At 34.8% G+C, this 140,944-nt stretch overlaps 18 protein-coding genes, 1 long non-coding RNA gene, 2 other non-coding genes and 2 pseudogenes across 46 annotated transcripts in view; 15 read left to right on the top strand and 8 right to left on the bottom strand.

The window, feature by feature from the left end:
* Nucleotides 1-1,034, top strand: part of LOC140818596 (uncharacterized) — a 4,617-nt gene extending 3,583 nt beyond the window's left edge. For all 3 annotated transcript variants that reach the window (XM_073178613.1, XM_073178611.1, XM_073178612.1), the window contains one exon: nt 1-1,034. This exon is cut by the window's left edge and continues 14 nt beyond it. In XM_073178613.1, coding sequence (XP_073034714.1) covers nt 1-730 — 730 coding nt within the window. In that variant the 3' untranslated portion in view covers nt 731-1,034.
* Nucleotides 1,035-25,199: 24,165 nt separating this feature from the next.
* Nucleotides 25,200-26,542, top strand: LOC140818195 (transcription factor RADIALIS-like). Its single transcript, XM_073178079.1, has 2 exons — nt 25,200-25,537; nt 26,340-26,542. Exon 1 carries the CDS (start codon nt 25,268-25,270, stop codon nt 25,511-25,513), a length of 246 nt encoding a protein of 81 aa, XP_073034180.1. The 5' UTR covers nt 25,200-25,267; the 3' UTR covers nt 25,514-25,537; nt 26,340-26,542.
* A 1,273-nt stretch (nt 26,543-27,815) lies between these two features.
* Nucleotides 27,816-31,861, top strand: LOC140818381 (transcription termination factor MTERF2, chloroplastic-like). The gene is made up of 6 exons (XM_073178318.1): nt 27,816-28,603; nt 29,254-29,662; nt 29,910-30,125; nt 30,720-30,827; nt 30,920-31,194; nt 31,452-31,861. Exons 1-6 carry the CDS (start codon nt 27,861-27,863, stop codon nt 31,624-31,626), a joined length of 1,926 nt encoding a protein of 641 aa, XP_073034419.1. The 5' UTR covers nt 27,816-27,860; the 3' UTR covers nt 31,627-31,861.
* A 130-nt stretch (nt 31,862-31,991) lies between these two features.
* Nucleotides 31,992-32,063, top strand: TRNAE-UUC (transfer RNA glutamic acid (anticodon UUC)). Its single transcript has one exon. It is a non-coding gene; the product is annotated as a tRNA-Glu (tRNA).
* Nucleotides 32,064-32,119: 56 nt separating this feature from the next.
* On the top strand, nt 32,120-35,681 carry LOC140818194 (guanine nucleotide-binding protein subunit beta-like). The gene is made up of 6 exons (XM_073178078.1): nt 32,120-32,398; nt 32,490-32,584; nt 33,090-33,514; nt 33,638-33,995; nt 34,116-34,229; nt 35,436-35,681. Exons 1-6 carry the CDS (start codon nt 32,290-32,292, stop codon nt 35,469-35,471), a joined length of 1,137 nt encoding a protein of 378 aa, XP_073034179.1. The 5' UTR covers nt 32,120-32,289; the 3' UTR covers nt 35,472-35,681.
* A 605-nt stretch (nt 35,682-36,286) lies between these two features.
* On the bottom strand, nt 36,287-40,527 carry LOC140818597 (proline-rich receptor-like protein kinase PERK15). The gene is made up of 9 exons (XM_073178614.1): nt 40,476-40,527; nt 39,652-40,363; nt 38,638-39,183; nt 38,131-38,217; nt 37,968-38,038; nt 37,606-37,682; nt 37,234-37,378; nt 36,900-37,061; nt 36,287-36,809 (listed from the first exon to the last, which is right to left on the bottom strand). Exons 2-9 carry the CDS (start codon nt 40,238-40,240, stop codon nt 36,582-36,584), a joined length of 1,905 nt encoding a protein of 634 aa, XP_073034715.1. The 5' UTR covers nt 40,241-40,363; nt 40,476-40,527; the 3' UTR covers nt 36,287-36,581.
* Nucleotides 40,528-41,264: 737 nt separating this feature from the next.
* On the bottom strand, nt 41,265-42,284 carry LOC140818533 (uncharacterized). The gene is made up of 2 exons (XM_073178525.1): nt 42,181-42,284; nt 41,265-42,073 (listed from the first exon to the last, which is right to left on the bottom strand). The coding sequence occupies exons 1-2, from the start codon at nt 42,223-42,225 to the stop codon at nt 41,465-41,467; spliced, it is 654 nt and encodes a 217-aa protein (XP_073034626.1). The 5' UTR covers nt 42,226-42,284; the 3' UTR covers nt 41,265-41,464.
* An 8,646-nt stretch (nt 42,285-50,930) lies between these two features.
* On the bottom strand, nt 50,931-51,838 carry LOC140818534 (uncharacterized). The gene is made up of 2 exons (XM_073178527.1): nt 51,675-51,838; nt 50,931-51,568 (listed from the first exon to the last, which is right to left on the bottom strand). Exons 1-2 carry the CDS (start codon nt 51,717-51,719, stop codon nt 51,092-51,094), a joined length of 522 nt encoding a protein of 173 aa, XP_073034628.1. The 5' UTR covers nt 51,720-51,838; the 3' UTR covers nt 50,931-51,091.
* Nucleotides 51,839-54,237: 2,399 nt separating this feature from the next.
* On the top strand, nt 54,238-57,279 carry LOC140818683 (uncharacterized). Its single transcript, XM_073178725.1, has 3 exons — nt 54,238-54,603; nt 54,697-54,780; nt 54,907-57,279. Exon 3 carries the CDS (start codon nt 54,925-54,927, stop codon nt 57,277-57,279), a length of 2,355 nt encoding a protein of 784 aa, XP_073034826.1. The 5' UTR covers nt 54,238-54,603; nt 54,697-54,780; nt 54,907-54,924.
* A 3,118-nt stretch (nt 57,280-60,397) lies between these two features.
* Nucleotides 60,398-61,885, top strand: LOC140818635 (BURP domain-containing protein BNM2A-like). Of its 4 annotated transcripts, none has more exons than XM_073178663.1 (3): nt 60,398-60,574; nt 60,702-60,762; nt 60,849-61,885. In XM_073178663.1, the coding sequence occupies exons 1-3, from the start codon at nt 60,519-60,521 to the stop codon at nt 61,662-61,664; spliced, it is 933 nt and encodes a 310-aa protein (XP_073034764.1). In that variant the 5' UTR covers nt 60,398-60,518; the 3' UTR covers nt 61,665-61,885. The 4 variants fall into 4 exon arrangements, with proteins under 4 accessions (XP_073034764.1, XP_073034765.1, XP_073034766.1 ...); XM_073178664.1 differs by having other exon boundaries at nt 60,399-60,565; XM_073178665.1 differs by having other exon boundaries at nt 60,459-60,551.
* A 6,326-nt stretch (nt 61,886-68,211) lies between these two features.
* Nucleotides 68,212-71,353, top strand: LOC140818845 (uncharacterized). Of its 2 annotated transcripts, XM_073178905.1 has the most exons (3): nt 68,212-68,577; nt 68,660-68,754; nt 68,881-71,353. In XM_073178905.1, exon 3 carries the CDS (start codon nt 68,899-68,901, stop codon nt 70,957-70,959), a length of 2,061 nt encoding a protein of 686 aa, XP_073035006.1. In that variant the 5' UTR covers nt 68,212-68,577; nt 68,660-68,754; nt 68,881-68,898; the 3' UTR covers nt 70,960-71,353. The 2 variants fall into 2 exon arrangements, with proteins under 2 accessions (XP_073035006.1, XP_073035007.1); XM_073178906.1 differs by having other exon boundaries at nt 68,671-71,353.
* Nucleotides 71,354-74,359: 3,006 nt separating this feature from the next.
* On the top strand, nt 74,360-91,723 carry LOC140818043 (phosphatidylinositol 4-kinase alpha 1-like). Its single transcript, XM_073177851.1, is given in 27 exon segments — nt 74,360-74,877; nt 74,879-75,653; nt 75,767-76,108; nt 76,190-76,351; nt 77,287-77,457; nt 77,642-77,800; nt 77,903-78,030; nt 78,101-78,407; nt 78,735-78,903; nt 79,033-79,250; nt 80,814-80,972; nt 81,064-81,246; nt 83,590-84,111; nt 84,203-84,562; nt 84,703-84,917; nt 85,933-86,116; nt 86,211-86,347; nt 86,460-86,610; nt 86,966-87,232; nt 87,629-87,706; nt 87,809-87,856; nt 88,608-88,780; nt 88,890-89,085; nt 89,849-89,989; nt 90,075-90,283; nt 90,939-91,100; nt 91,211-91,723. Coding segments are annotated over 27 exon segments (6,063 nt in total). The 5' UTR covers nt 74,360-74,689; the 3' UTR covers nt 91,470-91,723.
* Nucleotides 91,724-92,805: 1,082 nt separating this feature from the next.
* On the top strand, nt 92,806-97,771 carry LOC140818395 (pseudouridine kinase). Of its 3 annotated transcripts, none has more exons than XM_073178333.1 (9): nt 92,806-92,936; nt 93,071-93,196; nt 93,732-93,834; nt 94,196-94,243; nt 94,597-94,694; nt 94,786-94,900; nt 96,147-96,229; nt 96,482-97,043; nt 97,596-97,771. In XM_073178333.1, exons 1-9 carry the CDS (start codon nt 92,934-92,936, stop codon nt 97,652-97,654), a joined length of 1,197 nt encoding a protein of 398 aa, XP_073034434.1. In that variant the 5' UTR covers nt 92,806-92,933; the 3' UTR covers nt 97,655-97,771. The 3 variants fall into 3 exon arrangements, with proteins under 3 accessions (XP_073034434.1, XP_073034435.1, XP_073034436.1); XM_073178334.1 differs by having other exon boundaries at nt 93,071-93,201; nt 93,748-93,834; XM_073178335.1 differs by having other exon boundaries at nt 92,844-92,936; nt 93,748-93,834.
* Nucleotides 97,772-98,446: 675 nt separating this feature from the next.
* Nucleotides 98,447-102,787, top strand: LOC140818103 (isoamylase 2, chloroplastic). Of its 8 annotated transcripts, none has more exons than XR_012114910.1 (4): nt 98,447-98,571; nt 98,944-101,566; nt 101,861-101,931; nt 102,001-102,787. XR_012114910.1 is itself a non-coding variant. In XM_073177953.1 (3 exons), the coding sequence occupies exon 2, from the start codon at nt 99,015-99,017 to the stop codon at nt 101,553-101,555; it is 2,541 nt and encodes an 846-aa protein (XP_073034054.1). In that variant the 5' UTR covers nt 98,447-98,571; nt 98,944-99,014; the 3' UTR covers nt 101,556-101,566; nt 101,861-102,787. The 8 variants fall into 8 exon arrangements, 5 of the variants coding, with proteins under 5 accessions (XP_073034054.1, XP_073034055.1, XP_073034058.1 ...); XR_012114911.1 differs by having other exon boundaries at nt 101,861-102,204; nt 102,420-102,786; XR_012114912.1 differs by lacking the exon at nt 101,861-101,931 and having other exon boundaries at nt 102,130-102,204; nt 102,420-102,785.
* On the top strand, nt 102,500-106,280 carry LOC140818681 (4-hydroxy-3-methylbut-2-enyl diphosphate reductase, chloroplastic-like; annotated as a pseudogene).
* Nucleotides 106,281-107,540: 1,260 nt separating this feature from the next.
* LOC140818046 (protein TIC 62, chloroplastic) lies at nt 107,541-112,480 on the top strand. Its single transcript, XM_073177857.1, is given in 12 exon segments — nt 107,541-107,850; nt 108,937-109,054; nt 109,149-109,221; nt 109,304-109,346; nt 109,526-109,702; nt 110,287-110,368; nt 110,499-110,571; nt 110,832-110,942; nt 111,166-111,318; nt 111,662-111,774; nt 112,197-112,235; nt 112,237-112,480. Coding segments are annotated over 12 exon segments (1,392 nt in total). The 5' UTR covers nt 107,541-107,555; the 3' UTR covers nt 112,352-112,480.
* A 1,528-nt stretch (nt 112,481-114,008) lies between these two features.
* On the top strand, nt 114,009-118,728 carry LOC140817691 (probable E3 ubiquitin-protein ligase ARI2). 4 transcript variants are annotated; one of them, XM_073177409.1, is made up of 8 exons: nt 114,009-114,357; nt 114,621-114,630; nt 114,892-114,924; nt 115,280-115,559; nt 115,778-116,258; nt 117,253-117,801; nt 117,872-118,035; nt 118,477-118,728. In XM_073177409.1, exons 1-8 carry the CDS (start codon nt 114,269-114,271, stop codon nt 118,620-118,622), a joined length of 1,752 nt encoding a protein of 583 aa, XP_073033510.1. In that variant the 5' UTR covers nt 114,009-114,268; the 3' UTR covers nt 118,623-118,728. The 4 variants fall into 4 exon arrangements, with proteins under 4 accessions (XP_073033510.1, XP_073033508.1, XP_073033507.1 ...); XM_073177407.1 differs by having other exon boundaries at nt 114,010-114,924; nt 115,204-115,559; nt 117,872-117,996; XM_073177406.1 differs by having other exon boundaries at nt 114,010-114,924; nt 115,204-115,559.
* An 833-nt stretch (nt 118,729-119,561) lies between these two features.
* On the bottom strand, nt 119,562-120,856 carry LOC140818487 (fasciclin-like arabinogalactan protein 21). The gene has a single exon (XM_073178444.1). It carries the CDS (start codon nt 120,806-120,808, stop codon nt 119,663-119,665), a length of 1,146 nt encoding a protein of 381 aa, XP_073034545.1. The 5' UTR covers nt 120,809-120,856; the 3' UTR covers nt 119,562-119,662.
* A 1,724-nt stretch (nt 120,857-122,580) lies between these two features.
* LOC140818436 (uncharacterized) lies at nt 122,581-123,380 on the bottom strand. The gene has a single exon (XM_073178388.1). It carries the CDS (start codon nt 123,292-123,294, stop codon nt 122,791-122,793), a length of 504 nt encoding a protein of 167 aa, XP_073034489.1. The 5' UTR covers nt 123,295-123,380; the 3' UTR covers nt 122,581-122,790.
* A 3,943-nt stretch (nt 123,381-127,323) lies between these two features.
* LOC140818249 (uncharacterized) lies at nt 127,324-130,833 on the bottom strand (annotated as a pseudogene).
* Nucleotides 130,834-133,256: 2,423 nt separating this feature from the next.
* On the top strand, nt 133,257-138,586 carry LOC140818524 (uncharacterized). 8 transcript variants are annotated; one of them, XM_073178513.1, is made up of 8 exons: nt 133,257-133,634; nt 133,924-134,216; nt 134,527-134,623; nt 135,508-135,574; nt 135,654-135,729; nt 135,950-136,067; nt 136,276-136,580; nt 136,918-138,586. In XM_073178513.1, the coding sequence occupies exon 8, from the start codon at nt 136,998-137,000 to the stop codon at nt 138,345-138,347; it is 1,350 nt and encodes a 449-aa protein (XP_073034614.1). In that variant the 5' UTR covers nt 133,257-133,634; nt 133,924-134,216; nt 134,527-134,623; nt 135,508-135,574; nt 135,654-135,729; nt 135,950-136,067; nt 136,276-136,580; nt 136,918-136,997; the 3' UTR covers nt 138,348-138,586. The 8 variants fall into 8 exon arrangements, with proteins under 8 accessions (XP_073034614.1, XP_073034615.1, XP_073034612.1 ...); XM_073178514.1 differs by adding an exon at nt 134,867-134,957 and having other exon boundaries at nt 136,276-138,586; XM_073178511.1 differs by having other exon boundaries at nt 134,153-134,216; nt 136,276-138,586.
* Nucleotides 133,912-133,985, bottom strand: TRNAI-AAU (transfer RNA isoleucine (anticodon AAU)). The gene has a single exon. It is a non-coding gene; the product is annotated as a tRNA-Ile (tRNA).
* Nucleotides 138,587-139,425: 839 nt separating the features above from the next.
* LOC140818199 (uncharacterized) lies at nt 139,426-140,603 on the bottom strand. The gene is made up of 2 exons (XR_012114920.1): nt 140,323-140,603; nt 139,426-140,131 (listed from the first exon to the last, which is right to left on the bottom strand). It is a non-coding gene; the product is annotated as an uncharacterized lncRNA (long non-coding RNA).
* Between the last annotated feature and the right edge of the window lie 341 nt (nt 140,604-140,944).

The raw sequence follows: 140,944 nt of genomic DNA, 5'->3' as shown, positions 1-140,944 counted from the left end.
CTGCAATTCCTCCCGTCAAACTTCTGTTGCTTTCTCAACACACGCTAAATTCAAGAGGCCAAACACCGAGCTGCCCGACTTGAACTTGGACCTTCGGCCCTTGCCAGCTACCGTAACTTCATACGAGAACGGTGACCCTCCATCCTCGAGGACTCAAAGTTTGGAGATGGACCTACTCCTGACACATTCCAAGCAGCCTAAACACCCGTCCAGTCCCTCGCTAGATGATTCTCCTGTAGCCAATCCAGGCAATAGACTCGTGAAACGACTTAAATGGAGCTCTCTACACTCCACAGCCCAAGGCACAAAGAGTTCAAGTAAGGATGAAACCTCGTTTCAAGAAAAACTAAATGATAATTTTGGCTCAATTCGGGGAAGTGCGGTCATTAGCTCGGAAAAACCAACGTTCAGGAAGCCTCAAGGTGAAGATGATCAGTACCTCTCAGTGAATCCATCGAAGAAGGATCTGGGGTTATTACTTTCGCACGCTTGGATACAGAGGTGGCAACATAATGGATCGTCCAGCACCAAAAATGAGTCCAGTACAAAGATGTTTTGTAATGCTCAAAGCTCAAATTTGACACTGAAAGGACTCCAAAATAAGCAGTTTCCTAGCATTGCAGCTATGGCGCTTATGGGAAGAGCAATGAGTGTTTTTCAACCATGCGAACTACAAAAGAGGGGTTCTTTCACCGTGTGGAATGTGAAAGCTTCGCAAAAGCATGGCTGATCGGTTTAAAAGATTTCTATGTATAGCGTCTGTTCCATCTGGGATCATGGTATATGCTGTATTTTGTGTGGGATTATCTGTTATAATCATATATAATATCATGTTTTAGAAAACGGAAATTGGAGAGTAGCTTTCTTCTTGAATAGGCCAAATTTGACAGTAAATATGCATCATCCCATATCTCCATTTCCCGCAAATACCACCTTCAAAGCAAGAGGCACGAAATGCTAATTGAGGCCATTGTTCCGAGTGTACCATGGAATTTTCATCCCCGCATGTATGATATTACTTCTGGTATTCGGTTCAGTAGACTTGTGAACTTACTTTGACATTTTATGTCCAGAATTTATGGCTTTGTCTATATTACACGGGATCGACACTTTCTGTGTAGTTTTCACAAGATATTCATATAAATATCTGTATTAAAAATAAAAAATAATCATGGATCCAACGTTGTTTGTTTTCACGTGAGGTGATTACACAAATATCTTGCAGTGTGACATAAACGAAATCAAAATTCATCGAGGGGTTTATGGATAAGGTCTGATTTTCTTGGTTTAGACTATGACCTGTTTTCTCCCGTCACTATCGTCCTGTAATAAAATTTGGTTCAAGTTAATTGGAGAGGGAGATTTTACGATTGGTATATGTAAGAAGAATAAGGTTAAAGAATGGTAATATCGGTACGGGACATTTTGTCTTTTAACGTTGAAGTTATTTTCCAAGTTTCGTACTTGATATTGAGAACCATATTTTGGAGCTTTTCTTAAATTTAACATACTTATCTTTTGAGCTGGTTGTGGGTTGGAGAAGGAACGCGGAACGAGTCACATCTTGTGAACTATTTCACTTAATGTAATACTTTTTCGGAAAGTTTAGATTTAAAACGAGTTATAATGAGATGTAATTGAAATTTATCGTAATTTAGATTTACTATTTTTGTAAAGCGAGAACGACTCGAAATAACTGTTATAAGAGTTCATTGTACACTCACACTTGCACGAGAATGGATTCGGGACATGAAAAATAAAACACGCTCAATTTCTTCATTTCACTAAAGATGTTGAAAAAATAATTCCCAGTACATTTTTTAAAAAAAAGTATTAATAAGAAAAAAAAAGAACCGATATGCATACAGTATCCGAATAAAATCAAAGAATTACAAAGGGGTACACTACCCAATGTTTAAAAAACAGAAGCTAATCGGAGTGAAAATATATTCGGAGAATAAATAGCATTTTGTTAATTTTTTTCACAAAAACTCTTACGAGACAGTCTCACGGATAAATTTCGTAAGTCGAATATCTTATTTGGATCATTTATGAAAAAATATTATTTTTTATGTTAACAATATTACTTTTTATTGCGAATATCAGTAAATTTGACTCGTCTCCCACATAAAAATTCGTAGACTTATTCAATTTTTTTTTTTTTTTTTACATAAGTGAACATATATATGCACATTCTTTTAGCATCTGACTGGTATTTCTTCTTCTTTAAAATTATTTTGCTCAAATATATATTCATATTTGAAGGATGGACCATGTTTCTAATTTATAAGTATATTCCAAGTGGAATTAAATCAATAATATATTATCTACCAATCTTCAACCCCCCCCCCCCCCCCCCCCCCCCCCCCAATTAAAAGACACGTAAGACAAGTGGAATCCAACACAAATGTTCCTTGTTCTGCCACGTAAAACCTACCTTGTTCTGCCACGTAAAACTTTATAGAAGTTATCATATATTATATAATAAACACTTTATCAAAATGATTTTACTCACTCGTATCGATCGTAATATATTATTACAATGCAAAGAATTAGGAATATTCATTGTTAAAAAAAGACAAAGAAGATTATTTGCTTGTTTTATTGCATTTAAAGACAGAGTTAGTTAGGACGTTATCCTTAAATCTCTCGGATAATACCTTTGAAGGAAGCTTTAAAAGGCTTAAGTTGTGATAATGTGTGATCAACTTTATTTATTTAGATTAGATAGGCACTACTTGCATGCTCCGTTATCTGATGTTCGATATTTTGTTGGATTAAATTCTTGGGAGTTGTGTATATAGATTCAAAGAGTCTTTTTCTCTTGAGCTGGATTTGGTGGAATAAATTAAAATACATCACACACTCATACACCAAAGACACAATAAAACAAATTAATTAATAGCAGGTCTGATGTGAAATGGTCTCATCCATGGATTTATATCCGCGATACTTGTCTTTTGAGAGAAACGTCGATCGTTATTTTAAATTGTTCTTTTATGTGAAAAAGAATAATTTTTAAGATAATTTTCCAATATATAAATTATTCGAATTGGAGAATTCTCGCAATTTTATAAAAGTGTCATATTCCATAGCTCAAGTCAGAGACTGAGGATATAAGGGGAGAAGCTAAGGGTGCTACTAAAAATAATATAGTGAATCTCCTAACTGAACACTTAAATCTGGTATTTATAAGAGAATATGAGTCTTTAATGGGTTTGTCTTTCATTTAGGCTAGAGATGAGCCAGAGGTAGTGAGCTCGTCCATGGCATCTCATGTCATATTTCATAGCTACAAACTTAGGGAATTTTTTAAAAAAAGTTCAAATTAATGGTATTGGAAAGCGTTGTCTCCTACTCCACACACGGCTCACTTGGAGTTAAAAAACCCTACAACATAAAAGCTCATTTATTGGCAATTGGCTAGTAAAAGCGAGGGCTAACTTTAAACACAAGGGCCGATCCATTTATTATTATTATTATTATTATTATTATTATTATTATTATTATTATTATTATTATTATTATTATTATTATTATTATTATGTATCCATTTAATATGATTTATTACAATTTTTTGCGTCAATTTACAATGAATTGCATTTAAAGTGTTATTTTTAATATTATAAAGAAAGAATAAGTCTTTCGTGAGACGACAGATCTTTGTTCGTGAGACGAATAAATCATGTTAATATCTACGATAAAAAGTAATATTTTTTTATTTATGACACAAATAGAATATATGTCTCATAAAATTGATCTATCAGACCGTCTTAAAAGAATTTTTGTGATAAAGTAAAATATGATTTATCATATCGAAGGAAATTTTTTTACCAATGTGCATATATATCATGATATATGGTTATAATATATATAGAATTATATCTCCTAAGAAATATATTAAATTTGGACTCGATAAAATAAAATGATACTCGAATTCGAATTCTTACCATGAAAACAAAGTCCCATGCATGGCCTCAAATTTCACGAAAGTATCGCTATAGAAACCAATTTTGAAATGCTATATGGAAGGGGAGGGCCCTTACTTTGATCATCGCTCGATTGCCACGTTAAATTAAAAATGGAACGAAGTAAGAAAATACTAGTTTTTCAAACTTATAATTTATTTTAGCTCATTCGATAGTCTATGTTACATATAATTATATTCGTCGAATGCGAAAAAAATAATTTTTTTTAGCAAATAAGATGTTTGTTATAAACGAGTCTCGAATTATCTCAAACTCGAGATTCCGGCACAATCACAAATAAAATATTTAAAATTTACTACTGGTTTTTGATAGAGGGCTGAAAAACAAGGTTACGTGGCCGTTTCTTAGTTAGTAAGGAAGAGCTTAAAGACCCTACACCACCTCCAAGTTTTCCCAATCATATCAAACAACAAAAAAAAAAGTAAAATAAAAAGGAACGAAAATAAAGAAGCAAAATTAGAAAAGTGGAAGCAACCAACGGATATGCAACACTTGGAAGGAATATATTCTAAATTATATCTCAATTTCAGCTCGTATTTTTAGAAGTTATTAATTATTTGTTGTTTTGTATATTTACTATATATTATTATTATCTTCCAAACACAAACTTATAAGTTCACAATGTCATCCGGCTCATGAGACGAAATGACTAAAGATATAATAATAAGGTAAAAAATTGTGTGAGATGGTTTCACCGATCGTATTTGTGAGACATATATCTTATTTGAGTCATCCATGAAAAAGTATTACTTTTACTGTTAAGGGTATTATTTTTTATTGTGAATATCGGTAGAGTTGACTTGTCTCACAGATAAAGATTCGTGAGACCGTCTCACAAGATACCTACTCATATTCTAAATTAGATCTCAATTTCAGCTCGTACTTTTAAAAGTTATTAATTAATTAATTTTTGTTTTGTATATTTATTGTATACTATTATTATCTTGCAAACACAAACCTATAAGTTAGTCATTCGACTCGTAAGATGAAATGACGGAATATATAATAACAGAGTAGGTCTCTTTTGAGACGGTCTCTCGTGAGACGGATCAATCTTACTGATATTCACAATAAAAAATATAATCTTAGCATAAAAAGTAATCTTTTTCCATGTATAATTCAAATAACATATCCGTATCACAAAATATGACCCATGAAACTGTCTCACACAAATTTTTGTCGCAATAATAAACTAAAAGCTATAGATAACATAATCGTTTTTGTGAACTCTGGCTATTGTAAAAATTTGAGTATATTGACAAATATCAACATCAATAAATTATTATTATTTTAAAAAAAAAAAAAAGAAATCTTCTCGTTTTGCTTAATATATTGGTTTTGGCATCAATCCAGGTCTTGGATTGATATAATACATGAATAAAATAATCTTTTATGATCTTATATTCTTACAAGTTAGTTATCAATTAACCGAAAACGTTTCGTAACTTATTAAAACTTACTTTATCAAGCATATTGGAGTTACACGACTCTATTTTTTTTTTTTTAAATCAACAAATGTAAAAAGCTTGATTCCTTTGAGTAAGAATCAATGATTTTGGTCCATTACATAAAAGTTTCATTAATAAAACAAAGCTTTATTTGTTTAATAAGAAATCCAATAGAATTTGAGCTCAAGTCTCAACTTACTTTTGGTATTAATCAAGTGTTTGTACGTAAGATTCGTTGTTTGACGTTTTATCAATAGTTATAGCTGATATTAACAATGCAACTTGAATATTTTAAATCGTACAAAAACTCAAATGACATGTTTCAGAGGTGGAGCCACGTGGTTCTTTAAGTTCGAGTAACCCAATTTTTTTTAAATGTATATGTAAATTTTGTATAATTTTGGAATAATATAATATTAGCCCGGATAGATCAATTTAAAATTTTAAAATATTTTAGAATTTAAATTTTCAGTCCGGGAGAGCCATATTTCTGACGAGTGAGTCTCATGTGAGAACGTCTCACGGATCTTAATTCGTGAGACGGCTCAACCCTACTCATATTCACAATAAAAAGTAATACTCTTAGCATAAAAAATAATATTTTTTTATGGATGAACTAAATAAGAGATCCGTCTCACAAATACGACTCGTGAGATCATCTCACACAAGTTTTTGCCTATTTCTAACTCCACCACTAACATGTTTTAATTTCTATTTTGCATGAACAATTATTATATCTAACGGTGTCTCAAACAACCAAGTGGGAATTTGGAGTTATCCCCATTTTATTTATTTATTATTATATTGATAATAAGAGTTATCCAATTGAACAAGCTAAAAAATTCAAAAAGGACCAAACGATTCGTATTCCGGTTCGGGTTCGGATTTTGTACACTTCCTTTCGTGTTAAATTGGATCAAATTGTGAGATCAGGGCAGTGGCCCAATGGTTCTCATTTGTATTCCCCATGCAAATGGCATGGGTTCGATCCCCCACCCCTTAGTTTAGGAATTCAAAAAAAAAAAAAATTGGATCAAATTGTACTTGCGTCATTACGTGGATAAAATCACGGGGCTTGGCAAAGATAATTCTTTTTATCAAACAAAAGATTTTGATAAATTCTATTCCTTTCAAATATGTAAAAGCTTCTTTATTTTTCAAATGGATTATGAAAATTACTGAAAATTTACTATAAACTTATTATATTTTATTCAAAAATCGTACTCGAAGACTTAGTTAATAAGAGTACAGTAGTAAATGAAGTTTATATAATTAGATCGTATGTGATATTAAATGAGTAGGTCTATTGTGAGACGGTTTCACGAATCTTTATATGTGAGACATGTCAAGCATACTAATATTCACAATAAAAAGTAATACACTTAGCATAAAAAGTAATATTTTTTTCATGGATGACCCAAATAAGATATTTGTCTCATAAAATATGACCTGTGAGACTGTCTTACACAAGTTTTTGCCTAATTAAATTTTGATATTTGAAATATGGAATATATATCACATGTCCTATTTATAGATTATATACTTTTCACCATGATAGATTCTCAATCAATATAAATATTTGCTAGCATGATATTTTTTAAAATTATTCCATCACTCAATTTTTCCTATAAATATAAATTAATCCTCTATTCAGGGGGGAAAAACCATCATTCAAACTCAAATTCTGAATTTTCTCATTTTTATTGTGATAATGTTTGTCGCATATGCATTTTTTTTATGCAGAGAAATGCTAGAGATTTTCCACACAAATATGATACGCATGAAAAACCCTAGCTAACTGGTGATTTCAACCTTTATTTTGAACTTCTCTCAAAAAAAAAAAAAAACCTTTATTTTGAACTGAAAATAAACCTGCATAATTTAGTGTAAACTATACTTAAGCTCTATTAAAACTATTTTATATATATATATATATATATATATATATATATATATATATATATATAGAGGGTAACATATATATATATAGAGGGTTGTTACCCTGCACCCAAGGGTGCAGGGTAACCGTGGGCGCCAGCCACATGTCCTTTTGTTTTTTTTTTAAAAAAAATTTAAACAGCTGTGCAGGCGCATGTGGATGCTACGAAACAACGTTTAGCGACGGTTTTTAAGAATCTGTCGCTCATAACGACGGTTTGTAATATTCCGTCGCTAAGAACGACGGTTTTTAAGAAACCGTCGCAAAATGTCTAATTTTTATGGGAAGAGAAACAAATGTCTTTTTTTTAAAAAAAAAATCAGTTTATGGGATGCTATCATTAATAAAACTGTCCATATTTTAGAAACTTAAATTGATCAATACTCCCATGGGACATGTAATGTTTTCGACGTGCACATTATTCCACAACGGGCAATATATTTCAGTGTAAATGTGTAATTTTTATACCACTGACTCAACTATTGACACCAGTGTATTAAATCAAGCATTGTTAATAAAACTCATCTATTTGAAAATATACAATGGTACACTTGAATTCATGAGTCATGAGTCATAAATCATAAGAAGTTGGTCGACAACGGTATTGACAAATTGCATCAAATAACAAGTGACAAAGAGGGAGGGTAATCTTCACAAAATATTGTTTCTCCCAGCTACATTACCATACTCCATTTTCCTCACAATTGCAAGTTCTTCCTGATACACATTTTTCACCAGTAAACAAGTATCTAACGTCACTCATTTCAAAAGTCGAAATACAAGATCAATCAGCATCTGCAGTAAAATCAGGCTCTGAGGGCTGCTGAAGTTTGACCAACTCTCGAGCACTCTTGAGATCTCGATTTCTATGAACTCCACGAAGATCAATCAGCATATGCAGTAATATCCAAGTTCTGGTTGAATACAACGGGTTTATACAGATCCGAACTCAACATATGTAATCAAAAGTTAATACCATACAAGCACCAGCACCAAAAACATAACTTCATACAGATTAATTTCAGTCATCAAAGCCCATTCCAGTTGTCCACATGTTTGTACTACCTGCAATTATGAACACATTGATTACAAAAAAATTATGAAATAAACAAAATTTAAATGCATAAAATAATTTATGTATTTGAGTTACCATGTATTGAGCCAAAATCTTTTTCATCTGAGTTCTCATCAGTGTTATCATTTTTGACCGTTGACCTGATAAATGAACTTTGTCATCTGTAGTAATATTAAAGAAACTATTAACTTTTCAAAAAATTAATCAATACATACCCGTCTTTCAAATTTGGACAGTTACGTTTGTCATGTGACACGCCTCGACGCCCGCATCCACGACAATGTCTGTCCCTTGATGTTGAATTTTCTTTCGATGATTTTAGTCTCTTCCCACGTCCTTTTGTTCTAATTTCAGAAGGATCAATGATACCAATGGCTCCATCCAAGGTTCTCCTACTTTGAATTCCACTGCGTAATGTTCTATTAATATTCATCTCCTTCATTTTGCTATCAATACAATCAAACTGCTCAGTCAAAAAGTTTGTCCCCTCATCACTGAAAGATGCAACATCAATTAAAGCTGAGGCTTTACAAGATAGCCTCATATGTCTAGACATCAAACACCTTTCTGGATCGTCAACCACATTTTGCTCAGCCATAGTGTAATGTACACCAATCTTTGCATCTTTTGTCCACCGTTTGAGTATATACTGATCAGGTAAGTGGAAAACTTGGTTGATACGAAAAAATGCTAACATATGCCTGCACGGAATACCCTCAAATTGAAATTTCATGCAACTACATGATATATCGTCTCTTTGTATGTCATGCGTAAGCAGCCTATGTTTGGCAGAAGAAGAACCTTGAAAATTAATGACATTGTAAACCCCAAACTCAATTCCAATAGATGCTTGTTGCACATAATAACAATGACTCAGACTAATTTCATTTTGAAACTCCAACCATTTGTTTTTGGTGTATACATTCACCATTTGCAATTCCATTGGCCAGTTCGATTTAACATTCGGCTGCTCGTTCAAATCAGTATGATCGGCAACTAACTCATTGTGTCTTTGGGGTCGAAGTGCCTTATTGAAACGAATTATAAAATCCATCAACGAGTTATTGCTACAGACGTACTTCTTGAAAAAATGAATGTGAACTTTCAGACCTTTGACTACTTGACATTCCAGCAGAAAATACATGGTTGAAATATGCCGGCACCCACTTATGTCGCAACTCATACATCAATGACAATCAATCATTTTCTACCAAGTCAGCACAATTCATAACCTCTTCCCATGATCTTTCAAATTCAATAGAAGTCGTAGAATGTACAATGACATTTTTTATGCTTTGATAGTGGTCACGAAAAGTCACCGGGTTCAATTTATCTGGGAATTTGTTTAGAATGTGCCACACACAATATCGATGAATTGTTTTAGGGAAAACTTCACCTATGGCTTTCGTCAGAGCAGGATCCTGGTCAGTTATGATCAAGTTTGGTGCTCCTTTAGGCATGGCTTCTAGAAACTTATTAAGCAACCAAACAAAAGAATCAGTTTTCTCATCACTCAAAAATCCACAACCGAAAACAATGGTCTGATGATGATGATTAACTCCTACAAATGGTGCAAAAATCATCCCATATTTGTTGGTGTTATACGTTGTATCAAACACCACTACATCACCAAATGCAGTGTATGCCCTCCGTGACATAGGATCCGCCCAAAAACAAAGGATAAATCTATTGTCTGAATCTGTCTCGTAATCAAAAAAGAAAGTTGAACTCTTGTCTTTCTCAGACAAAAAGAAATCAATCAATGTTTCGGCATCAATACCCTTGTGCTCATCCCTAAGCGTTTTCTCGTAGTTTCTTATATCTCTTTCCGTGCAACCTACATGTTCAGGCCCTCCAGACTCTATTTCAAACAATCGCATTTGTTGACAAGTAGGTACATTTGCTTCTGCAAACTGTTGACTCAGTGCTTTCTTTGCTGCAGAAACAGTACGATGTGAGCGTAACAAATGCACCTTTGAAGGAGTTGATAGTGGATGATTATGACTTTCTATGAAGGTACTAACAACCCAACCTAGACCAGTTTGTTCCTTCACAACTGAAATCTTTGACTTACATCCAGTTCTAATCTCACCACGAGCTCTTTCCTTTATTGGTTCATCACTTTTTGATTGTTTACTCCATCTAATTGCATCTGTATGTCCTTCTTTAAAGCATACAAATTTTTTCCAGATAACTTCATTTGTTTTCTTACTTTTTTTGCTATTGTTCATTCTCGCACTAAAACCAGATTCTCGTGCGTATTGGTTGTAGAACGAAAACGCCTCCTCTAAAGATTCGAATTTCATCCCTATTTCTGGCTTTTGATTGTCTCCAACTTGGGGAATGTATGACAGTTCATCGCCGCTGTTTTCTTCCATTCTACAATATGAAATGAACAAAATTAATTTTGGTTAGATATTTGAATTCCTTTTTATTTATTAAAATAGTAAGGTTTCAAGAATTAAAAAATTCGAAGTCCTAGCATTTTATGAAATATGAAAATGAAAATTAATATAGATACATACACTATTTATTGCACAGAGGCACAAACAAATAATTGAATTGAGTTACCCTTTGCATACACTAATATTTATATCAATCGATGAAGAATAAAAGGGAAAGAAATACAAATTTGTAGAAACGCACGCTAATAAACGAAAATCGTTCTTGTTGATGTTACATACCAGTTTTGATTTAAGAATCGTGAAAATCGGTGCTTGAATTGAGTCTTCGAGGGCTGCCCTATCCTGTATTGAAATTTGAGCGTGAATGAAGAAAGAAGTCTTCTGTTTAATTTATTGTTTATCTTTAAAAAAAAATGGAACAAAGACAGCTGTCCGATTTTTTTAAAAAAATTAGACATTTTGCGACGGTTTCTTAAAAACCGTCGTTCTTAGCGACGGAATATTACAAACGTCGTTATGAGCGACGGATTCTTAAAAACCGTCGCTAAACGTTGTTTCGTAGCATCCACATGCGCCTGCACAGCTGTTTAAATTTTTAAAAAACAAAAAACAAAAGGACAGCTGGCGCCCACGGTTACCCTGCACCCTTAGGTGCAGGATAACAACCCTCTATATATATATATATATATATATATATATATATATATATATATGATATCGAAACGATTGGCGTGAGGTCAAGTATTATTATCATGTCTAAATATCGTGCCAACACTAAGATGAAAAATTACTTAAAGTAGTAACGAGTACAAACTTACATGACTGATTGCCATTTGAAAACTTAAATGACTAAAACGAAAAATGGACAAGTTAAAAAATCATTATTATAATTCCCCTTGTTTGATTAAACCATAAAGAATAAGATTGCAATGTGAAGATTTTGAAGCCTTCTACGTCTGATAAAATACGTACAAGAAATTGGGAAGAATATAATTTTATTTTTTTTATGATTTATTAAACGAAAAAAAATTAGTCATATATGTTTGGCTCTTTACGATTTGAGTAATCTATGTTATTAATTTTTGTTTTAATCAAATATCTTTAATTTTTTTTTTTACAGTTTTAGTCATTTTTCCTATATAGCGCTGATATGACACAAACGCAGTGTTGACGTGTGTGATGGCACACCAATCTTGATGAAAAAAATAAAATTGCCAAAAATAAGAAGATGTAAAACTAAAACACAAAATTTATAATATAAATGACATAATTACAAAAGACCAAAAATAAAAAATTCCTTTACTAAAATAACTTCTGGTTTTTTCCTCGTAACTTATCTCATTTATTGCTTTAGTCTACTAAATATTCAAATTTTGATTTTGTTAGGATACCTTTGTTTTTTCTTTTTTTTTTCTTTTAGTTATATTTTAATGAAGTGTTAATGTGACGTGACAACAAAAAATATCGAAAATAAAAATACTAATATATGTCAATTTATCTAGAGAATTGGATCAAAATATAAATTGAAAATTATATTATCACCAAATTAGAAATAGAGATACCTGGGAATTTAAAATTCTATTGAAATCTATTTTTTTTTGTCGTTTTTGAAACAAAGCGAGTGAGTAAAAAAGAAAAAAAAAGGAGAAACGAATCCAACTTTTGCCTATAAATAACATCACCACCTCCAATGCATTCAATTAATCCTGCAAATCCTACCGTTTATTTCATACAGCAAAATAACTCACTCTCAACCTCCTACTCTTTTCCTTCTTCTCTCTACAAAATATGGACATCGCAGTTCATTCATGCTCTATGTTCTAATTCTTATAAAAATTGTGGGAAAAGAAAACCCTCGAATTTTTTTCATATATAATATAATTGTAAATACCAGTGTACGTAGATAAAGTGTTTCAAGTAATGGATTCGCTAAAGTTTTGTGATGTAAGAGTAGAAAAGTCCAACTCAATTTCAAAGTACCGTAAGATTCAGAGAATTACGGCTCTGTTTCGATTGGTGGAGCTTTTTGTTTTCCTGATCATCGTCGTTAGATTCTGCTCACAGTTCCATTTTTCTGTCATGTTTTCGGGAGAGCATTTCAGGAGTGTTCTGGTGACTTTGATAAGCCCTCGATTTGTTTTCGTCATCGGAAACATGATAGTCGCCGTTCTGCTGCTGAAATCATGGCGATTCTCAGCTGAAAACGGCGGTAAGGGGACCGATTTTTATGACGAGTATGTGGAAAAATGCCGCAGAAACAATCCAACTAGCAGTAACGGGAAACTGAGAGACACGGAGATGAACCGAAGTAAATCTGAGAAAATACCGAGAGTGTCTCACGTGGAGCAACCCCGCCGTGAGTTGAGACGAAGCACGACGGAGAGTTGTCAGAGGACGGTGAAAGCTGGGAGGAGAAATGCGGCTGCGAACGGCGGCATAACCTCGTACTGCCCGGAGGACGAGATGAGTGGCGAAGAGTTCCGGCAAGCCGTGGAAGCATTCATTGCGCGGCAGCAGCGGCTGTTGAGGGAAGAAGAAGCACTTTCCGATGTATGATGAAAGTTGACTTGCTGTGTTGATGGAGTTCAACATGTGTGTAATAGAACTCTTGCACTGTTTTAGTACATTGTAAATTAATGGAGTTCGAAATGAATTTCTTTTTCTTTTTTTCTTTTTATTTAGATTAATTAATGATATCTCTACTTAGAAATCGCTCGTTGAACTAATATTTTTATTTATTTAAGATATTATAAGATTAAATAGAGTAAGTTTCTTGTGAGACGTGTCAATCTTACAGATATTCATAATAAAAAGTAATAATTTTAGCATAAAAATTAATATTTTTTCATGAATGACCCAAATAAGATATTTATCTCACAAAATACGATCTGTGAGACCGTCTAACACAAATTTTTGTCGATTAAGTATAGTTCAAGTTTTCATACAATATTGTGACAATAAATCTTTATAATATACAAAATACACGTGTTTTGTGAGCACTTATTAGAAATCTAAACTAAAACTCGATTTTAAATAAATCTTAGTTTTTATCAAATGAAGTCAAAAACATTATTACTGTTGAAAAACTGCGATTTCAGAATTCTAACTCCTTTTTTTCTTTCGATTTTGGTATTATGTATTTCAAATTTACTTTTTAGTCTATTATATAGTTTTTTTTTTTTAAAAAAATTGATTTTTTAACATAATGTTTTTGTGGTGTCGACATAACGTTGATATGACACCGACGTAGATGCTATAGTTGAGGAATATTTGGATTATTACCAGACAGTTTTGCCCCAACAATTAATTGTCAAATTGCATGTTAAAATGGTAAAAATCTTGGTGGAATTTCGTCGGTATATATAATATCAATAACCAAATCCAATTAAAGTAGCCACAACTTTTCCCAACTTGAGTTTAATTTGAAATTTGGCTAGTTTTCCAATAATGACGTGGATTATAATATATATATATATATTTATATATATATATATATATAAATATATATATATATATATATATATATATATAAGTGGATTTGGAAGTACAATATTAATAAACAAAAAAAAACTTTTGTTTCTTTTTCTCTACGAAAATTAGGAAAAATGAATTTGAGGGATAAAGTAGCTAAAACTAGCCCAAGTTTATTTATTTATTTTAGAATAGGTCTCATGTGAGACCGTCTCATGAATACTAATATGTGAGACAGGTCAATCCTAATCATATTTACAATAAAAAGTAATACTCTTAGCATAAAAAATTATACTTTTTCATGGATAACCAAATAAGATATTTGTTTCACAAATTCGATACGTGAGACCGTCTCATATAAGTTTTTGCCTTTATTTTAATGAATCATCGTGTGAAATCATTTTGAATTATAACATAACTATCCAATTGAAACTTTCTTTCGGCCTTTTTGATTATGAATTTGAGTAACATTAATATATAAATTTTTCAGCCTATTTTTCGAAGAGTGAGAGCACCTGCACCAGGAAAGTGACGCAGGGGGCACTCTGAAAAAAATCACGCCTTTTATTTTTTTTCTAAGGGGAGTGCATCCATGCCCATAAAATGACATAGGGATGTCCGTTCATAATCTGAACTTTTTTGTTTTACGAGTTAGTGAAAAATAACTACGTATATTTTTCGATTGTATTTGTTGTATCTTGAGATAAGAGTATTACAGTCAAAAGCAACAAGAGCGAAGCATAATATTTTTAATAAAATCGTGTTCAACACAAATCTCAATTGTTCATCTTCGAAATTTTATCAACATCAGCTGTATTTTCTAAACGCATGCATAATTAAGAAGTACCGACACAATTTTATGTCTATGCATGCATAATTGTTATGGCTATATGTAAAAGAGTAGGTTTTTTGTGAGACGGTCTCACGAATCTTTATCTGTGAGACGGGTCAACCCTATCGATATTCACAATAAAAAGTAATATTTTTTCATCGATAATCCAAATAAGAGATCCGTCTCGCAAAATACGACCTATGAGACCGTTTCACACAAGTTTTTCTTAAATCTCCCATTTTTTGTCCTCGATTAGAGAGAGGACCCTAGTCAATTATTTTTTTCAAGAAGCAAATATTCGGTTCACTGATCCTTAATTAATATTAGCATTAATTATCTCAATGACACTTGATTAAAAGTATAAAGCCACAAGAACAAATTAAATGTAGTTTTATACGATTTCCCAAAAATGACTCAGCCCTTACACAGCAGAATTGATACCTCCGCGATGCGAAAAAGAAAAAAAAAAAAAACAAAAAAGTGGCTTTATATTAATTAAATCATTATCCAAATGGGAAAAAAACTAATTCGATTGAGAAAACTTTCTCTTGACCAGTTTAATGTTTATGGTCTACAATTGCCGGATTGTCGATCGTCAACATTTTCATGAAAAACACGACTTTAACTTTGTTTCCCACTTTCATTAATCCGTTTTTTGTTGACTGATGGAATCGCGCGCGCACTCACACACACACACAGATATATATATATATATATATATATAAATATATATATATATATATATATATATATATATATATATATATATATATATATATATATACTAGTTACTCTGCACACGCGGTGCGTGTGTGTACAATTTTTTTTATAATTATTTATGGACTAAAATGAAATTTGACAAATTATCGAGGTACTAAAGTGCTATTTGAATAATTGTAATAAAAAAAATAAAAACAAAAATGTTTTTTGAAATTAAAAAAAAAACAAAAATGTAATTTTGATATCAAATAGGGGCAAAATAGGGAAACCAAAAAACAGAACAAAGACACCAAAAACAGTTATTCTAATATGCTTAAACTTAATAAATAGTAAATATATATATATATATATATATATATATATATATATATATATATATATATATATATATATATATATAAAAGTATTTTTAAATGAGCCAAAATCACTGCGTCAAACACTAATAATGCTTGATGATAACATTTGGTCACTTTAACTCTGAATTAATATGGATCTAATATTGGAAAGAAAGTATGACTTTATATTTTAAAATTTTACCTTTAACTCTCTTTTATTAGGTTTTTGGGGTCAGTTGCAAAACACGTTTTCGAAATGTTTTAGAATGCAATATAAATTTTGACATACAATAATTTACGACTTAATCGTTTAATAGAATATTTGCATAAAAGTACATTGTAAAATGGAAATTATATTTTTGTCATTTAACTTATTGATACATTAACAAATTCCAACACTAAGTAAGTCTTTTTCGATATTACATCAGCATTTTAGAGGGTTGTTCTTCTATATCTACGTCAAATTAAAGGTAGGGCGCATACCATTATTATTTCTTGGGGGTATGGAATAAAAACAAATGTGGGTACATTCATGCACTTTAATTGATCCTCACTCAGGCTAATTAAACCCTAAACACATGGAATTGTAGAAAAGATAATAAAGAAATTGATTATCATATAATTAAATACAAGTAATTTGTAAGTCGATCTCTTCTGTTTCGGGATTACGAGAAGAAAAAGGCATATATGGGGATTCCAGTTGAATCGAGGCATCACATATAGGCATCACATATATAAGATGAGTAGATCTTATGCGAGACGGTCTCAATAATCTATATTCATTATACATATAATTAAAATTAATGCTTTTTAGAACGAAAAAATAATATTTTTAATAGGTGATCGGTTCGAAGATTCGTCAAACATCTGTACAGGAAACAAAACGATGCATTGAAGATAGGGATGTAAATGATCCAAACCAAGCCAAACAGTATCAGGCTTGAGTTTGGCTCGTTTAAAATTAATTCAAGCTCAAGCTCGAGCTTGATTCGAGCTTTTATCATCTGGTTTGAGTTTGGCTCGTTTAAGATTGATATAGCTCGAGCTTTATTCGAGCTTTTATCATCAGGCTAGAATTCGGCTTGTCTTGAAATTACTAAGCTTGTGAAAAGCTCGAGTTCGACTCGTTAAAAGCTCGTTTATCATGTTAATCAAGCCGGGCTCGAGCTTGGTTTATTAATAGCTCGTTTATCATATTTAACAAGCATGATTTGAGCTCGGCTCATTTTCGAGCTCGTAAAACATACAATTGAGCTCGAATTTGAGCTTGATTCGAGCTTGTTAAAATTAAATATATCTATGAACTAATTTTATATTAGACATAAAAGTTTAACTTTTATTAATACTAATATTTTTATTTGTCAACTCAACAAATGAGTCAAGCTCGAGTTTACGAGCCACCTAAACGAGCCGAGTTCGAGCTCGCGAGCCTATTAACGAACATGTTTGCGAGCTCACGAGCCAAATACACTTAGACTTGAGCTTGGTTTGATTAAGTTGTCGAGCTCAAAATTGAGCTTGAGCTTGGTTTGATATGATTAACAAACGAACTCTAACAAACTTTTTATCGAGCCGAGCTCCGAATAGCTTGCGAACGGTTTGATTTGTTTACATCCCTAATTGAAGAGCCAATCCCGCCGCTCCGCTCCAAAAACTTTTTATTTCAGAATATATTATTTATCAAGGAACTTGGTTGGTATTATATCTCACAAATTCAATTGTCGGGGAACAGAAATTTACTAACTCAATTATTCTTATATTTAAGTACTGAAATGGGCTTGATTTTCTAATACATCGGACAACAGTTGGGCTTAGAAGCTGCGGTCAAGGGCCCAATAAAACGAGTCCCGAATAAGTCTCTGTTAAGATAATATGCAGTTGGGATACATATATATATATATATATATATATATAGTTTTGATATCTTTTACATCTATCGTGCACATATTTATGAATGCCGATAAGGTGTCACTCAGTCATTGAATATATATATTGTCCATGTATATATATACACGAGCGCGCGCGCACACACACACACACAGATATATATATATATATATATATATATATATATATATATATATATATATATATATATATATATATATATATATATATATATATATATATCAATGTGCTTAACCGTGATGCATCAAAATTTTAAAGCAAAAATTTGTGTGAGACGGTTCATGGGTTCTATTTTGTTAGACGGATCTCTTATTTGAGTCATCCATTAAAAAATATTACTTTTTATGCTAAAAATATTACTTTTTATTGTAAATATCGGTAGGTTGATACCTCTCACAAATAAAAATATGTGAGACCGTCTCACAAGAGACCTACTCAAATTTTAATTTCTTCGAAACACACGTATATGATCAGTATATACAGACTTATGTATATACAGTCTTCAGAATGGTGTAGTATCATATCACGAAAATGTAAATGATCAGTAGTTTTTTTTGTTTTTTTGTTTTTTTTTTTTGTTTTTACAAGTTTTATAACTAAAAGCAACTATTTTTTTTGTGCATATGTTATACAAGATTCAAAGGGACCGTGGAGAATCTGAAAAGGCGGAATGAAATTATGGGAAAATATTCAAATTCTATATATATATTGGTCCAATTAATTAATTAAATTGGGTGAACAATATGGAAAATAAAGATAAAATATAAATGATTTCTCGTAACTTAAAAACTAATCGTTCAATTCTTATCTCGGCGATAAATTATCGTCATGTCGATAAATTTCAACGAGTGATTATATGAATTGTATGGTAATGACAATCCTATCTTAAGGTCAATCGTTATACAAGCCAAAGCCACACACCCGTTATCACTATTTGGGAAGGAAAAAAACCTTTTTTTCTTGATTAAAATGAAATCAAAGTTCATTTGACACAAAATCTCATGTCATAAAAAATCTAAATCAAAACTTAAAATTCTATATATTCTTTTAAGGGTTGCTTAAAAGGAGCTAATTCATGATGTATATTTTGCATTATTTCCATCCAAGAACCTATTTAGTTAAGATGCATGTGCTATGAACAATGATGTCAATTTTCACAACGAGTTTGAGGACATGTGAGGAATCCGAAATGAAAACGGGGATCCCGATTTTTCGCGTTCGGGGATTTTTTAAAATATCGAAATAGTTCGAGATGAATATAGAAATATTATCTTCATGCACTAATCTGTCTCGAAAATAATATTAATAATTAAAATAATAAAATTATTTATATTAATAATATATAATGTTATTATTTTTAAAAATATTAGTATTAATATTATCACTAATAATAATAATAATAAATAATAATAAGTTTTGATACGAGAAATCCTTGTACATGTTCTTGTCTTGCTCCGTTACTTTTTTGAAACGAGGATGAGTGTGAGGATGAAGATTTAATCCCCGTCAAACCCCAAAAAACGGGATCAGTGCGGGTGTGGGATAGGGATGGAATTCGAAGACGAGGATGGAGATGGCAAACCCACTCTCGCCCTGTCCCATTGCCATCTCTAGCTACAAAGCAAAATATCACAATGATTTTGGAATATAATCAAATCATGGTCCCTCGTTTCACCCAAATGCATGGACAACACAGATCCTCGTTTCTCAATAGTTCCTCTTATAAATAAAAATATCACACGTTATTATTCTTTAAAAATCGAAATTCGATATACGTCGAATCGCGAAATATCCCACCTTCTCCAACTTGTGAGAAGGACCATCCTATACGTTTAGGGGGAGCTTGGAAGATAGAGATTCACACATGTTATTTTCCAAGCTTAATTACTCATGACAAGGGATTCCTTATATTGTGTGTAAATAAAGGTAGCTGCGTCTTCTATTCTCGAAAATGCATCGCTTTTTTTTTTTTTTTTTTTTTTATTACGTGGTAGATTCCTAGACAAGAATCACATGTTCCTTTCGACTAATCATTGCAAGGACCACAATTATTCATTAGGTTGACACAAATGGCCTCTAGGACCAATAAAATTTATGTCTATCGACGTCCGATGATTTCTCTACTAGTTTTCAAGGATTTTGACGAAGGAGTCGTCGATATCGGAACATGATACGATCTGACCGCGTGACTGTTGAAGAATGCATGAGTCGGCGACTCATAGACAGTGGCTTGGTTAAGGGAACCCATTAATCCAGTACCGGAGTCGTTGCTAAAGCATTCCTTTAGCTGCTTCAAGAATGCTCGGCGGCGAGTCTTCGGTTTATAAGAAATACAATCACAGACAGACAAAATAATAATTACGTTGGTGTGATCTAGACTTTTTAAAAAGATCTACTACGATATTAGTGTTGGCCGTAACTTTAAAGTTCTTTAGCGCGTACAGTTTTGTCTAAGGGCATCCATAATTTTACGCTATTTTAGGGTCTGTCTTCTATGTTACAACTGATGTGATTTTATGAGAATTAATGTTCTTGTAGTGCCCACAATATTTTTATTTGAATTCAGAACATCGATTGACGTTCTTACATAAAAGCATATCAAGTTTAACACACTCAGTATAGCATATACTGATGAAACATCTTTTTTTTTTATTAAATGTTATTAAAATAGTGCAGGGTTGGCACTCACTCCAACCCAGCACCAAAGGCTCCTTGACCTTGGGGTTGTGCTACAGCATTGTAGCTGCATTTTTTTTTTACCTTTTTATTTTGTTTTTTTCTTTCACTTGTTTAAATTTAGATAATAGTTATATAATTAATTTAATAGATTTAAAATAGGGTTAATGGTTTAAAAAAATTTTTAAGAATTGATAAATTTGTAAATAAAAATTGAATATTTTAAATATTTATTAGAATATTTTAATTATTTTTAATAAAATTAAAATTTATATATTGTAATTTGAAATAAATATAAATATTGATTATATTTTATTAATTATTAATAATCTTATTTCATATTTGAAATTATCTAAAAGAATTTCTTAAATTAATAAAATTTAAATATAATACTAATTAATTAATTTTTAAAATAACATGATTGTTATAAATAAAATAACAAGGAATATTCTTATGATATTCATTTTAAAATAAAAGTTTAGAATTGATGAGTTGGAGAAGGTTTTTACTTCTAGTGCAAAAATGAGTTTATTTGAAGTTAAAGCTGCACTAAAATATCGCGATCAGTTGGACATTGTCGAACATATGATATAGTGCATTTTTCAATAACCAAATTCATATTCTAGTTATTGAATATTTTTCGCTTCTCACTTTCGAGGGTTAAATTGTTCCAAAGACCTACACTTATTTTCCAATATTTAATATTCTTTAGATTTTTGTATTATTCTTATTTCTATAAAAATTTATTTGTCAAACTTGATCTTCGCATATTATAAACAAATATTAAATCTTTTAATAACAAAATTGTCCATAAAATCATTTAAAATAAAGCAACTGGCCGTAGCCTTTCCTTTATAAGCCAGATATGCTTCAATGTAAAACCCTTTTTCATTATTATCAAAAGTGGTTTTTGGAATCGAAGAAATTGAAGAATTAATTATTACAACCGACGAAGGGACCATGAGGATACCCCATCCCACGGCCACTTGTTGCAAAAGCATCAATCGCTCGGAATCACTCCTTCGATTTTCTCAGGATTTCGACACTTGATTTTATTTCTTTGGTAGAAAATATATATATATATATATATATATATATATATATATATATATATATATATATATATATATATATATATATATATATATATGAAACATAAAACATTGTTTTCTAATTTTTTTTTATGACGATAGACCCGTAGCAGCTACGCTTGCTACCCTTTACAAAACATCGAATTTCTATGTATTAGATGAAAAGTTATGCTAGCTAGTTATTTTTGGACATTTTCAAATTTACCACATTCCTAACTTTAACATGAGTAAATAAAATTTAAGTTTGATTATATTTGAAATATATATATATATATATATATATATATACTTAAAATAAAATGTATTAGGTTTTGTCATTTTTGTGTATGATACATGTTGTATATTAATAATATATGCACACTAGTGTTACGTGGTTTGATGATACCCTTGCATTATGATGCAGTGTATGTATCATGGAAAGCTTAATAAATGAAAATTAAGAAAGAAAGAGACTAGAAAAACTCGAATTTCGGAACGAAAAAAATCGTAATAGAAGTGCAGGCGCCTTTTGCCACTTGGAAAAATTGTCTGGTGAGTTTATTCGAAGCATCAACGCATCCACACTAGCTTCTTTGAAATACTTATGAAATCAAGATGTGTTAATGGTCGAAACAAACACAACACGAAAAACCTAGTGAAATGTTAGCGTGATTATTGTGTAGGTATTATTGTATGATTTTCCCAAGAAATTCAAGGCATCACTTTCATTTTGTGGTCTAGTAAATATGATATTATTCTACTAAAAAAGTTCAAAACCACAATCTATATATCCTGATGCAATAGTTTCTCGCGCAAATTCATTTGAAATCATGCGGATTCATGCATTAGTTTTATTTATGTGAGGGGTAGTTGGAAAACTTGATGAATGAATATTAAGCAAGAAAAACATTAGAAAAACCAAAGGCTCGAAATGAAAAGAAAAATGTTACTATAACAAGATTATTGTAGCAAGATCAGGGCCGGTCTCAGACTTTGAAGGGCCCGGTGCCCAAAAAAAAAAAACCTTTGTATTTATATAAAACTAATAAAATCAATGATATAAAGATAATTTCATTATTTGATTACATAAACTAATATCTATAATAAAAAAAAACATTATATTTCACATTGCTAATAATCAATATCGTTACTCTATTTTGGTGGTTCTTTTTAAATGTAAAGATCAACATGAAAATTTGAAGTGTCCGATTGATAAACTCACTACCCACTTCAAAAGCCAAAATATTCAACCCAATATATCTTTAACCCCAATTTAATTAGGCCGTATCCAGTTGGGGGCCCTGTGCGGTGGCCCCATGTTGACCACCCCAGGGCCGCCTCTGAGCAAGATGCACCAATTGGGCATCAGTGCGCCATCTTAAAAAAAAAACACGTGAATTTATTCGAAATATGAGCGCACCTGCACCTGGAAATTGGCACGGGGCGCTACCCAGCAATTTTTTCAGCTTTTGTTTTTTAAAGGATGAGCGCACCAGATCCATTTTTTAAGTTTGTTATTACTGTCAATTCACAATAAAAAAAAGGATTTCTTTTTTTATAGATCAATGCTTTCAAGAGGCGTCTTTTGAACTTGTGGTATATATGATATCGTGCTACTGAAAACTGCTGACGTGACATCCGACACGTTAGTACTCTGGTTGAAAAAAGTCAAAACTAAAAAAAATGAAAATTATCATACTAAGACTGTGAATTGATCAATAAAATTATAAAAATGAAAAATACAAAAGTTACATAACGTAAAATATAATTTTTGTTCCGTATACGTGAGACAAACCATTCAAGATAAAACGTGCCTCGTCCTAGAGGTCAGATAAGAAAATTAATTTACTGCATTCGATCTTGAACTAGGGTGAGTGAATAAAACACCAAAACTTCTTTTCCTTCTTTATTGACAGAAAGTATAAATTTTCTTAACCAAACAAAAATCTAAGGCAAAGGGTCCCTATTGTGATGCACGTGTTAAACTATAATGGGCTAAAAATCTAAGAAAAATAAAAATGATTGTACGTATTTAAGGTAAAGCCAGCCATAAGTTCTTGGAATGTTGTCTCAAAGAACCCAAGTACACTACAAAACAAAAAAACTCAGGGGAACAAAATCAATGCATGGTGATTTTCATGCCATAGGAAAACCAAAAATATATTTCTGTACAAATTAGTACAATTTTCAACCCTCGTGATGGCCATCTGTACTAGTTTTTTTTTTTTTTTTTGTGTGTAGTTTGTCCACTCAATGTTTCTTGGTATGATATTTTTTCGATTTCTTATTTTCATATATCATGCCTCTATGAGTACGAGGGTTGGATTTTCCGAATTTAATTTGGATATTCTTAATTCATAAGTACCGTTGTAATTGTGATTTATATTTTGAGAAAAATGTAATTCTAGTCTTTTATATATATGTTTTTTTTTATTTTGGTCATTTATGTTGTCAAACGTCAATTTTATTCTTATACATTATAGTTTTTTTTTTTTTTTGCAATTTTAGTAATTTATCATCGAAGTACCGATGCATGTGATATTGAATACATAAGCACCATTTCGGAACCACATAGAAGTTACATCAGTGTCCCGTCGAAAAAAAAAACAAAAATTTGTAAAAATAACAAGATACCAAGTGACTAATATTGCAATTTTCCCATATATTTTTTGCTACGACAATTTAACTATTTCTTACATATTTACCCACCATATAAATAACTCAAATTTTTTTTTTTTTGGAATTTTCTATTTATATGAAAAATCGGTTTTTGTGTAAAAAAAAATTGCAGACACTAGACATATTCCAAAAAATACCAACCACCTATTTTAAATTGAAAAAAAAAATTCAATATCTTAAAGATATGATCATTTCTTGACTAGCCGCAACTATCGTTTTCATTCCCTTCATAAGTTTAGGGTTTATTATAGTATCATTAAAATTTTGTTCTTTCCCAAATTATAACTCTTCATTTTCTATCATTTCATGCACAATACGTAGTAATAATTTGCGCAAAACTAATATATAATTGCTAAAACAAATTAAGAAGCAATTAAAAAATAATATAACACTTGGATTATATCTATATAGTTTAATATTACGATTTTTTTATTTATTTATTGAGGATATAAATACAGATTCTTGAAAAGTTGTAATCGTTCTTGGTCCTTCTTCTTATGTGGTTTTTAAGAAGACAAATCACTCTAAATTTTCGACCTTTTGCAAGAATATTAACCAACTTGCTCCCACCCCCCAACTTTTTCTCCACCCTAAGCCTATAAAGAGACAGCATTCCCAACACTTTAGCACAACCCAATCAAATAGTCTCCCTGTCTGAACTCCAAACTCTAACTATTCCATCTTCAAATCTATAAACTTCTCCAAATTAATTAACTAACAATGGCCTCGAGTTCCATGACCGCTCGCGGAAGTTCTTGGAGCGCCAAGGAGAACAAGGCGTTTGAGCAGGCGTTAGCGGTGTATGACAAAGACACACCGGATAGATGGGCCAACGTGGCTAAGGCGATCGGGGGACGAACCGCGGAAGAAGTGAAGAGGCATTATGAGAATCTTGTGCAGGATGTGAAGTATATTGAAAGTGGCAACGTACCATTTCCCAACTACTGGACCACTGGAAAAAAGTGATAGGAGCATGAGAAATGAGCAAAGGTAGTATAGTCCTACAAATAAAATTACACCTACTTTTATTTTTTCCAATGTTGAAAAAAATTACCAATTAAGTTCTGGAAATTTTCTAATGTTTTTCAAAATTAAGTCAATGTCTTAGTTTTATTGCACTAATTAATTTTACATTTTAATCTGAAAATTTGACTGGAGGCTCACATTTTCCTTATGTACCTACAACCTAAGGCTGGCTTAAATGAGTGAATTGGTGTCCAACACGAGCTTTAAATCGTAGAAAACTCAAGTAATTTAAATAATTTTATTCTACTTAATAATTTGGCGTAAAATACATATAAAAAAAACAAGTATTAATTAATTTTACCATTTTATGTACATTATTGATTTTTTTTTTTTTATATGTCTTGTAATAAAAGGAATTGGTGATATGCATTTAATAAATTGAATAAAATAACAAAAGAAATTAAAGTTAATTCGACGCCAAATTATTGATCTTATTTTGATATATATTTTTGGAATTAACTCAAACTCGAATAATTATTAAACAAATTATTCTTTCAGCATTCACACGAGTTTCCTTTGAATTTTGTTTCCACATGCATGCAATTTAATTAATATATATTTATGAAACGTATCTACGTATATAAATATTAATGTTTTGTATTTTTTAAGAAATATTCCCTTAATCTTCATCTAACACGAGATTATCTTAACATTAGATTATATCCCATGTATGCACGTCCCTATATATTAATAATATTTTTAAATGTTTTTTTAATTAATAATATTTTTTTTTGTGGATAACAACCTTGAATATTGGTCCATGCAGGATGAAAATCTGAATCAACGGTGAAAAGTCCCGACAACCATCAAATAAATTATATAGACAATTAAGTATAATAATTAAGTATGAAATCGAAGTTAATTTGAGAATCATGCAAAGCATATACCATATATGCATGCAGACAGTCGTCATTTATCTAAGTTTGTTAAGGATCTTATTGTTTTTATTTCCGATATTTCGAAACAGAGATTTCGATTTTATTTCGTATCTTATTATTTTTATTTGCGATAATTCGAAACGGAGATTATGAAATCAATACATTTAACCAAGTAATATTAGAGCTATAGGTGTTTAATTGAGTACTTTTCGTAAAATTAATTATGGAGAAATTTTATTCAAGAATTTTCAGATTGAGAGAACGCTTCTGTCTTTGTTTTGCTCTCTACTCGAATCATTAAATAAAATGACATAAATCTTCAAAGTTAATATATATTTTGCGTATCCTGATTGGCCAAGTTCATAATTAATCAAGAAAATTCAAGACATCGGATTTGGATTAGATTAATGTTGCGTTTATATTATAAGACTGGATTTGAGGTAGTATTTGGGAGAGATGTTTAAAATGATCAAATATATTTGGATGAATTTGAAATCCACTACCATTGCTCAAAAAATAACTAAATGAGATTTGAAATACATTGTTAATCGGATTTATCCAAATAAAATAATTAATTTGTTATTTTATATTTGAAATCTTTAGCATAAAATTCATCAATTCAAATGCAAACTAAATATATATTCAAAGGGACTGGTGATTAAATTAGTTTGAGGTGTCAAAGCTCCATAAAATATCAATGTTTATTTCCACTTTCGGAGGCAAAAAATTTCTTCATAGGGAACAATATTGTAATTAGAAATTCAGTAGATTTGGCTTTCAAATTTGCGAAATATGTTTATCGTGGAAGATTTAGAACAAAAATATACGAAATAATAAAGTCATAATATATATATATATATATATATATATAAAAGTGATGTTATTGATAATATTTATAAACACTGTGATAATATTTATAAACACTGTGAACATCATTAATGACGTCTATTTATATTATGAATTTCTGATTAAAATTTATACAAGATCATCATAACGTAGTGAAAAATTAATAGTTTATTTTTTAAAACATTGTAAAAACTTGTGTGAGACGGTCTTACGAGTTGTATTTTGTAATACAGATATATTATTTGGGTTATATATGAAAAAATATTACTTTTTATGCTAAGAATATTACTTTTTATTGTAAATATCGGTATAATTGACCCGTCTCACTGATAAATATTCGTGAGACGGTCTCACAAGAGACCTATTTTAAAACATTCACTATTCATTCAAAGGTTTAAAAATAAAATTTAATTATCATCTAATAATTATAAAATGGGATCAACCTTTATTTGAATTTTGACAAAACATTAAAGGGATATCTTGCTATCTAATATAGAATTAGAAAATTTTCTAATAACTTGATAATTATTTATGTCATTTGCAATCGTTCTCTATCCACTAGAATGCTGGCATTCCAACCACAGAACCACCAAATCGCCGCTGTCCTCCGCCTCCAAGACTGCCGGATTTCTCCACGCGTCACCAATCTATATATCTTTCCCATCGCCTCCAAACGTCGCCATTTCCGCCACACTTGCTCATCTTTCCACCACAGCCAGCATACCCTCCCTGACCAAGAAAGCACCCCGGTCCCCGCCGGTGCATTACCGAGCATTGAAGATGAATCTCTACGGACCCACAACGCCAAGTCAGCGGCCCTCCTCCTCCGCCACCTCTCACCGCAAGATCAACAAAACCCACATCCACCACCGCAGCAAGGACAAGGACAAGAACACCATCTTCAATTCTCCAAAGAAGATAAAGAGAAGCTGTTGGAATTATCATTACTTAACAAAAAAGGCCCGCAGTTTCCGGGCTCGATTTTCGTGAATAGTTCTTCCCTACCTGTGAAGAGTGTCTTTGAATCGGAAAACGGTAGACTTGATGATGGTGCTGATGATGAAATGCTTATGAAGGCACTTGAAATCCGGAGGAAAGTGACTGTGGAGGTTTTCAAAGAGGTTATGAAAAAGGGAAAGTTTGGAATCACTTATTCTGAGAATTTGATTTCGAAGTTGGCTGAATTCCTGGATTATGTTATGATTAAGGCTGCTTCCATGAAGCAGTTGCCTGACTACTCTGGTTGCTCGTATAATAAACGTGCCAAGGCATTAATTGTTGAATCTGGTGTCGTTCCTCTTATCAGGTGAGTAGATAATTATAACTTGTTTAGCTAAAATATATCATGAAGGACACCTTGCTTCTCAAGCTTAAACCATTGCTCGAACTTAATCAAGCAGTTAATTTGGAGCTCAACTCTAATTCCCCTACATGGACTTGAGTAATTCGGAGCTCAACTCACCCAATCGGGCAATGAATTTTGTGCTCAAGTTTAATGCATGTTCGAGTTACTTGAACCCCACCGGTTCATTTCTTCTAGCATCATTTAATGTTAAGCTCCAAGAAGCTCAATATTAAAATGAACAAAGTGGTACCTGAAGTGTTAATATTGAGCTTAACATTGATGCCACTTTGGTTCAATATTAAAATGAACCAAAGTGGTACCAAGAAAGCTCAATATTAAAATGATCAAAGTGGCATCAATGTTAAGCTCTTTATGAATTTTTGTTCATCTCTTCCATAGAAATAAATATAATAGCTCAAGTTCGAGTGAAGTCAAAGACACAAGCTTGGTTTGACCAGGCTTTGATTGAGCTGCTTGCAACTGGCGGCTTGGCCCATTTGCACCCCTAAGTAACAAGATTTATTTTATGTTATTTTTCCTGAATGAGTTAGTTTGTATGATACAAAAAAAAAATGCCTACTATATGAATATTGATTTTGAATTTTATATAGGTGGTTGAAACACAATTCACTGTCATATCCCCAAATTGGGAAATTAATATGTACTTCAAGAGGAAATGTTGATTCCATCAGAAAGTTAGCTGAATGGCTGAAGTCGATTCATGTTAAAGGGAGATTTATCGGGGTTGCTATGACCCGAGCTGGAGAAACTGTATTGGAAAGGGACTTGGAAGAATTGGATGAAATTATTATGTATCTGGAGAGCAATGGTGTGAGACCGGATTGGATGGGCTATGTAGTCAGCCGATGTCCAGAGTTACTGTGTTTTAGCATGGAAGAACTGAGATCTCGTGTCGAGTTTTACTTGAATATGGGTATGGATAAAAATGACTTTGGAACAATGCTTTTTGACTGTCCCAAGGTTCTTGGTTACCTTTCTATGGAAGAGATGAACAAAAAGGTACCTGAAGTTCTATGCTTTGCATAGAGCCAGTGCATTATCATGGTCATTGTCTCATAATTATGTGGGTTTTCTATGAATTTCTGAAATTTCACTGGCCATTACTTTATAAAATGAGTTCTTCTTTGCTGTTCGAAGTCAATATGTCAATCCCAAATATTCTGCAGATGCTTAGTTTATTTACTTTTCTCGAACGAAAAACTCCCAATAGGTAATCACATTTGAAGATGCTTTCTTATTTATCTAGGTAGCTTATTTGAAGGAGTTTGGCCTTGATAATGAAAATGTGGGGAGATTATTGGCATTTAAACCACAGTTGATGGCATGTAGCATCGAAGAACGATGGATTCCTCTCATTAAGTACTTTTATTACCTTGGAATTTCCAAAGATGGCATGAAAAGAATCCTCACTGGAAAACCAATTATTTTCTGCATTGATCTTGAGAGCTGCATTGTCCCAAAGGTATGCCTTGCTTGGTGATATCGCATTCTGTGTGATTAACTTTAGAAAAAGAGTCGGTTTTCCGATAGATTAAGGAAATATTAATATTTTTAACGACTCCCAACTTCCCTCCTAAAGCAACTGATTGGTTAGAATTCTAAATCAAAATGCTTTCATTACCTCAGGTTGGTTACGTTAGTTTGCTTTCAATTACTTTTTCCTAGGCTGATCAGAATGAGCAAATCTAATGATAAACCTAATTCAGAGGGGAAAAAAAAATTTCTTTCGTATTTCAGTTATCTTAAATATTTTGACGACTGCTATTTAACTAGTTTGATTTTTCTGTAAATTATGCTAACCTAGTTTGTCTTTCTGTGAAAATTCAGTGCAACTGGTTCAGCTTTTGAAAAAACTCAGCCTAGTCGATAACCCAACCTATGGCATGCCCATTCATATCTACCTCTTCTTAAACTAATTGGGGTCGACTGCCAAAGTCATGACACCATAAGAGAAAAACTATGCCACCGTAATTTATACATGTTGGTGTCTCGTGGCATTTAGTGCCGTTCGTGTGCTGTGTGTGTGTTAACATTTACTTCAAAATGGTTGTTGAAGGTTCAATTTTTACGAGATATAGGAGTTCAAGATGATGCCATCGGCAGCATGCTCGTTAGGTTTCCCTCCTTGATGACATACAGTCTACACAAGAAGATCAGACCTGTGGTACATCTCATCTTCTAGTCCTTTTCCTTTCTTTATTACTGTCTCTTCTGAATTTTAATGATTTTACACAAAAATATGATATTAATTTGCAGGTTATTTTCTTGTTGACGAAAGCCGGGGTTTCCCAACGGGACATTGGGAAGGTGATTGGGTTGGGACCGGAACTATTAGGATGCAGCATAGCTAATAAACTTGATCACAATGTGAAGTATTTTTTGTCACTTGGAATTAAGTTACCAGTCTTGGGTGAGATGATTGCGGATTTTCCAATGCTGCTTCGGTACAACATAGACATCCTTCGACCCAAATATCGTTACCTTCGGAGAATGATGGTACGGCCTTTGCAAGATCTCATCGAATTTCCGAGGTATCACGCCAGTAATGTTATTTTCCCAACAAGATTTGATCTTTTCGGCTAAAATATGATAATTTATTGTGCCAACTGTGTAGTTTAACTGGAATCGAGTCAACTTAACATGGGTAGAGATTAATCTTCAAATAAATCCAAATCGAACCAATATTTACTCTCAGCCCTTTTGTGGAAATTCGTATGGGAATTCTCAAAGTAATACGAAAAAATTAAATATTTGAATTGACATTTTCTTGTATTCCGGATTTCTGCAGGTTTTTCAGCTATTCACTTGAGGAGCGAATAATCCCAAGGCATCAGATCATGGTGAAAAACGGAATAAATTTTAAGCTGCGGTACATGTTGGCAAGCACAGATGATGAATTTCACTCAAGTGTCGCGGATGCAGTGGAGAGACGGAGAAGATTTGAATCTGGTATAAGCGGATGAACAGCCAACAGACATACTTGCAAATGATACAGATGTATTTGGCTGACTAACCGAGTAGTTTTAGTATAGAGTGTATAACATAACAAACACTGACCGATAGCAGCTCTTTCATAGATCATCACTCCCTGCATTCCGTTGAGCACAGCGTCAACTAAATAGAACCGCCAGGCCATAATTAATAGCACAGGAAAAGTTGTGATTATCAGTAACACAGAAAACGAATTTTCTTCTCGGATTCAAAGCATTCAAAGGCAAAATAACTTACGAGTCAGTCGACAACTAGTCTGTATGAAAGTAACTTAGGTGTTGGTTGGTTTTAAAATTGTTATATTTGTATATATATATAAGAAAAGAAGAACAACTACTCCATTGTCGTCCAGCGGTTAGGATATCTGGCTTTCACCCAGGAGACCCGGGTTCGATTCCCGGCAATGGAATTTTTTTATATATAAAAATTTTAATTTAATTTAATATTTTAGATGAACCCGATTTCACAATTTACAATCATTCTCTTCTCTCCACGGTCAACATCGTTCGACCTTTTTTTGTTGTTTTTGCCTCGTCGCGATTCAAGAGCCCTGATTATTTTATTTTTTTTCGGGAGCTGAAATCAGTTTTCGAAATGGAGCTCTGATTGTAATCTTCTTGTTAAAACGGAGAAGGATGGCGTCAGTTGCTGAGCTGAAAGAGCGTCACCTGGCTGCTTCCGAAACCGTTAATGCGCTCCGGGAGAAATTGAAGCAAAAGCGTTTCCTTCTTCTCGACACTGATGGTTTGTCTTTCTTTATATATATTTGTGCTTGAATATGCCTATGGTTGGTTAAAGATGCTTGATTTGTTGTCTCTCGTGATTTTAATTGCAGTTGCTGGTTACTCGAGGTTGCAGGGGAAAAATCCGGTGAATTTTGGGCCAACCGATCTTGTTTGCTGTCGAACGTTGCAGGGTCACACAGGGAAGGTACCTTTTTCATTAGTGTCTTTTTGGTCTTTCAATTTTCTCAAATTAGCGATTTCTTGCCTGATTATGTTCATTTCTGCCCTAACATTTCATTTGGATGGTAGCCATTTTTTGAAGTTGTGAATATGTTCTCCGATTTCAAAAGTTTAGTTTACTAGTTTCCTACTCTAGACTTGAATTGGGAATTTTGAACTTAGATGTGTAGCATTACAAACTCTATCTAATAATTCCTGTAAAGAAATGTGGGACAAGGATATTACATGATCCCTCTTTCGGAGCATTGCATTACAGCCTATAATAACACGTCAGTCCGCCAATGCCTGAAATATAGAGGTGGCTCCACGAATGTAGCACTTTGCCAGAAAGAGATATTTTCTATTCCAAATTAAGTTTTATGTTCTTTCATACAAGCCTGTAGTCCGTTGTTTTCCACATAGTATATTCAATAAATGCTAAAGTCTATATGCCAGAATTCTTTGGTTCATAAAATTTAGATTAATCGTAGGTTTATTCCCTTGATTGGACTGCTGAAAAGAATCGAATTGTAAGTGCATCTCAAGATGGCAGATTGATTGTGTGGAATGCTCTCACAAGCCAAAAAACTCACGCGATTAAGCTACCTTGTGCATGGGTCATGACCTGTGCCTTCTCTCTCAGTGGGCAGTCTGTTGCCTGTGGTGGCTTAGATAGTGTCTGCTCTATCTTTAATCTTTACTCGCCTTGTGACAAGGATGGAAATTTACCGGTGTCGAGAATGCTTACCGGGCATAAAGGATATGTATCATCATGTCAATATGTTCCTGATGAAGACTCACATCTGATAACTGCTTCTGGTGATCACACGTGTGTTCTATGGGATATAACTACCGGCCTGAGGACTTCTGTATTTGGAGGCGAATTTCAATCTGGCCACACTTCTGATGTGCTAAGGTATGCTGGAAAAATCTTTCTGATGTATAATGGAACTTTCCTTGAAATGCATTGTTGGGCCTGCTGAGCTTGAATTTTGTCCTTGCAAACTTAGGACTCTGACATGTATCATTTTCGATTTAGTGTCTCCATCAATGCATCCAACTCGAGAATGTTTGTGTCTGGCTCGTGCGACTCAACTGCCCGCCTTTGGGATACTCGTGTTGCTAGTCGAGCTGTTCGTACTTTTCATGGCCATGAAGGAGATGTTAATACTGTCAAGTTCTTTCCAGATGGCAATAGATTCGGAACTGGTTCAGATGATGGAGCTTGTAGACTATTCGACATCAGAACTGGACATCAGCTACAAGTGTACCAGCAACCACACGGTGATAACGAGGTCCCTCGTGTAACTTCTATTGCATTTTCTATCTCAGGCCGACTCCTCTTTGCTGGATATACAAATGGCGACTGCTATGTATGGGACACGCTGCTAGCTAAGGTATGTGGCATATTCATGGTACTCGCACATCTTATCATGTTGAAAAGTTGCTTTTTCAATCTCATTGTTGGGCCGATTTTATACATCCAAACTTTCTTATTAACTCGTATTCTCCGTTAGGTGGTTTTGAACTTGGGATCCCTTCAAAATTCTCATGATTCCCGGATTAGTTGTCTTGGACTATCGGCTGATGGGAGCGCATTATGTACAGGAAGTTGTGATTCAAATCTTAAGGTAAGTGTCAAATCGTGGTTTTTATTGTGTATATTATTATTCCTAGCTATTACCATGTCGATTTTCTTAGTACCGTTTTTGTCGAACACGTTTATGGATACCAACTTGAATGTTAACACCAAAAAAAAAAAAAAGGAAACTCAATTGAGAAGTTTCAGCTGTCAATTCAACAACACATTCAGATTTTAACTAATTAAATGGTATCACGGATGGTTTCTATGCAATTTACTCTATATTTCCTTAAAATATTTTCTGTCTATATATAGGAGTCTAGGGGTGCAAACGAACCGAATCGAGCCGAATAATAGTAAAAAAGTCAGGCTCGAATTCGGCTCGAAATAGGTATATTCGAGTTCGAGCTCGATTCGAAGTTCGATAATTTCAAATATTTGGGCTCGAGCTCGCCTCGAAATGAAGTTCGAGTTCGAGTTCGAGTTCGAGTTCGGCTCGAAATATTCGAATATATTCGTGAACTATTCGAATTATTGCTCGGATATTAAGGTTTGAAAGCTCGAAATGCTCGAAATATTCGAAATGTATATATATATATATATATATATATATATATATATATATATATAATTATATTAATAAAATATTAAGGTTCGCGAGCTATCGAACAAAATAATTTGGGCTCGAGTTCGGCTCGAAAAAAAGTTCGAACGTGTTCGAGTTCGGCTCAAATTCGATAAGTTCGAATACGAATCGAATATTTATCGAGCCGGCTCGAAAAACTCGCGAACATGTTCGGTTCGTTTGCAGCCCTATATAGGACGAGTGAGTGAGAAATCAACACTTAACCTGGGCTCTCATTTGGTTCTCAATGGTGTGAAATTACGCTAGTACACTGTCTACTACGTTTTACCTTTCACTAACTTACTCACAAATCTACTATAATAAGGAGAAATGGCTATAAATGGCCTCAAAACACTCATTTTTAGTGTGCCTTTCTATATTTTTTAAAAGTAGACATCTACAACTGTACATGAAATTTTAAAAACACGATTACACTGTCCACTACCATTTACCTTTCATTGTATGTTATTCTAACTTAGAAAATACTTGTTATCCTATATATGACTTCGTTTATTAAATTTTGATTCCCGTAACATTCTAACACGTTAATCAGCGAAATAATTAAGTTTATTGTGTGCGTCCAGTAAATAGTTATATGTATATTTGATTTGTTATTCTATGGCACGGCAGATTTGGGCTTTTGGAGGTTACAGGAAAGTGAGCTGAGAGATTGGAGTGTAGTTTCATTGCTCTGGCTTGGGGTAAATCGACACTCGAGCTATGTTTTATGTTTTGGGGTTGTAGATGTAATTGTGTTGTATTTTTGCCTGTAATATTTATGTGTTCTGAAAGACAGTCTTTAGGTAACTTGCAAAATGTAAACTCGAGGAACTGATAGATGGAGTCTTGATTTTAATCGTAATAAACGTGAATCATTTCCCCCATCTGTTGGACTGGTCGTGTGAAAAGTAACTCAAAACCAATAAAATTAAAAAAGTGGTAAAATGTAAGCAATGAAAAAAGGTGGTAAAAATTACATCATTCCAATTTTTTAATTAACTAAAAACTTTGTCATGTATATATGACGTGTCCCATTTTATTACTACTCATAAATGGCCAGCAAAAACTAAGCTTGTCGGGCCCAATGTCAATTTAAATTAGACGAGTGTCGGTGGCTGTTTGGTCAGCACACATGCAATCACGAGCATCGCAGGTTTGAACAAAGCATCCCACTTTCTTGGACGGACAAACGATTAAAATCTGATATTGCATTTATGGTATACTAGTAAACTTAGTAAACATAACATATGATTGCAGCTTTTCATTTTCTTGCACCTTTCGAGTTGTTCTTGTTGGAGTCCGAGTTGATATAACAGTTCAATTTCGACAGCCCATGTTAATGGCAAATAAACTCTTCGTTACTCTTTTTTTTGGGTAGTATTTTGCCCATTTCGTTAATTTTTTAGGAGGATTGGGCATGCACTTTTTATGTACTCCACAAAATGTATGCACCAATCTCCAATATATACGGCTACAATGTATTCAAAAGTACAATAGTAATCACATAACATACAATCTTAGACAAATATAACCAATCACATTCACAATTTGAAGTTGACTCCCAAATAAACATTGTCATAGAACCTAAGTAACTACACATTGCATAGGTCTGATGTGTGTAAGTATAACACACAATCACAATTCCGAAATAACAATATTCATGGTGTCCACTACACCATCGCGTCGTGGTGCATCGATTGCGTGCTTCATGCTCATTCTTCGAATCATGGCTATGCCTTTTCATGTGCTACACACATGGTTGGGATGAATTTCTTGCTAATTTGTTTTGTTTGGATGAACGAACTCGCCGGTAAGGCCATGCTCACTACTGCTGGTGAATTCCTGGCTCGACATCCCGTCTACTTTCTTGAATCTTCTTAGATCCGTGTATGAGCCAGTGTCATACTCCGAGCCACCGTTTGACCCGAACATCCTACTGTGGCCTGGCCTCACCCCCTCGTTCAGGTCCTCTAGGGATACATCACCTTCCAGAGCTCTCACAATCTATATATATATATATATACACAATTAATCATAATGCACCAAAGCATGGCAAACTTGTGTTATAACTAAGAAAACGCTATTTGTTGTTACCTGGCTCATTTTGGGACGTCGCCTAGCAGAGTGCCTGATGCAAGCAGCCGCGCTAGCCACCATGCGCAGCATAGCATGGTGATCGTAGTTGTTTTCTAGCCGTGGATCCACCAACTCTTCATAGCTTCCTCCCTCTACTGCTTGGGTCAGAATTGGCCTAGACTGTTATTAAATATTAACCCACATTAATTAATAAACCCCCACAAGAGATTTGGTTAGATTCTGTGATGTTTTAGTTCATTTTAGTTGGAACTACAACATATCAACAATGTCCTAATTAATCAAACAGTTAAAGTAGATATTTAAAAATTCAAAATTGTGCACATACACGTACCCAGTCAACTAGGCTGTCGTCCTCGTCGCTGCTCAGATCGATGGGGCGACGACCGGTGATTAGCTCCAAGAGCATTATCCCATACGAGTAAACGTCGGATTTCTCAGTAAGCTTCCCGGATGATGCATATTCAGGCGCCAGGTATCTTCACAAATAACATGTTTCAAGCATTAATTACATAATTAATCAATAAATATAGAATAACTTCTCACTATAAAATAGTAGGGCCGACACCTTGGAAAACCTATTAATTCAAAGAGGTAGTAATTAATCAATTATTTATTATTTTTTAGAGAGAGTTTATGCTTTAGTTAAATCATAATATAAGAAAATTCTCACATGATAGAAATTATTAAATTATATATTTCATACCCAAATGTTCCCATTATCCGAGTTGAGACATGAGTGTTGGTGTCTGAAGATAGCTTAGCCAATCCAAAATCAGCCACCTACAATGAATAATTATGGCACTCAAAGATGAATTAATCAAAAAATTAATGTAAATATATATATTTGAATAAATTAATTCACAAGCACATGCACATGATGAGATAATGTAATTCGATAATATTTTTGAAGAGAATAAACGACATATTTAAGTCCTTGAAAGTTTTTTTTTAAAAAAAAATATTACAAGTAATATACTAATAAATTTAAACGGATACAAAATTTAATTAAATTCTTTAAGAGAAGAATATATATAAACTAACATAAATTAAAGGGAATTCGTTTACCTTAGCTTCAAAATTGAAGTCCAACAGAATATTAGCAGTTTTAATGTCTCGATGGATAATGCGAGGATGACCTGAAAATTAGCATAAAATTATTGAGATAAACAAAATTTAAGGCAAACTATTTATAATTAACCATATAAAAAATGAGATAATAGAAATATACAGTCTTCGTGAAGGTAAGCGAATCCTTTGGCTGATCCAATAGCAATTTTAAGTCTCGTGTGGAAATCCATTGATGGCCGACCGCTTCCTGTAAACATATATAGGATATATCGATATCACTTTAAATTAAATTAATTTTGTGGTTATTGTTAAATGTCTTATGTCGATTAGATCAAGTACTTCAAAGTTGTCTAAATAGATTTAGACAATTCTCTTATTTGAGCTAGCTTTTGATATTGAGTTAAGGTATAAATCTCTATCTTAACACAGTATAAAAGTCAAGACATCATCATGTGTTGTAATGCCCTATAGGTCACCCGACAATATCAAATAAACTTCACCCTCTAATTGTTCATTTTGATCTCGATAGTATGTGTTAAATGTCATACCTAGTCTAGATTAAGTCAATGCGAGGGTTATATATATGGATTTGAACAATTCTTTTATTTGAGCTACGTTTTGTATTGAGTTATATATATATATATATATATATATGCTTGAAGCATACCATGAAGGTGAAATTCAAGAGTTCCATTGGGAACGTATTCATACACCAACATCCTTTGAGATCCTGCGATACAGTACCCAACTAGCGACACCAGATGCCGATGGTGAACCCTGCTGATGATATCCACCTCCGCCTGGAACTCCCGCTCCCCCTGAGAGCTGTTCGATTTCAAGCTCTTGACCGCTACCTCCTTCCCATTAGGTAAAAACCCCTTGTGAACGAATCCGAATCCGCCTTGACCAAGTAGATTTGCTTGCGAAAACCCGCCAGTGGCCGCCGACAGGTCGTTGTATGTGAAGCTGCTCTGGTTGAACCCTAAGGCAACTGCAGGATGGGGAGGTGGCAGAGGTGATTGGTGTGGGCCGGAGAACCCTGCCGAGCTTAGTTCGCTGCTGCTCATCATTGGAGGTGGAGGGGGAGGCGCCACCGGCCATCCTAGTTCCGAGCTCACGTTGCCGCTGCCAGGTGGTGGTGGAATCATCGAGGGACGGACGTTCGGGTTCGGCCAGTTACTGTGTGGAGGAACGTTGCTGTAATAGATATCGCCTGCACAGTTCGAGTACGTAGTGGGTGCATGTATAAGCTATAAATTTTGATGAATAGCAATAAATTATCTTTATTACAGAACAAATAGCAGATTCACATGGGACATATGTGTGAAATTGCTGAGGATGGACACAACATCTTATTCAATCGAGATTATCTCAAATAGTAGAAAAGTGTTTTTTTTTATTATTTAGAAAATTATATATATTGCCCACAAAATATATATGTTACCTCGATCTACGCATGACAATGTTTTTCGAAAAATCATTTATAATGGGCAAAAATTATAATTTTTTAAAGTGATCAAAATGGGAAAAATCCCAAGGGAGGACCTATGATTATGAATATGTATGCATGAACATTCTCAGGGAAAAAAAATTATTAATTGCATTTATATCACAAATAATGTCATTAAATTTTACCAAAATATTGTTTCTAGATGGAAAATAACGGTGATGTAGCACGTACTTTTGTGTCCAAGGGAATTATCTGTGTAGTAATGCATATGATCTCGTGCCCTTCTCTTCTTTTTTCTAGCGCAACATATCATGAAGAGAATCACGATAAAGAGTAGTAATCCGGCCCCTGCTGCTGCTCCACCTATGATGGCCTTTTGGTCTTGACCATTGGATGGCGCATCGCTTGATGAGCTATTGGCCCTTGCCGGAGGAAGCGATCCTGAGTGAGAAGATGGCGGCGGGGGAGGCGAGGATGAACTTGACTTGGGCGGTGGAGGATATTTGTTGCTGTTCGAAGGTGGCGAATTGTTGTTGTTATCGTTGTTGTTGTCGTCGGGCGGTGGAGGAGGGGATTTTTCATTGGAGGATGGAGGTGGCGGAGATGGAGAATCCGAGTCTTTGTTAGGAGGTGGTGGTGGTGGTGGTGATGAATCATCTTTTGGCGGCGGTGAAGTTGTTGATTCAGAGGGTGGTGGTGGCGGCGATGAATCTGACGACCCCGGTGGTGGTGGTGGTGGTGACGACGACGACGATGAATTAGACGGTGGAGATGGAGAGGACGACGAGGAAGGTGGGGGCGAAGACTCCTCTTGCGACATATTCGTCAATTTTACTATGATCTTCGTTGAAAGGTTAACCTCGTCACTTTCCTTAACAATAACTTGAGATCAAGATTCATGAACGTTTCATGATAAAGAGAACGACCATGAATTATATATTAGCTGTAAAAATTACATAATAATCAACCAAAGAAATCAAATATTTCATTCAAAAATTATATAAAAAAAATGAGGGGAAAGGTGAGAGAAGAAGAACAAAACAAAATGAATATACCTTAAGGAGAAGGGACGAGAGTTAATGTATGATTTCCAAAGAAATGTGGGAGAAAATAAGGTCCATGGCTGTTCTTACATCTAAACTTAACAAATTTATTGACCAAACAAGTGTTGGCTTCTAATTCGAAGGATGATACAATATATGCCTAAACATAGAGTTTTCATTTCTTCTTTTCTAATGCATAAATATAAATAGTCGATCTTGTATATGAAAAAATATATTAATAATGGATTCGAACACTAGAGATGACATGAATGAAATCTGATCGATCGACGGGTGTTCTCTCAGCTGGTAACATGTAGCCTTTCTGGTCTTGTAAACTCCGATCGGGACCGATCCAGGCGATCTGATTCGATCGAATGTAAGATGGACATTTTGGGACAATATCTCGATATAACAGGATTAGATAAGTGATCGCGTGCATGGATGTTTATGATCCTTTGATTATTGCTGATTATATAGCTCCTACCTTAATTAAAATTAATTTGCATTTGTTAATACAAGTCAGATGTATCAAAAAGATGAGTAAGTCTATTGTGAGAAGGTCTCGCGAATTTTTATCTGTGAGACGGGTCAACCCTACCAATATTCTCAATAAAAAATAATAATTTTTCATGAATGATCCAAAAAAGAGATCTGTCTCACAAAATACGACCCGTGAAACCGTCTCACACAAGTTTTTGTCCAACACGATTAGATGCAAAAAAAATTATCAGGAAAAACGAAATCAAATCTTGTGAACTTTCTATGATATATACTTTTGAATTGATAAAAAAAGATCAATACTTAGATAGTAGCCACAGATTTTTATTCGAGTTGAACAGTCCATCACACATACAACCTGACACCATGCACATACGTACGCTAAACAAAAACATGAGCCGCTTTACCATAGATTTACAAGCATATATATATTTATTTATGCAATCTGAAGCTTAATTTCTAGTCTTGATAAACAGGAATATCAGGTATTGGCTCGGAATCCTTTAATTTTCTGCTTTTAACTCCATAATACCATCGGTATAAGCCGAGACATTAGGAATCGGCTCAAATTCTTTTGTGAACATTCTTTCACCTTCCGGCTTAACATCATCCGTGTAAGCCGTGACGTTAGGGATAGGCTCAAATTCTTTTGTGAACATTTTTTCACCTTGCGGCTTCACATCATCCGTGTAGGCCGAGATATTAGGGCTAGGCTCAAATTCTTTCGAGAAACGTTGATCATTTTTCGGTTTAACATCATCAGCATAGGCAGTGGCACTTGGAAATGGATCGAAGCTAGTTTTCTCGGGCGAGATGTGGAAGTGCCTCTTGTTTCCGTAAACTGGGGTATCAGACCTCGGCTTAATTTGATCTTTCACGAAATATTTATCGTTTTCCGGTTTAACATCGTTTTTGTAAGCCGTCAGACTTGGAAACGGATCCATGCTAGTTTTCTGGGATGAGATGTGGAAGTGCCCTTTGTTTTTGTTGTCGGTACATGTGACTTCGCTTGCACCAACGAGGCCTTGGATGTATTCAGGCATTGGCTCATCCTTCATAACATGTTGCCAGTACTCGCCAGGATCCTTCCTTGCAATAGCATTTCTTGCAAGCTGCAGATTTCAGATTAATGAACAAATGATTAGCTGAAAAAATTCATCGACCTGAAAATTTAAATATATTTGTGCAAAGTGAGAATATTGAACGTGCAATAAAATACCACAGCAAGATATAGGAAACCAATAAAAATGAAAAGGGCTTTCATGTCTCCAACTAAATTAATTTTATTTGAAGAATTGATTGTAATACTAGGAAAGACAGATACTTGGTATTTATAGGCATGCAACTATCTATTTAATTTTATTGAGTTGTGATTCATGCTTGCCTCGATATGTTTCACTAGAATCATATCTGTCACCTGACGTGATACGATAAAATGAAATTTAATTGGAGAATAAATATTTGGATGTCCCTTTCTGTCATTTATATTGTATTTAATCCATGCATTATCTCTGTGTGTGTATATAAAATCTTTTCTTTTCTTTCTTGAGTGAGTATAAAATCTAATTTCTTCCTCTAATTATTTGCATTTGTTCCATGAAACCCATGATGTGTCAATGGAAAAGGGCCGCGGTTATGCTATATCGAGAGTGTTACTTAATTCCGATGCGGCTCAAAACTTCCAGCATATAATTTGATGCAGTAATCAAGCTGAATAATTGTTCTAACTACAGGGAATTTTAAAATGAACTATTATCGTTTGAAGCAGATATATATGAAGTGGAGAGAGACGTATATATCAACTTGACAAGAAACAATCTAGCCTAAATCTGGTTGAAAGCATAACTTCGATTTTCTATGTTTTCTTCCTCCTTGTGATTAAGATTGAATGTAAAATCTGAATGAGATAATATGCATATATTTTTTAAGTATTCAGATTTTACTTTGTTACGGACAAAAAATAAAATCTTAACATGTAGTTTTACAATGATTATTCAATATTTTTAGAGCATATAAATGGAAAAATTGCCAAAATAGACTTGCAAATTATTAGTCTATTTTAGATTTTGATCTTGTCAAATTTTATTTTAATTGCCAGAAGTTGGATTTTTTTTTTTTGTAATTTTAGTTCTTTTTTGACAATAGTTCTAATATCTCAACGATGACAGACACCATTTCACTGATGTTTTATGTTCTATAAGCATTCCGACTGAAAAAAATAATAAAATTATTAATTTAACCAACTTATTATATTATAAATGTCAAAATAGGCTAGTTTCCATGACCTACTACCTGTTTTCCTTGTGTATACTTTAGCACTCTAGCCAACTTAATTAATGTTTCTTTCATTACCATTTTGATTATTTATATTATCAAATTTCATTATTAATAATGTATTTTCCGCTTTTCGGAATTTTATTCATTTTCATCAGAAATGATGATTAGACACTACATACGTCACTTATACATTAATGTCACGTTAGTATTACGTCAGAAAAAGACTAATATAAGATTGTTAAAAATAAAAGTTAGCGGACTAAAACTGAAATTTAACAATATAAATTACCAAAATCATAAATAATCAAATATATAAGACCAAAAATATAATTTCCCGTCTCAAAATTCTAATCTTCAGGACCACTTTTATATTTTTCTAACATATTCTATAAAATTCTAACTATCTTGAAGTTTTTCAAAATTCTAATCCATTTCCCCTGCCACAGCTAAAAAAATTCTAATCCATTTCCTATACCACATAAATTTGCATGCATAAATTAATTCGTTTGGATGTTCATTCTACTTGTACATATAGTTAATATATATATATATATATATATATATATATATATATATATATATATATATATATATATATATATATATATATATATATATATATATATATATTATATGGTTATATGGTTTTGTACGATATATTGATGTATAATATTGAAGTTTTATATATTGTTTGATCCGGATTGAAGGGACAAATTTATATAGGCAAAAACTTGTGTGAGACGGTCTCATGGGTCGTATTTGTGAGACGGACCTCTTATTTGGGTCATTCATTAAAAAGTATTACTTTTTATACTAAGAGTATTACTTTTTATTGTGAATATGGGTAGGACCCGTCTCACAGATTATGACCCGCGAGACGGTCTTACATGAGACTCACTCATTTATATAATAATAATAAATTTTTTGTAAGACGGTCGAATGTTAATTTTTAATCAGTGGATATTGTACATACATATAAGGATAAAAAGATCTTTTTTGTCATACAAAAACAAGCACGAGGTTGGTTATATTAACAAAGAAAAAACACTCAAACTTTGTTCCTACCTCTGTGTAGGTCAACCTCCTGCCGACACCTTGGTGGCCGTGCAGGTTTCTTCCTCCACGCAATTTTGTGTGGCGGGGCAACGTTCCCATATCATTGAACATGGATCTTGAAGAGGTAACAAAATTGGTTGCGGAATTCCGTCTCTCAACAACAAACGAAACAGATGAGCCCTTAATCTCAATGACGTCGACGTGCAGATCGGAGAGAAAAGCATTGCAAATTGTTTGGTGGCCAAAGTTCTCTCATCCAAGACGATCAATCGTGAAGTGTTTAAATTGCAAATGCCCAGAATCTTACAAGCCGCTCGGCCGATCGAGGTAGGATCCATTGGTAATAATTTCTTCTTATTGGATTTCAAATCTACACAGGATAAATCTCGGGCTCTACGAGGGGGACCATGGAATTTCTTTCGGGATTTGGTGATATTTAAAGAACCCCACGGTCTTCAAAACCCCAAGACACTGAATTTTGATGAAATCAGTTTTTGGATCCAATGCTATAACTTGCCACTGTTATTCATGAACAAAGAAATCTTGACAAAAGTGGGGAATCAGATCGGGGTCGTGGAGGAAGTCGATACACACTCTAATGGATTGTCGATGGGGGATTTTGCACGCATTCGGGTGAAGATAGATATCACAAAACCTTTGAAAAAATTCATCCGGATAACTGCCCCCCAAAAGGACGAAGACATCATAGCATTACTAGCATATGAAAGGCTGCCCGATTTCTGCTATAACTGTGGTTGCATTGGGCATTCGTTCCGGGAGTGTGAGAATCCTATACCAGTGAGCGGGAAACTTGAGTTTGGAAACTGGCTACAAGCAACGAACGGGGGAGGCAGAGAGAAGAATAGAAAATTCACACAAAGCAAACCATATAACAACAGAGACAACTCTCCACCTAATAATTATGCTAGGAATGATGAGGCAGACATTGACATCCAAGGAAAAGAAGCCGGAATGGGAATTTCTGGATTGTTAACTTCACATTTGCCAGAGAAAGAGAGCCCGAGGCAGATCCTTACACGGGACATTGAACCCCCTGCCAGTTCCCAAGGTATTAACAAACATAAACAATCACCAAGTATAGCCAGAAGAAATGGAAGCGCCGAGCACGGGAGAAAGGTACTCTAGTAATTCCGACACTTGACCAGCAAGTTAAAAATTCTGAGAATATAGGCCCGGGGAATTCACAGAACCATCACAGTCCTCCAAAGAAGCGCACTTTCAGCGAGATCCGCCGATCACTATGAATTGCATATGTTGGAATGCTCGAGGGCTTGGGAACCAACGAGCATTCCGAGAATTAAAACGACTTGTCGCAGAAAAGGACCCATCCCTTCTCTTTCTATGTGAAACTAAGATGAAGGGCTCTAATATCCGTTGGTGGAAGACGATTCTTGGATTTAATGGCCTATTTGCGGTGGATTGTATAGGTAGGAGTGGTGGTTTGATGCTACTGTGGAAAGACCCTCTCAACATTAAAATTCACTCGTATACATCGGGACATATTGACTGTACAGTACAACATGGCGATAAGTTTTGGAGATTCACGGGATTTTATGGAAAACCAGACACGGGATGCCGACATCTATCATGGAACCTCCTCCGTCGTTTAAGCGGACTTACTGAGCTCCTAGGAATCCCATGGATTGTTGGAGGAGATTTTAACGAAATTTGTTTTGACAGTGAAAAACAAGGAGGAAGCCAAAGGCCTCAGCATCAAATGCGAGCTTTCAGGGACACTCTAGACGCTTGCTCACTACAGGATCTCCATAGCAAAGGCGAGCTCTTCACTTGGGTCAACCGACGAGCTTCGGACAGTATTATTTTTGAACGGCTTGACAGATTTGTTGCCACTATTGATTGGAGACTACTGTATCCAACATCACAAGCCCAAACGTTGGAGTTCTTTCACTCTGACCATAGACCCATCCTTATTGATATTGGCGCTCCACAGAGACAATTAACTCGCCACAAAACTCTACTCCGGTTCGAACCTCATTGGGTTACAGAGGCTGATTGTAAAGATATAGTCACTCAAGGATGGAAAAAAGATGACAAGACTCTAACACTATCAGAGCGTATCCAAAGTGTTAAAACATTTCTAAGGAACTGGGCTGGACACCGATTTAAAGATCTCCCGAAACAGATAAAAACCAAGAGGGGGCAACTAAACCGACTCAGGACCCACGAGCAATGGCATTTGTCTGTACAAAAAATCAGTGAGCTAGAACATGACATTGAGAAGCTAGCTACCAAGGAAGAACTGTACTGGAAGCAACGAAGTAGAGTCAACTGGCTCGCAAATGGTGACCGCAATTCGAAATATTTTCATGCATGTGCATCACTCCGGAGAACGAAGAACCATATTAGCGGGCTGTTCACAGCACATGGAGATTGGTGTACTGAGCCACGCAACATGTCTGAAATCGTGGAACACTATTATTCGAATTTGTTTACAACTAATGCACCGACAACAGTAGATAGAAGACAGATTCTAGACTGTGTTGAACCAAAAGTGGACGGGGATATGAATGCTCTTATTTGTGCCCCGTTCACGGCAGAAGACATAAGAAACGCAGTATTTGACATGCCTCCGGATAAAGCACCCGGGCCTGATGGGCTATCAGTTTTCTTCTATCAAAAATTCTGGGATGTGGTTGGCGCAGAGGTCACAGAGGCTTCTTTACAGATACTCAATGCAGGGGCGATCACGGAGGACTGGAACTCTACTATTGTCACTCTCATACCGAAAGTCAAGCAACCAATGACAATGAAAGATTTTCGTCCAATTAGTCTATGTAATGTCTGTTACAAAATAGTGGCCAGATCTTTGACAAACAGGTTGAGACCTATAATGCACCATATCGTTAATGAATTTCAGAGTGCTTTCATCCCAGGCCGTTTAATATCTGACAACATTGTCCTGGCTTTCGAGGCACTACATTGGATACGCAGCAAAAAAAGAGGACAAAAATCATTTGCAGCGCTTAAAATTGATATGAGTAAAGCATATGACAGGATAGAATGGAGTTTCCTTGAGGGAATGATGTCTCGGTTGGGCTTTGCCAATACATGGGTGGAGAAGATTATGCGTTGTGTCCGCACGGTCCAATATTCTTTTTCAATAAATGGTGAATTAAGCAACACTGTCATACCAAGCAGAGGCATAAGGCAGGGCGACCCGCTCTCACCGTACTTATTTGTTCTTTGTGCTCATGGATTATCATCTGCTCTTCTTGCTTTCGAAAGCAGAAAACTCATCACTGGAGTACGTATGGCACCCTCTTGCCCTTCTATAACCCACTTATTTTTTGCAGATGATAGCCTCATTTTCTTCCAGGCTACAATGGAGAACTGTGCTGGGATCCGCACCTGTCTTAACTTGTATGAGCGGGCATCAGGACAACTAATCAATTTTGAGAAATCTTCGTTGTCCTTCAGCCCAAACACGAATGACAGAGTGAAAGAAACCATCAAAACAATGTTAACTATCCCTGTTGTGCAAGGACATGAAGTGTATCTGGGCCTGCCTGTCTTCTCCAGTCGTAACAAGAAACTACAATTCCGATATCTTGTGGAGAGGGTAGCAACAAGATTACAAGGGTGGGGGAGCAAAACCTTCTCAAGTGGCGGTAAAGAAACCTTGATTAAGTCGGTTATCCAATCGATTCCAACCTATGCTATGTCCTGCTTTCGTATCCCGAAATCAATATGTGAAGAGATCGAGAGAGCTTGTGCTAACTTCTGGTGGGGTGTGGATCACGGAAAAAATAAAATGCATTGGAAATCTTGGAAAGCTCTTTGCAAGCCAAAATGTATAGGTGGGCTGGGATTCCGCCATCTCGAGACGTTCAACAAAGCACTGCTAGCGAAACAAATATGGCGGGTCTTACAATCCCCTGAGTCGCTCGTTGCCCGTGTTCTTAAAGCACGTTATTATAAACATCAAGATATCATGCATGCCTCACTTGGAAGTAACCCTTCTTATATCTGGAGATCTCTACTGTGGAGTCGGCCCCTCTTGGAAAAAGGATTATATTGGCACGTACGAAATGGGGAACGAATTGACACTTTTGCGAGTCGATGGATACCTGGCAGGGGTGTGCAACCAAAGCCTCCACATTTCAGTGGTACCTATGACAAAGTCAGTTCCCTCATCTTGAATGGACAATGGAATGAACAGATTGTGCTTGACTCCTTCCCCCCTCATGTGGCAGCAGAAGTGTTAGATATTCCGATATACCAATCGAACCATGAGGACTTCATATATTGGGCCTATGATCCAAAGGGTAGATATTCAGTCAGAGAAGGCTATAAGAGGGAAATTGGATTCTATGAACCACCGGACCACAGCTCGGAGCTGCACTCAAAGAAGTGGTGGAAATTCATTTGGGCTATGTCGGTACCCCCAAAAGTTCGTGTTTTTTGGTGGCGCATATTACACAATATTATTCCGACATCAGTCAATCTAATGGCACACCACGTCCCGGTAACTGGCAGCTGCCCATTATGCCATTTCGGTTATGATAACACAACTCATGCATTATTCTCTTGCTCCGTGGTTAAAGGCTGCTGGAAGACATCTCGGTTTTGGGATTTGCTAAAGCAGGTACAATTTTTGGAGGTGTTCGATATCTTCTGTTGGATGAAGGACATGTTGAGCCAAATGGACTTCGAACTATTTGCAATAAATACTTATGCGATGTGGCGCGAACGACTCAACCTCGTACATAACCAAGGAACACTCGAAAAGGGATTTAATGTGAATTGGAGTGACTCGCTGTTGAGAGAATTCCAAGAAGCCCAACGATTGAGGTTGCTGAATGGGAAAATTGATACTTCAGGAAACTCACAGAAGACATGGACGGCACCTCAGATTAATGAATTAAGGATGGACGTTGATGCAGCTTTTAATGAGAACCTGAACAGCTTCGCGGTATGAGGAGTGGTACGTAACCATGAAGGCCAACCATTGATCGCTTTTGGAATGAAGATTAAGAAGCCTTCTTCAATTGTCTATGGAGAACTGGCCGCCATTGATATAGGAATGAAGATCGCAAAGGATCACAACTTTTTTATCAACCAAATCACATCAGACTCTCTATTGACAGTGCAAGCAGTCACCCATATAGATGAGGACCTTAGCTATGTTGGTACCTATGCTCAATATATTCGACGATCTCTGAGTGAACATGAAGGAGCCACCTTAAAACACATTCGTCGCACGGCGAACGCCGTTGCAGATTCACTTGCGTCTTTTGCTATTTATCACCCGACTTCCTTTGCTTGGAAGCCTGGGGATTTTCCTTTTTGGTTTGTAAAACTTGTAACTAAAGATATTTCTCAATCTCAATAATACTACAAGTTTTGTGATAAAAAAAACAAAGAAAAAACACTCAAATATATTTAAATATTGCATATATCTTGTCTGAAATTTGTGAAAATTAACAAATAAATCCGATAACTTTTAACATTACATACACCCCGACCCATCATTTGTATGTTCGAATTACATTTAACTCCCTAGAAATGTAAGAAGAATATAAACACAAGGGTGTACGTAAAATATAAGATAAATATAAACTTGACGAGAGTGTTTGTAATTTCATATCTTATTAGATTTATTTGTTGTTTTTCACAAACTTCGAGAGATTTGAATATAGTTCATTTATTTTTTTATTTTTTTATTTTTTTTTGTAATTATGACAAATATCGGGTGAGGCATATGTAATTATCCCATATATATAACATAACATAAGGAAATATTATGATTCATTTTTATTTTCTTCCCCGATGCAAATTTTCTTTTATTTAAGAGTGAGTCTCATGTGAGACCGTCTCACGGGTCATAATCCGTGAGACGGGTCAACCCTACCCATATTCACAATAAAAAGTAATACTCTTAGCATAAAAAGTAATACTTTTTCATGGGTGACCCAAATAAGAGATCTGTCTCACAAATATGACCCGTGAGACCGTCTCACACAAGTTTTTGCCTTTATTTAATTTTCGTATCTCCTAGACTAATTATTTTTTTCACTAAATTATTTTCCATTTCCTAACGCTCAATTATTTCATTTTTTTTATTTTCCTATATTTTAATTCAGAAAATACTGTTAAAAAATAATAATTCAACAACAATTATTGACATGATATAACAATAATGTTAACAAGTTTGTATGTTCAAAACAAAACCATACTCTTTTTTATTTTATCTTTATAAGAAAAACAAAACGCACATTTTATTTAAATAAGCTAATAACTTCTCCAAAAATATTCGTCTAGAACTCCCGAAATAATAATAATAATAATAATAATAATAACAATAATAATAATAATAATAAACATCAGACAATCTCGCATCACGGTGATTTCAAAGGACCCGGATCCCCTACAGTGCACAGTTCAAACGCTGAAGTACAAAAAAGTTGAGATCCTATAAACAGAAAATTTTAATTTGGAAGAGATCGAAGCTATTTGTTTGGGGTTTTGACGACTTTTAAAAAAACATTTTAGACTTCATATGAATTTGCTCTTAGATCGTCAAAACGGGATTTACTCTTAGAACTTCTATTTGATCAACTTCTCTGTGTTGAATTAATAAATTAAGAAGATGAATGCTGCGAAACAAATCACAGAGTTTATTCGAGGTGAACACCATCAAACGTACATATATCTGCACTCACACATTTTCATACCATACTCGTGACACAGACACGGAACAGCATTTTGATAACAAGACAGTGGATTCATAATCGCGGATAGCTAGCGCTTGTTCCCTATTCGTCATCAACATGAGTTTTTGACATTGACTGAGATTTATCCTTGGCACTATCGACGTAAGCTGTAAGCGTAGGCTCTGGTTCGAAGTGTTTGGTGTAAGAAATCTTGTTTTCTTTCTTGACACCATCGGTATAAGCTGAAGCCGTAGGCTCTGGTTCGAAGTCTTTGGTGTAAGAAATCATGTTTCCTTTCTTGACACCATCAGTATAAGCTGAAGCCGTAGGCTCTGGTTCAAAGTCTCTGGTGTAAGAAACCTTGTCTTTCTGGTCGTCAGCAGCGATATCGGCGGCAGCACTAGGTCTATCCAGCGAGGAGTGACAGTGTTCTTTGTAGTTCTGGTGGTTGTTATTGGGAACAGATGCAACTTTACTCACACCAACAAGGCCTTGTATGAACTGAGGCATGGGCTCATCTTTCATCACATGTTGCCAGTACTCGCCTGGATCTGTTCTCGCGATAACACTGCTCGGCAACTGCATAAGTCAGAGTAGAAATCTAATTAAAACAAACAATCCAATAAATTAAAATGCAGATTTATTTGCATGATCTAAATAGGAAATTTATGCGTGTTATATGTACCAACACAAGAGATATGAGACCAATTAAAATGAAAAGGGATTTCATATCTCCAACTATATATTTTAATTTTTTCTTGATCTTGATTATTGAGATATACAAAGCGAAAGGAAAATGCTTGGTGTTTATAGGCAACGAAACTAATTAGTTTAGGCTATGATTGGACCAAGTAAGGTGCATGCATGATTCACAAAAACTTACGTGAGACGGTCTCACGGGTCAATTTTGTGAAACAAATATTCTATATGAGTCACCTACGAAAAAGTATTACTTTTTATGTCAAATATATTAATTTTTGTTGTAAATATGAACATGATTGATCCGTCTCACGAATAAAGATCCGTAAAACCGTCTTATGAAAGACCTAATATATATATATATATATATATATATATATATATATATATATATATATATATATATATATATATATATATATTTCCATGATTTTATTATATGCATGTAGCCTATTATTACTTCTATTTTTATGACGATGGAAAGATATATATATCTATTTCCATGATTTTATTATATGCATGTAGCCTATTATTACTTTTATTTTTATGACGATGGAAAGTTTGTCGAACCATGCTAGTCAGGTAAAATACACTGAACTAAATTTGTGCAACATGTTTATTTGTAAAAATGTTGGTAAAAATACTCAAACTCATGTACATAAAATGTTCACCTACTTCATCAACTCGAACACCATTAATTATTTTTTCCACATTGAGTTGGTTGATGCATTATTGATATTTATTATTTCCATTGATATGTGTACGGTGTACGGATCGAGATATAATGTTTTTGGTTCTTATGTTTTTTTTTTAAGTAGGTAAAAGAGAACATGTAAAGTCATGTCTGAGGGAATAACATTTTTCAATAGAAACAGACGCAATTAATGTATCTGTCATATTAAGAATGGCCACCTTTTATTGTTGACATAACAACAAAAAAATAGATACTAATAAATAATATATTATTTTCGAGTACTTTTTTCAATTGAATAAAAATGCCTAACAGTAAATTAATTAATAATGTGAATGAAAAGGAAAATATAGGATTAATCATTATAAATCAATCATAAAAAATGCATATAAAAGTAATTTATTGAAAATAATGAAATAATTAATATCACAAACGATCAACATGTACAAAAAATGAGTAATAAATCATATTCATAATAATAGAATATATTAATTATTTTATATAATATATATAATTTTGAGAACTATATGTATGTGTCTGCCTATATATGTGTATATATATTTAAAAAAGTGGTTATATATTGGTAAATTTGAAGCGTAAAATTTATTTTGTTAGTAAAAGTTAAAGACTAAAAATAGAAATAAGAGGCCCGATTCGTGTTTGTACGTATTTTCGGTCTATCATTTTTCCAAAAAAAAAAAAAGATTGCTAGTAAATACGAGCATCTTTATTCTGGTTAACGAAAATTTTAAAAGACAAAAATTTATGTGAGACGGTCTCACGGGTCGTATTTTGTGAGACAAATCTTTTATTTGGGTCATCCATAAAAAATATTACTTTTATGCTAAGAGTATTACTTTTTATATGAATATAGGTACGATTGACACGTCTTACAGATAAATATTTTTGAGACAGTTTCACAAGAGACATACTCAAAAATAAATTACGGCTCTTGAATGTGGAATACGACCATTGTAATAGTTAATTATGAAGGAATTAATATGAAATAGATCGGATCAAGAAATAGGTGAAAATGGAATCAAATATTTGGAAGACCGGTTTAGGCATATAGAATTAATATGTTTAGGGGTGGATACGGTACGGTACATCGTCTCTAACTACGGTACCGTATACCGTACCGAAAATATCGGTATGAAATTCGATACCAGAAATTCGGTATACCGCACATTCGGTATACCGAATTTTCGGTATGAAAAAGTTCATACCGGTACCGAACCGACATCGAAATTTTTTTCGGTATACCGAACTTAAATTTTTAAAAAAATAATAATAATAATTTATTTTCGATATTTCGGTATATACCAAAATACCGAAAAAAAAATATTCCGTACCGATGCCGATACCGAAATTTTCGATATACCGATTTTTTCAGGAAGTTCGATATTTTTTCGATACAGTTTCTAGAATCTCGATATTTCGTTATTTTTTCTCACGTCTGTTATTTTTTCTCACGTCTAAATATGCTGGACCCGCTAATGTTGACAAATGGAAAAGTTAATTTATCTTCAATTAAAAAGTAGTAAATTCTTTTTTTTTTTTGGAAACAAAATATATTTTTTAATTTGTAGTCCACATTAATTGTACATTATCACACTGATTCCACCACATTCTGGTGCACAATTAAGGCAGAACCGAAACATTCGTCTAATATACGTGCCTTTTACGGTTTTGGTTCTAGGTTCTATTATTGTTATAATTAAGTTTTAGTCCCTTATTTTCCTTTTTTTACAATCTTATTCTTTTATTTTACAATCTTATTCATTTTTTTCCGTTGGAGTGATAACATAGAGCCGAAAATATCAAAAATATATGGCGAAATCATATCATTAACCAGAGGCGGAGCTTGCTGCAGCCCAGTGTGGGCTGCTGCCCACACTGGGCCAAAAAAAAAAATTAGTATATATGGCCCAAAATAAATTAAATTAAAGCCCAGCCCAATGTTTTTAAAAAAGAAATAAAAATGACGTGAAGCCATTTGCCAATTGCCATTACTCATTCTGGTTCAATCTGTTTCCCATCGCCGCTGCAGTCCTTTTTCTGAGTCACCTGCGCCCGTCGCCGCTGCAGTCCCGACTGGAGCTCCGACCAGCGCCAAAGCTAGCCCACACCACCGGCGACCCAGCAGCACAATAATCGAAGAAGAACATTCTCTATTCCAGCTGGTTCAGAGCTTTATCGGCGTGAGTTCTTGTTCCAAATTCAGGTAAGGTTTCGGGACTTTCGGCTTGGATTCTTGGTAGTTTTGTATTAGTTTGTTGAGGTATTGAAATCGTAAATTATTCCAGCTCCTTTTCAGCTACTGTAGCAAGATTTCAGGCGATTTCCGGCGAGTTTCCGGCGAACTTCCGCCGCTACTCACCTCGAGACCGTCATAGCTCAGGTTAGCTTCGTTTTTGGTAATTATTTGACTCCATTTCAGCCTTTATTTGTCGAACGACTTGAACCAGTTTGTGCTTTGAGGAATTATTGATTTTGTGTTATTTTATTCTTGAAATTGTTTTATCAGAAAATCAATAAATCTACAATGCATAGATTTTTTAAAAGAAAAGATCCAGAACCAGAAGAACAAAAAATTGAAAATGTTAGAGTTGAAGAATTTGATTTCTCACAGTTACCGACAGATCCTGGACTAAGAACTCCAATTTGTGATTATAATGCTAACATTAGAGATCAAGTACGAAGGGCATATTTGCAAAAAGGTCCATGTCAATCTTCAGGCTATGAATTCCCCAAACGAAAATTTGGAGTAAGCCAATGTAGACGGTTCAATCCTTCGTGGTTCAAGGAATTTGGTGATTGGTTGGAATATAGTATAGAAAAAGATGCTGCGTATTGTTTGTATTGCTATCTCTTCAAGACAGCTAAGGGAAAACAAGCCGGAGGAGAGACTTTTGTTAGTGAAGGATTTACAAATTGGAAATGTAAAGATAGATTAAATATCCATGTTGGTCAACATGACAGTGAACATCATAAAGCTCGAATGGATTGTGAAGCTTTGATGAATCAAGATGAGCACATTCAATCGGTTTTGCACAAACAGTCAAGGCAAATGCGGAATGATTATCGTATTCGTCTCAATGCTTCAATTGACTGTATTAGAGTTTTGTTGCGACAAGGGCTTTCATTTCGGGGTCACGATGAAACTGAAAGTTCACTTAATCCAGGTAATTTTCTTGTCCAACTGGAATTTTTAGGTGCTCATAACAAAGAGATTGATGATGTGATATTGAAAAATGCTCCTAAAAATTGCAAGTTAACATCACCTGATATTCAGAAAGAAATAGTGAATGCTTGTGCCATTGAAACGGTTAATGTTATTATTAGAGATGTTGGTGATTCATTGTTTTCTATTTTAGTTGATGAATCTCGTGATGTGTCAACAAAGGAGCAAATGTCGGTTGTTATCCGTTATGTAGATAGTAGTGGGCATGTAAATGAACGCTTTGTCGGGATTGAACATGTTGCTAGTACTACAGCATTATCACTTAAGGCTGCCATTGATAAGATGTTCTCTAGATATAATTTGAGCATGTCTAAGTTGAGAGGACAAGGTTTTGATGGAGCAAGTAATATGCAGGGTAAATTTAATGGTCTAAAAGCACTCATTTTAAAAGAGAACCCATGTGCTTTTTACATACATTGTTTTGCCCATCAACTTCAACTAGCTCTGATAGCTGTTGCCAAGAAAAATCTTCCGATTTCTAATTTTTTTCGTGTTGTTGGTGATGTGGTAAATGTTGTTGGAGCATCTTGCAAACGTTCTGATATTCTTCGAGAGAAACATTCAGATTTTATCGTTGAGGCATTGGAGAGGGGTGATATTTCAAGTGGTCGGGGACTTAATCAAGAAACTAGCCTCCAACGTGCTGGGGATACACGTTGGGGCTCACATTATAGTTCTTTGATCAGCTTAATTTCCATGTTCTCTGCTGTGAGTGATGTGCTTGAAATAATTTCAGAAGATGATTCTAGTTCTCCTGATCAAAAAACTGAGGCATTTAATTTATTGGAGTCAATACTTTCATTTGATTTTGCATTCAATCTACACTTGATGAAACATGTCTTAGCAATTTCGAGTGAATTGTCGACGGCATTGCAGAAAAAAGATCAGGATATTGTGAATGCAATGGATTTGGTACAAGTATGCAAACACCGACTGCAAATGATTAGAGATGAAGGTTGGGATTCATTTTTGGAAAAGGTTTACCATTTTTGCGAGCAACATTACATTGGTATTCTCAAAATGGATGATATGTTCACACGTTGGGCACCACGTGGTCGTCCCCATCGTAATCGACCAGAAGTGACAAATTTGCATCACTATCGTGTGGATTTATTCTATGGTGTTATTGATATACAGCTTCAAGAGTTAAATCATCGTTTCTCAGAGGCAGGTATAGAGTTACTACTTTGTGTAGCTTGTTTGTGTCCACAAAACTCTTTTGTGGCTTTTGACAAGAAAAAATTGATGCAACTAGCTGAGTTTTATCCACAAGATTTATCAAGATTTGATCTCCTTATGCTTGATGATCAACTTGAAACTTATATATGTGATATGCGTTTTAACAAAGCATTTCAAGGATTAAAAGGACTTGGTGATCTTTCAGAGAAGTTAGTTATGTCAAAGAAAAATATGGTGTATCCGCTGGTTTATAAGCTTTTGACATTGGCATTAATTCTACCAGTTGCGACTGCGAGTGTAGAGAGAGTGTTTTCTGCCATGAAAATTGTGAAAGAGAGGTTGCGCATTCGAATGAGTGATGATTGGATGAATGATAGTCTCATTGTCTATGTAGAGAAAGAGATATTCCTAACAATTGATAATGAAGCTATCGTAAAGAGGTTTCAAAATATGAAGACTCGAAAAGAACAATCGTAAGGTAATTATTTTGTAATTTTTTATGATTAACTTTTGTTTTGCTTTATTAATAATAATATATTGTCGCCTACACTGACTTACAAACCTAGCTCCGCCCCTGTCATTAACGATCAATGTCACATCTGTAGCGTAATATCAATATTCCTAAAAAAACTTAAATTTTATTACAAAAAACAATGGGCTAATACTATTTTTTTTTTTGGGAGAAAAATCTTTTTCTATTAAGTAAACTCAATTTAAAGACTTAGGGAGATTATATTCACAAATTAAAAATAGTCATTTTTAGAATATTAGGTAGTTGTTTGTGTAAGAAATACTAAATCCCATAGATCCAGAAGATAGTTTCCACATACATGATAGCGCTTGGTTCAACTTTGAAACCACCCCCCACCCCTCCACCCTTGTCCTAGAGTCCTACCCAAATTTTTTAATTTTTTTTTATAGTTTTGGTTTTTGATTTTTTTTTAGTCTTACCTCACTGGTGCAATTATAATTAATTTTTTTAATTATGTGGAATTTTTATAAATGATCTTCTACAAAAATATATAATCATCAAATATGAATTTTGCTACATTTCGCTCAAAGGATTGAAAGACTTAATATAATTTAATTTATAAAATTAAGTTTAAGTTCTAAATATATTTTCATTCTTACATTAACACACAAATATATTAAATTGAGATAATATGATAATATAATTATGCAGTTACTACATATTTTATTATGTCTTTATTTAATATATATTAATACTAAAAGTTTTTGTGAATTTTAAATTTTTAGTATGCATTAGTGTATATTCATAAGGATTAATGTTGAGAAAAATAAAACACATACCTTTTCAAATTTTGATGTAAATCATAGTATATGTGTTATTCTATGATTTATCCATGATTTGAATTTCAAGCATAATGATTTGAATGATGTACTAAGTTTTTGCTTCCTATTAATATGTCCATCTTATTCTTTGTTTTTTGTCGGTGCCCAAATTTATGCTTTAATATTTTTACCGTTGGTTTAAATTATGTGTGAACTCGCTTTGATATTTGACAAGATGTAGGGATGTAAATGAACCAAATTGTTTGTGAGCTATTTGAAGCTCGGCTCGATAAAAAGCTCGTTTGAGTTTGTTTGTTAATCATATCAAACCAAGCCCAAGCTCAATTTTGAGCTCGAAAATTTATTCAAACCAAGCTCAAGCCTAAAGATATTCGGCTCGTGAGCTCGCCAACATGTTTGATAATAGGCTCGCTAAACAAGCTATTAATGAATCAAGCTCGAGCCTAGCTTGATTGATATGCTAAACGAGCTTCTAACGGGCCGAGCTCGAGCTTTTCTCGAGCTCAGTAATTTCAATACAAACCAAGCTCGAGCCTGATAATAGAAGCTCGAATCGAGCTCGAGCCTCAAACAATCTTAAACAAACCAAGCTCCAGCCTGATACTGTTTGGTTTGGTTTGGATCGTTTACATCCCTGTCAAGATGGTTCTTAATAGTCAAAAAATGAAAAATCCATTTTGGATTAAAGATAAGGACAAACATTAATCCAGTCTAGATGTGAGCAAAATATCGGGTTCGACCAAACTAATCGATCGAACGGAATTAATATGAAAATTGGTTTAGTTTATTTGGAAGTCCGATTTTAGTTTTTTTAAAACATCGGTTAAACAAACAAACCGAATTTTTATTAAAAAAGTAATATATTACTAAATTTTGTATAAAGTTTATTAAGATATAAATTGTGAGGCCCGGGGCCGAAGAAGGCGGGGCGTGATCGCCGGTGCCATCAGTTGCACGGACAATGAGCGGCTCCTGGCAGGCTTCTAAGTGGAGGGAACATGAATGAACCGACCCACACGGGAATGAGAGGGATTCCGAGACTGTTTAATGTAATGGACTGTATAGTTGAAGATGGCTTAAAAGATTTGATTGGTACTACTCATATCACGAAGGTGCATCTTGTTTTCGATAGTTCATCACATAAGAACTCCAAAATTAAACGTACTTGACTTGGGGCAATTTTGGGATGGGTGACCTCCTGGGAAGTTTCCTAGGGTACGTATGAGTGAGGCACGCTGGAAAGACTCGTCTTGGTACAGTGAGGACAGTCATCGAATCTGGGGCGTTACATAAATATAATAAATTTCTAATAAAACTTTATTGGACAGTACAACTAAACTTAAAGATATATATTTTTAATAAATAAATATAAATTTTTTTAATTTAATTTTGATATTACATTTTCTACTTAAAACTTTTTTTTTCTAAAAAAAATAAAACTTCCTTTAATTCGGTTATTGATCGAAATAATTGATTTTTCAATTTTTTTTTTTTGTTCAGTTTCATTGTAAAGTTCATTCAGTTCAATTTCTCGAAAAAAAACTTGGTTCAATTTTTAACCGGGTACTCAACCTATTAATGTTTAATTCGGGACAGAGCCAACCCCTTGTATTTTTGAATCCCGGCTCAGCCTCTATACCCATCAGAGCATGATTGTTTACGACAGGCAACAAGCAAATTCGATCATATATATCTGTGTTCACTTTATAAAAAAAGGTTAGCACATATCACTATAGAATTAAGTTCATTATAATTTTAATAAGGTAGCTTGGGTACTAAAGTAAGCCTACTCTAACCTCATGCTATGTATATATTAATTTACCTATAAAATTAATTTTCAATGTTTGGGGAGTTCGTTGTAAGACTCTAAATCTTTTGTTACGAGTTGTATATTTTTCTCAATTTATTTATATAAAGGACGAGTAAGACATTTATCATAAATGCATATGTCATTTACATACATAAGATAAAGTTGCAATTTTGGTTTTATTTACTATGTTTTTTGTCTACTATGTTATCAAATTTTGATTTAGTCCTATAATTTTTTAGTCTTTTTTTTTTGGAAGTATCGATATGGCACTACACACGTAAGTGACACATCAAAATCACGTTGGGAAAAAAACTATTTTTTTAAAAAAAAAAACAAAGGTATTATATTAATATTGAAATTTCGTAATGACAATGATCACAAAGGGATACATATAATACAATTTTCCTTTGCACTACTTTGATTTCATATGGAGCAATTGGAAAAAGAAAAAGAAAATGGCATTTCTATTTACGAAGAGTCTTCCTCCTCCCATGAAAATGAAATTATGATTTTATTATTATAATTTTTCAGATTTTAAATGTCTCGATTTCATTAAACGACAGTGCATGGGCCTTCTCTCTCAATTTTCTGAATGACCACAGCATCCCAATGTGCCCACTGGATAGTTGAGTCCCCGACGTGCGAAACGTGAAATAGTTGAAAACTAAGAAACTGAATTACCATATTTTATTTTAGTAAAAAAAATGTTCAATGTTGCACATAAAATCTGTATAGATTTCTAAACCAAAGTCACCTTTTGTTCTTTTGCGCGCAGCTCCATGGACGTCAAGCTTCTCACACACACCGGTCTCTTGCTTCATCTTCTCATTCTTCTGGTACGTTAATTTCTGAATCCTTACCCACCAATTACACGATCCTTTGCTCTAAGTCCTCTCTTTATCTTGTTATGATCCATTTGCAGGGATCATATGTGAATGGACAGATTCTAGGAAATCATGGGAACGATCATTTTCATGCCGACATGCGAATCGAGCTGGTTCACGATTCTCATGATGATGAATCGCCATCGCATATGCATCATAACATGCATCCTTCACTTATTGTGTTCTTCTTTGTCGAAGATCTAAAATTAGGGAACACAATCCCAGTCTACTTTCCGAGAAAAGAACCAAGTTCCTCTCCTAATTTACTACCAAAAGAAGAAGCCGATTCGATCCCTTTCGGCTCCCAAGAACTCCCTAACCTCCTCCAGTTCTTCTCGTTTCCTCAAGATTCTTCACAAGCCACTGCTATGCAGAATACACTTAGAGCATGTGAGGCACATCCCATAAAGGGCGAGACCAAAATCTGCGCGACGTCCTTAGAATCCATGCTAGATTTCGTACAAACTATCTTTGGTTTGGAAACAAAACTCAAAGTTATATCCACGACTCATTATACAGAGACTAAAACCCCCATTCAACAGAAGTATACGGTAAAGGGTATTCGTGAAGTTTCAGCCCCCAAGTTTGTAGCATGTCACACAATTGTGTACCCTTATGCTGTCTTCTATTGCCATCACCAAACCAGCAAGAGTAGGGTTTTCGTTGTTTCGCTAACCGGTGAAAACGGTGACAAGGTTGAAGCTCTTGCTGTTTGTCACTTGGATACCACTCAATGGAGCAAAAATCACGTGTCTTTCAAAGTTCTCGGTATTAAGCCGGGGTCGTCTCCCGTGTGCCATTTCTTCCCGGCAGATAATTTTGTTTGGGTTCCATCTGATGATTCTATGGTATAGGCATAAGTTTGCCTTTCTGTGTTGTGCCATGTATTTAAGATCCTATGTCTTGTGTATAGTAACATCAATAAGGTCTCGTGTGGTGTTGTAATCGACCAGTGCAAAAACCATTACTTAATTAGTGTCATCCAAACCTTTTAAAATTTGCAGCAACCGCATGCAAATCACGTGTTGAACTTTTTGTTTGTGTTTCAGATCCATAAAAAATGTGAGTTTTAATACGTTTCTGTTTTAAAATTAACTGGCGGAAGAATTGGACATAATGCGTCAAACGTTGTGATTGGTTTCTTTCTTTTGCAAGAAGAAGAGGCAACTCATTACCCATCAAATTCGGACCCGGATCACCTACAGTGGTGGTGCCACTGTAGGTGATGCTGTATCTATTTTTTTCAATTCTTTTAATTCTTTTTTTTTTTCTACTTTTTCCCCCTATTATTTTCTTTTGTTTTTTTCTCAATTTTCTCATTTTTACCTCCATCCTCACTAACTCTCACTAACCAACACATTTTGTTCTCCTTTTACTTTTACTTGGTGAACACCGAAAAATAGCAGTTATATATTCTCATTCATAAAAAAAAAAATAGCACAAACATTAGACATTTCCACTACTATCATACATACATTTAATTAGGGGGCCGTGTATCAAGTCTCCGCTACAAGGGGTGAATAGGGATGACAACTTTCCCCACTGGTTTATGATCCTACAGAGAAAATCCGGAACGGTGATGGGGATCTCCGATTTTTTCAGGTTCGGGTTCGGGTTCGGGGATTTCCGATGTAGTTCGGGACGGGTATGAGATTACTCTCCTCATCCCCGAAACCGCCCCAAAAATAATATCAATAATAAAATAATAGTATTATTAGTATTAATAATATAATAATAATAATATTATTATTAATATTATTATTATGACTAATAATAAGTTTTGGTTTGAGAAAATTTTCGAATCCGTCATCGTCTTGTCATATTAATATTTTTGAAATGGTGATGGGGACACTGATGGAAAGTTGATCACCGAACCCGAAAAAGTGGGGATCAGGACAAGTATCAGGTGAGGATTGAATTCGGGGGCAGAGGTAGGGATGATAAACCAACCCCGCCCCTATTGCCATCCCTAGGGGTGAAACACAAGCCATGTATTTTTTAAGTTTGATTATGTGATATGTAATTGTCTTTTATCTACAATTATTTACATGTTATCGTAACAAATACTAGTTCATTCATCATTTCCATTTGGACGAATGAAGTCTCTCTCGACAGGTGACAACTGGACTAGACATGTGACAACTGGACTAGACAGCTGGACTAGACAGGTGACAACTGGACTAGACAGGTGGCTGAAGCGTTGGGCTCGAAATCAAAATCAATGTAGGTGGTGAAACGTCTTAATACAATAAATTGCCTCCTGGTTATTCAAATTCCCAGGGCCTTATCCCTAATAACAATTAATATATTCCATCCATCTCATTTATTCGTGTTTGTGTATATGTTTTCACACAAATTTAAAAATTTATTTGATTGGTAAATTTTATTAAAAAATTTATATTTCACTCTTATTTAATGAATATTTTAATTGGATAAAAAATTTGTTTGAAAGCAAAATAAATAAGGATATATGGATAAAAGGGTAGGAAAAACAATTTCAAATATGAAAATTAGACTACATAATTAGGATGAATGAAAAATAAATGCATCCTAAATATATAGGTTGAAAAGAGTATAAAATAATAATGAAAAATTCAAGAAAAAATGTTTTCAGTTATGAATGATAATATTGAAATAATAAAAGTTGTAGTAATATTGATATTATAGCAGTAATTATTGAGTTAAGTGGATATGAGTGTAAGTAGTATTCAGTTACTTTCTAAGAAGTTTTTGTGCGTCAAACTACTGACATTGCGTCACTTGATCTTGTTGGATAGGTGGGTCGTAAAAGAATGATGTCGGATCTTAACGAGTAATATTGTCTCTACCGAGGACATAATAAATGGTAATAAAATGATAAGACTGATCTCTTAAGAATATGAGAACAATCCAGCAGATAGACATGTACATTCACGGAGTCATAGGCCTAACGACGCAACTCAATAGCACCCAAGTGGGTGCACTATAACGCTGTCACGGGTATAAGAAAATAAAAGTACATTTTGGCTAACAACTATAGCTTTTAGCCTAGCGTTAAACGCTTGATCATTACAATTATTATCAGAGAGAGAAGATGTGTTCAAGTATCACGATAAGCATATTTCTATACTCTTTAGGAAATGATAGGTCAAACGTGAATGGGTAAGAGTAATACAAGAATGAGTAACCTTCTGAAAAATTATCGTGCGTCAAGTTGATAACGTTGTGTCGCTTGATCTGGTTCACTAGATGAGTCATAAAAAGCTATGTGGGTCGTAAAAAAGTGGCGTCATGTTTTAATGAGTAATATTGTCTTTGCTTAGCACATAGCATACGATATGGAAAAGTTAAGACTGATATTTAAAAGATATGAGATATCATCAACAAATGCATACACACCTTCTTGGATTTTTAAGCCTAATTTATTCATTAACACTCGTATAGATGAACTATGTGTTGTTACGAGTATAAGAAAAAAGTTGCACTTTATTATATATAGTTTTTGGGCTGGGATTATTTGTAACAATAATAGTAAAAATGAAAATAAAAATTATGATGATAATGATAATGATCACATGTATATCCCCATTATTTTATATTATATATAATACATTTCCATTTTGACACAACTGGAACAAAAAAAATTAATTAAACTTGTCCACACCTCTCAATTATTTATGGCAAAGTTCAGTGTCTCGCGAGCAAACAAAATTTGATAAAATTTGGATAAGAATGCATCGCAATAATTCAGATGGTCTACCAAACGCCTAACTGTACATTCATTTTGGTAGCCACTCGTGAGATTAGTAGTAAGCTCCCACCCCATCCTTCTCAGTGATGTCTCTTAGACATTTCATAGCTACATCAATAAGTAAGTAGTTTATGTGAACATCGTCCAGACATTTAATACAAAACGTTTTTCGAGATTTGAAAAATATGAAATGACGGCTCTCGAAAAACGTGAAATGATGGTTGATATAACATCTCACATCATGTTCATGTGAACATCTTGTGATGCCCATGAGGTGTTCAAAAATATGTGACAGAATATCATAGCTCTATATAAATTAGCATGTCATGGAACATGAGGTGCCTGTGATTCGTAAAAAATAAAAGGAAATTTTTACTAAAATTTTAAATTGAAGTTATCAAAATTTTAATATAAACGATATGATATGAAATGATTTGTAAAATATGAAATTGAGTTATTAAAGTACATTTTCATATTCATGAAAAAGCTTCACCGAGTATCAAAAATTGATCAGTCTAAGAATTTTAACTTCAATTAATAGTATATATATAATTGATTTTATCATGAGCAACGTATTGGATGTATAATTTCATCACATCTAATAAGTGGACATAAATGTTTGATCTTATAGACAACTACCCCACGCGCGCGATCACACACATATATCTTACCACCTTGCTATTTAATTAAACTTGAAGTCTCTATATTAACCTTCTGATTATCTTGGTGAGCTTTTATTTAAAATTACAATTATATCATGTATATCTTTATTGGAAGCTTTAAGGAGAAGTTGGTGAAAAATCCCCAATCAAAATATTTCTTTGGGTTCATTTTCTACCCACAAAATTGTGGTACTATGTCATACAAAATGCGGTACACTTCATGTGGAAATGTGGTACACTTCATGTGGAAATGTGGTACTAAAAAAGTACTCAAAGACTGAACACAAAAAAAAATCGACAGCTGAGAACTGAAGACCAATTTTCCGTTATAATAATTAAGATAATATTTTAGGTAGTGTTGGTATCCATCAAAATGGCACTAGTCATGTTGGTATCCATCAAAATTAGGTAGTGTTGGTATCCATCAAAAATTGCACTATATTAACCTTCTGATTAACGAGTCTCTCTCACAATTCCACTGGTGTTGGTATCCATCAAAATTATTATTTGTCAAAATCAAGATAATATTTTAGGTAGGGTAGTGGTTAGCTGTCAACAATAAATCGCACATTATGATCGCGTCTTGATAGAAGTATTTTGATTTAAAAAAATTACCTAAAAATGAATTTCAAATAACAACGTTATGTCAAAATTTGTAACACATTAGAACATGTGTGATTAAAAGAGATGGAATGTGTGGAGCCAGATCCTTATACAATCAAAAAATAATAATTATTTAGCTAGTCACGGTAGCCAAAAGGGTGTGATCTTTTGTCACTTCACTTACGTAATTAGCCTAATGTAATAATTGTTTTCGTTGGAAAAACGATGATGTTTGAGCTATTATACAGTTTAAAAGATTTGAGTTATATTGTTATTATCAGTTATATCTTTTGGTAAAGCGGCAAACGCTCAATACTAAAATCGATATCAGAATTAAGGTCACATGATCCATTCTCATTGATTGCAATTAGTGTCATTATTGAGATTGTTTATGTTGAAAGAGCGATCGAACCATCTTGAGCAGATAGCTATACAGTTTAAAATATTTAAATTAAATGTTACCATAAACTATAATTTTTGATCAAACAACATACGTGTGATCTTATATTTTTATTCGTTTATAAAAATTTTAGTTGAAGCAAATATGAGAGAAGAGATCATTGACACAGACTGCAATCGATTCTGTCGGCGAAATGTATGTATCATTGAGTGTTAGCCATTATAAAATATAATGTAATTTTTTTAATAAATTCATCGTATATATGTATGTGTTACTCTTATTAAAGTTGAATTATATTAGCGAATTTTGTTTCAAATACATCTTTAATTTTTTCCACTTTTCAATATCTTTAATTTTCCCTTTACATTATTTTTTTCTTTGACTTTTGAAATAATACAAAATATTTAATATTTTACACATATTTTTAAATCTATGTTGTTTTTTCATTTAAATTAAATTAGTTATATTTGTTTAAAAATCTATAATAAATATTTTTTATTATATATATACACACACATTCGCTTTAACCACTCGATAATTATGAAAAAAACTATTCACACGCAAAATAGCTAATATGTATTATGTCTACGCAAAGGGGTACATTGGCGGCTAATATAATTTATATACAAATGCATTCGACTAATGTTCATTCTTTTTTATTTTATTTAAAAAAACCCATTTTCTAAAATAAGTTATTCGTAAACTACCAGTCAGTGAAAAATTAACCTCATAAAAGAACGACTTTTCCACTACTTTGAGTTAAATCTACGTAATTTTGGGAAATTAATGTCTCCATCAACTTGATGAGATACGTGTAAAATATCGTCAATCCAAAACTTTATTTCAAGAAAAATCTAATATAGTTATTCACGCAACACACATGATATCTATTCTTCAACCCTACTTCAAATTTAACTCTTACTTATAATTTTGTTGGAGTGCAATAATTAAGTTGCATATATTGGCTTGGACAATCCTCTCACTCTGAGTTAGCTTTTGGGATTGAGTTAGGTCCAAATTTCAATCTTAATATAGTATCAGAGCCCAGGTTTCACCGTTATGTATTGTTGGACTGCCTATAATTAGGCTACCCGTTCTGCCCATAATTGAGTCATTTGTAAACTCCACTCCAGATGTTCATTCTCGGATGTGAGAGAGGTGTGTTAATTGTCCCACATCGGTTGAATAAATAACCTGTAAGTTGCATATATTGGCTTGGAAAATCCTCCCCCCTTGAGCTAGCTTTTGGTGTTGAGTTAGATTCAAGTTTCAATCTTAACAGTTATTATAAGAGAATTGTATAATTTAAAATATTCGAGTTATATTGTTACCACGAACTATAATTTTTGATAAAATGACAAGTGTTCGATCTTACAATGATATCATTATTAATGTAACATGTTCAATTTTCATGGATTACACCGAATCAATTGTTGGGAAGATGATTGGTGGGACTGCAATAATTGATATGCTAGAGAATAATCGAAATTTGACGATTGAGTTGTTGTATGCTTTAAAATATTTAAAATCACTAACTACTTTGTGATAAAATAGCGAACGATCAAATTTTGTTTACAATAATTATTGTATTTCACCAAATATCTATTTATAAATAAATTAACGTATTAACATATGAAATTTACGTTTAAGTAATTTACATAATTAGTATAAATAAGTTAACGTGTTAACATATGAAATTTACGTTTGAGTAATTTACATAATTAGTAGAATTTAATCAATCAATCGATTAATTAATTTTATTTAAATGGATAGTTTGCTTTTTGAATTAATCACAGATAAATTATGAAATTGTCAACAAAACTTAAATAAATGACTTTAAACTAAATTAAACTATCTCTGAACAAAATTAGTTAAAATATTTATTTAAATGCTTTGGTTATTTAAATTATTTTAAATTCATTAAAATAATAAATAAAACAAAATACAAAAACAAAAAGACAAAAAATTAATGTCAGCAGTGGTGCGTGTTCCGATCAGTCCAGAGGCGGAGCTTGCTGCAGCCCAGTGTGGGCTGCTGCCCACACTGGGCCAAAAAAAAAATTAGTATATATGGCCCAAAATAAATTAAATTAAAGCCCAGCCCAATGTTTTTAAAAAAGAAATGAAAATGACGTGAAGCCATTTGCCAATTGCCATTACTCATTCTGGTTCAATCTGTTTCCCATCGCCGCTGCAGTCCCTTTTTCCGAGTCACCTGCGCCCGTCGCCGCTGCAGTCCCGACTGGAGCTCCGACCAGCGCCAAAGCTAGCCCACACCACCGGCGACCCAGCAGCACAATAATCGAAGAAGAACATTCTCTATTCCAGCTGGTTCAGAGCTTTATCGGCGTGAGTTCTTGTTCCAAATTCAGGTAAGGTTTCAGGACTTTCGGCTTGGATTCTTGGTAGTTTTGTATTAGTTTGTTGAGGTATTGAAATCGTAAATTATTCCAGCTCCTTTTCAGCTACTGTAGCAAGATTTCAGGCGATTTCCGGCGAGTTTCCGGCGAACTTCCGCCGCTACTCACCTCGAGACCGTCATAGCTCAGGTTAGCTTCGTTTTTGGTAATTATTTGACTCGATTTCAGCCTTTATTTGTCGAACGACTTGAACCAGTTTGTGCTTTGAGGAATTATTGATTTTGTGTTATTTTATTCTTGAAATTGTTTTATCAGAAAATCAATAAATCTACAATGCATAGATTTTTTAAAAGAAAAGATCCAGAACCAGAAGAACAAAAAATTGAAAATGTTAGAGTTGAAGAATTTGATTTCTCACAGTTACCGACAGATCCTGGACTAAGAACTCCAATTTGTGATTATAATGCTAACATTAGAGATCAAGTACGAAGGGCATATTTGCAAAAAGGTCCATGTCAATCTTCAGGCTATGAATTCCCCAAACGAAAATTTGGAGTAAGCCAATGTAGACGGTTCAATCCTTCGTGGTTCAAGGAATTTGGTGATTGGTTGGAATATAGTATAGAAAAAGATGCTGCGTATTGTTTGTATTGCTATCTCTTCAAGACAGCTAAGGGAAAACAAGCCGGAGGAGAGACTTTTGTTAGTGAAGGATTTACAAATTGGAAATGTAAAGATAGATTAAATATCCATGTTGGTCAACATGACAGTGAACATCATAAAGCTCGAATGGATTGTGAAGCTTTGATGAATCAAGATGGGCACATTCAATCGGTTTTGCACAAACAGTCAAGGCAAATGCGGAATGATTATCGTATTCGTCTCAATGCTTCAATTGACTGTATTAGAGTTTTGTTGCGACAAGGGCTTTCATTTCGGGGTCACGATGAAACTGAAAGTTCACTTAATCCAGGTAATTTTCTTGTCCAACTGGAATTTTTAGGTGCTCATAACAAAGAGATTGATGATGTGATATTGAAAAATGCTCCTAAAAATTGCAAGTTAACATCACCTGATATTCAGAAAGAAATAGTGAATGCTTGTGCCATTGAAACGGTTAATGTTATTATTAGAGATGTTGGTGATTCATTGTTCTCTATTTTAGTTGATGAATCTCGTGATGTCTCAACAAAGGAGCAAATGTCGGTTGTTATCCGTTATGTAGATAGTAGTGGGCATGTAAATGAACGCTTTGTCGGGATTGAACATGTTGCTAGTACTACAGCATTATCACTTAAGGCTGCCATTGATAAGATGTTCTCTAGATATAATTTGAGCATGTCTAAGTTGAGAGGACAAGGTTTTGATGGAGCAAGTAATATGCAGGGTAAATTTAATGGTCTAAAAGCACTCATTTTAAAAGAGAACCCATGTGCTTTTTACATACATTGTTTTGCCCATCAACTTCAACTAGCTCTGATAGCTGTTGCCAAGAAAAATCTTCCGATTTCTAATTTTTTTCGTGTTGTTGGTGATGTGGTAAATGTTGTTGGAGCATCTTGCAAACGTTCTGATATTCTTCGAGAGAAACATTCAGATTTTATCGTTGAGGCATTGGAGAGGGGTGATATTTCAAGTGGTCGGGGACTTAATCAAGAAACTAGCCTCCAACGTGCTGGGGATACACGTTGGGGCTCACATTATAGTTCTTTGATCAGCTTAATTTCCATGTTCTCTGCTGTGAGTGATGTGCTTGAAATAATTTCAAAAGATGATTCTAGTTCTCCTGATCAAAAAACTGAGGCATTTAATTTATTGGAGTCAATACTTTCATTTGATTTTGCATTCAATCTACACTTGATGAAACATGTCTTAGCAATTTCGAGTGAATTGTCGACGGCATTGCAAAAAAAAGATCAGGATATTGTGAATGCAATGGATTTGGTACAAGTATGCAAACACCGACTGCAAATGATTAGAGATGAAGGTTGGGATTCATTTTTGGAAAAGGTTTACCATTTTTGCGAGCAACATTACATTGGTATTCTCAAAATAGATGATATGTTCACACGTTGGGCACCACGTGGTCGTCCCCATCGTAATCGACCAGAAGTGACAAATTTGCATCACTATCGTGTGGATTTATTCTATGGTGTTATTGATATACAGCTTCAAGAGTTAAATCATCGTTTCTCAGAGGCAGGTATAGAGTTACTACTTTGTGTAGCTTGTTTGTGTCCACAAAACTCTTTTGTGGCTTTTGACAAGAAAAAATTGATGCAACTAGCTGAGTTTTATCCACAAGATTTCTCAAGATTTGATCTCTTATGCTTGATGATCAACTTGAAACTTATATATGTGATATGCGTTTTAACAAAGCATTTCAAGGATTAAAAGGACTTGGTGATCTTTCAGAGAAGTTAGTTATGTCAAAGAAAAATATGGTGTATCCGCTGGTTTATAAGCTTTTGACATTGGCATTAATTCTACCAGTTGCGACTGCGAGTGTAGAGAGAGTGTTTTCTGCCATGAAAATTGTGAAAGACAGGTTGCGCAGTCGAATGAGTGATGATTGGATGAATGATAGTCTCATTGTCTATGTAGAGAAAGAGATATTCCTAACAATTGATAATGAAGCTATCGTAAAGAGGTTTCAAAATATGAAGACTCGAAAAGAACAATTGTAAGGTAATTATTTTGTAATTTTTTATGATTAACTTTTGTTTTGCTTTATTAATAATAATATATTGTCGCCTACACTGACTTACAAACCTAGCTCCGCCCCTGCCGATCACCATCATCGGTAGTTGGTGAAGCTCAGAGTTGGCGATGCATTAATCAGATACAAATTATGTGATATGCAGTTTTCATCTCTTTTTATTATGGCGTGAAAGAAATGGTTAGATCAAGCGTTTATCGTAAAATCAAAAAGGCAAAAACTTATGTGAGACGGTCTCACGGGTCAAATTTATGAGACGGGTCTCTTATTTGGGTATCCATGCAAAAGTATTACTTTTTATGCTAAAAGTATTACTTTTTATTGTGAATATGGATAGGATTGACCCGTCTCACAAATTATGATCCGTGAGACGGTCTCACATGAGACCCACTCAATCAAAAACTATAACTGTTGACAAAGTACGATTTTATTTACTTATTTAGTGATAGCATAAATTGAGAAAATCAAAATTAAGCGTTTATCATGTGCACGATTACATGTAATTGGGAAAATTTAGCTTGATAAGGTCGTTACCAAGTCTTGAATTAATTATGATAATTTGTTGGCTTAGGCATAGTTTGGTACATGGGATAAGAGAGGGATTGATAAATAATCCTTCTTATTCCATGTTTGGTACCTTTTTAAAAAGCTCATGATAATATCACGGGCCTTTGATAAATAATTTTTTAGAAGGATAAAATATCCCTAATAGAAGGTGTGATAATTTTAATCAAATGATAAAATACACTACAAATGACTTAATTACCCTCAATTTATAAATGATTTTTTATAAATATATGCTAGTAGGTAGAAATTAAAATCAAATAAATATTTTATTTATTTTTTATATATTATATAATATGATAATTATATAAATGATTTCGAGATAATTATATAAATAATTTTTATAAATCTCAATAAAATTATTATTATAATTCGATTATCCTTAAAAATTGATATTTGACTTGACTCACAAAATCAAGGGTTCAATTATCATATTATATAATATATAAAATTATGTAAAAATAAATAAATCATGCAAGTACTATCGGCACATAAACAAATAAAAAATATGAACTTTAGCAACAACTTTGAAATTATAAAATTTATTATGATAAGGTTAATTTTGTCATTACAATCTAATATATAAATTTAATCACTCTTATTAAAATCATACCAAACATTAAATATAATATCCTACACCTTATTTATCCTTAACTTATCCTTATATTATATATCACATGTTTATCCTATCATGTGTACCAAACTATACCCTAGTATATTTTCTTAAAGGTGATGCAAATTCAACAAAAATCAAAAAACTAATTTGGGTAGATGAACGTATGAATATTAGCAATAAATCATCTCTTTAGATAAGTTTGGGTGCGTACAAGTACATGCTTTATTGGAGTCTGGTGGAGCTTGTTGACAAGTGATTTGTCAAAGAAAATGGGTATAGACTATATTTACTAAGGTTGGTGGCAAAAACATTTATAAAACATGGGTTTGACGAGAAATTTTCAGATGACGTGTTTTTTACGCGTCTTCATACGGATAAGAGGCTTTGTAAATAAAACCCTCATTTTCATTCTGAAATCATATCTTCTTCGAGTTTTCTCTCATCTTATAACAATTTGAGTGCTTAGTTCTATAATATTTGTGAGGTGTTTTGTTCTCATGTATTAAAAGAGCGTGTTCTCTTTGGAAACACGGTGAGTGAGTTGTACACTACAAAATATTATAGTTGAATTCTTTTCATATTGCCCGTGGTTTTTACCCTAATAAGTTTTAAGGGTTTTCCACGTAAACCTCTTCATCTAGTTTATTCTTTACTTCCATATTTATGGCAAAAACTTGTGTGAGACGGTCTCACGGGTCAAATTTTGTGAGACGGATCTTTATTTGGGTAATCAATAAAATTGTATTGCTTTTTATGCTAAGAGTACTACTTTTTATAGTGAATATGGGTAGGGTTGACCCGTCTCACAGATTAAAATCCGTGAGACGGTCTCACATGAGACCTACTCCATATTTATTATCTCAAATTATCGCACGTGGGACCAACAGATCTCAGATGGTAAATAATAATCAAAATCTAGAAATTAATTTGGTAGATAAATGTTCAATGAACTACAAATTATCAATTAAGGAGGTACAAACAGTAGGGTCCCCGTAGTTAATCGAAAATTTAACAAAGAATCCAGGAAGCATTTCTTTGTCGAAAACTTAATTAACCTTGTTTTGAGTGTATATGACGATAATCTTGAGACCGACTTCTTTTTCTATTTCGTTCTTCAAACCGTATTACATTTTGCTCAAATAAATATCGTTTATACTTGACTCCAACAGAACCTCGTTTGTCCAAACACTCACCAACTCGTACATCCTATTGAGTGCATATACACACACACCTAGACAATGTCTCGGTTGAACTAAACCCAACTGATAACATACCCATCGGATATCAAACCTGATTTAGCTCCATATATAAGATCTTGGGCTCTTTTTGTAGAAAAAACTTCGGCCCATCTATCATTGATATTATTTTGAGGACCATTAGACTATAAGTCCATAAAGAGTTGTTTCCAATGGCCCATTTTTGTTTTGTTCACCCATCAGGCCCAACTATGCTAACAAAGTTCAGTGGCACGGTTCGTCTAGCATATGATTTAAGTTTAACTGCTTTTGTTTGAATCTTGCTTGGGCTTTACGTTTCTCCAGCCCATTGGGCTGATTAATTGTTTAAAAGATATTAATCATTCCAAAAAAGATTACATTCTTATTTCAAAAAAAGAAAAGAAAATTCGTATAAAACCGTCTCAAGACTCAATTTTACGAGTCATATATTTGATTCGATCCAATTAATAGAAAAATATTAATTTTTATGTCGAAATTTTACTTTTTACTGTAAATATAAACCAGATCATCTCGTCTCACATATATATAGATACGAGAGACATTCTCAAAATTTATTATTTGCTTTTTATTGATAAAATAAAATGGTGTAGTTACTTGTATTCAAAATGAATATATTGTTTTTTAAAAAAAACATTTGTGTCTTGATTTTCCAAGATCATGCGATCAATGAATTGATTGATATGACAAAATCGCGCTTAACTTTATTGGTGCAAAAATCAAAACAATTCCATTCCACGACGGAGAAAGCTCCCAAACTGGGACCACGGAGAAGAAGAAACAACAGCGATCTCGCGTTACAGTTTTGTTTGTTCCACCAAAATTCCTGATTCCGATTCTTCCAACGCAGGTTTTGAACTCTAAAAAGTCCAATATTTGGAAGGCGCTGCATCTGTTTTCCTCCATTTATCCGTCGATCAATGTGAATTTATGGAAGCACTGAACTGATTTCCACGGGCTGGACCCACATTCGGGACTGGGTCTTGAGCGATGGAGTCGTTGGTGGAGCTATGTGATCTGATCGCGCAAAACCCGACCCTTTTCGCGGATAAACTCGCGTGGATTTGCAGCCGGTGCCCCTCGACCGAGTTTCTGCTCGTCGGATCGCCTAGGGTGTCGAGGTCTCACCTCAATGCCATTCTGGCCCTTGCTCGATTCCTCTCAAAATGCCCTGAACCACGATCACGAGACACCCAAATCGTTGCTCCTTGCGTTTTATCGCTCCATTCCATCATCGTTCCATCCCAACTTCTGGCCACAATCGTTTTCAAGTGACTCGATTTCTTCGTTTTTCAAAGACTTGTTGAATTACATTTCCAAGGCTTCTGAATCGTCCCCTGATTTCGCTACTGATGTGGCTGGATTCACGGGAGAAATCGTCACTCAGACGATTAGTAGCACTGATTCGAGCATTTCTAGCGCTTTCTTGAAGGCACTGTGTTTGCATTTCCCACCCATTTTACCCTCCGACGGAAATAAATTGATTTCCACTCTCCTTGACCGGTTTGAAATTGCAGTCCCGAGCTCGCCAAGGGAGACAATATCGACCCCTGATGTAGCTTCATCCCAGAGCTCTCCTATGAGCCTCAACCATTATCAATATCAATCTCCTGGTAACGAAGCCAGCATTGTTTCTGCGGGGTCCTCAGGCAGCACAGTTTCCAGGGACGATCCAACAGCATCGCAGGGGATTTTGATTAATGCAGCTAGTAATGGAGATTTTTTTAGTGGGAGTGTTGGGCTAAGTGATGGCGGGAGAGGTGGTGGTGCTGTGGTTTTTAGGAAGGTAGTAGCGTCTTTTGAGGAGGAACCGGTGGAGAGCCTTGAAAAGCAACAGATTGTTTTTGAGTTGGTCGGACATGTATTGGATAAGGTAGTCATTGATTCCAACCTTTTGGAGCAAGTAAGAGGAATAGCAAAGCAACAACTTCAATCAATGATGGCTTTTTTAAAGGTAATTACCTATGTAAACTTACAGTGTTGTGCACAAAGTTAAAAGGAAATCAGATTTTTTCTTTACATGAGCAAAGAATGTAAATGGTGATATTGATTTTATTATGTGTACAGATAAGAAAGCGTGATTGGTCGGAGCAAGGACAATTACTGAAAGTTAGGATCAACACAAAGTTGTCTGTTTACCATGCCGCAGCAAGATTGCAAGTGAAAACTCTTTCATCTCTTGACACGGAAGGAAAGACATCAAAGAGATTATTGCATGGAGCTCTTGCTTTGTTGATAGAGGCTGCAGAGGCATGCTTATTCTCAGTCTGGCGGAAATTGAGGGTTTGTGAAGAGCTTTTCTGCTCTTTTCTTGCTGGTATTTCTCAAGCAGCTGTCACTCGTGGTGGTCAGCTTCTCCGTGTTCTCTTAATTCGTTTTAAGCCGCTTGTGCTGGCTACTTGTGCTCAGGTGCGTTCTGTATATTGTTGGATACATACTCAGTGACTAAGGCATTGTTTAGTAATGTGTTATTTGGTTTGTAATAAACAGGCTGACACTTGGGCTAGCAGCCAGGGAGCTATGTTTGTTAGTATCTTGAAAACTTGCTGTGAGATAATTGAGTTTGGTTGGGTCAAGGACAGGTCTCCTGTTGACACTTTTATCATGGGACTGGCTGCTAGTATCCGCGAACGAAATGATTATGAAGAAGAGGTTAGAAATGTCTGTTGGAAGTTATATGTATAGTAATTATATTGGTTTGTGAAATTTAATGTTCTATTCTCTGTCGTTAATCAACATCCTTTCTTTCCACTATTGTAATAATTCCTAGTCTATCATTATTTTTTTCTTCAAAAATGGGTTGGGTCTCGCTGCAATTCTCAAGATCTTGTCTATGAATGGTTATTAGTTTGTTAATGTACCTTCTTATTGATAAGGCAAAACACTTTAAGCCAGCTTCTGATGAAATTTCAATTTATAGCTGCATCATTACCTTTTCGTTTTACTTGGAGTCAGGAAATTTATCCTGCATAAAGGATTGACCCAACACACACACACACACACATACACACACTTTCTCTCTAGAAATACCATACTCCTCTTGACCTAAGGCCTCCTTTCCCCTCACAGTTCTTACGGATAGCAGCTCTTTACTACTTCCAACAGCCTACCCATACTTGCTGCAAATATTGATTTGAGACATATCATGTATTCCTGTATTCTCTTGGTTAACTTTTTTAAGAGTTGTTCTGCAACAACAGCAGCTAACAATGCTTATTAAACAAGACGACATTGGACTGTCATCGAAGTTTGAGTTTCTTTTCTCCTATATATACTTATGCATTTCCCCGATTTGATTATTGATCTATCAATTATCAGAAAACACTGTTAGTTGGAATGTTTGCCAAGTTTTACGAGACCCCAAAAGTTATGCTCAACATAGTACGGAGGGCTGAAAAATGAAGGATTGATTGTAACGTAGATATATTGCGAAGTGCTACCTACCAATCCATCACTTTATTACTCGGACCAGTCTATATTTCAGTTCGGTTTTGGATTAAGTTATAAATATTGGTATTTTACTCTTTTATTACTGGATAAATTGAATTGTTTATTGAGCGATGGTTGATATTTGTATTTCCTTTCAGGATGGAAAAGAAAAGCAGGCTGCTCCACCTGTACAGCTGAATGTCATACGTTTACTTGCTGACTTGAATGTTTCTGTTAATAAGCCTGAAATTGTTGACATGATATTGCCGTTATTTGTTGAAAGTCTAGAAGAGGGTGATGCTTCAACCGCAGGCTTACTGAGACTTCGAGTACGGACCTATCTCTTCAGTTTGCTAACTTTTGTACCTTTGTTTATTTTATGTTTTATTATAATGTCTCGCCGATAAACCCATTTAAGGAAAGCAAGATTCTGCCCCCCCATAAAAATAATATAAAATATATTTTATTGCTGGAATGCATGTTTCTCAACCTGCTTTTGTTGAGGTACTGCAGCTTCTTGATGCTGTTTCTCGCATGGCGAGTTTAGGTTTTGAGAAGTCCTACCGTGAAGCTATAGTTCTAATGACTCGGAGTTACTTGGGTAAACTATCTAGTGTCGGCTCTGCTGAAAGCAGAACTCAGGTACCTGAAGCTACAACAGAACGTGTTGAGGTATAAACATCTCTCTAGAATGTTTGACAGTATCAGTTTTGAGAAAATTATTTTGTTATCAATTTTGAAAAATCGTTTCTCACCTATTCAAATATCTTCTAGACTTTACCTGCAGGATTTTTATTGATTGCTAGAGGTCTTACAAGCAATAAATTGCGTCCGGACTACCGCCAGCGATTGTTATCTCTATGTTCAGATGTTGGGTTGGCTGCAGAGTCGAAAAGTGGAAGGTAATAGTTTGAGGGGATGTGGGTTGTGTAATACTGTTAGATTTTCTCATAATTGGCATTGATACTTTAGGAGCGGAGCAGATTTTCTTGGGCCCCTATTACCTGCTGTGGCTGAAATATGTTCAGACTTTGACCCCAGTGTTGACGTGGAACCTTCCCTCTTAAAGCTTTTCCGGAACTTGTGGTTCTATATTGCTCTCTTTGGGTTAGCACCTCCAATACAGAAAATCCAGGCTACTCCAAAGCCAATTTCAACTACCCTGAATAGCGTGGGAAGCATGGGCATCATTGCTCTCCAAGCAGTCGTTGGACCATATATGTGGAATCCGTTGTGGTCTTCTGCAGTGCAGCGTATTTCACAAGGGACCCCACCACTTGTAAGTATAAATAGAAATCGTTTGGGCCAGTTTTATTTCTTTGTTACATCAACAGTTAAACTATTTCATGAGCCTTTTAGCCCAATCCGGTGTTTTCCCTTTACCCCCCCTTTCTCAGTCTTACGGTCCACAGTCTATATTTAGCAGTTACTTGTAGAAAATGATATCCTTGTATAGCATGCGAGTTTTAGGAAACAGAAGGTTATTGTTACTCTTTTGAACATATTGGATTTAATTGGGAAATAATCGATTTTTGTTAATCTTACATTTAACATGTACTAATCACCAGACCTTTCGGGATTTGATTGCAAAGATATTGTGTTTCAGGTAGTAAGCTCTGTGAAATGGCTTGAGGATGAGTTGGAGCTTAATGCACTTCATGATCCAGGTAGTCGCCGGGGGAATGGAAATGAAAAAACTGTTGTGAATCAGAGAACTGCTCTATCTGCTGCCTTGGGAGGACGAATGGAGGTTTCAGCAATGAGTACGATTTCGGGTATATATTTTCTTTTTAGCAGAGTATCAAAGTTTGTGTTATTGGCAGTAAATTTGAGTTTATTGGCAATCCAATGACGGAAGGTTTAGTTTAACATAAGAGGGATATTATATGATTTGACTTCTGCAGGTGTCAAAGCAACTTATCTTTTAGCTGTAGCATTTTTGGAGATAATAAGATTCAGTAGCAATGGTGGTAGTCTGAATGGTGACCAGAACGCCACTACCTCTCGGAGTGCCTTCAGCTGTGTCTTTGAATACTTGAAAAGTCCAAATCTTATGCCAGCTGTTTCTCAATGTTTGACAGCTATTGTTCATCGGGCATTTGAAACGGCAATGTCTTGGCTGGTACTTTCCTATTTGTCCTCCTACACGTGGCCACCTTACAATTTAGCATTTTTACTGGGATATATCCACCATCAGAAATTTTGGACCAATTTTATGACTTTGATTTATTAATATTGTGGTCACAAAGATAGAAATCTGACATAAATATATTGTTCTGTATGTTGAGAAATTTGATTGTTGGATTGATTATGGTGTAATCAAGCTGGGCTGGCTATGCATGTGGATTAATCCTAACCAGTGGGGCTGTAGTAGTGTTATATGACTATTTGGATTATATTTTGAGTGTATTATTGTTTTTGAGCTGTTTGATTTCCTCGGTATGTATCATGCCGATTTTTGATAGGCCCAAAAGGAAATTTTTAACTCGTTTTTGCTGTTTACGCTAGTCAATCATGATTGCATGCTAATTAATCATGATTGCGTACTAATTAAATATTAATCAGGACACTCTTACTGAAATAAATCTATTGTTTTTTCTGTGAATTGTGTCCATATGCAGGGGTTGATCATTTGGCACATTTAAACTTGCTGTCCTGTAACATAAATTAGGTATCCTTACTTTGGCAGCTTGTGACCGTTCCAATGAATAATCATTAAGGTCTCACATTTGTAACAGGTTAAGCTTTAGATGGAATGATTAGTCAATATGATAGCCAGAGTCAGGTCAAAGGGGGAGAGGCCTTAGATTCAAGTCTAGCCTCCACTCATTGTAGAAATTTTTTCCATTTTTCTTTTGCACCTAAGTGGAGCATTACAGAGTAGGTAGGCACAGCATATTACAAACAATAAATAAACTCTTGCATGGAGTTGTAACTCATTGGTGACTAAACCTTGTTCTACATTACTGTCTTCCTGTTATCCATACTCAATGTGGGTGTCTGGGTGAGCCAAACGATCGGTTGAAATTGGTAAAAAGGAGAGATCCTAGTCATCGCGTCATTCATGTTGCGCATTTTGTGGTCACTGCAAGGAACCACTGATATTCTTTGATCTTTCCAAAGCATTATGCAGTGTAACGATTTGTTGCCACTCCTGCTGCATTGCTTGTTCAGATGGATAACTAAGATATTGGATGATGGTACTTGTTTCTGTGAAAGTATTTGTACATCACTAAAGATCGGTGTCCTTGGAAAATGAAGCTCAATTGTTTGATGTCTTTCTTGGTGCAACTAGTCTTTTGTGTGATTTAGTTTAAGAAATAAACTAATTTTATGAAAATTAGAGCATAGTTTCTTTTCCAAAACTAGAAATAAACTAACAGATTTGTTGACTTTGCATTGCTCTTACCATAGTTCTATTTTCTGCTATTTCTTTCCAATTAGTTGTCACCTTCCCTACCGTTTTATTTATATTGGTTAAGTAAAAAATAGCTTATGTTGATGTATTGCATTACTATTTTCTTTTATTTTTGCTATTTCACACCATATGTACATGTACACCATATGTTATGTGATGTATGCATTTAAAAATTAATTTTTTAATTCTAATTGTTAGATAGATATATGTTGCTAAGCTTTTTGGAGATTTGTTTCACATATGTGTGGTCTTTCCAACTTGGGGCAGGACGATCGTGCCTCTGAGACTGGAATAGAAGCTGAGGTTAGAGAGTCTACTCTATCTATTCATGCATGTTTTCTCATTAGAAATTTGTCTCAAAGGGATGAGCATATAAGAGACATCTCAGTTAGTTTGTTAACTCAACTAAGAGATCGATTTCCTCAGGTAAAATTGCTCAATTTTTATGTTGGATGGCGCAACACCTGTATTGGTCGTACCATAAGATTTTTTTAAATGTGGTTTACATGACTATCAGATTTTGTGGAGTTCGTCTTGTCTGGATTCTCTGCTACTCTCAATGCATAATGATCCACCTTCAAATATCGTGAGTGATCCTGCTTATGTTGCCAGTGTTCGCTCCTTGTACCAAAGGATGGTCCGGGAATGGATCATGGTTTCACTTTCATATGCTCCATGCACTAGCCAGGGTCTTCTTCAGGTTAATTTTTTTCTTAGTTGTGAGCCATACCTAGTGATTGCATTTCTTGTTTTTGCATCATATCTTTCTGAGTTTTTGTTCAGTGAAAGTTACAACTCTGCTCATGAATAACTACATTTATATTTAGAGGAGTTTTGATATTACAGGAATTTTTTTCAATGGTTCTTTAATTATTCTGCTAATCTATTCTAGTATTCTTTTTACTCAAAAAAACTAGGAGTTGGTTAAGTATTAAAGTTTGTTGTTTGATCCAGTGTTCTAAATGGCGGTCGAGGCGGCCGCTTAGGCACCGCGGCCCTCGACCGCACCGCCTATGCATGAGGCGGGCGTCGAGGCTGGTCGAGGCGGCGAACATGCGGTCGAGGCGGGCGAGGCAGTAGTCAACAATTTTAAAAACCTAGTCAACAATTTTTAAAACTTAGTCAACAATTTTCAAAACCAAGTCAAAGTCAACTAATTTTAAATATTAGGACTATTTAAAGATCTTGCTTGGAGAATGGTAGTGGAGGCCTCGGGAGCGGATGAAGTGCTACATCCAAGGAGAAGTGCAAGGAACATCCTCATTAGAGAACTTAATGAATATTTAGAAACATCAGAGGAGGATAATGAAGAAAATGTTGATTGAGTCCGATGATGAAAGGATCATGGATGTAGTAGATGGTGCATATTTAGATGATTTGGAAGATTAGTTATGTTTAGTCTACTACTTGTTCTAATGATGGATAATTGATTGAAACTTTGAAAATTTAAACTTAGTTTTTTGGTAAAAAAAAATATATATTACTTCGTTAGCATAATAACAATAATATAATGATGAATCTTTATTAATTGCACATCATAGATGATATTATATTTTGTGCTTAAACATTATTTAATTGCACATTTTACATAAAAATGATAATATTGCATGATTATCTATAAAAAAAATTGCTTAAAAAAATCCAACCGCCTAGGCGGCCAAGGCGGTAGGCGGTCACCGACCGCCCCGCCACCGCCTCTCGCCATTTACAACCTTGGTTTGATCCTAGTGATTCGAATTATGATCTTCTTGCTAATTTCATTTCTGCATGCAGGTATGGATGTATATCCTTACTTTTGTGTGTCTGCAGTTTATATTTACTATTATGGACATATAAACGACATGTTTATGCCCGTACCTACCCATGATCTAACGACCAACTTGTCTTAATACTGGAATATGTGATGCTTGTCAATGTTGAAACTTTTCAAGTCCGATGGCGCCACTTGGAAATACCCGCCTTTTCATCACATTCACGCACTAAATCCTGTGGTCTTTTATTGTTTTCTATCACCGTTCCACTTCCTCCGTTCCAGCATATTCTGCCAACTTTTCAAATAAAATTTCGTGAAATTTTAGCTTCAATTTGTCATTGTACATAAAATATTAGTTGCTTTCTTGATTTTTGCAACTAATTGCTGAGGTGCGTACTAGCTTTCTGATCATTTAAGTTATTGGACTTTTGTGTATGCAACTTGTTCAATTTCGTAGCATTTGTATGAAAATCGATGTTAAAAGGTTATTTCATGTCTAAGAGTGTGCTAATAATTTGTTTCACAGATAATTTATCATCAGTCAATCAGTTAGGTTTGTTGGTAAATAGCAGTTATCAACAGAAGTGTGTTTGAACTGAAAATACTTCTCTGAATTTTAGAAGGCCTTATTTACTGCTTTAATATAATCAGCTACAAGTGTTTATTGTACATTTTAACATTTTTGTAACTTGTCTATTTATTTTTGCATACGCTGCCGTTGAATATGACTCCTAGACAACAAACTGCTTCAACATTGCCTAATTTGTTGTCCCAACTTGATCCTGTCTATATAACACAAGTTATCTGCTACGATAGTATTAATGTTCTGTTCACATGTTTACAGATTCAAAATATTGATTTTGGATTTTTTGCTTGGATCTATATCATCAACTGTCAATTGATTTGCTAAGCTTATTGCAAAAAATATGAATCTCATATTGGAATTGACTTAAATGCGTGTTACTCTTGTGTTTATTGAAGGGTAGATGCTTTGACGGTAAGCTGTATTTTGATTAACTTCATATCGTCTTTGTGAGCACAATGCTTCCTTGAGTTTCTTCATTTTAGCAGTGTAGATTAGCTAGCACCCAACATCCCTCATTATCCCAAGCCAAAAACAACATGAAAGAGACTAAGAAACATACAAGGAAAAAATTACCCAGCTCTGTTTGTTGTGTCTTAAAATGGCAAAGAATGAAATTTAATGGTTGGATCATGCAAATGTGTTATCGATATGAACTTATTTTTAACACCTAGTCTCATATATATATGAAAACCTTTGATATTCAGGAAAATCTTTGCAAAGCTAATACATGGCAGAGAACACAACCTACGGCTGATGTGGTTTCTCTTCTGTCAGAAATCAGGATTGGTACGGGAAAGAATGATTGTTGGGTTGGTACCAAAACTGCAAATATTCCTGCTGTTATGGCTGCTGCTGCTGCAGCTTCAGGGGGAAACCTGAAGTTGAGTGATGCATTTAATTTGGAGGTTCTTGGTACTGGTATTGTTAGTGCAACAATGAAGTGCAACCATGCTGGAGAAATTGCCGGCATGAAAAGGTTATATGAGAGCCTAGGAGGAGACCTGGAAAAGCCTCCATCCCTTGGTTATTATGCTGACCTTCCAGTTTTGGAATCATCAGTACAACCTACACTACCTAAAAATGGATCCTTCAATGAGATATTGTTCTCTAGGTTTGTGCGGCTGCTTCAGAAGTTTGTAAGTACCGCAGAGAAGGGTGGTGAGGTGGACAAATCAGCATTTCGTGAAACTTGTTCTCATGCTACCGCACTACTTCTTTCCAATATGGTAAAGCTATTTATCTTTCATATTCTTTCAATATGAAAAACTTACAAGTAAGTTTTGTTTGTGTTGAACATGATGTACACATTTTTGTCAGCATTCAGATTCAAAATCGAATGTTGAGAGCTTTTCCCAACTTCTGCGTCTTCTTTGCTGGTGCCCTGCTTACATTACCACGCCTGATGCTGTTGAGACCGGCGTGTATGTATGGACATGGCTAGTTTCTGCTGCTCCACTGTTGGGTTCTGTTGTTCTTGCTGAGCTTGTTGATGCATGGCTATGGACTGTAGACACGAAGAGAGGCCTTTTTGCATCTGATATAAGGTACTCAGGACCTTCTGCCAAGTTGAGGCCCCACCTTGCTCCTGGTGAGCCTGAGCCACAGCCTGAGAAAGACCCTGTTGAACAGATTTTGGCTCACAGACTATGGCTCGGATTTTTTATTGACCGGTTTGAGGTTAGGCTTTATAGATATAAATTTCCGTGCTTTCATTAACAAACTGCTTTGTCCGTCGAACTTTTGTTCTGATCACAAACTTTACCTTTTGTTTCTCTATGTAAAGCAAATTTATTTGTCTTTTGAATATCATAATTTAGGTAGTACGGCATGCCAGTGTGGAGCAGCTTTTGTTACTTGGTCGTATGTTGCAAGGATCAGCAAAACTCCCTTGGAATTTTTCCCGACATCCAGCTGCTACAGGAACTTTCTTCACACTGATGCTTTTTGGCCTAAAGTTTTGCTCATGCCAGTCGCAACGGAATCTTCACCACTTCAGATCAGGGCTTCAATTGCTGGAAGATAGGATTTATAGGTACAACTTGACAAAAGTAATCATTCAATGTACCAACGTTTGGAAACCTATGTTTCTGTGCATATTTTAGAATCAAACAGCTTAATATGCAATTATTAGCTGTCTAACAAAAGAGACTGATGACTGGCCCATTGCTCATGTGTAAATCTTTAACACAAGCTGATGAATACTTGTTTTTTTCAACAATATGCTGACCAGAATTTTAGTTGTGAGCAAGTGCATGCTTTTTCCTAAAGCTTAAAAATTATTTTGTCCAAGTGCATTCATGAGACAACAAATGTCAAAAGCCTGTGTTGAATATTCGATTACAGCGGTAAAATAAGTATCTAATTCCAATTTCCTAGAATCTAAGGATGAGTTGGATCAAGACAATACAAAATTGTTGTCACTTTCATGTTACATTATTTATTAAGAGGACCTCCACTTCATGGACTGAGAGTTGCTTGTCGATTCTACTCGAATCAATGGAAGAATGTAGTGCCTTGATGATTACAAGGTTGGTGTGATGGAGGTTCTTTAAATTCAAGCACCACCTAAATGTTGATGTAAAATAAACTGTTTGTCACTGGACCAAAAGCAACAAATTGTGGTAATAGTCAACTCAAAATTTTTGAACCATAAAATACTCCGACACCATGTTTTAATCATTGTGCTATATTGGTTTTCACACAAGAGAGTAGGTGAATTTGTTGCTACTTAACAGTTGTCAACAATAATTGGCATATTTTAGTTAATGATACTCCTCAACTTTCATCGCTGTGCTTATTTTCCACTAATGGGTTTTATTCTATGATGCAGCACACCATTGGATTCACCATTTGATGCTTCTTCCCTTGCCTAGATTGACTTATTTTAATTTTCATTAATGTATCAAATCCTTGGTTTCCATCTACAAGAACTTATTGTGCACAGAAATTCCTTCTCTAGTTTTTTTCATATTGTTGGTTTGGCTTGGAGCAGTTTGAAGTTCGTTATTGGAACACTTAGTTATCTATCCTTTTTTGTTTAAAAACAGGGCTTCTTTAGGTTATTTTGCCCACACACCTGAGTGGTTTGATTTGAATAACAATAATTTTACTCAGAGTGAAGCTCAATCCATTTCTATATTTGTCCATCATCTTTTAAATGACCGGTCAGACACTCCTCAACTTGATTTAAAAGCTCGGGGACTCGAAACTGGTAGCTCTTTGAATGATGTTGTAAGTAAATTGGAGCTAAGAACTTGAAAAATATTGTTTTTTGTGTGGTGGATTGTTTATGAAGCTATTTAGAAATAATTCTTATATTTTATAGAAGGATCAGCATCACCCTGTCTGGGGTCAGATGGAAAACTATGCAGTGGGACGGGAGAAGAGGAGGCAGTTACTATTGATGCTGTGCCAGCATGAGGCTGATCGACTTGAGGTTTGGGCACAACCTGTTGGACCAAAGTAACTATTACTTAAATCTTGATCTCCCATTATGTTAATTATTTGTTACTCGCTGATTTAATTGTGGTTGTCCTATTTGATTCCTTAATTTCTCGTGTAATTACATCTTCAGGGAAAACACTTCTCGGGTTAAAGTTAACTCTGACAAATGGACAGAATTTGGAAGGACTGCTTTCTCTGTTGATCCTCGAATTGCTTTGTCTTTAGCTGCAAGATTTCCATCAGTTGCTGCTCTGAAGACTGAAACTACCCAGTTAGTACAAGTATGTTATTAAAATTGATGCAAGCCTGCTAGCTAAGCACAAATATTGCGTAAAGCAAGCCAATGAAAGTAAAATTCGACACTGGAATAATATTTGGAAAAGTCAATGTGATTAATATTATAATCAAAATTCCCTGGTCCTGTTGTTTTGGTGTTTGATAGTATTTTCTGCTGATTGAATCCATTAGATATAAACTATGATCACAAATTAAATGGAAGGAGTATAATTCCCAAACTGAGCCATGTGAATGTGGCATATTATGTCAATATGCATCTATATTTTGTTTTTTACATTTTCTTTATTATTCCACATTCAATTGAACTTTTTTTGACTTGTGCTTTAATTTTTCTGTAAGAATCATATACTAGAGATCCGAAGCATTCCTGAAGCTTTGCCTTACTTTGTGACCTCAAAAGCAGTGGACGAGAACTCGACGCTTCTGCAACAATTGCCACACTGGGCAGCTTGTTCAATCACACAGGCCTTGGACTTCCTTAGTCCAGCATATAAAGGTCACCCTCGGGTCATGGCTTATGTTCTCAGGGTGTTGGAATCTTATCCACCTGAGAGAGTGACGTTTTTCATGCCTCAGCTGGTGCAGTCACTAAGATATGATGAAGGGGTGGGTTCTTGGCTTCATATGATCGTCCTTTGAACATTTTTTACACAATTACCCAGCAATCTAAAGAAAGTATAAATGGAATTTTTACTAGATGAGCTTGGACAAAGCATCTTCCTGCTAATGCTAAATTGCTTATTGGTGTTTGTCACAACCCATGTTGGGTCATTTGTGTTTTTGTAAAAGGATACGTCCGTGCATAAATTTTTCACTCAAGCAAACTATTTGTGCCGGCATCTACCATTAAAAAGTGGATAAAATAAGTGATTAAGTGATTCAAAGAACATGCATGTGGAGTTTGCGCTCACAAACTTGCAGTAAAATGAAATGTATTGTTCTTGTGCTTCTGGTATCTAATTATGACATTTTTTTTAAATGCTGAATAACTTTAATTTGCAGAGGCTGGTTGAAGGATACTTGCTCAGAGCAGCACAGAGAAGTGATATATTTGCCCATATTTTGATATGGCATTTACAAGTGAGAAAAATGTTATCCAAATTCAATCGTGGATACTTTTTAGGGATCTGTTGCAAGTTGCAAGGATGCTTTAGCTTGTTATAACCGATAGTGTTTTTGCAGGGTGAGACTTGTGTTACTGAGTCAGGAAAAGAACCAGCCTCTGTAAAGGTATTCTTGTTTTGACCACCTACAGAATAATTTTAACACCATAAGAGGGTGATTCGTCTCTTAATCACCGATATTTTCTGTTAAATTATTCTAGGTAAATGATATTAGTTATTCTTTGTTTGTTGTTGGTTATCAATCATGTTCCACATTCAGTCGACCCTACATGTATTTGTATTTCAAGCTTTACGATATTTTGATATGTTCTGGAAGTTAAACATGCTTGCGAGGAATCTAGATATTCTGGCATCTAATCTATGTACTTTTACTTACAATTCTTTAAAACTTTTCTGTGCTTTTCCAAATTTCTCACTATCCAGCAATTGTATTCTCCCCTCCTCCACCACTTCTGATAATGGAGATATTGGAGCAGATGTAGTTATACTTTATTTGTGCTTCTGCGCATATGGTTCTTTAAGAATGAATTTGGATTCTTTCCGGCACTAGATGTCATTTTCAACTATTTTACTTCGAACTTTCGAAATTAGAAACCAAAATTTGAGCAATATATATGGTTTTATTTTGTTTTCCTTAGGTGTATGGCTTTGCATGCTAGTGTTCGCCGAGGGGTTTTATTTCCTTGCAAAATATTCCAGCTATTTAACTCGATGCTTTTTTATGATAGTGAACTTTGAAGTTTGCTTTCACTCAACAGTATATGTTATGCTATCCACTTCATGATCTCTATTTAGTTGCAACTTTTTTCCAGTCATTTACTCATTTTTTTTTGTGCAATCTTCGTTTTTGGTTTCAGAATAGCTCATTCCAAGCACTTCTTCCAGTTGTTAGGCAGCGAATCATTGATGGTTTCCACCCGAAAGCCCTTGACTTGTTTCGAAGGGAATTCGATTTCTTTGACAAAGTCACATCTATATCAGGTGTTTTATTTCCCCTTCCAAAAGAGGAAAGACGAGCTGGCATAAGAAGGTGTGTTTTTTAGTGCTTTGTGTATTTTTTGAACATGCGATCAAATATTTATAGATTCAGTTGTTAGACCAACTATAATCACTAAATACGGTTTCTCATGCCAAACCAGGGAGTTGGAGAAAATTCAAGTTGAAGGAAATGATCTTTATCTGCCTACCGCTCCTAATAAACTTGTCAGTAGTATTCAGGTTGATAGTGGAATTCCTTTACAATCAGCTGCAAAAGTCCCTATAATGATTACATTTAATGTGGTAGATCGTGATGGGAATTACAAAGGTGTTAAACCTCAAGCTTGCATTTTCAAGGTATTGTATTAACATTTCTGCCCTGCAGTATTTAGGACGACCCTTCCTGAATTCAATCATCTGTAAATGAATGGTGGCAGCACACTCCAGTCATGTTATTGTCTATTAGCTCAATGACTTGGAAGGTTGATGAGTTCCATTCAGTAAATATTTAAGGAGCATGTTTAAAAAACTTGAATGGGTTTGAGCTGAATGCTTAGTTGAAGTTGGATTTGAGACAATATCATGACTCATGAGCAAGAGTGGGGTCGGCTTGAATTAGATTTGAGCTCATTGAATAAAATATCTTACTAAGTTTATGTACGCTTATATGACTAATATCGCCTAATTTTAATATATTAGATACGATGGCACTAAACCGTTTTTATGCGCAATGATCCAGCAAAAATATACCTTGGTTTTTCTAATTTTCTTTCAAATTCCAGAAGATTATAAATAGCATTGGTAAATTGAGAAGTTACATTAGAAGTGGATCAGAGCACTAATTGTAATATAGGATGTCAATATGGGCTGCAAAGTTCTACTTAACCTTTGTTGACTTGGATTCCTATTGGGTTTATAATTTGTGACTATAGACCTTTTATGATTTTAGCTTTCTATTGTGGAACTATAAACACTTGTGTTGCCTTCAATGTTGAAGATCAATTTCAACAAATATTGACAAATACAAATTACTAAGTGAAGTTAGATTTTGAGAATACAATTCATAATTTTCACTTCAAATTTTATGATCATAACCTGATGGATCTAACTCTCTGCATAGGTTGGAGATGACTGTCGACAAGACGTTCTTGCTTTGCAAGTTATTTCACTTTTGAAGGACATTTTTGAAGCCGTCGGACTTAATCTCTATTTATTTCCTTATGGAGTACTTCCAACTGACCCAGAGAGAGGAATTATTGAGGTATTCCATAAGTCCAGTCAGCTAGTTTTTCGACCAGCAACTTTTTTTTCACTTGATACTAGATTTTTATCATTTATATTGACAGGTTGTGCCAAACACAAGGAGCAGAAGTCAGATGGGTGAGACCACTGATGGTGGTTTATACGAGATTTTCCAGCAGGACTTTGGGCCTGTCGGTTCTCCCAGCTTTGAAACAGCTCGTGAGAACTTCCTCATTAGCAGTGCTGGATATGCAGTTGCCAGCCTCTTGCTTCAACCAAAGGATCGACACAATGGGAATCTTTTGTTTGACAAGTAAGCGACCTATTGTATTATACTGTCATTAGCAGTGACTCCTAGGTCAGTTATGTTTTTGCATGTTTGAAATCGGAAAAGTCTAGTCAACATTAAAGCAGGCACACACGCTACCAAACCTATCATTGCTGGAGTGGATTTCTAGTGTCTATCTAAAAGGTTCACACAAATCAAAGCCTATCACAAAACAAATATATTCACAACAGGATTCATTGTTGACCTCGGGGGTGTGGGATAGATTCATCCATAGCAATATAGATTCTTTGATCCATGTGTTTGTGGGTCATAGGTCATTGGCATGCCAAGCATCATTTTTAAAAAAAAATCTGTTTGCAAGTTATTGAGTTTTTTGCTCGTTTATTGTATATATTTCTGTGTTTGAACTGTATTTTTTACTGAGCATGATTCTTTATACTTTAAATCTTAAAAGTAATCAAACAAATTGAATTTGCTACTTCACTGATCTGCTTGCCATTAACATAGAATATTATGCTTATATTGAAATAATTACTATATTTCATCTGGTATGAAATAATCTCGGTGTATTTTGCTCTGTCAAATTATCTATCACCTATGGAATAATCTCGGAGTATTTCCAGGAGTGGTCCATTTAACGGTTACAATATTTGAACTCCCTCGTTTATCATGAATGCAGCCTGGGGCGGCTTGTTCATATTGATTTTGGTTTCATTCTGGAAACTTCACCTGGTGGAAATATGCGTTTTGAGAGCGCACATTTCAAACTGAGTCATGAGATGACTCAATTACTCGACCCTTCCGGAGTTATGAAAAGCGACACATGGCATCAGTTTGTAAGGTAAAACTGGAAGTCAAGTATAATTATTTTCTTATCTTTGATGCTTCTTCCCATATTATGAGAATTTTTTTTGGTGATATTTACTTGAAGATTATAATGGTTCTGTGCAGCCTGTGCGTGAAAGGTTACCTTGCTGCACGTCGCTACATGGATGGAATCATAAACACAGTGTCACTGATGATAGACAGTGGATTGCCTTGCTTTAGCAGGGGTGATCCTATCGGTAATCTTCGCAAGAGATTTCATCCAGAAATGACTGAGCGTGAAGCAGCCAATTTTATGATTCGTACCTGCACCGATGCCTACAATAAGTGGACCACCGCTGGTTACGATTTGATTCAGTATTTGCAACAGGGCATCGAAAAATGAGGTAACAGGTTGATTGACTTCTGAGATTTGTATATTTAGTTTCTTGTAGTTTTCATTCTTTTTATGTTAGCATCGCATCACGGCGTTGGAGGATTTGAGAGGAAAAAGAAAGAAAGATTAGGCGTTGTTTGTTTTCTTTAGGGAGGAGTATCTGTAATTTTAGAACAGAAAAAAGTATCAGAAAGAACTGTTCTGTATCTATGGGATTCATCATTTTGATAAAAAAAAATGCAGGACGTAATTTGATCTTATGATTGATTAGTATACTAGCTTTTCCAAGATAGCAGAAAATGAAATTTTACCTAAAAAAAATGCAGGACGTAAATTTTGCAATTCATCTTTTATATATATATATATATATATATATATATATATATATATATAAAAAGAGAAGAAAAAAAGGAGGTTTTACAATTATCTCAGTAGCATGACAATGAATTTTTCCAAACGTTTGGTCAAATTGACGTCCAATATAATTAAAATCAATTATTTCGGTTTGCATCTTAATTAATCGAACTTTTAGGGATAAAAATTTAATAAAGTTATAAAACTGAATTAAAAAAAAATTATATCTTATTAATAAATTGATTTACTCAATTTAACTTTTTTTTAATAAAAATAAACGAAATAAAAAGGAATATGCCTATTTGACTATCCGATACCAATAATAAAATATGGATGCTAAAATATTTAAAAATAACAAAATCAACAGCATTAATAAAAAGTAAGAATATGAACAAAATTAAGGGTGAACAAAACTTCGGTTGAACGAAAATTATCGATCGAACCGATTAATTTAAATTAGATTTATTGAATAAAAAAATATTTTTAAATTTTTACCTATTTCTTTTATTTGGATACAATCCAAAATAATAGAACTTAGTTTTATTTTTAATTTTTGAATTAAATACATTTTGACTCTGAAATTTTGTTCATCACCAATTTGATCAAGATTTTTATTATTGTTATTAATTTTATTTTTTTAACATTATAACTATCAGTATTATTATTAATTAATTTCTTATGATTTATCATTATTATTTCTATTAAAAATAATAACATTCATCAAAATATAAAAATAAATTTTTATTTTTTTATTAAAAATAATAACATTCATCAAAATATAAAAATAAAATAAAATTTTATAATAAATCTAAAGGGCCGAGATTTGTAATCCCGGCCCTTGAAAAATTAAAGGCAACGGCAGAGTTTCAAGTCTCAATCTCGGCCCTTAAGAATTAAAAGTATTTGACATAATTTTATTTGGGCCAACCTTCAAATCGTAGCCCATTAATAAAGAACTTTAGAAACTTTTTAGCCCAAATTTCCTGGAGGACAGCCCAACTGTAAGATTATCCATCGGCTCTGTTTACCCGACGCATGAACAGAGCAGACACCCAGATGGAGAGCTGATCAAATTTCAGAGTATTTATTTCACGGGAATCCAATCACAGCATCGGTCACATGGTAATTTTTGTAGAGTTTCCATTGTGGGTTTTTTTTAAAAAATATATATGAATGAGTAATTCTCGTTTTCGATGCTATGAGTTTACAAGCTCGCAATCGATGACAGTAGCTGTGTTTGCGCGAGTTTATTCCAGGAATTGGATAAAAAGAGGCAAGTTCTAGGCGATGAAGCAGAGCCAGTTGTGATAGGAGGAATGGTTTTGGACATAAATGCCACCCCTTCTGTGCCTGCAAATCCCAGGACCACCACTCCCGGAAAGGTGTCGTATGTATACCGATACTCTGTGAACTGATATCCGTGTTGCAGCTTTTGATGTTATCTGCAATCTAGTTTTTTTAGTGAAATTCTTCAGTGAAAATGTACTGTTTCGGCAGTAAGGACTAAGTACTAAGGAAGTTGGTGTATAAAATGCTAGGCATATTTCTTGTTGGGTGTAATCAACTGTTTGTTTGGTTTAGGTTTTGTGGGCAGTTGTGTTGTCTTCAGAAGTTAACTTATCGTTCCTACAGGAAGAAAACATTTAAAGAACATTGGTCATTTATTTATTTATTTTTTATCATGGAGATTGCTCAAAAACTTAGTCTGTCAGAATAAAATCAAGACTGAGAATATCATTCTATGGAGGTGTATACATATGAAAGCATAAAATGCTTTACTATTGCATCTCATCAGTTCATTGGAAATTTCAAAAGTCCGTGAGAATCATTTATTTTATTTTGCTCTCGACTTGTCCTTTACAGTTATGTGTTGTTTCCTTGTTATATTTGTGTATGATTTGGAATTTACCTATTCAGGTTCACTATACATTAGGTGGTGTGGCAAGAAATGTTGCTGAATGCATGCTAAAACTGGGAGCAAAACCTTACTTGATAAGTGCCACAGGATTTGACTTGGCAGGTCTACCCTCTATATACTTACAATAACAACTGTAATATGAAATGATTTACGGGTCATGGTGCAATGATCTTAAATCTTGTGAGTTTTAAGCCAATGGTATAGGAGAAACAGATAGATCTCAACACTAGATTCTAAGCTTTGGATGCTACTGATGTCCTATTGAAATTCCTAATACCCTTATCCAATCTTGGAAAATGATGGTACTGTCACAAAATCTTTCATGAAGAACCTGTTTCCTCTATCCTTTCTGATGGCATGCATCATACAAGTCTTATCCATCAACGTTGATCTGGTATCGTGATAGTTTATGGGCTCATTTCTTCTCAATACACACATAGCATGTGATCCATATTTTAACCAGGCAACTTGATGTTGGAAAGCTGGCGATCTGCTGGATTATCCATAGAAGGTAAGGATTTTACTCCCTTGACTTTCTTGTTGAGCACCAATCATTCACGTGTTACATCTTAGTGTTTGGAATTTCGGGGAGGCCCATCACATGCATCCATCACATGCATCACCGTCTTTTAATCAATCATGCCAAGGAGTCCTAAGATGGAACATAGAGTGAAGGGCATTACAGTGATGAGAAAAAATAGAAAGATGTCAAGACTTTCCTAGTGATCCCATATATTTTGAGTTGATAAATTTGTTTCTGCCGTACAATCTTTTTTCCCATTGATATCTCCCTTTAACATGTAGCTGGACTGCATATGCTTCTGGTAAACTTTACATAGATCTTATCAGTTATTTCCTCATCAGGCATTAGGAAGAACCAATATATCGAGAGTGCAGTTGTTTGCAACATACTGGATGGTGAAGGAGAATTAGCTGCTGGTGTTGCTAATGTGGAAGCAATTGTAATTTTCTTTTGAAAGAGTTATGTGGTTCGTGTTGCTTGTTATGATATAGTACTGATTCCTGGTAGTTTATTTGGCAACATGTGACCAGGAAAGGTTCCTTACTCCTGAGTGGATTCGGAAATTCAAATTCAAATTTTCTGTTGCTCCTGTATTGATGATTGACGCAAACTTAGGTCCTCCAGCTCTTGTTGTATCTTGTCAAAGTATGTTAAACATCACCCGTTTGCTGTTCCTTCTTTCTTTGTGAAATCAGAGTTTAAAGTTGTGATGAAGGATAAAAAATAGTGTAAAATGAGTCATGCCAAGGACAGATTATTTGGAGATGCACATGCGTGTCCAAATTTGTCATTTTATATCTGAGTATGCTGCGTGTGGCAATCTGAGTAGCTTGTTTTTTTTTTAACGATTATTGTTAGGATGGGTCTGGATTTCAGATGTGAAAACAGATTTCAAAATATGTTATGTGTGTATAGTTATTTCTTCCTCTCCGACTTTCAAAATATGTTCATCACAAATAGACAAGTAACGCTTGTATTTGGCCCCTAACTTGGCTTCATAAATGTACTTCATGCGAGCCTGGTAAAAAGTTTATAAAATTATTATGTTGATGATTGGATGGGGAAAGTATATTAAATTTGAATCAGAGGCTCTGATTGGTGACTGTTCAAAAGTACCATTTTGATGAACATGTTTTGTTATACCTTATATAAATAACAACTAGGCTAGTTACTTTCTTTTTTGATAAGAAACTTGATAATATTAATAAAACATAATAGTGGTTTTTTACATAAAGTGGACTAGTGATCCACCACCAAGAAAGATAAAATCATGCAACTAACAATAAATATAACTCCAATCCCTCAAAAGATCATGTATCAATAAACTCTGAAACTCTTTCACGTTTCCAATCCAGTTTGCTATCCTAATCTTGATTTTATCCCAACATTCTTCTATACTGTCTTCCAAATCTTCAAAGATTCTTCTATTTCTCTCTAACCAGATACCCCCAACAAATCCCATGAATCACCACCCTCCAAAAGATTGTTGCTCTTCTGCCAACCCACTGTCCAAGATCCGTTTTGAACAAATCTTTTGTTGTTTTTGGTATGACCCAAACCAATCTCATTTCTTCCAAAGCCCTGGACCACAACTAGGCTAGTTATTGACGCTGTGAGAAACCTTCAAGCATGGATGCTCTTTATTTTCTCATATAGCGCCTGCCATATCATCCCATTTATTTAGTCGCACAACCAATGGTTGTGCCAAAGTGTGTTTCTGTACAGTTAGAGATTATGAATTTTTTTTCTTGTTTTACCTAAGGAATTAACAAGAGCTTGTTAAGATTATTCTCCAGAGACTGAACTCATCATATGAATCAACTCTCTTATTGCAGAATTTACTGTTAAAGTTATTGTTTGAAGCGCTTATTGGTTGAATAATTTTCCTCAGCGGCAGCAGAATTTAATACCCCTGTTTGGTTTGAGCCGGTATCAGTCACAAAGTCCAAAAGAGTTGCCCCCGTTGTGAAATATGTGAGTGCTAAAATTCTTGTTTGTCATGGAGGATTGGTTTCTTTTATTGGTAAAAATCTAAATGCAGTTTCAAATTTAACATCTGTTGCGGTTTTGTTCTTAGCACCCTCTCGTCTTTATAGTTTTAGTTTCCCATTGTCGTGAGCATTAAGGATGAACTTAATTGCCAGTTCATTGCTTTTCCCTGTGTCACCCTTCTAAATATGTCTATATTTCAGTATGATTTCCTGCTAATTGTAAGTTTTTGGACAGATAACTTTTACCTCACCCAATGAAGATGAGCTTGTAGCTATGGCAAATGCTCTTTCTAGTGGAAATAAATTCTCACAGATTGAAAGAGATATTTTGAGCAGCAGTTACTCCACAGAATCATTGTTTCAAATGCTAAAACCTCCAATATGGGTTTTGCTAGAGAAAGGTATTCAAGTGGTGATTGTCACTCTTGGATCTAAAGGAGTATTCCTATGCTTTAAAGCAATGCATGGAGTAGAGAAACATGATTTTATCAAAAGGAAGTCTTTTTCTTTCTGTAGAGAACTGTATGAAACAGTTAATTTAAGTTGCCCACCAAGCAGGACTTTGAACACTTCTAGGCCTAGTGGAAGTTACTATATGGCTATACATTTTCCTGCACTTTCTGCCTCGGTAGTTAGGCTAACTGGTGGTGGTGACTGCTTCGTTGGTGGCACGATAGCATCGATCTGTTCTGGTTTAGATATAATGCAGAGTGTGGCAGTTGGTATTGCAGCTGCACGAGGAGCCGTTGAAAGTGAGAGTAATGTCCCTGCAGAATATGATTTGACCAAAGTTGCAGGTATCTTTGTTCCTGGTTTGTGCTGATTAATATGGCGAATTTGTCCCTTTTCAATTTTAGTGATTCAATTACTTTTCTAAAGTCTTTCGGTGAGACTTAATTTTGTGAGGATGAAAATATTAGAAAAGTGAAATAACTTCGTTTTAGAAGAAGAAACTCAATCTGCACCTTTAAATTGTCTCTACTGAATTTCCTCCTAGAAGTGTTTAGTATCCATTATAGAAGCTCTTGCCTATCCATTATAGAAGCTCTTGCCATTCATTCACATTCAACGTATTTAATGAATAGAGAAATGCATAGGCTTGAATCTAGTAAAGTAAAACTTTTAAAGATATCGAACAGTAATAACGAGATCAATTCTTTCTGAAGTTTCTGTTGAAATTTAAAATTCAGACAGAAGAAATCATTGAAAATATATAATCAAAATGTTCTTTTTCTTCTGAGTGCTTATGATCTCCATATTTGTAAACATATATGTTGAATATATAAACTATAATGGACAACAGATAGATTGGCTCAAGATAATGGCATGATGATTTCCCTTGTGTGCAGATGATGCAAGGTCCGTCTACTCAGATGCAAAAGTGGTTTTCTGTGAATCAAAGTTGTAATATTAGGGGCAGATTTTCTTTATACTTTTGACAGTGTAAGCAAAAGTGTCTTAAAAATTGCCCTTTCCTGGATTCAAACTATCATCCTAGATTATTTTGGATTGATATATACTCACATCTCTCTAGTTCAACCTTTATCATACTAAGTGGACTCTCGTTTAAAACCCAGCGAAAAAATCCCTCACCTCCACATGAGTTCGAACCCACGTAAAATCGGAAAAATATCACTCAAATTTTATTTCTTTGTAATAAAAGAATAAAAAGAGCTTTAATACATATTCTAAGCACTTGTCCAAATGACATTGTCTCAAGTGTGAATATTTCTGGTATGTAAGACCCAAAGACGCTAACCGTAATCTTTCCCACCACCACAATAATTACTTTAATACATTAATTATTTAACAATTCTTTATATTTTATAATTCCGAAATTCAGAATATATAATTTAATATTGTTAAAATATTTATTAAATAACGTAATTATTTATGTTTAAACTTGAAAGAATCGCCATTTTTGCTCTGAGGATATCGAAAAGGTCGGGAGGGATGGGCGTACCATTTCTTCGAAAACTTTTACTTCTTTAATTCATCCTCTCCGTACTCTCATCATTCCACAGCTCCATTTGTCGGTTTATTGCATCTTACTCATGTACTCATGTGGATATTGTTCGATAGATGATCAAGATTTATCCATGTATATATAAAATATATTTTTATTGTTGAAATGATATCTGTGGCAAGATTTTATCCTAGTAATAAAACTATCATTTTTTATTTTTGAAATGATATGTGTCACGAGATGAAGTGAGGTAGTGACACATATGTAATATGTAAGATCTCATTGACCTCGTTCGCCACGGTCGCTTCTTCAATTCATCCTCTGCTCTGATATTGGCGATTGCGACTCCATTTTAGAAGGTATTTATGCTACTTAAAATTATCACGCGATTTTGAGTCACCCACCGATGTCCCGATTTTTATTTTCTGAACTGAAGAGGTGGTTAAGTAATCGATTTCTCGAGATGATGTCCTCTTTAGGAATTAAAGGGTCCATGAACTAACAATCCGTTGGCATTTTCGAACCTTTGTCGACAATAGCTTTTGAAAATTCATAAGCAAATTGCTCTCAGAAGAAGCAAACAAAAATGTTGTGATATTATGCTTGCCAAACTACTTTGGGATACCAAAAGACTGAATTTTACAGCGTTTGATAATCAGCATCTTGTGTATGTAGCGCATAGTTGTTGGGATAGTTTGATATGTGACCACCCTGATCGATCATTTTTGCAGGAAAAGATTGACAACCAAGTGAATTATTTGGCTGCATTCCAATTTCACTATTTCATCATTTATGTGTTTGAATGACCATGCTTCCTGTACAGTATGCTTGCTCAAGCTGTCGAGCTTTTGAATCGCCTGATCTGTTTTCTGCCAATTTTGGGATATATGTGAAAAGGGTTACAAGGGATTTAGTAAAATTTGATCTAAAACAGAAAATAGTCAAAGGTCGACTCATGAAATCTGGTGGGAGGATTTCTCTGGAGCATCATGTGATGAAGGCATTGGCCGCTTCAGACGTTTCAGTTCAAACCACGGAAAAAGTAGCATCTTATAGATTTAGGACAGAGATTGGTGGTCAGTTGAAGGTGCTCGTTAGAAAGAAAAATAACAAATATGAAGTACGTGTTGAAGTCTCCACCTTGCGTGGAGAGGGAGATGGAGAGCTTATTATGAGCTGGGGCCTGTTCAGATCTGACTCATCAATCTTTATGCCGCTGAACTTTCAACAATCAAGTGCTGATAGCAAAGATAATGTTGTCGAAACCCCATTCATCAAAGATTCTGTAGGTAGATTAGCTGTTGAGTTGGATTTTGATGCAAGTTTAGCCCCTTTCTATGTTTCAATTCTATTGAAGTCTTCTGGTTTTAAAATACAAACAATTAAAAGCCACAGGAAAGCTAATTTTGTTGTGCCAGTTGGTTTTGGCTCTGGACGCCCTTTTCCCTTGGGCCTTTCTTTCTTGGATAATAGATCCATGAATTTTGCCTTTTTCTCGAGTAATGCTGAAAGTGTCGTTCTATGTCTATATTCGGACTCTACAGCTGACAAGCCTGCTTTAGAGATTGACCTGGATCCATACGTCAATCGTTCTGGTTATATTTGGCATGCCCTGATAGATGATTCTCTGCCCTTTAAGAGCTATGGTTATCGCTGCAGCAGTGGTAATGCCAACAGAGGGCTACATGTTCTTTTGGATCCATATGCTAAGGTTATAAAGGACTTTGGGTTGGGTTTAACTCGAAAATGGCTTGGAAAATTGTGCGAGGAACCTGCATTTGATTGGAGTGGTGAGTTCCATCCGAGCTTATCTTTGGAGAAACTTATTGTTTATCGATTAAATGTCACCCGTTTTACAAAGGATAAGTCAAGTAAGTTACCTGCCAATACTGCTGGAACTTTTTATGGTATTTATGAGAAAGTGCACCATTTCAAAGATCTTGGTGTCAATGCCGTCTTATTAGAGCCAATCTTCCCCTTTGATGAGCACAAAGGACCCTATTTTTCTTGGCACTTCTTTTCTCTTGGAAGTTCATATGGACCTTCTGGCGACCCGAAGTTTATTGCAAATTCCATGAAAGAGATGGTTAAGAAGCTGCATGCTAGTGGAATTGAGGTTTTGCTTGAAGTTGTTTTCACCCATACTGGTGAGGATGTAACACTGAGAGGAATTGATGATTCATATTATCACGCCAAAGAGGACTTGAAATCTAAAAATATGCTGAATTGTAACTACCCTGTTGTCCAACAAATGATCTTAGAGAGTCTTCGGCATTGGGTGATTGAGTATCACATCGATGGGTTCTGTTTCATCAATGCAGCTTCACTCCTGAGGGGTAAACACGGTGAGTTCCTTTCACGCCCTCCTTTGGTTGAAGCTATTGCTTTTGATCCATTACTTTCGAAGATCAAAATAATAGCAGATTCTTGGGATCCACATGACATGGAGACAAAAGAATCAGTATTCCCTCACTGGAAACGGTGGGCAGAAATGAACGGAAAATTTTGTGTTGATGCAAGAAACTTTGTGAGGGGTCAAGGTTCTATAAGCAGTTTAGCAACACGATTTTGTGGAAGTGGAGATATCTTTCTGGGTGGTCGGGGCCCAGCATTCTCTTTCAATTTTATTACTAGAAATGTTGGACTCACTCTAACAGATTTAGTTAGCTTTAGTAGTGAAGAAGTAGCGTCTCAGTTGAGTTGGAATTGCGGGGAAGAAGGACCCACAAATAAGAATTCTGTGCTTGAGAGGCGACTTAAACAGATCCGTAATTTCCTTTTCATATTGTTTATTTCTTTGGGTGTGCCAGTTCTCAACATGGGAGACGAATGTGGTCAATCTTGTGCAGGTTCCCTGGCATATGCTGACCGGAAATCTTTGGATTGGAACTCCTTGAGATCTGGCTTCAGTATTCAGATCACGCAATTTATTTCATTTTTGTGCTCATTGAAAATGAGACGAAGTGATCTTCTTCAGAGGCAGAGCTTCTTGAAACAAGATAAAATTGAGTGGCATGGAACCGATCTTTCTCCACCAACATGGGATGATCCATTATCCAAATTTGTAGCTGTGACTTTGAAGGTTGACAAAAAGTTAAGCCAATCGACTTCGGCTTTTCCAAAACCATGTGGTGACTTGTTTGTTGCCTTCAACAGTGCTAATAAGTCTGAGGAAGTTTCTCTCCCGTCACTTCCAGATAATATGGCTTGGTTTCGTTTGGTTGATACAGCACTTCCTTTTCCAGGCTTTTTCTCTGTGGATGGTGTTCCTCTTGAAGATGGTTTATCAACATATGAAATGAAGTCTCACAGCTGTGTGTTGTTTGAAGCTCAGAGCTTATAGTCGTGGTTCCGGTTTGTACCCATGCCATACTTTCATGAACATTATATATATACATTTCTCATTTGGCACTATGTTGCTTTACTAAATTACAAATTTATTTTTACCATGTCGTGATCTCTACCTGATTAGCCATTTTTGCAATAGAAGTAAGCCTCCTTTTACGGTGTACTTAATGTTCTGTGGCAAGTGACATGATTCATTATATTTGCCAATGGTTCCAACACTTGATGATAGATGCTCTTTTTATGCTGCTAGCATAGGATTCTACTGTCGTTTATGTAGATGGGGATATTTCTTTGAAACAGGTAAACTCAGCTCGAGCCCATGTGCAGAATCAATGTCTTGAAATTTAGTTCTGTTGGACTTCACTTCTCTATTATCTGTCATCTTGATAGTGGTTCTGCACATGTCTTGAAATTTAGTTCTGTTGGACTTCACTTCTCTACTATCTGTCATCTTGATAGTGGCTATCGTGTAACCCGTACTTAATGTGCGGGAGTGGTGCCTTCTCATCTATCAGGCCATGTTTCCAGTTTTGGCGTATTCACTTCCGTATTTTTATTTGTCAATACAGAATCCAAGTTTTCGACCATGATTTAAACAACCCTATGCGGCAGTTGCGCATCCAAGCCTGAGCCTAGGGGGAAAGGTAAGGACTAAAGTGGTGAATTGCATGGACAACATCATTAATTCCATATTCTTCCCTTTTGAAAACCTTGTTTCCAATCTTTGTATAGCTCTGGTCTCTGGAGCTATATCATCCACAACCAATTTGATTTGCTAACCAAATCAGATTACATGAATCTCAGCCTTGAGTTGACTTCAAAATGCTTGTCATGTTATGTTGTCCCTTTGTTTGAACAGACAAAGAACGAAAGTCCGATGATCGATGCTTGAAAGTACAAGATTGATCTGAATTTCTATGTAATACCTGTCTCTTACATATGAAAACCTTTGCAAAGCCAACACATGGCGCAGAACTCAGCGGGATAGCCGACGTGGTTTCAGAAATACACCAGGGGAAAGAACCACTGTTTATGGATACAGAAACTGCAAGCAGCCATGCAGTCATAGCTGTTGCCGCAGGTTCAAGAGGAAGAAGCCTTGAGGGATGGATGCAGTTCATTTACTCTTTTATAGAGTGAACAATTATGCCAATAATTATTTGGCCCCTTAATTACATTTTTTATCAATAAAAAAATATATTACTCAAATAAATAAATACAAATACTAATTTCATGTGAACTAGTGCACCGACGCACGCAATTTGTATAATATTTTTTATAATTCATTTGGTTTATATTTAAATGAGGATCAAAATATAATTATACGAAATAGTGGGAGATTACACTGTAATTTTGATATATAAATTAAAAAATAAATAGAAAAAAAAAATAAAAAAAATGACCTCAATAAAAATCGAACCTGTAACTTAATTTCCAAGAAACAATGACTTTATCCGTTGAAATGCACATAACTTACAATAAAGTTTTAACATTTTATTAAATATATAATTATTAAAATAGATCATGACACTAAAATTAGTTACTCTAAGTGTTTCAAATTTAACAAAATAGTATAGATTACATCAAAATCCAATGGAAAAACACATCAACTACTCGACAATCATATCATCATCATTATAATATACTACATGATTATTTGAAAATTGAGTTTCATTAAAAATTTAATATTATTTTAATAATATTAAATTTATTTAATCTTTTTATATTTTAAAAATATATAACTATAATTGATATTTTGAATATATGTATATAGTTTGTAGTTTTTAAAAATTCGGCAAATATATTACTTGCGTTTTTAACGGACCCAAGCCATTCCTTGGTTTGGCCAATGGAAAGGGTACAACAGTGAAAAACCACATGTATCTAATTATAGATAATTTAATTGTGATTTTTTTAGAATTAATGGCGATCACGTAATTTAATTGTGATGCAATATTTTTATTTTTTATTTTTGTGAAAACTAAACTAAAAAAACTAATGTTACGAAAATAGCCCACCCATTTAACATCAGCCGCTAAATAAAAATTTTCCCCATAAACCAAAAAAATCAGAAATATGACACGTGGTGTTTCATCATTGGTGGATATTCACACATATTTTGAACCACACGTGTGACGCGGGAGATAAATTCCGGACCATTTACGTACGCACCTGTGCTAACATGGCTGAAGTACTCTCGTGTCCTCGATGATACATGGAAAATATGCTCATGAAGAGGCTATTGCAGCTGCCTCCTTTGCTGGGAAGTATCTCATTGTGAAGAACTTGAAAGAGGTGTTTCTAACATAATTTTACCTAATTGATACCTTACGAACAGGCCCATCAAAATCATGTTTCTGATTTGAAGCCTGTATCTGGATTATTGTCACTTGCTGTAATCAGGCCCTAAATTTTAGTTGAGTATTATCTATAATGTTAGTCTATTCAGCATTGGTGAAAAATTCGCAGTGGTAATCATTATGTTAGACTAATTTTAGTAATGGTTTTACTTAATCACAGGTAACATATGTATGTGATTACATTCTTGGTGGTGAACTTGATGGATCTAGCTCATGCCAGAGAGGCATTTCTTGAGGTATTTAATTTGTTTGATTGTAGTGTTGGAATGCAACCAAAGTCCCACATTGGAAGATATAGAGAAAGATCACGGATTTATATAGATGGAATGATATCTCCATTGGTATGAGGTCTTTTGGGTGGCTCCAAAAGCAAAACCATGAGGGTTAAAACCCAAAGTGGACAATATCATACCAGCGTGGAGATATCCGGATTCTATTGGACCTAACAAGTGGTATCAGAGCCAGGGAGGCTCGAACCATTAGAATAATAATGGAACTTCGTTTGAGGGGAGGATTGTTGGAATGTAACCAAAGTCCCACATTGTGGAAGATATAGAGAAAGATCACGGATTTATATAGAAGGAATGATATCTCCATTGGTATGAGGCCTTTTAGGTGGTTCCAAAAGCAAAACCATGAGAGTTAAAACCCAAAGTGGACAATATCATACCAGTGTGGAGATATCCGGATTCTATTGGTCCTAACATGCAGAAATTTAAATCTGCTGTGTCAAAAAGGTTTGATCCCGACAAGGATCTTTTGAAACTTGGTATTGCAAATCAAACAACAATGTTAAAAGGAGAGACATAGGATATTGGTTAGATATTAAAGAATCATATTTTCTCAACATGCTTGCGTATGCAACTTCTAATACTTATGCTTATTGTTTGTTCTGCAGGAAATTTGCTTGAGAGAACCATGATGCGCAAATATGGAGTGGAAAATATAAATGACCACTTCACGAGTTTCAACACTATTTGCGATGCAACTCAAGTCATTTTAATTCCATTAATTTTCTGTGTATGTTATCACTCGATACATATTTGTAGGATGCTAGAGCCACAAACTTAACTATTGTCTTTCGTGCTCATTTTCGATATGAATCTTCTCATGTTTAATTCCCTTCTTTGTTATATTAAGGAGCGGCAAGATGCCATGCATAAGCTGGTGGATCAACAAGTGGATCTCATTTTAGTTGTTGGTGGATGGAACTCGAGCACTACAATATCACACTAGCAAGAAATTGCCGAGGATCGTGGAATTCCATCATACTGAATTGACAGTGAGAAAAGAATCGGCCCTGGAAACAGAATAAGTTACAAGTTGATGGTACGTGCCTGCTATATGTTCTATCTTGCAATTGGAAATCCAACTCTTGCAAACATGACGTGATTGTGCGTTACAGCATGGTGAGTTGGTCGAGAAGGAGAACTGGTTACCAGAGGGTACCATCACAATTGGCATAACTTCCGGTGCATCCACTCCTGATAAGGTAATTCTGCGTGAATTCTCTATTTCTTCACCGGCTATATATTTCTTCAGCAGTCCAGATCTCTTATCCGAAAGGTGTTTTATTTTCTTCCTGGTGATGAATGCACATGTTTCTAAATGGGCTAAAAATGATCTAACAGAGGTATATCATAAATCTACGCGTGCAATCGCGCTCAGATGATTGAAGTATTATCTTAAGTACATTTAGGATTTTTACCATTTGTGGCTCCTCTATTGTCTTACATGGACCCTCTCAGACATGAGCAGAGAATCTACCCATGAACTTGATTATAACTGTGATCTATGTATCTTTAGCTGAGATATTTAGGTCCCAACATCTTATAGCAATGTCTTAATCTGTGCTATTATTTTTTGCACCACACGGTATTAAGATAATAGATAACCTCTATCGAGATCAATGGAAACTAGACAGATGAAGACAACTACTTGACAATTGAAGGTGGATAGGAGATTATCTATAACCATGTTCAGTCACTTTTTAAATCTAATATTACGTCTAGGCCTAATTTATGCTCCGCCTCACTCCAGCATTCACATAACAGCTTACAGTGTTAGTAATGTTGCCTGTAATGATTATCTATTCAGTGGTTCTAATGTTATTGGCCAGGCCGTGGAGGATGTCCTTGTAAAGGTGTTTGACATGAAGCGAGAGGAAGCATTTCAATATGACTGTGTTGCAATTGGCATCGAAGTATACTCCCTCAGTTACAACTCCATTTATTAGTTATCAGATTATTTGAGTGAAATGTAATGCAGTGTATGTGTTATGCAGTGCTTGTATCTGTAAATGCCACTTCTTGTTACACAGTTTGGAATTCAGGGGCGGAGCCACATGCTCCTTTATCCCGGGTGGTCCGATTTTTTTAAAAATATATATATGTAAATTTTGTATAATTTTGAAATAATATGATATTAGTACGGTTAGATCAATTTAAAATATTAAAAGATTTTATAGTTTAAAATTCCAGCTCGAGCAGAGCCATATTTCTGGTTCCACCACTGTTGGATGCCTTGGACTTTTGAGTTTGTAAAGAAAAAATTTTGAGCCACACGAAGATGAATTACTTTGAGGAAAAGGTATGTAAAAACGTGGGTGACCTGGTTCATATTAGGATGATTATTTGGATATTACAGTTGGCGAAATGTTCATTTTAATTAATTATAATATGGTGATTATTTCGTGAAATTCAATAATCTTATCGTTTATAGTTTAATAATTGACACAAATTATAATATTACCCAGAAATATGAAACATGTACCTCATTCTACAGCGATATATCTTACATTTGATATGAATTATTATTAATTTTTTTAAGTTATTATTGGAAAGAATGTATAGATCTTTATGTTTATTAGTTTACTAATATCAGTTTTTTGAGTAGGTTTCTTGTGAGACGGTCTCACGAATCTTTATCTGTGAGACACATCAACCATATCGATATTCACAATAAAAAGTAATACTGTTAGCATAAAAAAGTAATATTTTGTAATGGATGACTCAAATAAGATATTCGTCTCACAAAATACGATCCGTGAGATCGTCTCACACAAATTTGTGCCCAGCTTTTTTGGGTAAAATTTAATGTCGTTATAGTTTATTACAAGTATTAATCTGACATCAGAACTATTTTATTAAAACTAAAATTCATTTACTTCCGGTTTCATAGAAAATTAAAATAAAACAATATTTTTATCTCTGTTATATTAAAAACAAACAACATACATAATATTCATTTTTCAAACTTTACATGTTTTAGCAAATCATAACATTGTTTCAACGTAGGATGGAACACATATCTTCCAATTGGAAGTGATTTATGTCTTTATATCATTAGGTGTGTTTTGACCACCCTCATGGATTCAATTTGCAAGCATAAGAAAATTGCTTTAGAACTATATCTTTGAATTTATATAAATTTTTGCATTATATTTTTTGTGGTTCAATTTCATATTCGGAACGAAATCTTGGGTTGAGACTGTTGAAACCCAAGAAGAAAAAAAGAGAAGGGGACTAGTATTTTAAGGCTTAATATATCATGGGAAAAAAATGGTTCAAAATAATAACTGTACCTCTGTAAATGACAAGCTTCATCTTTGCAATTGTTGGTGTCTGATTTTGTAAATGAAATATGTGGTTGCAGTTTTTTTTGGCCTGGACCAATCAATAATAGGATCCAGGGAACCATCTGGGATATGGATATTACAAAGGCCATCACAGGATAATTTCAGCTATTTTCTCGCATTCATGGAGCTCCGTTCCCTGCAGTTTCCTTGTGCAGTCAGCTGCATCTCTCATGGCGGGTTTACAGATAAGCCATTTTTTCATGGGCTCACCAATGTCAAGCTTCCGTTGGATTACAGAAACTGCCCAAATAGCAGAAAGCTCCAATTTTTTTATTACAAAGCACGAATGTCAGGTATTGTCGTGATTCTTTGTGTGGTTTAGTGCAACCCTTTTGAATTCATACCTGAATTGTGTGAAATGGGGGAATGTAGGGGGTAGAGTGAGGAGTATTATGTTGAACCTCTGTTTCTTCTTGTTTGTTTTGAATTCCTTGTTTCTTTATTTCAACCAGGATGCGGGAATTTCGACGAGAAATGTTCTGGGGTGGGGTTCCTTGCACTAGCTTTATTTGATTATATGAGATTTAATGTGATCCGCTCCTTTTTGGAATCTGATTGGATTTGCCATGATGATTCCATGATATAGCCAGTGGGTACTGCTACCGTTATGGTTAACCGTGATTGTTAGGGTGGCCCAACTTAGTTAAGGACAGCTTTTTTTGCTGGAAGAGACTTCATTTTTTGAGGTCACCCATCCTAATTAGATCACCAGTAGAGAGAACATTAGTGTGTGTCGTGTGTGAATATATGACTTAAACATTAAGTTATTCGTTTTAAAATTTCTCTAGTTGTTTCTTTGCGGATCTATAGTTAAAATACAATCTAGATTGATTAATGAACTGGTGCAGTTTTCATTTTGGTAAAAAAATACGGTCTTGATTTTTTAGTGGTTTCTGATGCATATGGTTATCTTGCAAAAAAGAATATGATTTTTTGGGAATTCCTCATTAATTTGAAATTGTTGTTTTCCTATTGGGATATTCTTATTGCCTTGGGGTTTTATCATGTCTGTTTTTTAATATTCAGTGCAAAGGAGGGTACATGTCAAATTTAAGGTAGAATGCATAGCCATAGACAGTAAGTATGTGAACGATGATTATCTTAATAATGAAAGGAAAAACTATAATTTTTGGAAAATTTTGGGCGTACACTTTAGGTTACATGCAGACTTACATTTTTCATGAGAAATTACAAAAATATATTTGAATCCAATTTTTCATTTCTTTTATTTTTTTTCCTCTGCTACCCTTTAGGAAAAATTTCAGTGTAACCTAAATGTATCTAGCATTGCTCATAATTTTTTTACCTATCGTTCTCCCTGTTTGTCAATGACGTGTCTCCTGCCTTCTATTTACTGTACTACTATGCTCCTTTACAAGGCACCGTAAAACTAAAAGTTGAGGCACAAAATACTACGTCGAGTGATGCTGGTGGAAAGGATGAGAATCTTGTGTTTGTTGCTGGCGCCACTGGAAAAGTTGGATATCGAACTGTGAGGTGCTCGTTTAACTTAATTACTCGATGAGAAATCTTCTGGACTATGATGCTTAAAAACTGATTCGGTTGCTTAAATATTGTTTTTCTCATGCAGGGAGCTTTTAAAATTAGGATTTAAGGTTCAAGCTGGTGTTCGGAGTATTCAGAGAGCCGAATCACTATTGCAAGTATGAGTTCTGATACTTGGTTATTATTGAAATGGTGTTTCTCTTCTTTTATTCATGGTTATGATATTTTTCTTCTATTCAGAGTGTTCAGAACATGAAGTTTGACGACGTGGCTGGAGGCACTCGTAAGATAAAATGGGCTTTTAGATTGTTAACATAAGATCGAGTTTGTAATTGATATTGACATTTAATAGGATTTCTTGGCATTTCTATGTGTGATTATATGGGCTTGTTTATTCTAGCAAGATTGATGTCTACATGTCAATTGGAAATTTCGTTCATAGTTTTTTGGTCTTTAGTCCAGCTATAGATAGGCTTAAACTTGTGGTGTGTGACCTGGAGAAACGGGATCAGATTGAGCCAGCACTTGGAAATTCTTCGACTGTTATATGTTGCATCGGTGCAAGCGAAAAGGAGATATTTGATATAACTGGACCATACCGAATTGACTTTCAGGCGACCAAAAACTTGATTGATGCAGGTAAGAAAATTTCTGGTTTAGGCTTTCCTAATTCGCTTTAACAGGATTGAATAAGTTAACCGTAAAATGCACCATCATAAAATTCAACAAATATTCTTCATTTGTAGAACTGAAGTTTTTAACGAATGGAAGGATTACAAATGGTACAGCTGTTGAGATATAGTTATGGTCTAGTTGGTTGCTTAAATATAGTTATCTAGTTTGTTCTTGGTTGAGATCTATCTGTCCTATATGAAATTTTGTAGTCTATCAATCAAAAAGTTGCAATAAATGTTAGAAATTGCTTTTCCAAAGCTCGGGTGTGGGAGTTGGTCCTACAATAAATTTGTACTTTTAACATACCCTTGCGTGTAAGTTGAATTCTGGGAGATATATGCATATTTGCGACTATTGGGGATAATGGCCCTGAAATAAGCTCTCAAGACCACAATGATGAAATATATATGGTTTTGCGTGTGATCCTCCGACTTTGGTTGCATGTCATAAACTACTTTCCCACAAACTCGAGCCCATGGAAGGTGGGGTCCACCTAGAAATATTTTTATCATTGAACTATAAATGCCCACTCCCATTTTTGGTTGCAGCAACTTCTTCCAAGGTTAAGCATTTCATTTTGGTCACATCTCTCGGAACAAACAAAATTGGATTTCCTGCTGCTATCTTGAAGTAAGTCGAAGAGTTCCCCATTATGAATTGTTCAAATCACCTTAGGCTGTGAAGTGTCAACAAGAAATCTTCAAGTCTCTATCTTTGATTCTTTTCTGATTTATGATTGTCGTACACATCTCCAAAAAAGTTTGTTTTGGGGAGTCCTAATTTGGAAGAGGAAAGCAGAGGAAGCACTTCTTGCCAGCGGTCTTTCATACACGGTGAGAGTTGTTCGGACCATACCATTGTTTTGCTGCCTTGTGTTGTTTCTTATGAGTTATGTCGTGCGTCGATCAAATTTTAGTGATTGGAGTATTGTACGGTTTAAAAATTTTTAGTTGAGCTAATGTTGACAAGTATGATTTTTCGTTACGACAAGAAGTGTTCAATCCTATGTATAAACTATTGACATGTGTGAAGTGGGATATATGATATCCTAATAAAAACAATTTTCATACTCATACTCGAACACCTATTGCAGATAGTGAGACCTGGAGGAATGGAGCGGCCTACCGATTCTTTCAAAGAAACACATAATATTACCTTGTCCGAGGAGGATACTCTATTTGGTGGATTGGTGTCAAATCTGCAGGTTCTCTTCCTTGTTCACGCATAACAAATTTTTGGGGGAGCGTTGGAGAAGCCATACTAGCTTGACTTGAGCCTTTTGTAGGTTCAGAGTCAGGTTAATCATTCAATCAATATGATATCCTTTTACAAAATGAGAGTTTTTCAAGAAAAAGTAACATCGATAACTGTTTTTAGTTTTTTTCCTAATAAACTCAGAATTAAATAATTATTTTTATGAACACCAGGTAGCAGAACTACTGGCATTCATGGCCAAAAATCGCAGCCTTTCATCCTTCAAAATCGTTGAAGTAATTGCAGAAACTTCAGCTCCTTTGACTCCCATGGGAGAACTCCTTCAAAAGATACCATCTCAGCGTGCTGAAGTTTATGCTTCCAGGGTAAAATTCAGTCAAATGCATATGGAAGTAAATATCATTTATTTATATCCCTTCTTAGCATTTTAAGTGTCTTAATACCCATGAATGTGTTTCCTGTATTCATGCATACTGCCCTTTCTTCTCTGAGAGTTTAGATGCACCATGCCACAAGACTTGTTTAAAATTGGTTTGTGTAGATTCATGCACCGGAACGGCAAGAAATGCATTTGTAATCAATAGAACATGCCACAGTGCTTGCTGGTACTTGAAATGTTTTTTTTTTGTGCATGCCAATCCAGGAAATTTATGAAAACTTTCCCATACTTGTTGTTTGTTGAAGCTGAAAGTTCTATCTCGGCTTTAGGTGTCGGATAATGCAAACACCCCCACACCACCTGTTTCAAAAAGTAGTTCCCCAAAGAAAGATCCCGAACTGGTGAAGTCAACTGCTACAAGGCCTCTTTCTCCATACACAGCGTGAGTCCAGTTTGCTCCATATTAAGTTGACGATTGATTTTGCTTTGAAACATCAAATTTCGAAGGATGACTTAGCATGAGTTCGGTTACATGAACACTTATTTTGAAAAACACTTCAGTATGTTAGTTCCCTAAATATTTTTTTTGAAGCATCAACAACTTTATGTTAGTTAGCTCAAGTAAAAAAATTTATTATTATTTTCTAAAGAGAAGTTGAAGTTGTTGCCTTGAACGAATTCTTTACTCCTTGCTTTTGATTTTTTAAGCACTCTCAACCAGACATCACATTTTCTTAAGCAAAGCTTGTGAAAGAGATTTTTAGAAAACTTCTCTAATCCAAACAAAAAACTTGTTATCTGCTCTTGAACGCTGAACATTTTGACAGACTTAAATATCATCCACTTCTGAATTTTATTTCTCAGATATGACGACCTCAAACCCCCTACATCGCCATCTCCAAGTGCCAACTTTGTCAAGCTACAATAAACCTAAGAATCCAGTTGATATCAAGAAATATTCTGAATCAAAAGGTGGACAGGATCCCTCTCATCTGTCAAAAATTGCAGTACATTTCTAGGTCCTTGGAAATATATTTTTGTCTGAAACATTGTACACTGTTGCGTTGAGGTCCTGAGAATTCTATAAAATGTTTAATTTTAATGTAAAAAAATGAGATTGGCATTCTATAAAATTTAATACACAGTCATCTGTTTATCCTATTAAGTGGGATTGGCATTCTATAAAATGTTTAATATTAATTTTTTTAAAAAGTCTACAACCATAAATTTATTAAAATAAAAAAAAAACATATCAATTTTATATGTGAACTCCGAGGTTTAATCAAATATTTTCTATATTTAAATGATCATATAACTCTTAATAATTTTTTTTTTATATCAAAACATCGTATATTAAAAATAGCTAAGATTTTATTTCAAAAAAAAAAATAGTTAAGATTTATCATATTTAAATTAATTTTCTAATTAATTATTATAGACTTTTATAAAAATAATCTCTTAAGTTTTAAAATAGTATAATATCTAAAGTGAAACTAAAACATTTTAATATATTTATAGATTAAGATAGTGTGTGTATATATATATACTTAGCATATAACAGAATAACACATTATATTGACTCAACATATGAAAAATACTGTTTTTTATTTCAAAATTATTAATTTTCATTATATATATGGACTGGATCGACCTGTTTATAGATCTATAAAATCATCGCATAAGATACCTATTTTTTATTAAAAAAAATCGCTTAAATATTCATCCTCCAACCTCCTACAGTTAGTGGGGGAAAAATGATAAATCGTGATTATAAGTTTTTTATGAAACTGTCTCAAAAATATATGTTTGTGAGATAAATCGACTCGATCTATATCTAGATTGAAATAAATACATATAACATAATAGACTGATATATCTCACAAAATTGACTGATTTTAAGTTTTTATCAAATCAAGTCAACCATGTCTTTATTTGAATATGGCAAACAAAATATTGTCAAATTCAATGTTATTTGAAAATTTCACGTATCTCATTGTCAAATATAAGATAAGCATTTTTTAATTAAACTTATTTCGATTAATATTTACTTTAACATAAATTAGATAATATTTCTGATTTGTCCACATAAAGATTTTAATATGTCAATATGTACGATCAAAACAAATCATTATATAATAATCATATGATTAAAATTAAAAGTTTTAAATTTTATTTGTAAGTTATGTTTGGACATGAATATTGGAAAACACAGTTTTGGTCATATTTCAATATTGATGATATGTTTTGTTAAATTTCAATTTTAATCGTGTATTTTTCATTTATGATACGACTATCTTAATCTATTTTTATTGAAAGTGTTAATTGTACATGTCAACACCACGTTGAAATAATGTAATCGATGTATACGTGATATATGTGTGACGTCAAAAAAATTTATCAAAAATTACAAAAATAAAACGTTGAAATTTGAAAAATAATATCATAAAAACAACAAATTGTATTTTTCCCTAAAATATTTTGAGTGACTCTCATGTGAGATCGTTTCACGGATCATAATCTATGAGACTAGTCAATCCTACTCATATTCACAATAAAAAGTAATATTTTTAGCATAAAAAGTAATATTTTTTTATGAGTGCCCCAAATAAAAAATCTGTCTCACAAATATTATCCGTAAGACCGTCACATAGATTTTTGCCAAATATTTTAAAGCACATGGGAATATTCCGGCGGAGTAAAAATTTTGGTATTCATTTTGCAAAAACTGAGGTCGTTGGAAGCTCTACTACACTCACCAATAAACCCTCTCCCCCAACATCGGGAATTTATCGGGCAATTTAGCTCGTCGGCCGATTGCGGAGCCGATAACAGTCGTCAAATCAGATCAATATTGGCATCTGATTGTTTTGTCGATTGATGCACTTGATTATAATAATACAGTTGCATAGAGAGGTGTTGGGTGTGGGGTTATTGAGATGGAGGATTCTGTGAGTGGCAGCGAAGAATCGTTGGACGGGATTGAGAATGAAGATTCCGATGCTCAGTGTGCTTCATCAAAAGCTTTGTCTTGCAAGGAATGTATTTAGATTTTTTTTTTTATTTTGTGTGTACTATTATGTGAATGATGTTTCGTCTTCTTTAAGTTTTCATGTTGGAGTGGTCTGGACTTCGGAGCTGGCGCTGTTTTATCAGCTTCTAGTTGAATTATTTGCTTTGTCAGGAATGTTAATTAATTTCATTTGAAGTAAAAATACGGGGGGCGATTTTTTCGTAATTAGAGCGAAGGCTGTACTTATCTTCTTGATGATATTCTGTGCTTTTAAAGAGAGAATCTCGAGTGTTCTTCTTTTTTTGGAAAATTGGGTTTTGTTTATTTATCCTCGGCGTTAAGTCCTGTTGAATCGCCTTCATGTTATTTGGTTTATCATTTCATGGAGATGGGAGTCCATTCTTATTTCTGGCCGACTTTTTCACGTTTCAGCCCTGCAGGGTCCTCTTACTTCAATGAAAAGTGGATTTCTACAGTGGAATGAATCTTATCTTGTTGGTATAATGGTTGAGAGCTGTTTACTGATTTTTTTTTTATTGCCTTTGGCAGGTAATCACGAAAGAGTCTCTCTTGGCCGCACAGGTATAGTGTTGTTTCTTTTCTTTTGTGTGCACACTTGGTATACTTTGTCATTTTTTATCTTCTGCATGACTATTTTTATGCTTCACAGTTTCTTCTTATACTCAATTATTCAAATTACATCTTAAAACCTTCCATGCCCCTAAGCATATTGATTTGGGTGATTTTTTACTGATTTTAAAATGCAAACCGCAAATGTAATTCGTCATTTTAAGACTTAGACAAGTGACTTATCAAATATGAGATGGAGATGTGCTCAGTGTGGTTTCTTAATCCTGTAAGGTCAAATTAGAAGAACAAATTGGTGGCGTATATGTCATGCTGACCTGAAGAATGAGGTTGTTTTTCATCCATGCAGAGGGAAGATTTGCAAAGAGTAATGGACTTAATATCACTAAGAGAACAGCATGCCAGAACTCTTCTCATTCATCATCGTTGGGACGTTGAGAAATTGATTGCAGTGTATGTTGAAAAGGGAAAAGCTTTCTTGTTTTCTGAAGCAGGTGTCACAGCAGACAAATTTGTTGACCTTGATCCACTTGAGCCTTCCTTAGCAATGACGTGTGATATATGTACGGATGATGTCCCTGCACAAGAGGTAACCACAATGGACTGCGGGCATTGCTTTTGTGACAATTGTAAGCACCCTTTCCTTTTATTGGGGTTATGTTCAAGGGCAGTCTGTATTGGGTAAAATGACATCCTGTAATAGTTCCTGCTATTCCTCTGTACAGTGATGTAGTTAGTTTTGTGTTTTTCAGTGCCTCGTTTTCCAGCTTTTCTGTTTTCTAGATTTACATGTGCTCAGGATAGTAAATTGTGGAAACATCTAGTATTTAGTATTAAAATTTTTCAGGTTGGACGGAGCATTTTGTTGTGAAAATAAATGATGGGCAGAGCAAACGGATCAAGTGTATGGCCCATAAATGCAACGCTATCTGTGATGAAGCTATTGTCAGAAAACTAGTTAGCGTCAAACACCCTGATTTGGCTGAGAAATTTGAAAGATTTCTCCTTGAGTCATACATTGAAGACAATAAAATGGTGAAATGGTGTCCCAGCACACCACATTGTGGGAATGCAATACGGGTAGAAAATGATGAATTTTGTGAGGTTGAATGTTCTTGTGGTTCACAATTTTGTTTCAGTTGCTTATCAGAAGCTCATTCCCCTTGCTCATGCTTGATGTGGGAACTATGGACAAAGAAATGCCGAGATGAATCTGAGACAGTTAATTGGATTTCTGTACATACCAAGCCGTGTCCTAAGTGTCACAAACCTGTTGAGAAGAATGGTGGGTGTAATTTAGTTTGTTGTATATGCGGGCAAGCATTTTGGTAAGAATTCTTGCTAAAGTTCCTTCCTCATGTATGCTACTTAATGTATATTGACACAATAGCATGTAATGCTGCTGAGAAATGTTTCTTTATCAATTTCGCTTTTGTCTTATGATTAGACAGTCTCACCCCTCCTTTTTTGGGGGTATACGCAGTGTGGAAATTAGATTCCATTCCTATCTCGCCTATTCATTTTTACTTTTTGTGTGGCAAGTTTAGGAAATCTCCTTGTTTTCCTTCTTTTCTTCTTTTATTCTTTTAGCTTATCTGGAGCAAGTAGAAGAGCTACACAGCAACTAATTTTGATGGCACATTTCCATGATGCCCAATTTCTCATTTTTTTTATCCGGACTCAGCTTCAAATTTGCTAATCTGAAGGGTCAATGAACGTGAAGCATATTTTAAGAGGGGGTTTAATAAATTCCAAGTTGTGGCACGTGGCAATGATGATGCTTTCTATTATATGTGTTTTACTTCATTAATGTAAAGCAGTATCCTGCATTTGGTTTTTTGTATTGGAAAAGCTGTTCTGGTGGTAGTGTGTAAACAAGATAAACACTGATATTTGGCATGTATTAGGCTGGACAGAGATTTTTTGGAGGTTTGATATTGCAAATAACACATTCTTTTTGGTAAGTTACATATAAGACATTGTCGCCTATGAGCTTTCTAACTTAGTTTTATGACACCATTACCTTTGACTTTCCGTTTGTACCTTTATGTAATTTGTTTCTGACAAGACTTTCAAACTCCATGACTATCATGTTGGAGAATTGTCTTGGCAGATATTCTTTCCTGTTTGCACCTTAATAGCAGATGTTCTGTGTGGATAAGGTCCTCCAGAATATCTAATTTTGTGCCATAATTTTCTATTGTTTACATAGGAATAATGCCATTAACTTTCGCAGGCTTGTTGGTTAGTTAATCTAATTTTTTTTTTTCTAGTGAAAATGCTACCATTTCATGTTGTGGCTTACCCTTGTGCTTTCTACAGTTGGCTGTGTGGTGGAGCTACAGGCCGAGAGCATACATGGTCCCATATTGCTAATCACAGCTGTGGGCGATACAAAGAAGATAATGAGAAAAATGCTGAGTGTGCAAAGCGAGATCTTTACAGATACATGCATTATCATAATCGCTATAAAGCTCATACGGACTCCTTTAAGCAGGAATCTCGACTGAGTGATACTATAAATGAAAAAATATCAACTTTGGAAGCAAAGGATTCCAAACTAAGAGATTTCACCTGGGTTGCAAATGGGCTTCACAGGCTCTTTCGATCAAGAAGGTCTCTTTCATATTCATATCCATTTGCATTCTACATGTTTGGCGATGACTTATTTATGGATGAAATGACCAATGAGGAAAGGGAAATTAAAAAGAATTTGTTCGAGGACCAGCAACAGCAGCTCGAGTCAAATGTTGAGAAACTATCGAAACTTCTTGAGGAGCCATTTGATGAGTATTCTGAAAAACGAGTGATGCGTATAAGGATGCAAATCATTAATCTCTCATCAATTACTGATAACCTCTGCCAAAAGATGTAGGTATTGAAGATTGCTGCCTAAATTTCACGAGAAATATTGAAGCTTACTCTCTCCCTTATCTTGCAGGTATGAATGTATTGAGAATGATTTGTTGGGTTCTCTTCAATTCACTACTCACAACATAGCTCCATACCAGTCAAAAGGCATTGAGAAGGCTGAAGAGCTCACGGTTGTATCAAGTGCTCAAGCAGGTGGATACAATGATCGTAAAACTGTGGAGCACCTAGATGGTAAAAATGATGGGAACTTGCTTGGGATTAATGTCTGAGGAAACACATGGAAAGAATTTATAGTATTATGTAGAGTGAGAGATCCTTACAGTAAATACTGTAAACTGCCAAATGAGGGTCTCAAAATAATTTTCGTTTAAAAGATTCTAGGTAAAAAAAGGTGAACTTCAAGAATTCACCCTAGTAGCGATAATCAATATCACAAACAATGATCTCCAATATATGTGTGTGTGTGTGTGTGTGTGTGTTGGTCACAAACAATGGTTATGTATCTGTCACGTAGTTCTGTTGCGACCTTTTGATGTAGCTTTCAACACACCTATTCCTGATTGTCGTGCTTTCCTGTTGGTGAAGTATTCTTAATTGTTATGATTTCCTGCGAGTGTCCAAATTAATTGCAGCGCTTGCTGTTGACAGTCGACACTTTCCGTTGTTTTTCAGGAGACGTACTAGAAGCAGGGCGAGCAACCGCGTCTGGGACTTCAAACAAGAGACAAAAGCCGTCATGGAAGCGGGGTAGAAAAGGAAGTTCTGGAGGCAGTGTGTTTGATCTAAACTTGCCTGCGGAGTTTCATCGAGGAAGTTGATCACTAAAAGTGATCATCTTTCCCAAAGAAATTTGGTGACAAATGGATAGGCGAACTTTTTTTTTTGGGTCAAGAATTCGGCAGTCTTTTATGGAATAAATTTCTCGATCTTGAGCTTGTACCAAACTTGATGGAATCAGGCTCTCATGTTGGGTGTGGATAGTTTATTCTATGATTATTGTTCTTAGAAAGAAGGTTTAGATCTAGATCTCTCATGTTTTTCTGTTCATTTTATCCAATGGTAGTAGGTTTCTTCCCCAACACCCCGTCTCGCCGTCTGGGTTTTTTTTTTTCAGTTCGTCCTTCAAAGATGGCGGAGAGGAAAACTAGCTTAAGGATGTATAGTCTTGCACAATTGGGGTTTAATTTTTTTATATTAGGTGAATTAATTGGCATATAGCTTATTCGAACTATCTAACATGAAGCTGATTTTTTTATTTTTTTTTGGCTCTGAATATTTACATCCCTTGCAACTATTCAATTATGTGGTAAAGTAGACCCTACCTCTGCGGGCAGTGCCCGCAGGGTAGATCTAACGGCTCGGAAAAATCCGAGCCAATTTTTTTTTTTTTAATACATGGTGGTGGGCTCAGATCACTCATGTGGAGTGATCCGGGCCGTTCTCTTCCCGTGCAGGCACTGCCTGCACGGGCAGCGGGGCAGGGTGAAATAATCCCAATTATGGATGGTTTGATACCCAAATTATACTTAAATTTTGTAGGTACGAGTCTGAAACTATTGATGATAATGTACCAACCAAATTTCATTATTAAAATATTTATATAATATATAATTTTGAATATGATACATATATAATATATACAATTAATTATAATCATGTCTAATAAATATAGATATATCAAATAATTGATCTTATTTTCTTATTATATGTAAAACGTCGATAAAGTGTAATTCATCTTGCATCAAAATTAGAAAATATCCGTGCAGAGAGGTATTAACAAGAACATTTATTTCGAACCACTTGAACCGTTTGATGAAGCTACAAGCACTCAAATATTCAGTGAATTAACGGCCTGATGTCAAAGACCACGATCGTGATCTTGGACATCCGCCGTCGATTGAAGACCACCCCGCCCCTGGCCATCGATCACACAGATTCCACCATCCCAATCCAATCGACCACATCTCGACCGTTGGATCTCTGCATCACTCTCCGCCTCTTGATATTGTTGCACGCGCGGGAAAGGAGAAGAGATTCCATGGATTACCATCTTAGCATTGTGCATCAGATCAATGGTCACGAGCTTCATGTGGTTTATCTTCATCGGAGTCAAAGTTCCTCCGCCACCAGCGGTGGTCACCACCAGATCCTGTCCGGCTTCCATCGTCGGCAACGATGTTTTCAGACGTAAAGTCACCAGATCCGCCGCGGTAAGCCTCTTGTTCGGTACTACATGATGTAAAAAATTCGACAAGTAGATGCTGCCTTCGCCGGTGAAAATGGAGTTATCGTCGACCGCGAAGACGGTCATGGCCTTCAGCTCAACAAGCTCCGGGTACCTGAATCGGAGAGCCATAGAAACGACTCCGTACCCTATGGTCTGCAGGCGGAGAATAGCGTCCTTTAACATGAGCGGCATTAGAGAAGGAGACGGAGACGGAGACGATGCTAACGTAGGGAGCGAGGGGAAAGGGAAGGAGAGCGACGTCATGAGTTCTACGTTGCATGAGAGTGGAGAGAGGTGCGAGACGAAGCCTTGGAGACCGTGGACGAGGACTGTTCCGTCGTTGAATAGGTCGGGCCGCGCGATCTCCACGCCGTTTACGTACACCTTGTTCTTGTTATGGTCTGCGGTGGCGGCAGTGGTGATAGTGAGGCAGCGATGGGGGGCTAGGGTTTCGATTTTGGTACCGAAGACCAGGGATTGGAGGAATTGCAGCGGGTAGAGGCCTGGTAGGGAGAATTCTCGAATGAGGAGGTGGAGAGAGCAGGTAGGGCAGGTGGAAACGGCGGCGTCAGAGGGAGCGAAGATGGTGATAGGACTGGAAGCGGAGAGATTGGCGGTGGAGAGTTTCTGGAAGCCGAGTGTGGAGAGTAAGTTGGCCAAGATGGAAGGAGTTACCTCCTGGATTAAAGGCGGGGCTGCGGCGGCGGAGATGAAAAGGGATATGAGGATGAGAAGTAGGAGGAGGAGGAGGAGCTGAAATCGGAGAGGAATCGCCATTAATGGAGCTGAGTACAGGTTGCAAAGTGTGAAGTGGGCGGGAACACCATTTTCAGGGGGGAGTTTGTTGGTTGTCATCGGACGGTTTTGCCCTCGGGATCTTTGAACAATAAAATCGAAATTACGACCATAATTATAAAATTTATTATCACTCTTAAAAATGACAAAAATTTACATAAGACGGTCTCATGGGTCGTATTTGTGAAACAGATCTATTATTTAGGTCATTCATAAAAAGTATTACTTTTTATGCTATGAGTATTACTTTTTATTGTGAATATTGATAGGGTAAATCCGTCTCACAGGTTAAGATCCGTGAGACGGTCTCACATGAGAGCGCCTCTTTAAAAATTTAGAGAAAAGTCGTAGACATGGCTTAAATAAGTTAATTGAAATATATTCGAAATTTAGATTTTTTCATAAAATTATGATTATAACATAAATTCATTCACAATATGATTCCTCGGCCTAAGTTTAAATTTATCCATATGGTTTCGATTTCATTCCTCTAACCAATTTGAAAGGCTTACTAAAGCAGGAATCCTACCTTCTTTCTATATATATATATAAAAAAAATCGGGATTAAGTAATTTTTTATCATTTGTCTACGAGAGATTAGAAGCGAATATTCGCTTGAGACTAGACTAGCTATGCACAACCTTCCTAATAATATCCATAAATAAATTACTTGTTTTTTTTGTCATAGACGATCGATATTACTATACGTAATCTCCTTCGCACGCACGAGAGACTTCTATGCCGGCCGGAAATAACGGCTGTGTTATAAAAGTAGGCAAAAACTTGTGTGAGACGGTCTCACGGGTCGTATTTATGAGACGGATCTCTTATTTGGGTCACCCATGAAAAAGTATTACCTTTTATGCTAAGAGTATTACTTTTTATTGTGAATATTGGTAGGGTTGACCCGTCTAACGGATTATGACCCGTGAGACGGTCTCACATGAGACTCACTCATAAAAGTATGATCTTGGAGTAGCCCCCTCCTCATGAATTAGGGAAAAAAGTATGTGCAACTATAAGGTCCCTGATCTCTTCGCTCAGAGAATGAGATAATCCTTTGCACACTGCTTTTCTTGATCTATTAAGATTTTTATTGAGTCATCGGCTGTGATTTAGTTGAATTCATAAAGGCAAAAATTTATGTGAGATGGTCTCACGAATCGTATTTTGTGAGACAGATCTTTTATTTGGGTCATCCATTAAAAAAAATATTACTTTTTACGCTAAAAGTATTACTTTTTATTTTAAATATCGGTAAGGTTGACTCGTATTGTAGATAAAGATTCGTGAAACGGTCTCATTAGAAACATAATCATTCATAAATTATTAACAGAGGTGAGCAACGTCGTCAATTCAATCTATATCTTGATGGGTTTTTTTGCTTCTATTGAGTAGGGTTCGGTCGACCCTACCCCTGCTGACACTGTCTGTAGTGGTCGATCCAACGGCTCGAATTTTTCCGAGTCAATTTTTTTTTTTACAAGAAGGTGGTCTCATCACTCATGTAGAGTGATCCGGACCGTTCATTGGTGAAACAAACCATTGAGTAGTATAGAAGAGATCTTTCTGGGTGCATTATAAATGTTGGTACTCCAGTGCATTTTTCCATCTAAATCATAAATATATTTTCGAAACATTCTCTTTCGAATTCAAAACGGACAACTTGGCAAGTTGGTCCTCGTATTTTATTAATTATTAATTATTTTTAGCAACATTGGTTCGAGGAAAATCTGAACATAAGATGGAACAAAGTTTATCTGTGGTTTCCAAATTCAACTCACTTCAGCTGGATAAGGTGTAATAGATGATAAACAAACATATACACGTTTCGGACAATCCCCAGCTGGATTTGTTATCAAACTTCAGACTTTGGTGGGAATTAATCCTGTCTCGGATTCATTCGGTTTCTTGGGGGTATGGGGTGTGCATGGGGACTATAATGCTAAACTTCATCATAGTTTTCACAATTCTTCGACTATCACGCTCAACTTGGGGAGAAACTTACCCCCCTTGAAACGGCCACAACCTCGACCTCGGCCTCGGCCTCCGTCCGCCACCAAGAACGGCCTCTCCTTGTCATTTAACACAACCATCGCATGATCAACCCTTTTAAATGCATAGCAACTACAGCTAACCGTATCGTCACCACCAGCTAGAGCCAAGCTCGCCTTCACTGCCAAAGCTGCCATGTCCTCCGCCTGCATACGGTGCTTACGCCACCTCGATGGTAGCTCGAAGTACACCTCCCCTGGCCTCAACTCCTCGTCTCCGCCCACAGCAACGAATGCTTCTCCGATTTCCATATCGTCAGAACTGCATATGAATCTGTCGAGATAATTAACAGCACCATGTTGCATTAAAGTCGAAACCTTAACCGGGTACGAGAATTCTTGAAGCTGTCCGTTGGAAAGAATCAGTTTCGCCGTTGCAGCAGACCTGGATTCACAGGACCTACAGTTTCCCATTTTTTTAAATATTATTATGAATGAATAAAATCGGAGTTGTTATGTATAGAATATTCAAATCTTTCCCGAATGCAGAATTTATAGAAGACGAGTTTCGGTTACTGCATACAGTTTGTGGAGGTCAAAATAAGTTTTGTCGCAAAAATCAAACTTAATTAATAATACTAAATCAATGCCTATAATTACGACCCCACTGGATATAGATTATAGAATTAATGGTGCATGGACAGTTAGAAATAGTAACCCTTGATAATTAGATAGATATATGGCGGACATACAAGACCAACACGCGTCTGGCATTTCCAAAGATTTAGAGGAAAATCATTATCGGATGGTAGGGACGCGATCAAGATCTAGCCTTGCCACACATTTCTTGAGAAATATTTAAATTTTACTATTATTTTTTTTATATCATACAAGGTTGGACGTAAATAATTTAAGTCAAGTTTCACTAATTTTATTATCGTTTTTCTAATGTGTGGTAATTTCAATCTCTAAAACTTAAGAAATTTATTCTTTTACATTCATAGATATTAAATTTTAGAATATGCATAAGTTTTTTAAGTAATATGAAATTATTGTATTAAAAATAATGGGAATATTATTTTTTGTCATATATTTTTGCATCTATGAGATTTCCGTCTTTTATATTGTCAAATTTCGGTCTTAATCATATATCTTTCAAATTTTCCAATTTCAATAATTTTTCCATGAGGATGCTGATATGACACAACAAATGTAAGCGTCACTTCAATTCCTTGCCAGCAATACTGCGTCGGCATCATATCAAAGTCACGTAAGAAAAAAGACAAAAAACAAAAAATTAAAAATATTGCTTTTTAAAATTGAAATATAACAATTTTGATGACCAAAAACACAAATAAGCAAAAATACAAGACCAAACTTGCAATGTTCCCTCATAATATTCTTAGTCGTATTTTCCATGAAAGGGGAAATTAAACATATTGAAATAGATTGTCATTCCATTGGCGATAAGTATAATGAAGGATTTATCAGGTTTATGCAAATCCGATCTCAACGTCATATCACATCACGGATATCTTCACTAAACCACTTTTCCCATTTTCACATTATTTTTCAAGATAGTTGTGCGTGATATTCAAGTATTCAACCATACATCATCCTTGAGAAGAGAGTTTTAATAATTACAATTACTAAGATTGGTGGATTGGTTAAGGAATAAGGACAGTTAGCAATTAATTAGTTAGCTAGGAGGGTTAGCTGTGTAAAATTAGTTTGCTTTGATTTTCAAAGTCTGATTTCATACGATCATCGATTAAGTAGAAAAATCTGGTTTGTACGTGATTAGTATGATTCATTGACATTGGGTGGAATGTGTGCTTCGTTGACTCGGTGTTTAATTTAATTTTAAAAATAAATAAATAAATTGTGGTGAACAAATAATTCTCCTGTTCAAAAGTCGAATGTTCTTATTTACTAAATATTTTTTCCTGACATTACGGGATTATTAGAAGACAAAAACTTGTGTGAGACGGTCTCTCACGGGTCGTGTTTTATGAGACGGATATCTTATTTGTGTCATCTATGAAAATATATTACTTTTTATTGTTCTTGCTAGAATCTGTTTTGGAAGCTTTGCTAGAAATTAAAATAGTTTCAAAACTTTAGACTATTATTTTTAAGTTTGAATATACAATAAAAATAGAAGTTTTTCTTTTGAAAATTTAAATTAAAAATAATGATTAATTGTGTAATACAGAAATAAAAACATCAACAATATAAGGGGTATATTTTTTTTCCCTAATTCCATTTGAAGATTTGGGTTGCAAGCATTGATTGTTAGCCTAAAAAAAGTAATTTTAATCAATTGCTTGCAGCTGTGAGTAATCATGTGTCGCAAAATGGAGGAAATCAATGGATTACGTTGCATTTATTTTAATTTTTTATGTTTACGAAGGAATATATACTTAAAAAACTAAAATTGAAAATGATAATATAATAATTGACTTCATATAAATAATTGAATGAAAATGATGTATTGAAATTACGTACAACAATAGCATATAAATAATTAAATGAAAATGATGTATTGAAATTACGTACAACAATAGCATATAAATAATTAAATGAAAATGATTTATTGAAATTACGTACAACGATAGCATATACATAATTAAATGAAAATGGTTTATTGAAATTCCGTACAACAATAATATGTCATGTTTGCATTTAATAAAATATTATGTAAATATTTCATGTGGCAAAATATTATATGCTACAAAGCTTAATATCTATTGTCTACTATAATAGCTTTTAGATTTCATTTCGTGTACTTATTAGTAATTTTAACATCTACCCTAATTTTTTTGAATAAGTCTCTTGTGAAACGGTCTCACAAATCTTTATCTGTAAGACGGATCAATCTTACTGATATTCACAATAAAAAAATAATACTCTTAGCATAAAAAGTAATAATTTTTTCATAGATGACACAAATAAGAGATACATCTAACAAAATACGACCCGTGAGACCGTCTCATTATGCTCAATTAACTACATCATTTTAGATATAAAAAATTGTCACTAAATGATCAATTATTTTAAAAGGTTTTTTTTTGTGTGTTAAAATCATAACTAAATCAGTTGTTAAATAAGTACGACGAATTTAAAACACCCTCAAATGAGTATAATTTATAATACATCTATCAAATTCTTCCTCAAATCAAAACTATCAATCCAGACACGATCTTAACTTATATCTAAATCTTATCCCCGGAATGAGAAAGGGGAAAAATCTTATAATTGATCATTCATGCTAATCACACTTAACAAAAGAAAAGGTGAAAGTTAACATATGAATGAGACTAAAATTAGCATAAATTGGTAAAAATGGATATAATAATATATACATGTAAAACTAACATGCCGAGCTTAAAAAAATAGAGACAAAAGGTTGCTTTATCGGGTAAGCAACAAAGACAAATACCGGTTTTTTTCCATCACGGGTTATGATTTGTTTGATGTTTACAGTACACTCGAGAATTATTTTATGTTTATTTAATTTTTCAACTCCAATTCATTGGTTCACGTGTAAAAACATTTGGTCCCATCTTTATAATTATGATTGAACATTTTTGCCTTTACAAAATTGATATTCATAATTGTTTTCGATTTTTATAAATGTTTTTGGAGATTTTTTGAAATATAAATACAAACATTTATTTTTTAAATATGTTTTATTTTTAATAATTTTCATTTCTGATGTTTTTTTTTTACATAGTTCTTGAATTTGTACACATTTTGTAATTTTTATTATAAATTTTTAACCATTCATGTTATAACATAAATTAACTTTGATACAAAATATTTTAAATATAATTATATAAATACGTTGTTGATGATATCCGTGACCAAATCTGGACAATTAAAAGACATGAATGTTATATATGTTAAAGAATATTATTGGCTGATATTTTTTTTTAAAATAAAGGATAATAGCTCCTTATCGCTAGGACTCTCTCCTAAATAACCGGATTTAGATCTTCTACTCTGTTTAAAATACACTACTTAGTTTCGTACACTTTTTACATGAAATGATCACATGATCTTCTTGTGAACATCACATCATATGAGATAAATTTAAAAAATTGTCAGATTAAACGAGATGATCATGTGATCATCTCGTTTAAAAAGTGTATATCACTAGGTGCTGTGTTTTGAACACAACAGAGGATCCAAATCTCAAATAACCATGCGCTCGATTTTATTAAAATTAAGTTTGAGAGTGATTTATCTCGAACAGTTCGTAGTTTATCTTGTATTAATTTTTGACTTTTCAAAAAAAAAATTTACTTTTCTTTTCACTCATTTATTTATAATTTATAAAACATCATTTTAAAATAAGCAGAAGTTAGTTTCAAACACTCTTTTAATATTCACGATAATTTATATATTGTTAGCACTTTTATGACAAGTATGATTTTAATTAATATTTTTTAAAAAGAAATAACATGAATAATAATAATATATTATTATTATTATATAAATTGATGACAAATATTTTTATTTTGACATGAAAGAGGCAACAAGACCAGCAATGAGGGTGGTGGGATCCCCTAGGACGGCGGAGATGACAAACTGCAGCGCCAATGCAGGCCATTTCGCAGCTCTTGCTCACTTTCCCCGGTTTCTGATTCTGCGGCTGTAGCGTGGCTTTTAGGCTGGGGATCTTGTTCCCCGTGTTGCTTCCCTCCCCTGCACCGCCCGCGTATATTTCGTGCCAGCTGTCCACTAACATCTCCTTCACGCATGCCACGTGGAGGTTGTACTTCTTGCAGGAAGACCTGTAACTCCAGCTCCTCCCCTTTCTGCCACACCTGATCACAATCTCCACATTATTACACTTTACCCCCTCAAACTTTCGCTTATTCTCGCTTCGACGCTAATTTACTATGATTCGTTTGGTTTATATTTAAACGAGATCAAAATATAATTTTAAGAAATAGTAAGAGACTACATTACAATTTTGATATATAAATTAAAAAATAGATAGAAAAAGAAGTGAAAAAATTTATATTAAGAATTAAACCTACAACTTGATGTTTAAAAACAATAAAGATTCTATTCGATGAGTTACATGTGACGACATACATAAAAATTTTAACACTTTATTAATATATATAATTATTAAAACAGATCATGACACCAAAATTTAATTACTCTATTTATATCAATTTATTAACATAATATAGATAATATATAGATAATATAGTAACACAAGCATGCATAGGTACGTACAACACATAAAAAACTGTTTTGAGGAATTATTGAATTTAAAACATTCATCTATGAATAATAATAAAAAAAACAAAACAAAGAGGTTAGTGGAATTTGTGATCAATTAAAATTAGGGAAAATTAATTATATTTCTGGTTATATATGTTTCTTATTACTGATTTTGATTTTTATAATGTCAAATTTCAGTTTTAGCTGGTTGACGTGACACTAAAACGTGTGTATTGTCATATTAACAATCCCGATAAAAAATTAGTAAAAATATCAAAAATCAGAATACACAAGATTAAGATTAAATTTTGATAACACAGATGACCAAAATTATAAAGAAACAAATATATGAAACAAAACGAAAAAAAGGAGAATTATGATTAATATAGTATCAAAGTTATGGGAAGTTAATAGCTGACTACCCATTTCATCTATTCTTTTATTTGATTATAATAATAATTATGTAGGTTCACTTAAACGTATGCCATATGGTTTTTTCTAAAAATTTCTTGATTTATTATATAACATGAAAATAAATTAACATACCGTATATATATATATATATATATATATATATAGATAGATAGAAAAATATGACAGAGATGGCTTCGTCCCCGCTGGCCGAAAGCAGTTCCTTAGCCGGAAGTTGGGTACATACAGAAATAAATTATTGCGTTACAAATTTACAATTTTTCAAAATGGGGTAAAGTTTTATTCTCGTCAATCTTTCATATACTTTATAAAAATATTATGTATCCATAAAGAATCTGAAGAGTCACGAGATTCGAAAAATATCCAAATTCGTCAAAAAATCAATAGATTCGAAATCCATAATTTTAAAAACATTTATCGAAATGAGACTTAATTTAAGCGGTATTTCATTGGCAATCTAAAGATTTCAATAAATATAACACAAATAATAATATATAATGGTATATATAATAAGAGTAGGTCTCTTGCGAGACAGTCTCACGAATATTTATCTGTGATACGGATCAATCATACCGATATTCACAATAAAAAATTAGACTGCGTTTGGTTGGAAGGATAAGATAAACTAATGATTAGTATGTAAATGATTGTGATAGGATTGTAATATATGATGTAAAATAATATTATGTTTGGTAAGATTTTTAAGTGTAGGATAATTTTGAATTTTTTGATGAAAAGACGAAATTGCCCTTCCCCTTCGCGACGGCGACAGTGGCGGCCGGCGGAAATGGTCGACCGGAAAAGGTCAGCAGGTGAGACGGCCGGAAACGGCTGCTTGGAAACCGTCGCCGATCTTGTTTTGAATTATTTTAATTACTAAAAATTAGACATTTAGCGACGTTTTTTAAACACACCGTCGCTAATTGCGACGTTTTCTAAACAAATCGTCGCTAATAGCGACGGTGTTTTGACAAACCTTTCTATATTAGCGACGGTTTTTTGACAAACCGTCGCTACCCGCTGTCGGCCGGTGCTCGGTCGGTAGTCGGCAGTTCGTCGCTGGTCGGCCGGTGCTCGCCGCGGTCGGCGGTCCGTCTGTGGTTGGCCGGCGGCGGTCGTGGAGGCGGCGGTCGGTGGCGGGAAATGGTGGTGCGTTTGAATTTAGGAGAAGGGTAAAATCGGAAAAATAGGAGGTATTAAGAGTGGGATAAATAATCCTAGGGGATGAGGAGGTATTATTTTAACCTACCTAATATAACCTAATCATACCTAGGAGGGATAAGGTAGGTTTATTTAAAATCGAACCAAACACTTGATTGGGCCGGATAAATTAGTCTATCACTCCTAATCCCTCGAACCAAACGCAGCCTTAGTATAAAAAGTAATATTTTTTCATGTATGACTCAAATAAAATATCCATCTTACACAAATTTTTGTCATATAAATAAATATATCTCAAAGCCAAACGGGATTATAAAATTTTAGTCGTCCATTATAATCACTCTTGCCATTTGCATGATTTTTTGAACGATATAATTCGCCAAATGACAATTTTAAATTAATTGGAGGAGACAAAAATGAAATTGATACTTTTTGTGTTGTGCTTTTGATTCCTATACACATATATTAAATCAAATTCAAATTAATCTTACCTGTTAAATATGTGTTTATTCACTAAAATATGTCTAGATTAATTATTAATTGATTATATTTTCTACGTATTTACAACATAATTATATTAAATAACAAATAAAAAAGAAATGGGATCAAGGAAACAATTCCATGCCTGTTACACGGCGAGCTAACTCTTTTATAGAGATAGAGTTCGAGTTCCCCATCGTCGAGCACCATGGGGAGCTTCGCGCAGCACGGGTGGAGGTCGAAGTCGCATGACTTGCAGTGGTACAAGAACCCCGCCACGCCCTTCTCGCACGCGTTGCAGTAACGAGCCACCGGCCCCGGCGGCCGGCTGAGGAACTGGAACGAGCACTTGGTGTAGAAAGGATGGGAGATGACAGTGGAGGAGACGGCGCAATGGGTGTGGAGATCGTAATCGCATGCGGCGCACCTGTACCGAGAACCGATCCCCACCTCCTTGCAGCCGTCGCATTTGAACGGAGATTCCGTGTGGTCGAATCTCAGGGGGTGATCGGGGTGGCTGAAATGGGTGATTTGGTTGTTTTTCATGGTGGAATATTGGGGTTGCTGCACAGAAAAGAAACTCTGAAGGTTCCCCATTTTATGGGTTTTATTTTCCTATATACGAGGATTTAATTTAAGAATTAATCATGGATTTTGGTTGGGAAAGTATTTAAGGTTGTGTGGCTTGGGGTTGAAGTATTTCTCCTTTCATTGTAAACGTGAACTTTTGCTTTCTATGATTGGTCAAATTAACCAATTCCTTCTCCCAAATAAAAACTTAGTGATACACTCAACTTGCCATTTAAGAACTTGAATTTCTGTCCGCTGTCCGAGTTGTAATTTAAGGTTGTACATTGGATGGATAGATTTTAAATGTATTTTTATTGTTTAGATTTAGATAAGTAAGACCATAAAATTCAAATACATCACTCACATATTTATGTCGTGTTTTATGTTAATTATGATGAATTTCAAGTTCACTCTCTAGTAATATAATTTGAAATTGAGTATACTTTGTAATGAAAAATTATGTTTTGTGGGGGATGAATAAATAATTTGTTTACATTAAATAAAAAAATAAAGAGAATAAAATATGTAAATTATTTATTCATCCTTCACATTATATATATATATATATATATATATATATATATATATATATATATATATATATATATATATATATATATATATATATATTCCTTCTCTTTATTTTTTATTTAATGTAAACAAATTATTTATTCATCCTTCACATAAACTCTAAATTCCCATTTAGCTAGGATGAATGTAAGAAATTTCTCGGATGATTTAATTAAAATGTTGTGTACAAGTTTATATAATGATCAATTGCAAACTACATAGTACAAAATCTTGATTTTTTTTTTTTTTTTGGTAACTTCGAAGTGGATAATGTTTACTTTTCACATGTTTGCTTCTTCACCGGCCACCGCACTCATTTTTGGATCCAAATGTGTTCGATCAAAAGGATATTAATTTGTTTCCTTTGGATTTGGAATCAAACCCTTCAAAATTTTTTATTTTGTTTTATCGGAGATGGTACACATATACTTTCTTTAAAAAAAGTTTTTTGAGATAGTAGGTATATTTGAATATATGAAGTATCGGTTTTGATATGTTGTCAACTTACTGTGCCGACTTTGTGTTCATTAATGAAGTGACACTCATTATAATCGTATATCCAATATAGGGATGTCAATGGGCCGGAGCGGGTAGAGTAGATGCTACCTGTGGGGACAGTGCCCTCACAGGATCTCAGCAATTGATTTTACATGGTGATTAAATCTGGGCCTTTGATCACTTCATGGGGTGTATGTGTGTTTAAATCTGGGCCTTTGATCACCTCATGGGGGCAGTGCCTCACAAGGTAGGGTGAAATAAACCGCCGGAGCGGGGGCGGGTTTGCCATTACCATCCTCATTCCCGAATTACATCCCCACCCGATACCCGTCCCGATCCTCGTCTTTACGGGTTCGGGGAATCTCCAAACCCGAAAATTCGGGATCAACTTCCCATCCCCGTCCTCATATCCGTTTAAAAAATATTAATATGACAAGACGATGACGAAATCGGGAATCCCCATCTCCGTTTCGGGTTTTCCCCGCGGGGCCTCAAACCCGTGAGGAAAGTTGTCATCCTTAATCCAGTAGATGAGTGTTACCTCATTGATGAACACAGTGATAGAAACAATAGATAAACAAACAATATATCAAAATTATATAAAATATAAACACTAAAAATTGAATCCATAGCTAAAATTGGGCTTAAATCACGTTCAACAAGAACTTAAGCTCAATAAGATAAAGCTCATACAGCTTTCAATTGAAACCTATGACTTAAACATCGAAAGAATTTATGTCAGAACTACCCGATGCCTTCGATGCATTGTTCTTGAAGCAAATGACTATCCACTACTTTATTTATTTAAGTTAGATGCTTTGACAAAGAGCATCACCAATCCAATAATCCTGTAAATCGCATTTAGCATTAATATACATGGAGAGAATGTTAGAAAGGCAACATGAATCTGATTCTGTCTACTTTATTTTTATATATAAAGCATTTTCTTATTAAAGTTCAATTATTCTTCTTCTTTTTTTCCCTTTCAAAATTGCGACGTTAATTATAATTTCAGATAATAGTGGTCGGAGTTAGGACACAAGAATCAAGATCAACGCATGGTTAAACGAAGCAACAAAAATAAAATGAAGTGCTCACAAAAAAAATTTGTTCTTTAATTATTTTTTAGGGGGACGATGAATGAATTCGGCGAGACATACACATTGGAACTGAATATATGATCTTCGTCGATGAACGATGAGCCCCGACAATGGAACTTTCAATTTTAATAAGAGTGTGTACATTGGATTTGGATTGATTTATATTTGCAACGACATTTATCTTGAATTCATAACTGAATGAATTTGAAATATATCTGTGTAGGTTTCTTGTGAGACGGTCTCACAAATATTTATCTGTGAGACGACATATAAGTAATATTTTTTCATGGATGACTCAAATAAGATATTCGTCTCACAAAATACGATCCGTGAGACCATCTCACACAAGTTTTACCAATATATTTATTATGTCAATCCAAACAATTCAATAGATTTGAAATCCATTATCTCAGCAATCAATCAGCATGACCACTATCTCAACAAATGCCGCTTTGAATAAAATTCAACACTTTCCATTTATTGCACTCCCAACCATACCAGCTTCCAACTCTGCCTGCCTTTTTGTTTCTGTATGCACTGTGAATTTCTCACCAGATTCATGAAAACCCAAGTTTTGTTTCCATTTTTTTTATTTGGGGTGAGTGAGAATGGGGGTGGTTATTCGGTGAAAGTTGAGGAAGAAAGGGCTGCATGCTGCGAATGGAAAGCCGTCGGCGGGAGCAGTGTATAGGTGCATTTATGCGAAAGATGGGTTGATGGAAATAACTCAGGCTCTCCATATTCTCCTTGGGATTTTTTCAGGTATATATATACAAGAGCGGAGCTGCACTCTAATATACCCGGACTGACCCAATTTATTTTAAAAAAACTATATGTAAATTTGTATAATTTTGAATTAATCTGAATATATCAATTTAAATTATTAAAAGATCGTATAATTTAAAATTTTAGTTTGGTAGAGCCAAATTTCTGTGACTCCGCTAGTGTATATATATATTTGTATTAAAACAAGTTCTGGTGGAAGAAATCCGTGTCAATTTGTCAGTGACAGTCACAATTCTTAAAAAAAAAATGGAGATGGCCCATGCAGGTCTCGAACCTGCGACCTTCGCGTTATTAGCACGACGCTCTAACCAACTGAGCTAATGGGCCTTCATGCTATGCTGTTCTCGTCATATTTTATTTGTTCCATTGCCTGAGATCGTTGTTTGCATTTGCCATTTGATCAAGATTCACATTTCCTGATGCCCAAGTCTCAGATTTCACAGGGGATCGGTCTGTCGAATTTTTGCTTTGTAATTCTGAGTTTCTTGGTACAGTAAGTCGGTGGAAAGAAATCCTGGAAATCATACGCTGGGACGCCGTACAAAAACCGATGGAAAGGTAAAACTTGGGATTTTATTTTGTTTATGATTGGTAAAGTTGTTCCAGAAGTAAGTTAATTTAATGTACTTTTTTTTTACTCTCTGAAGATATTGATGGTGGTGGGTAATATATGCTAAATTGATCTCATAAATTTAAGTAGTTATTATTTTTGATATTTATTGATGATATATTGCGTCTTTTAGGCGTAAAAATGGCAATGAGATTTTTATTTTGAGAAAAAGATATAATTTTTAAGGTTTTTTGATGTGAATTTTTTAAGGGGTATTTGATTCTAGCTTTATTTGACAAATTTAGTTTAATCTGGCAGGCTGGTGCATACAACTGGCTGACAGACATACCCAGAAGTCTACGATACAGCCCTCAAGATTGGTTCGGCTGCCATTCGTGCTCGTGGCGTCGATCCAGTCAGTATTTGTACAAATTTTTGAATCTTGAAATAGAAACCGAACTTTGTAACGAGATTGGTGTGTTTGCATGATAATGCATTTTTAATGGGGTCAATTGCCAAAAACAACACTAGTGTTATTTTAACTTTTCTAAAACACCCTAGAAAAATTAACGTGTTTTGGTCATATGATGCATTCTAGTGCCGAAAGTTGCGAAGCAATGCTTTCTTACACCAAAAACACTTTACTTGAAACTTACAGGATATCAGATACATGATTGAAGATCTTCTCCTGTTAAAGCCAGCTATATTTTGTGGAGTTCCATGAGTATTTGACCGGATATACATACACTGTATACAATTTTTTATTGATATACTTTGAATTAAGCCTCTATTGTGCATGGCATCAATTACTTGACATTTGAACCATACTGCTGCCTTGAGTTATAGATGGACTTTGCCTTTTGTTGCACATTTATCTGCATGCTGCAGAGAGGTTTGATACTGGTTTTGGGTGTTTCCGGTAAATATTTTTTGAGAAATGTATTTTTTCGAAAATGGATTGCAGAATAAGATGATTGTTTGGTTTTATTTATCACACACACACATTTTCTACCTTAAATGTCGTGTCATGTAAAAATATGTAGGGTAGTTTGATTTTTCTATATTTTGTGGGATATTTAAAATTTGAAGATACCGTTCGTTGGGTTAGAATACGAACTGAGTTCTTTTTGGAAAGAAGTGGAAAGTTGAACAGGAGTCTTGATTATATAGGAAAGTATGGAATATGATGGAGATATATTTTGAGAAATGAACGTTTTCCCAAATGAAGCCTAACCTAGCTATATTTTGTAGAATAGTGGCATTTCTGTGAGTTGATTTTATTTACTATTGTGTTCATAGGCATCATGGAAAAAATTGCAGCTGGTGGTTTATTGAAAAAATCGCTATCCCAGTTCGCATACGATTAGTATGTTCAATTTTCGAATCATAGTCAAGCTTCGTTGTCTTTAGACACTCTTCCAAACTAATAAAGTATTTTTCGACAGTAAATTGGGGAATATGGAGAAAGGACTTAAGCAAGAAGAAGCTTCTCCATTCTTCGACAAACTGGTCTTTGATAAGGTTACTGACTTGCCATCTTTTCTTACATTATGATCTCTATCATGTAGGTAGACCAGATGGGGCAGACCGGGGCAGTTGACTCCCTTGAGTTTCTATATAAATTTATATACTTTTATTTTCAAGCTTAAGAACTTTGAATTTTCCCCCTAATTGAAAATCCTGACTCTACGGCTACTATATATAGTTGACATGATTGTACAGTTATTACCTTGAATTTCAGATTAAACAAGAATTTGGGGGACGCATCCGCCTTATATTGTCTGGAGCTGCACCTTTACCTAAGCACGTCGAGGAGTTTCTAAGAGTGACAAGTTGTTGAGTGTTATCGCAAGGATACGGTATGCAAAAATTAACAAATGAAGGATCATACGAGGGTGGGTTTATTTTGTATTTTTTGTTGGGGAGAGATAACTCCTCTGGCTGTAGCTTTTGGTGCAATAACGTGTTTTCTTGTTTTAACAAGAAAAAAGTTGTTATTCCTGTAGTTTTCCTCCGCATCATTCTTGTTTTAACTGACATATTGGGTTCGTTTCAAATTCACATCAGGACTAACGGAGAGTTGTGGTGGATGTTGCACTTTCATAGCTAACGTGTTTTCAATGATGGGAAGTGTGGGTGTCCCGATGACCACCATCGAAGTGAGGCTTGAATCAGTACCTGAGATGGGATACGATGCATCTTCTGTTGTTCCAAGAGGTGAAATTTGTCTACGAGGAACAACGTTGTTCTCTGGGTACTATAAACGTGAGGAACTCACAAATGAAGTACTTGCCGACGGATGGTTCCATACTGGTAAAATTAGATACCATAAATCACCTTTCTAGTAAAGAGTTCTCGAATGTCTTCATTAGGTAATGAAGTATGCATTTTAAAGATATATTGCAGGTTCTCTGAATAATTTATATTATTTATATAGTATAGAGAACCAATTATTTTGTCTTAGTCATGAGATGAAAAATATAATTTAGCATAGTTTCATATTCTTCGATTTATTTCTCAAAAATTTATTACAAAATATTATATTGTCCTTTTACCTCAAGATTTATTAATATCCCAACTCAAATTATTAGTTTAATGCTTCGCCCCCTTTTCAAGAAACTCCAATGTATCTGCCATCCATACAACAACTAGAATAAACCAATCAAAGTTGAATACTTGGACATCAAGAAGTTGACTTCTACTTCACAGCTTCTATTAATTTGGCGGTGAAAATTAACTAGCAGCAGCTTCGTACACAAATCTCTAGCTTGTTGACCCGCCACCGCGCAATGGCACGGTGGTTATACGCCGGAGCTCCATTTTCATGCCGGCGGTTTGTGATCTGCGGTGTTCTTGGCTGCTTTCTTTTCTTCCAGTTGAAATCCTTCATCCAAAAAGTGAACATACAAGTTAAGAAAATAAAACTTGCTAGCATTCTTTCCATCCACCCTTTATATCTCCGTGATATTGGTCTAGTTGAGCAACTGACACTTCTCCCACCATATGGACTCAAATCTCCCGAGAAAACCAATTTCAACGACGAATATCTCGATCCCTTGTCTCTTACTCGGTCAATCTTCTTCCCAAGTCCTAAATATTTTGGTCTTGTCGATCCAAGAAACAATGAAGATAATGAAACCAGCATGTATTATTTACCAGAGCATGTGTGGCTTGACACAGATGGAAATCCTATCCAGGCACATGGAGGGGGCATTTTGTTTGATAAAAAATCAGAAACTTATTATTGGTATGGTGAGAGTAAGAATGGATCCACTTATCTTTCTCCTGAAACGGGCACACCCCGTGTCGATTTCATCGGCATATGTTGCTATTCTTCGAAAGATTTGTGGAGTTGGAAGAATGAGGGAATCGTGTTACCTGCAGAAGAAAGAAATGAGACTCATGATCTGTATAAGATGAATGTGGTTGAAAGGCCTAGGGTGATATACAATGCGAGGAGTGGAAAATATGTAATGTGGATTCATGTCGATGATGTCACCTGCAAGAAAGCCTTGGTTGGGGTGGCGACCAGCGATTCCCCCACCGGACCATTTGAGTATCTTTACAGTCGAAGCCCGAATGGATTCGACAGTAGGGATATGACGGTTTTCCAAGACGATAATGGGATGGCCTATCTGATATACTGTTCTTTGGAAAACAAGGAGATTCACATTAGTAGCTTGAATGAAGATTATCTTGATGTTACATCTGATATGGCTAAGGCACTCGTGGGACAGCACCGGGCAGCGCCTGTTTTGTTCAAGAATCAAGGGATTTACTACATGATCACCTCCGGGTGCAGCGGTTTAGCGCCGAACGAGGCATTGGTGCATGAGGCGGACTCTATTTTCGGGCCTTGGGAGACTATAGGGAACCCTTGTGTGGGTGCGAATAAAGTTTTTAGAGCTGCTACATTCTTTTCTCAGGGTACGTTCGTGATCCCGATGCCTCCGGGCTCGCCTCTTGGATCATTTGTTTTCATGGCAGATAGATGGAATACAGCTGATTTAAGGGACTCGAGGTACCTGTGGCTGCCTTTAACCATCTCACCAATGGAACGACGGTATCCTGGGCTGCCACTATGGTCACGGGTGTCCATCATTTGGACGGCAAAGTGGAAAATTCCATTTACGGATTAGGACATGTCGTAAAACATGAATTTCGAACCTTAATTTAATCAAATTTGCCAGGGAAGAAGAGATTGAAGACAACTCAAAACTAGAATGGTGTGATTTGTGTGAGAAATGCTTCAATGTCTTGTTTCTTGTATCCATATATATATGTTTACGCTGTTCTTGATTGTAAATATGTTTTTCTTCGAATCAAGAAGAACAAAGGCAATAAAAAATTCACGAATTTCATATATTTTTCTGCTGTATTGATATATATATATATATACCCTGCAACATGGGTCACCGTCCATTAAATGAGTATTATCACCATAAGAAGCACTCTTTTGATACATATACAAACACGAGAAAGTGAGCAGTGAATCTGTCAACTAAATCGTTTTCCTTGCATCCAACGCCGACGTAATTTCAATAATAGTCTTGGAGCACGATCCATTTCTTTCCTTTCCTTTCCTTCTTCCATCGGGAAACGACATCAAATCTCTTTTTGTTTCTTCCCCTTGAACTCGAAGATATTTTATTTATTTACATTTCGCAATGATACTTCGGGCCGGCCGTTTCTACCATGTAACAAATAGCGTAATTTGTTATGGTAGATATCGAGTGAGCAATGTTTATTTTAATAATATTTCATGATTTTTTCTAATTATGATATTTGCTTTATTTATATATATATGCAATATGCATAAATAAAATATTTGAATATATGAGATCCACAAGTTTAGTGGATCATGAAATTAGTTAGAAAGTGTAATGTATATTTTAAATATGTTCTTAATCGATTCAGCGGCATAAAACGAGAATAAAAGTCCCTGGAGCTTGAGACAACCTCTGTCGAATTTTCAAGTTGTTATCATTTATCGGGAGGAATAATTCGTTGTTACGGTATGACACCATTAATCATTTTGACCTAGGACAATATAAAAGCTCTGCGTATTGACATGCAGTTTGATCTGTTTATCGACTCCATTGAGAGTTATCAGATGACGATGTTGAATATAGTTTTGAAATACATACGAGTCAATGCAGTGTAGTAGGGAATTTGCAGCTCGCCCACCAGAGAAGACATATAATTTAGGGATATGTGTTTTTCTAATTGTACATCCACATATGATGTTACTCTTATTACTCAAACATACATCACATCGTTATCGAATTCATTTGCAATTTTTGATGCAATAGTTACAGATTCAATCGTGATATATAAGTTGAAAAAAATCGTATTATAAGATAAATATAACTTACTGTTTTAAGTTGTATATTTTTCTAATCAAAACTCTATTGGATCAAATCGAGCTCCGATTTGAATTTCAAATATAGCCGAACTGTGCTTGCATTGCACCACATATGTATCACCGACTCTTTGATACTATAATTTTCGATCCCCTCGGCGTTTCATTTGACACACTATTGATCAATAGCATTTCAGCCCTTTTCTTTGCATATCTCCGACTCACTCAAACATTTTCCCACAGATTCTTAGGTTCCATAAATTAAGGCACACTCCAAAATCTGTTCTGGAAAATGTTCGGCTGCAGTTCTTGCACCCGCGACTCGTTTATCTGCCTTAACAACACGGATTGTGCGGTCCCAAACTCCAAATGTCAAAAAAAATGGAGGGCCCGTTAACTGTGACATCGGCATGCAGTTAGCTTTCTCCGGCCCCGACAAAAACGATGTTGTCCTTGCTAATCTCCGGCAGTACTCAATCTATGCTCTGTACTCTGATCTTCGGGATTCAATTTCACCTCCATTCACAAAATCTCTTATGAGAGTTTAAGGTTACTTACTGTCTAGGAAACGGTCGGCCAAGAAATGAATTCAGCAAAAATAATTCGAAACATCCAAAAAAAAGAAAAAGAGAAGCAATGGTATAATTGATAAATTCAGAAACAAATACTATTTACAGAAAAAACTATATCTTATACAAACTATAATACTCTTTGAACAAATAAAATCTATAAAAAAATTTAAGGGAGAATACCAATATAAGGAGTGGAAGAAATCAGATAATTATGATTGGTTGGAGGAATCAAAGAATTGATGTGATTAATGACACAGTAAACTGCTTGAGCTAAAACTACAGGCAACTTCATGAAAAGCTTCCACAATTCCAAGCACTGCGAAACCATGGTTTCTATATTATACATAAATCTTGCTTTTCTCCTATGTATATATAGTTTTTTTATTCTATTTTCCGCGTATTCCACTTCTTGTAATAAATTATGGAAGCAATACTTGAATATATATTGATTAATTGTGTGTAATAATGAGAAATGAGAAAGTAAGAGATCTTTGGCCTTTCGAGTTCCCAAGGGTCGAAAATATAGTGACACCCCTCCAATATCCCAAAAGACCAATCAGATTGCCATGTTTGGTGACGGGATGTCAAGTTACTCACAAATTATAGATATCCTTTTTCCAAAAAGAAAATAATAAAATGCATATATTTATGTCAAACCGTGCTATATATGTCAAACCGTTGCTATTAGCGACGGTTTTTTTTACAAACCGTCGCTAATTGGCTGTCGTCAGGTATTCGACCGGCGGTCGGCAGTTCGTCGCTTGTCGGTCGGTGGTCGGCCGCGGGCGGCGGTCCGTCGGTG

This window comes from Primulina eburnea, chromosome 17 (genome assembly GCF_022965805.1).
Source record: "Primulina eburnea isolate SZY01 chromosome 17, ASM2296580v1, whole genome shotgun sequence".
NCBI lineage: Eukaryota > Viridiplantae > Streptophyta > Magnoliopsida > Lamiales > Gesneriaceae > Primulina > Primulina eburnea.
This window is presented reverse-complemented; position numbering and strand designations above follow the sequence as displayed.

Bases quoted from the DNA above. Each gene is read 5' to 3' on its own strand.
- LOC140818195 (XM_073178079.1), top strand. From the start codon at position 25,268: ATGGCCTCGAGTTCCATGACCGCTCGCGGAAGTTCTTGGAGCGCCAAG.
- LOC140818381 (XM_073178318.1), top strand. From the start codon at position 27,861: ATGCTGGCATTCCAACCACAGAACCACCAAATCGCCGCTGTCCTCCGC. The intron at 28,604-29,253 runs GTGAGTAGATAA...AATTTTATATAG, and splicing joins GGTGTCGTTCCTCTTATCAG to GTGGTTGAAACACAATTCAC. The intron at 30,126-30,719 runs GTATGCCTTGCT...TGGTTGTTGAAG, and splicing joins AGAGCTGCATTGTCCCAAAG to GTTCAATTTTTACGAGATAT.
- LOC140818194 (XM_073178078.1), top strand. From the start codon at position 32,290: ATGGCGTCAGTTGCTGAGCTGAAAGAGCGTCACCTGGCTGCTTCCGAA. The intron at 32,399-32,489 runs GTTTGTCTTTCT...TTTTAATTGCAG, and splicing joins CCTTCTTCTCGACACTGATG to TTGCTGGTTACTCGAGGTTG. The intron at 33,996-34,115 runs GTATGTGGCATA...ATTCTCCGTTAG, and splicing joins GGGACACGCTGCTAGCTAAG to GTGGTTTTGAACTTGGGATC.
- LOC140818597 (XM_073178614.1), bottom strand. From the start codon at position 40,240: ATGTCGCAAGAGGAGTCTTCGCCCCCACCTTCCTCGTCGTCCTCTCCA. The intron at 38,039-38,130 runs GTATATTTCTAT...GCTAATTTTCAG, and splicing joins CGCTTACCTTCACGAAGACT to GTCATCCTCGCATTATCCAT. The intron at 37,062-37,233 runs GTACGTGTATGT...ATTTAATAACAG, and splicing joins ACGACAGCCTAGTTGACTGG to TCTAGGCCAATTCTGACCCA.
- LOC140818533 (XM_073178525.1), bottom strand. From the start codon at position 42,225: ATGAAAGCCCTTTTCATTTTTATTGGTTTCCTATATCTTGCTGTG. The intron at 42,074-42,180 runs GTATTTTATTGC...TGAAATCTGCAG, and splicing joins GTTTCCTATATCTTGCTGTG to CTTGCAAGAAATGCTATTGC.
- LOC140818534 (XM_073178527.1), bottom strand. From the start codon at position 51,719: ATGAAATCCCTTTTCATTTTAATTGGTCTCATATCTCTTGTGTTG. The intron at 51,569-51,674 runs GTACATATAACA...TGACTTATGCAG, and splicing joins GTCTCATATCTCTTGTGTTG to TTGCCGAGCAGTGTTATCGC.
- LOC140818683 (XM_073178725.1), top strand. From the start codon at position 54,925: ATGCATAGATTTTTTAAAAGAAAAGATCCAGAACCAGAAGAACAAAAA.
- LOC140818635 (XM_073178663.1), top strand. From the start codon at position 60,519: ATGACCACAGCATCCCAATGTGCCCACTGGATAGTTGAGTCCCCGACG. The intron at 60,575-60,701 runs GTGAAATAGTTG...TTTTGCGCGCAG, and splicing joins GAGTCCCCGACGTGCGAAAC to CTCCATGGACGTCAAGCTTC. The intron at 60,763-60,848 runs GTACGTTAATTT...ATCCATTTGCAG, and splicing joins TTCATCTTCTCATTCTTCTG to GGATCATATGTGAATGGACA.
- LOC140818845 (XM_073178906.1), top strand. From the start codon at position 68,899: ATGCATAGATTTTTTAAAAGAAAAGATCCAGAACCAGAAGAACAAAAA.
- LOC140818395 (XM_073178333.1), top strand. The intron at 94,695-94,785 runs GTAATTTTCTTT...ACATGTGACCAG, and splicing joins TTGCTAATGTGGAAGCAATT to GAAAGGTTCCTTACTCCTGA. The intron at 96,230-96,481 runs GTGAGTGCTAAA...GTTTTTGGACAG, and splicing joins TTGCCCCCGTTGTGAAATAT to ATAACTTTTACCTCACCCAA.
- LOC140818103 (XM_073177953.1), top strand. From the start codon at position 99,015: ATGACCATGCTTCCTGTACAGTATGCTTGCTCAAGCTGTCGAGCTTTT.
- LOC140817691 (XM_073177409.1), top strand. From the start codon at position 114,269: ATGGAGGATTCTGTGAGTGGCAGCGAAGAATCGTTGGACGGGATTGAG. The intron at 114,925-115,279 runs GTATAGTGTTGT...TCATCCATGCAG, and splicing joins AGTCTCTCTTGGCCGCACAG to AGGGAAGATTTGCAAAGAGT. The intron at 117,802-117,871 runs GTAGGTATTGAA...CTTATCTTGCAG, and splicing joins GATAACCTCTGCCAAAAGAT to GTATGAATGTATTGAGAATG.
- LOC140818487 (XM_073178444.1), bottom strand. From the start codon at position 120,808: ATGGCGATTCCTCTCCGATTTCAGCTCCTCCTCCTCCTCCTACTTCTC.
- LOC140818436 (XM_073178388.1), bottom strand. From the start codon at position 123,294: ATGGGAAACTGTAGGTCCTGTGAATCCAGGTCTGCTGCAACGGCGAAA.
- LOC140818524 (XM_073178519.1), top strand. From the start codon at position 136,998: ATGGCACGGTGGTTATACGCCGGAGCTCCATTTTCATGCCGGCGGTTT.